Source organism: Patiria miniata, unplaced genomic scaffold, assembly GCF_015706575.1.
Source record: "Patiria miniata isolate m_02_andy unplaced genomic scaffold, ASM1570657v1 HiC_scaffold_20, whole genome shotgun sequence".
Taxonomy (NCBI): Eukaryota; Metazoa; Echinodermata; class Asteroidea; order Valvatida; family Asterinidae; genus Patiria; species Patiria miniata.
The window spans coordinates 37,335,077-37,448,899 of NW_024037059.1; the positions used below are offsets into that span (position 1 = coordinate 37,335,077).

Genomic DNA, 113,823 nt, shown 5'->3' on the forward strand with positions numbered 1-113,823 from the left:
TTCAACCTTTAAAATATGTGGCTTTCTTGAGGGGAAGAGCTCGCTCTGTAATTAAGTGCATGATCGCAAAAAATAGAAAACAATTTTTTAGGATGAAAATCAAAATTGGCACCAGAAGTACAAGTATCAAATGTTATATACACAAATAATGTCTTATCAAGTAATACATATTCCACATAATTTAATTTGAATTACTTAATAAAATCGTTCTCAAATTCAATTCATAAAAAGATGTACCACTAATCAGAAAAGAGAGGACATTAATTAAATAAAATTAATGGCAGCAGCTATTAACTAGATAAAACAAACAAACTAAACAAACAAAATTTTATTAAAAATTATTACAACTTTTGATGATTGTTTCATACTGGGAAAAATGGAGGCCCTTAGTCATTGAAAGGAATTAACACCAATTTGCATAAATTAGAAACATACCTATTCTATAACTAACAAATCAATAAAATCAAATCTACAATTTATGCCTATTTTATAAAGTCTTTATCAGGACAATGAAAAGGGCAAAATGAACTAAATTTCAAGAGAATTTGAAGTTAACCTGTTTAATATTGCAAAATAAACTGGTTTGATGAAATAGTACCTCAAAATAAGCCATTATCTGCAAAATGTGTTTTGTGGATTATTTGTCGTAACTCGTAACTCCTGTTTCTTCAAATGTGGTTTTTGCTTGTGTGCCTACTACTTATGTATGTTATATAGACTATACTAGGGCTGTGCATCGGAGCCGGGTACCCGAGCACCCAACCGTTGATGTCAGGAACCGGTTCCAGATTATGGGAACAGGTAGCCGTAACAAACTTTACAAATAATTTAGTAACCCTTCTAAAACAATCAAAAAGAAAGGTTTTGAATGTCATTTGTGGGGAATTTTCAAAATAAAAAGCAGGCTACATGGGAAAACAAAACAAATTTACGATTATGACGTTCGTGAAAGTTGCAGTTCACATTGTAAAGCTACAGTGTATAAAGCTCACTGTACACACTTGTATCTTGCACTGTACTGATGCATAAATGTGATTAGCTTGCGGCCCTTATGAACAATCTCAACATCAACTTCCGAGATTTGAATTCTGGGGTTGGGTTTCTTTAACAGGTACTTAAGGCCAAAAAAAAAAGTTTCCGGTTTCTGGTATGGAGCTTGCCCAAAAAGTGGTGCGGCGACGCGGCTTTTTTTTTTTTTTACCTGTTTTTTTTTGCTTCATATGTCGGCTGATGACTGCAAATGGTGCCCGACTAAACTTAGTGCAAATATATGGGAGTCCAGAGAGGCCACATAAAGCTTATTCTCGATCATAACCCCATCTAAAAACACGTTAAAACTGTGCAGCAGCAGGATTCCAGTGAAACCAGTGAGTTTTGCGGTTTTGAGACATCATCTTTTATTTGAAAAAAAAAACCTTTTTCATTTTGCCGACGCACATGGCTACGGCGACGTGCGCGCATACCAGAAACCGGAAACTTTTTTTTTTGGCCTAAGTACCCGTGTTTTTTTTCCAATCGGGTCCCCGGTTCCTGTACAACCTGTAAATGCACACCCCTACACTATACACTCTATTTTAGATAGATATTTACATTTTCACTACGACAGAATAGGCCTTGCCTACAACGGAATAACAATGCATTAAACAAAGAAAATGTCGGTGTACGGAGATGCTGAATTTGTGAGATCTTCCATGCCTCTCAACTAAGGTTCGTTACCTTCGTTATAGTATTGTCATGTTCCACACAACATATTGCCCTCTTTTGAAACCGTAAACCATTGTATCATTGCTAAGGAATGCCAGTCAGTACACATAGAACCCACTATAAGCAATCACAATTATAAATGTACCTATAATATTACAACAAAATTGCTTGCTGAAATATGAATACGACCTTTGCTCGCACTTGCATTCCCATGTGAAAAGAACGACCCTTTCTTATTCTCTTGGTTAAACTGAAGTAAATTAATTGAATTAAAACTTAGCCTAGTTCTCCCAGGATGCAGTCAACAGAATCAGATTTTCAATATACATTTATGCATGTATTGGTGAAAATTAAGAAAAACAGATTACGCACCAGATGTTTCTTCATGGAGAAGAGAAGAGGACAGAATCAACTAATGCCCTGTGAATGGTCCAGTTTCCAACTTAACGCCAGTCTTTTAAACAAGATGGCTCAGGATAGATGTCAATTCTTGGATGAAGGGCTCGGCAGAACGCTAACCAGGAAATCCCGAACATCGTCCATTTCCTGTAAAATATACACAAAAGGAAAACATCTGAGTGAGAAGAATGTAATAGCATACAAGTAATGAATGTTTATGAGTGCAATGGTAAGAATAATTTCATGAGGTGACAGATGGAATGGTACATTCCACTTGGCAAAGTGGAACGGAAGCCAAGTGGAATGGAACATTTCATCTGTCAGTGAGCGAAATTATTCTTTCCACTGCACAAATGTCAAACATTCATTATTTGAGCAACACTCATCATTACATGTATATGCCTGATTTAAGCCTCAGCATCTGATTGGTACCTCGTGAAGTGATATTATATCACTGACATACAGATCCTTGTCATTTGATTGGTGGAACTCACATCACGTGGCATTTGTTGTTGCTCCCATTCACGCCGGGGCTTAAAAAGTCCCATTCACCCATGGGGAATGGGAAATACTATTCAACAGTTAGGATCATTCTTGTTCCATGACGCGGTATTTTTGTGCAAATGCGTGCTGGTGTGCGCGTTCAGTGTTGCGCGTAGCGCATATTGTTCCAAAGAAACAGCGCTACAGCGTTGGGTTCAAACATTTTTGTGATGGGGTGGTTTGGAAGAGAGAAATACATTTTCCACCAATTTTGTATTGAAATAAAAGGTCAAATATATCAAATGACAAGGATCCATATGTCAGTTATATAAAACAAATATTGAGTGGCTTTAAATTGTGAAATGGGAGGAATATTATCACTCGGTAAAATCTGGACTTTTCCAGTTCACTCGGCTTCGCCTCATGAAATGGAAAGTCCAGATTTTATCTTGCGATAATATTCCTCCCATTTCACTCGGAGCCACTCAATATTTGTATACTGAGTGTACAGCGTCAGAACCATCAGAGCTGTGTAATCATGGTGAAAGCCCAACCAATAGTGTGACCATGCAATGGAATTTTTATTGACCATGCAATGGAACTTCTATTTTTGCGGTGCTATTCCATAACACGTGATAAAAGACCACCAATCAGATTAAGGGGATTTATCTAGGCATTGTATAAACAATTATATTTAATTGATTTCCTCCTTCTAGTTCGCCTGATTTCTGATATCATCGTAATCCATTCTTATGAAAAGACAACTATGCACATACAAAGTGTATGGACCCTGTCCACAGGTACCCCCTTAAAGTTTGCAAAACAGGCCAAAACAAAATCTTCAAATAATATTTCTTAAAAAGTTTGGACTCACTTTAGGACAGCTGCTGTGTCCCAAGCCGCTGTACTTATGAAAAGTGTGGTTGCTGCAGATCGTCTTCAACTTCTCCCTCGTCATCTGGCCAAAGGCAAAATTAACGACTGGATCTGCATCACCATGGCACTGTAAGACAGGGCAGTCCAGGCTTGAACCAGCAAGTCTCTGTTCAGATAAAAAACTTTCATGAATATGCATGAACAAGACAACCACAGTAAATTTTTAATATTCGATCTATTCCTTTATCAGCGGTATTTTGTTCATTTGCTGTGAAGTAGGACATGACTTATAATCATTATATCCAATGGGACTTCGGACCAATGGGACGTCGGATCAATGGGACGTCGGACCAATGGGACGTTTATACCAATGGAACGTATAGAGCAATGGGCCGTCGGACCCAGAGGGATTTCGGACCAATGGGACGTCGGACCAGTGGGACTTCGGACCAATGGGACGTCGGACCAGTGGGACTTCGGACCAGTGGGACTTCGGACCAGTGGGACTTCGGACCAATGGGACTTTGGAACAATGAGACTGCGGACCAATGGTACTTCAGACTATAGAGACGTCCCCTCGGAACATTGGGGTGTCGGAACTAGGGGTGTCAGAGGGGTTGTCGGAACATAGAGCAGTCGCCGCTTTTCTTTTCTCACCTCAGGAAATTGTTCATGTAAAGGCAGCCACGTGCTGAGTGCAAGGATGCCGCCGAGTTGACGCTCGGTGGTAAGGGCCGTGTACAAGGCAATAGCGCCCCCTTGTGAGAAACCTCCAATAACAATGCGATTGCTGGGAATGCCGCTCTTCTCTTCCTCTTCGATTAAACTGTTTACTGTGTTGGGAACGACAAACAGTACAAGGCTTTGTGTTATTGAAGTTTTCAAATCCTGATCTTTATCCATGTGATCATGCAGAGTCAACAAATAAAAAAAAATGAAAAGATGGACTATCCAGGTTTTTAGTAAAAAAAAAGCAAACGTTGCAGAGTCCATATCCCCCCCCCCCCTCTGTATACATGTACACCAATGGGTGAAAATCTTATCTATTAAGGTAAATGTCACTATCCACTGAACCTATATGTAAATAAAATTGTTATTGAAATATTACTGCCACTAAATGCTGATATGACTCAAGAAATAAAACAAACAATAAACACAAAGTGACAAAACAAGTTCCACTGTTTTTTTCCCTAGATTTTGAACTTGTGAACTGTGCAAATACAAGTAGAATACATTGTACATGTACATGTATGTGGGTCCACTTGTCATGCTTGTGGTAGGTTTATTTTCCACCTGTGTTTGACGTCAAAAGTTTGCTATATCATAAAAAGAAATATCTGTGTCAAAAAGTGTTGCTGGGTGAACAAAATCACTGATGTCTGACCACAGAGTGTAATAGCCAGCAGGTGGAATATACATTTGCTGACTACACGTATTTCTCATTCAAGAGTCAGAATCTGGATTTCCCAAGAATGAGATATACGTGCATTCCTGAACTAAAATCCACCTGCCGGATATAATTCAATCTGGGACTGTACGTCATTTCTCACTCTGGAGTCAGAAGGGATTTCCCCAGAATGAGAAACACAAGTTCAAGACTAAACTTGTTCCAAGTCCAACAAGACTATACATGTACGATGACTTTGAACATGACAAACATATAAAAAGGAAATGATGTACTTTGTGATCTGCCACGTCACCACAAGTGACTGAGTAAGCCAACAGAGTTCACATTTCTTTGCTTTATTCCGAAGAGAAGGTACGTGTACATTTTACTGCTGCTAGTGTGTTATGTATACACTGTAGGATTATTCATTCTTAGAGTGCATTCAACATGTACATGTACATGTAGAGTAGGTATGGGTGTGCATGTACAGTGTACACTTGTTTGTGTATTTACTACAATGTAAGTCATTCTATACATTTTGGGAGGGTCCAAAGGGTGGCATTGCTCCTGTTCCTGTTGCCTAATTAAAAAAGACTTTGAAATCTTTTTCATTCACTTGGTTCACTCTTTGAGGAAGAATACACTAATAAGTGCATCCAGAATTACAAAATCACAGATGTCAGATGTAACAGGGACAGGAAAAAACATTGACCCCAAATTTATAGAATGACCGATTTAGAAAATCTCTTATTTTTTTATGATTGAATCGGATATATGCCACACCCTTTTAACAGAATGTGAATTTCTGTTTTAATACAGGATCAATGCCAAAGTGACACAGATTTGGGAGATTTCAGGAGCTAAGCATTGAAGGTAAGAGATTGTTAATGCCATCATTCTTGTTAAATTTTAAAATGCGACCCTCTGCGCCAGCACAAAACCAGTCACTTGGACCTTTTTTTTGACAAGTGGGATTTTGAGCTCGTGGGAAGGACACTGAATAAGCTTTCCAATGATGTATAAAATATACAGGATAAAATCTGACAAATACTTTCATTTCCCACGTTTTGGTTGTTTAGGTGCAATTTCTGAGTATTTTCAAGCCATTTTGTTATGGATTAGCTACATGTATACATGTATATGTACCTTCTCACAAAAATACAAAATTTACAAATGAACTTAATTGAACATGTTGAAAGTGAAATGTTTTCATTATTGTAGCTTCTCATGCTTATATCTAAAGTTAGATCATTTTTGACACAGGTACATGTACAATGTAGATGTATACATGTACTGTATGCATTAACCCTTGCACAATGGAACAACAATATATACTGGGTGATTTGGCAGACTTTCGATGTGGATTTCGCAGAATTTTATATGGTATTACGGTCATCCTGCCATGTAAGACGGTTAGTCGGGTACCCACTGGTGATACTCCTACCGTTTTGCGCATGCGGACCTCGGGGTGCCAGAGTGTCATGCCTGTCTTTGATTTTCTGATCATTTTGAAAACATTCGTTGTGACAAAGTTGTGCCGTACCGGTCCTTTACATCAAATTTCTTGGCAAGGACAGATCCAACACTCACGTAAATTCACAGGAAGCCCAACAAGTAAGTGATTCACCTATGGGCATAATTAAACATGGTTATATGTAGCGGATCAGAAGATAGAATGCTGTCGCTTGTATTTACCCGAGGGAAACGCGTGGCGTTGTATACAACGCCACGTTCACGGGTCTAACCCAACCCCAACCCTTCAAAATCCAACTACATGTTTTGTTGTCTGTTGCAGTGAGTACATTGTATACTGCCTTGTAAATGGTTTACATGGGGTCAGGCATACATACATATCCTTAACCCTTACCCTACTAGACCCTCCAACGCATGCCAATATGTGCCTCAAGAAAATCTCCTATGTTTTTTGCATGGCCCTCCAATATCTGCCATGTCATTTCAAGGGTAACTGGACAGGCACTCCAATACATGCCACAGAGAACAATGAGAGTCCTCTGATAACAATCAAGTGCCCCCAGCTGGTCAGTATCAGGTACCCTCCAGGGCCTCCAACTCCTGCCAATTGGAGCATTCACTGCTACATCAAAGTATCCTCCAATAAACTGCAGCTGGAGGGCATTGGCATAACCAACTGACATGCAGTAAACTACCCTCAGAGAGTAAGGGTTAATGAGAGTCCAACTGTACCATCATGGTGTTGGATTTTGAAAGAGTGAGGAAGAATCCTAGTAATTCACTCAAGGGAGTTAGGGTTAATTTATACGGCCGTGCAGCTTCCGACTTGTTTTGTGCTGGAGGGTCGATCACAAATGGTTACGATCGAGAACTATATTCTTCTTTCGTATCCTTCCACCACTGGCTGATTTTAGAATTATCTGAATCGAGAGTTGTTACTTGATGTTGGAAATGCACGAAATGGTCCGCAATCAAAACCCTAGTGTAAAGGGATCATCCAAGTATCAACATTTTCAAAAGCATACAAAATGTACTCTCATGTATTTCTCATACATGTATTTCTCATTAACATGTATTTCTCATTTACATGTATTTCTCATTTACATGTTTTTATTTCTCATGTACATGTATTTCTCATTTACATGTATTTCTCATTCAATGTATTTCTTATTTGCATGTTAATTTCTCATTTACATGTATTTCTCATTTACATGTACTTCTCATTAACATGTACATTTCTCATTTACATGTATTTCTCAAATTTACATGTATTTCTCATTAAAGTAAATTTCTCATTTACCATGTTTACGTGTATTTCTCATTTACATGTATTTCTCATTAACATGTATTTCTCATTAACATGTAAGTTTCTCATTTACGTGTATTTCTCATTAACATGTATTTCTCATGCATGTAAATTTCCCATTCACATGTATTTCTCACTAACATGTATTTCTCATGCATGTAAATTTCCCATTCACATGTATTTCTCACTAACATGTATTTCTCATGCATGGTATTTCTCATTTACATGTACATGTACCGGTATTTCTCATTCAAAGAATGACTCCAAACATTTCCAGGACTTAATGGGTTAAACTAGACTTGCGTTACCAAACATATAATTTTTTTTAACAGTTTTTCCAAATGGACGTTAAAAGAGGACACTGCTGGCGCTGTGAGAGGCAGCTTCCAGAGGATTTAGTGAGGTGCAGCCAGTGTCCGCAGGCTGAGTACTGCAGCAGGGGCTGTCTGCAGGAAGACAGAGTCAGGCATGGCAGTGTGGAGTGCCAAAACTTTGGGCCAAAACGGTGCAGCCAATGCGGAAAGCAGGGCAAACTGAAAGAGGTACTTGTTTGTTATTTTGCCAATTTATGCAAACCATTGCTTTTGCTTGTTAAAGAGGTTGGGTTGTGGAATGCTCGAAGACATTTCCGTCATTTTTTGGGTATATGTAGCCTAAGGTGTGATGAAATAAAAACGACTATTGTGTCTGTCATGAAATGAGTACAAAAGGTACTTTTGAGAGCTGTTTTTCAGGTCCTGTTTCGACCCGAACGTGCAATTTGTGTAAAAGTCGTTGTTGGGGGCAGCAAACAAAACATAGTAAAATCGTGACGTAATAAACAGGACTCGTTTATACCACGCTGCATCGGGAGTCCTATTTATTACGTCACGATTTACTACATATGTTTTGTTTGCTGCCCCCAACGACGACTGTTGATAGCCACCGCCTCCCACCTTTCTCTTTGTAACCAATGAAGGGGTACTTGTGCCAAAGTACATACATGTAATTGTTCTGATCTCTCTCAAATGATGTCATTTCCTACAGATCAGCCACGTGCATTGGAATTTGAGCATCAACTTGCATAATGCGCATCGGCTGCGCCGTATTTCGAACATATTTCGAGCAACAAGCGCGCATGTTTGGAACATTTTTTTCAAAACTGCTCTGTAGTTCTACAGAGATGGCCGTCTTTTAGAGAGTCCCATACAGGTAATATGAAAAGCAAGAAAGGTAAAAATTGTATTTCACCCATTTACACTTTTTCAGTGTGCTGGTTGTAACAACGCATGGTACTGCCATTCAACTTGCCAGATGGCAAACTGGCCCACCCACAAACAACAGTGCAAGTTGATTGAAAGCTACATCAAGGAAGCCTCAATGGGAATGAGATGTTTTCATTCTAGGCAAGGGGAAAGTGTCTCTAGGCACCCTGAACCACCGGTCTACATTGGAAACACCATTGCGAGTGACTTTCTACGCCTTGAGGAGAATGAGTGGTCAGGATTGAGCATGTTGAGTGGGGATATGGGCGAGGATGAGCTGAAGAAGAATTACAACTTGCTGTCCATTGGATGTGGAGACTTGAGGAGTACCGTGCTGACTGTCGCATCTTTACCCGCTAAGTATCTGGGGAATATCCAGGTCACGTTGGATGACCTTGACCCTTTTGTGATGGCCAGGAATGTCATGTTCCTTGCTATGATGGTCAGGTACTCCACCAGAGAAGGCATTGCATCCTCTTTGGCCACCATCTGGTACTCAGTTCTTATTTCCGCCAGTGACTACGACCTTATTAAGGACACATTGCAAGAACTTGTCAAGATGAGCCAAGAGGAACTCTTTGCTCTGACTCACGGACTTGTTACAGTCAGCGAAGCAGACTTGCGCTATTTGCAGGAAGTCTGGGAAGGTTGGCTGATGCTGAAGTGCAATCGCAAAGCGAAAGACTCAATCAATCTTCAGCAACAAAGAAAGCGTGTCTTTGACAGCGATATTGGGGCAATTGTTGGGATTCCTCAGTTTCTCAACCGACTCTCCAGGAGAGATGCCAAATTTATGAAAGACTGGTTTGGCCATGGACTCTTCCTTCCCACTGACAAATGTCGCGGAAACAGCGGCCTTGACTTTGACAATCCAACCCTCACTGGCAGGACATCAGCCAATGTCCTCAACAAAACCCCCAAAGAGTATGATTTTGCGTACTGCATCAGGACTGACCAAACTCCTTTTATAGTTTGGGACTGTCTGCGAGTCGATGAGTCAACTGAGCAACCTCTCTTGTCTGTGATGGCCAGGTACCACGACTACGTAACCAAGCTCCTACGGCAAACCATCAATTTCATTAGTCAGGGGCGGCTCACTGTTAACATCTTTCTTGCTCATTGTCTGGACTTTCCAAATCACCATCTGACTCTGAATCTGCCACACTATGACAGAATCTTCACATCCAATCTCTTAGACTATGTCGGTCTCTGTACACTCCTGAAGGTGTTTAAGCCACTACTGAACCATGACAACATGTACTCGACAATCGTGAATCAGGCACTGAACTGGATTGGAAACTGTACCCCACATGCAGATGTCCAGAAGCTACCCCCTACTGAAACTTTCAAATATCAAAAAATGTGTCGGCAGGACACAGGTTTCAGCGCCATATTGGCGACGGAATTCAACAACAACCGAGAATACTACAACACCACTCACTGGTTCCTGGCTTATCTCCGTGCTGAAATCATGGCCGGGGGAGTGGGTACACACGTGCCAGCCACAGATCACGTACCCAAGCTGAATGAAGTGATGCACTACGGTGGGTTGCGAATGCGCGACTTCCGCAAGGGGCGCAATAAACTGATGCCCTTCCAGTACCGCGTGAATGCAAGGAGAATAACCATGGTGGACGGCCACACTAGGAATGTAGAATGGTGCCTGCCAGAGCATAAAAGCTCCTCATCAGCAGAACCAATTCACGAATAAGGTTCATTGGTTCCCTTTCATTGGTTGAAAAAAAAACCTACTTATCTGGACTTATTTGTCAATCTCAATCCCGTGTGAAAAGCAGATCATGACAATCATGCAGGTAACTAGCCGGCAGCAGGTGTAAAGGCAGACAAAGTATCAAAGGGTTGGATGGGAGTCACAACGATGTTGAAGAAGGCTGAAGACCCTAGTGGCCGGAGAACCCTTCTTGCATCTGTGTCCTTCTGGTCCCCCCCCCCCCCCAACCAAACCTTCCTAGGTCACAGGAATGAGTGAGTGAGTGGATTCCTTAACCCTAACCTCCCCAACTCCATCAAAATCAATCCCCCCATTTTGGTGGATTTTGGGGGACTTGGTCCTGCAGGCCTGGTGTGACTAAACATTGAAGGAGTATGATGGACTTGGGCCTGGAGGCCTAAAACAAAGCATGCATTGGAAGCAGTGTGATTGATGGACTTTGGGGACTTGGTTTTTGACTAAATATTGATGGAGTATGATGGACTTTGGCCTGGAGGCCTAAATCAAAGCATGCATTGGAAGCAGTGTGATTGATGGATTTTGGCGGACTTTGTCAAAACATAATAAAAGACAGTGGAGAGTTAGGGTTAAAAGGGTAGAAAAAGAACTGTTTAAAACTTTGCAAAGTACAGTTTACAATGTATATTCTATGTATGTTAATAACCTGGACTTAATCACTTTTTGTGCGTGTGAAACAAGACCCATAACCGCACATAAAATAGTGATAAAGAATATGTCCCAACCTGTACATAACTGTATGATGAGACATCAAATAAAATTATAAACTAATAATTATATGAATGATTCTAACACGAATGAAAAACAAACGGCTCACAAACACTACCTCCACTATATTATGAGGATTAACTCTACATGTATTAGTAACCACTGGCCTTTGTTTGAACGCTTCCTCCAGACAGTATATTAACTCTGACTTATTTTGTCTATCTTCATTGCATCTGATAAAGTAGCTGTAGCTACGAAAGCTCATGCAAAAATTGTAATTAGTCTATTAAGTGATACCTTCACTATACACCTGCATCTAACAGACTAACATGGCTGTAAATACATGTACTTCTTTGTACAGGGTGGTCCAAAAAAAACACCGGAATGGCATACTTCTACTACCCTGGGATTCAAACCATATACCAATGCATGGAGAATCTTTTTAGAAGAAAAATGAAACCAAGATCCCCCAATTCGGTCAAGTAGTTGTTTTTGTTCGAGAGCCTATTTTGTGAAGCAAGGTGGGGTCATTTTGTCCTGATGAATTACTAAACCACGCCCGGGAATTCGACTTACATTGTAATTGATAGAGGGATTGTTATGTAATAACATTCACATGAAAGAAGTGTGCTTCACAAAATAGGCTCTGCATGCTCTGCAGCAAAAACTACTGGACCGAATCGGGATATTTTGGTATCATAATTCTTCTAAAAGGATTCTCAATCAAGTGGTACAGGTGGTTTGAGTCTCAAGGTAGTCTCAAGGAAGTATGCCGTTCCTTTTTTTTTTAACCATCCTGTATTATAAGGGAAATGAGCATCCACGTCCCCAAAAACAAAAATGGATAAGGCTGACTTATATATACTTACAAAGTTGACTTGATTCTAAAATTCTGGCTTCATCTTGTTTATCGTCAAACCTGAGGCTTCTAATATCAAACCAAGCCGGCATTGCCATCCCCATGTTTAACGACACAGGAATAGTAGGTCTGAAATAAGACAATGTAATACATAAACATGATAAATATACATGTTGGTCACACTGGCGCATGTACCCTCATTTTGACCAATCATGCAATCATTACTACCAAGGTGATGCCACATTTGTGGCATCACAAAGGTGTCGTTCAGCCATTAATTTCAAGGCACAAGTGTAATTGGAAAGGAGACAGAGTGCATGCGTAACACCTGCACACAAGCATATTGCCACTTCAATAATGATTTCTAATTTTGAACATATACGATAAGTCTATGATGTATTTTTTTTCTTTCATCCAGGGTCCTGCATTACTACCCTGGTAACAACAAATCTTCATAAAAATTGGCATTTGTTATTTTAATTTGTGTACAATGAAATCACGATAAGTCATATTTCAAGGGAATATATAAAAAATTTCGAGATATCGGAGTTTCGAGTTATGCAAAAATTCCCACTTTTTCCAAGATCATGTACAAATTATGCATAATGTCCTCAAAGTTTCACCGTAACTCAATATGCCTGACACGTTATTTGGCTCAGTCTCCTTCTGTTCATATTGGTTTTAGTGATGTATTTTTTCAATTACAAATCATCACTTTGTTCAGATTTTATTATTTTCTTACCTAAAAGTGTCTGCTTTATGGATAGATATTACAATAAACCACTCAAACTGTGTTACTTTGTGTAGCAAATCTTTATTTTGTGTCGTTTGTCAATGTCTAGTCTGTCGTGACCGCACGATTCGTGAGCACCACGATCAGCTGGGATTTCCCTATGTGCAGTCACGTGACCGGTTTCTTCTGTGGCCTAATTACGCAAATTTATTTATCATAAATCCACCTGGCAGCGCCCAATTTCATAGAGCTGCTAAAGCAGAAAATTTGCTTAAGCACGAAAAAACATTGCTTAGTAAAATAAGGTTACAGGCCAAAACTCCATGTGATGTACATGTACATTGCTTGTGACTGGTATTTAGCTGTTGTTTACTTAGCATAACAATTGCATGGAGTTTTGGCTGGTAACCTTAAGCAAATTTTGTGCTTTTCAGCTTTATGAAATTGGCCCCAGGTTTCCTGTCTGAAATTTTGAGTTACAATGGGCATGTTTATACATGATTTGCTATTCTTTTGATGGGAATAAGTTCTTACTTCGAGTAAACAGGGTTTTCAAGTTAGCCGGTTTTGACTTATCGAGATTTCACTGCATTTTATCCTTTTTCCATTTTTGGCTGCTCTCTCTCTTTTTTTTTCCAGCATATAAATTTGTACTCACGCTGTGGGACATATGATTTTCACGTGCTGTAGATTGGTTGATCTTCCTATGTCTTCGAAACCTGCAGCCCATCCATGCCTGTATGAACGATAAGCCAAATATATTTGTTAATACAGTGCATTTGCATGCATTTTTGAAAGACATTTGAGCCCGTGTAGATAATTTCATTTTTATGAAATCAAACACATTACCAACTTTAATTGTACCAATATCCTTTAGTTTGTGCTACATGTATGCAAAGATGGCATTTTATTCGGAAAAAATGTTGCAACCTCCTGATGCCACTTTTCTTTTATACACATGTATCATCTCAATGAAGGTCAGTCACTGCAAAAATGATGATAAGACATGAATCTGGGACTGAGACACATTTCCAACTTTGTAAGGAAATACTTCGAAAATGTTCTTGACTCTCCGTAGACCTGTAGACTTTGCACACAACTGCTGAAGTGGCGTCAGGTTGCAATATATTTCCCCATTTTTCCAGCCCAGATTAATTTTCAGCTCAAAAATTCAGAGAGTAATTTGACCGGGAATATTAACTGGAAACTGCCTGAGGAGTGATTCAGATGTTTACATAAATACATGTATGTATGCCATGTAGATGTGGCATTGCCCTTGCTCCCCACTCCAAGCAGGTAATCATGGGAAATTTATTAGCAAAGGATGGTAAAGTGCACCTCCAGGTACATGTATGTATTTATAATATTAGATGCCCTCTGGGGTATTATACAAATATTGAATGCTTCGAGTGGTGTAGTAAAACTAGCCTCCCGAGGTGATCCATGGCCTCGGGAAACCAGAATGCTCCATGGATCACCGAGGGCAGAGGGAGGCTACTTTTACTTCACCATGAGATAAAGCATTCAATATTTGTTTTTTAACACTTCACCCACAGATTCTGCTTGGTTTAACTATTTTTAATTATTTAAATCTGAACACAGTTGAAATAAACTTCAATTTCAACACAAATTGGTGGAAAATGTATAATTTCTCTCTTTTAAACTACCCCTTCACGAAATGTTTGATTTAACTCTGCGGCGCGCTCTCTTTGGAACAAAACGCACTATGCCCAACGCGCACACCAGCATGCATTTGCACACAAATACCGCGCCGTGGAAATAGTACTTTGGTTGCTAATGGTACAGTACTTTGGTTGCTATGCGCATAGTACTTTTGGCCGTGCACAGAAAGATAGCAAAATTAGAAAGTAACATGTGACTCGCTCTCGGCCAATCAAGACACAGAATCTGTGGTAGAGGTGTTATAATACTATTTATATCAGGCCGACTTGATCTGCAAGAAATAAATTTCAGGACACTGCCTTAATTTCTCGAATTTCGTTGAATATTCCCCGCTTACTGCAGCACAATTTGCATCGCTCGATGCTGCCATTGTGTTTGTTGACAACAGTGCGCGCATATTCTGCTGCGCGCTGTCCGCAAGCGACGGCACCACACGCTACGCTCTGTCATGTCTGTTGACTGGTTGAAAGTTCTGTGAGTTTCTACACTCTTCACTATGCAGGAACCAGCGAAATTTGTTAAAAGCCCAGATGAGGACGATATAAAAAATAACATTGTTTTCATCCGGGTACTTTTACTAAAATAATATTGCAATCATCCGATACTTTGTACGAAAGCATACAATACGCTGATCTATTTTTTTACCACTGGAAGCCTGATATAAATAGTAACCATCCATCCATCCAACGCTGTCCCTTGAATGACATTTTATGGCAATAGCTTGATAATTCATCAAATAGCCTGGCTGAAATCATTGAGGGCTACGGAATGTCTCCGTCCAATTGAAGTAATTACAGGTCACCTGTTAAATACAACCTATGAAGGCTGAAGAAAATTAAATGTCGCTATTTTTGGACAGGGAGGTACCGGTATGTCAGTACGAGTGAATGTGTGCATGCCATCGTTTACCCAATTCAATATTAAGGTTCATCATGTTCATGTACAGTGGCTTCGCCCAAGGGCGTCAATCGCTTCTCAAAAGTGGGGGGGGGGGGGGGGGGGAGAGGAGGATATATCTGTATCTTTATCAGAAATCATGCGAGCACAAAGCGCATGCCCTAACACCGTGGGATTCGGGGTCCGCTTAAGGGACCGGAAAAATTTTGAATTCCAGATGCCCTGTGGTAGAGTGTATGATCTGAGGCAATTTCTGACCACTTTAACCAATATTTGAGCAAAAGATCATCCTTCAAACATCATATTCAAAATTGGAGTCATTCAATCAGCTATTCTGAGCTAAAGAATCAACTGTGGGCTACAATGTTTATTCGGGGACGAAAAAAGTGGGGGGGGGGGACAAAGGATACGATATCTCCCCCCCCCCCCCCACACTTGTCCCCCCTGTCCCCCACCAATTGACGTCCAAGGCTTAACCCAAGTCACTTTGAAACCGAATAATTTTTTTTTCTCTTGCTGTAGTCTTAGGAATGCCATTTCCACTTCTTGTTGGTTTCTTCTTCTTTTTTTTATTAAACATCAGAAATAAAATGGAGCCAGCCATCAGTATAATTTCCTCAGGAAGTCTTCCTCCTCGCTTCCGTTGTTAATGGAACCGGCCATTATCAATCATAATAGAATTGCTGTTAGCCTCTGATTTCCAATTTTGGTAGAAATCCCCTCCAAAGGAGAATGAGTGCGTACGCACGATACCTTGGATACGCACGAACATTAAACACTTTCAAATCCCACGACACACTGAGGCAGATAGTTCTCCACTTACCCTGTGTCACCAAGCCCATGCAGAAAAATAAGCTGTGGACGGAAGACAAGAAAAGGAAGAAGAAATTAAGTTATTTTGAGCTGAACTGAGAGGATTTGGACGAAAAAATGTGAAGATTATATTTCACGGCTGTCCGGAAATGCAAACATGCTTTTAAAAGATTTCCATCTCAAATTTCACACTTTGATTTGATGAATAAATCAGGTAGAAACTACTCTTGGCAAAGGGGAAAAAAGAATCAGTAGATTTATTTGTCTAGTTATAAATTATAAGTACGGTAAGATCTCGAGTATCGGTCAAACAATAGGGGCCTACAAAAACATTTTATTATTTTTATTTCCATGAAATTTTAGCCAGAAAGTGTTTTTATTCAGAAATCTTTCCCACTTGACTATATTTTCTTTAGTATTTATAGCCTGGCTGAGACTACTTCACCCTATTAACTTTCTCACAAGCAGGATTATGTTGGGTAATTAATTAATTATACGAACTGATAATACACGTTTAAATGTAAGACTCATTAATCAAAACCTAGCAATAATTTACGGTAAGGCAAAAAAAAATAATAGTTCTGCTTCAGTTTCCCTACCTACCCTATTCTGACAGCCCCTACCCTATTTTTTTATGAGAAAAATGAGAAAAATACACCCAAAACCATCAATTTCTACCTTTTACCCTTGATTACATGCAGACGCCCCCATATGATCGCACACACAAAAAATTGGCAAAAAAAAGAAACTCCCTACCACCTACCCTATTTTCAAATGCCATGTAATCGGAAGCAGAAGTATTATTTTTTTTTGCCAAATTAAATGCTGTGCATGCTCATTTAAGGACAACGGATCAGAGCTCAATCAGATGATGCGCTGAATTTTACTGATTGCACTACTAGAGTTACTTTGCGCTACTGGAGAAATGTTTTTACTTACAAAAGACATACAGCCGCAGTAAAATACAAAAATGGAGCCACAGTAAATAATAAAAATGAAAATAGTATACTGTGTACTTGCTCACGATTTGTCTTTTTTCTGGTTGCTCATTGTAGACATGTAAGTATTGCATATGGTTTTACAAGTGATTCCAAATTGTTCGTGTCTATACATTTTCGTTTTACCAAAATAAACATTTTGCAGTTCTTGCTTTTTGCAGTACTACCATAATATGCATATTTATATGCATTCAGTGTGCCAGAACGTACAATGTATGCACTTAAACTAAAATACATGTAAATGTAGGACATTCTGGAAAAATGAGACAGAACTGGGCACAAATCGATAGAGAAAAATGCAAAAACCCAAATGGGGTGACTTTTCTTACTTTCAGATTTATTGACATAATTTGTAATCTCTGATGTAGACCTACAACACACCTTTTAAAGAAATAGTATAAAAACTGTGAAATAAAGGTGTTTTTAAGGAAAAAACAGTTGGCATCTTTCATTATCACGACTACAAAACTCAAAACTTTAAAGGCTTTTTTCTCCTTTATAGGCCTATGTATTTTCTGACAATCACATGTCGATGAAGGCGAACTTTAAACAGCCATAACTTGTCAACGGAATCCAACTGAAGTGCAACAAACAGTATTGTACAATGTTGTAAGGAGAATTTTATTCTCTTTCGTATAATACCCCCAAACGAAAGATAATACATGTACTTATGGCTTATTTGGTTTTAATTCTACAATGATGGAGCGAAACGATTATGTCACATCATCAAGATTTTCATCAAGAACCAGCACTTGTCCATGTGTGCTAGCGTGCTGCTGGAGAACTATGCAATGTATGCCTACCGGTACATGAAGGCAAATTTAAACACTGCGCCTTGATTGAATTGTTATTGATTTTGATTTGCCCGTATTTGTCTGTTCATTGGCATTCATGTCGTCCGGGGAGAAATTCAATAAGGTCACTGTTGCTTCAAGCACATGCCAAGTAAAACTCTGACAGAGAATGCAGGTTACATGTAGCTGCATCGGGATAAACTTATAGACACACTCTCCCAGAACTCAGTATTCCTCTGAGGATGGATTAAATTAAGTTATTCAGGCGCACTGAATTGACTTCCAATTAAAAAAAATGTAACATGCCCTCCCAGACAGTCACGAACTGTTAAAAATGATGTTGTTTTACAACGCCTTACAGCAAAAATCTCTGCGAAAATCATCGAAAAGAACATAGAGTTTGTTGTTATTGCTTAACCCTAAAAGGGCCGGGTTATTTTGACCATCTCTCATCTGCAAAGATGATTTTGGAGCATTTTGGGAAGGTTAGGGTTAATTATTATTAATTTTTTGGCTTAGCTGATCCGTCAAATGGACCCGTTTTTGTATTGAAGAGTAATTACCGGGTAGCCAATGAACGTAGGCAATTTAATTGCCTCCAAGCACAGTTGACTATTTGCACTTAAAGTTCTTTCAGCTTGTAAATTTCACAATTACGGTAGTTCTTACTGCTCCATCATCTTCATTAATATTTCTAAAAAAGCCGACAATTTACTGTGAAGCAGACGTGACTGTTTTAAAATGCGAGTGATAAAAGCGCTCGTTTGGGGACACTCAACACAGACGTGTCAACTGACACAGACATTACATTTCAATTCAGATGGGTACATTGTACAAGGTACTTCTCGAAAACTGAATTAGGAAGTGCGGTGTCGGGTCGATTTTGCTTCAAACAAATGCAAGGACATGCGGATATACCTTTGCTTTGCTGTAACTTGGCACTAACAGTAGGGGGGGGGGGGGCATTGTTGGTTCTGTACTTTTAGGCATGAGGCGGGTGAAACCAGGCTTATGATCGGGCATACATGATGTATCTCTTATGGATGATGCATCGCATACTTCAAGATTGGAGATTGTTAAAGCTATAGTCCATCATTTGCAGCCATCCTAAAAAGTAACTGACGTACATGTATTATTGTTGAAAAACATACTTGGTTGAAAGATAGTACATGTAAGAGGACTAAACTCCCTGTGAAATTAATCTTTCTGGCAAGCTATCATTTTGAAGTAATCAACGAAAGAAGGCCTTTCCAACGGTGTGTCTTAAGAAGCACCGTAGGAAAATTTTAATTAGTAGTTCGTTTTGTTATTCGGCGCAGCGCGCGCAAGCATTGGCACGACGCACAGGCGCGCGCGGTTGCTATAATTTGTCGGATCAGTGCGCGACATCGCGTATAGCTGCAATTCAAAACATGATTCAGCAACTTTTGATTTGAAAATGAGATCCTAGAATGCTGTTGTTCTCGGAATATACAGCTGAAGCTGAGCTGAAACTTCATCAGGTTAGTTGTTCAGTATCCTTCATTAGATTTTGAACACTTTTGTTGCTTCAAACGAACAAAATGCACAAATTACAAATGATGGACTACAATGTATATCTTTAATGCCAAAGCCATTGACACAGTACATGTATACATACTGTCAATGTACAAACAATATCCCTTAACATTGTATGTTTGATGTACGTGTACATGTGTGGGTAGTTGCACAGATTTTTGTACAAAATGTATGTACCACTATGAAATACATTTGTTGTCTGTTGTGTAGCAGTCTATGGGCCTTATTCACAAGTCGGCCATATTAAATTGAAAATTAGGTACAATATCTTTAAAAAATTTGAACTTGCGAAGAGAAATGAAAGCAACTTAATTTATAATGATCAATTCCAGTCTGCCTCAAATAATTTTAAATAATTAAACACTCCCTAATGTTTAAAGCCATAAAAACAAAATGACAGTAAAATAAGGCTACATTGTGCCTGCATAAATAGTCTGGCGCCATCCCATTCAACACTTAACAAAATGAAATACATGCAGGGAACTCAACGAAAATGGCCAACTCGTGAATATGGCCCATGGCGATTTGTACAAACCGCAAGCCGATATATTGTCATTTGCCCAGGAGGTGCATGGCACAAAACCCTTGGACTGTATCACAACAGACGACATTACATTGTAAGCCAGTTCAGTATCTCGATGAAGTAGTCCATGTCAAAGGTCATTCGGGATAAAATCGCCGACATGATGTTACGCGATGTTAATTACGCCAACACCCATTGTGCTCGTAATTAACACTCGAATGTCGTGCACCCGTCTCCCCGCGTGTTCATTCACCATAGAAGAGCGTTCGATAAGAGGCATGACCCATATAATTGTGCTGAGTGGTTGAAATTTAACAAACCAGATAAATTATTTTTAAAGCATGGTTGCTTTTGATTTTAAGTTGAAGAGTCTTAAATGAAACTATGGAAGGATAAGGAACTGCTACATGTACCGGTAGCTCTATGGTACTACAACCCAATACATGTACACGATGTACCTGAACAGGCCTACATACAGTATATGGATTTAAAATGACCTCAGAAAATGTTAAACTGTGTCACTTTTTCCCAAGATAAAAAAAAACAGCCTAATAAATTACAGATTTCACTGACATAAAATAAGATGATAACTGTTTCCCCCAAATCAGAGCAGGCCTACTGAATGTGCATTGTAGTACCAGTAGCTACATGTACACACAATGCACGTCCATCATTATTCTCTGTAAACAACGGCCCAAATGAAATGGTGGATCGAGATCCTATCTTCCATCTTCACTCTGTGTCTATGGCCGCAGCAGCTTGACAAACAACTTTTAGCGGCAGACACAAAAAAACGAAAATCTTGAAAAGGATGAACGGAAAGCTCCCATGGGCAGTCTGAAACATGATCTTGAGATTGTACGGACGCACTGATGCAAATGGCTTGGCTGTTGCCCTGTACAGCCTCAGTCCGCCCGAAGCTTGAACTCCATTTTCCCTCGATCAAGCGCATATATCGAATGACAAAAAACTATACAACAGGCATGACGAATATATCAAAAAACTCATCAAAAGAGGATGACTGGTGGTGATTGCTGGCTTTTACTGTTCAGCTCATTTGTAAATCACGGTTTGTTTGTTCCGGTTTGTCCTCCATGAAATATATGCCTTATGCCTCATTTCATACAAAACAAACATCCTTTGAAAATATGTGAGCTAAAAAATGCTGGTATATCGTAAAACATGACATTTCATAACCTTAAATATATTCACCTTGGTGAGTATGTACATGTTCAATGTGAGTAAATATAAAATAGAATTGCTGGTCAAAGACAAAGGAGTGAGCAATGTCACATTTGTGCAGCTTGGTTTACAAGCAAAAAATTTGTGAACAGCTGGATTGTACTTGTAATTTAACACAACCAACCAACAAACAAATAAGACAAAAAAAATATGTTTCTGTTGATTTTAATAAATGGAAAGTGACACATGTGTACTGGTCTGGCTGCATTTAAATTGCAAACGAACATGCGTACTTGTGTTCATTCACACTTGAAATATTCCATTTCATTCAATCAAATCTGAATCTGGGTCTTGTAAACACACGTGTGTACACACTTCAATACATGTACCGGTATCATTTGCAGCTATCCTATGTAAAAGTAGCTGATGAAATTATTGTTGAAAAATATACTTGGTTTAAAGATAATAGGCCCTAATGGCACTAAACTCCCAGTGGAATTATTCATTCTGGCATGCTGTAATTGTGAAGAAAACAATAAAAGAAGGTCATTTCCAAATATGCATCTAAAGACATTTTTAATTCGGCGAAGCCGTAAATGGATGCGTGCAAGCGTTGACACACACCCGCATGCACGGTTGCTATTATTCCTCGGTACAGTGAGTAGCTGCGATAGGCTGAATGAGAACACATCCCTGATGCTGATTTCGTGCCCAATTCAAAACATAACTCTGCAACTTTTGAATTGAAATCGAGATCCTGGAATATTGTTTTCTCGGAATAAACAGCATTCACTGAGCTAAACCTTCATCAGGTTAGTTGTTCAGCACCCTTCATTAGATTTTGAGCACTTTTGTTGTTACAAAACGAAAAAAAATGCACAAACGACAAATGATATGTAGGCCTATTCTACCTTTAAAGATATAGTCCATCATTTGTAATTTGTGCATTTTGTTCGTTTGAAGCAACGAAAGTGTTCAAAATCTATTGAAGGATACTGAACAACTAACCTGATGAAGTTTCAGCTCAGCTTCAGCTGTATATTCCGAGAAAAACAGCATTCTAGGATCTCAATTTCAAATCAAAAGTTGCTGAATCATGTTTTGAATTGTTTTGAATTGCAGCTACACATGTATACGCGATTTCGTGCACTGATCCGACAAATTATAGCAACCGCGCGCGCCTGTGCGTTGTACCAACGCTTGCGCGCGCTGCGCCGAATAACAAAACGAACTACTAATTAAAATTTTCCTACGGTGCGTCTTAAGATGCACCGTTAGAAAGGCCTTCTTTCGTTGAATACTTCAAAATGATACATGTAGCTTGCCAGAAAGATTAATTTCACAGGGAGTTTAGTCCACTTGCTATCTTTCAACCAAGTATGTTTTTCAACAATAATACGCCAGTTACTTTTTCGGATGGCTGCAAATGATGGACTATAGCTTTAAACAATCAGCATAAGTCCAGTATGCTAAAGAGTACCTGTGTACATCTTTACTGTATGTACATTGTACATGTGCATTACACATAAGGGATGAACAACGATTGACGGATAGTGCTACATGTAGGCCATACAATGGCTTGTTAATTAAATAGTCTTGTGCCAGCAAGATTTATCTGCCGTAATGCATGTTAAAGCGTACAGTTAGTCCACAAATGTCTGCTAATAACGATTCGCAGAGTGACTGACTTGTCATTTATGACATGCCATATGTACAAATGTAGTCCTGTGAAGCATCATTTGTAGCACGGCTCGGTGTTTCCATAATTTCATTACGAAGTGCGATGCACTGCATGTGTCCAACCCGCAGTTCTTACTCCGGTTTCAACATGCCAGTCCGTGGTCAATTTGGCATGTGGGATAGGGACAAAACAAAAATGCACATGGGCAATTCCATTGCTACGGACGTTACACTCGAGGCTTACTGACCAATTTGAAACAACAAAATAAAATACTTGCAGTTACTGGTAGGCTATTCAAAATTGATTTTAAGGTTTTCATCACTCAGATTGAAAAAAAAATCAGTCGGGAGGGGAATTTATATATATTTTATATTTCTTCGAATTCTGTTCAGGCATGATTTGGACATTATGCATAAGTTGCCCTACCTAATTTCCCCCCAAAATTTCAAAACCCTGTCCTCCTTTTACAACACTCCTGTTGGTTTTGAGCATCGCAAACTACGTAATTTACAAACTTACATGTACAAATGTGAGTGAGTCCAATATAAAAATATAGATTTTCATACTCTCTAACTTCAAAATAGCCATTAGCACCTCTCCAAGAAAAACCAACGGTTTGAAATCATTAATTACTTAAAGGGAATGTACATCATTGGCTTTTGCTGTAATTTTCAGAAATGAAGTATTTGAGGGGTTAGTAGGCCTATAATAGATCAAATATTGTTACACTGACATGTTTGAAGTTTTGTGTTCGAAACTGCTGGAAAAACCAAGAAAAACAAAAATGTTCAAGTATTCTAGCTCCCTGACTCCACTAAGGATGAAATGGATCAGTTTATAGATGCCGGAAACTTGTAAGGTACATTGTACATGTACATGTAAGGGAACCAGTCTAGCTGGCCTGCACACGTTCATAAACATCTAACCAATAGCAAACAAAATTTGGACTTAACAAAAATGGTAAATTTTGAGCAGCAGTTGAAAAATAGTCAGGTTTTTCCAACGGTGGTCGCATACAAAAATACCATTTTCTTGAAAATGGCTTTACACCAGGTGCCATAATTTTACATAAGGCTTTAGACTGTCATTTACCAACATCCTAGTAAGGTATTTCGTAAAAACTTGGTAGTTTTATTTTTCGATGTTTGCAAATGTTATATATTCCCTTTCATGATACACTGTACATGTTCTTATTGAAATATCCGACCAAGGAAGGACATGCACTCATGAGCACTATCCTTGCTCAAGCCAGACACCTGTGCCAGCTTTCATTACACCTGATACATGTATACTGTGAATAATTGATTACAGCTCGACAGGCTAATGACTATTTGAAGCCTGTAATACAGCACTAAAAGCAACCGCAACAAGCGCAAAACTAATGTAAAACAATATGGTTGAATTCTTTCCTCTCAAACTGCTGAAATCTTTTCTCTTTAGTGCTGTTGCACTAGAAAACTAAGGTATTACATTTGTATTTCTCCACTGCAGTTGATACACTTGGATTACACCGTGCATGACGGTACTCACTCCAACAGATTTAAACAAACATATACTCACAGATGCATTGATGCATGTTATTTTTAGAAATGCCAGTGGAAGCTGAATTTCCATGTTTTTTTAGCACGGATAATAAACTTGAATTTGAATGACAATTCTTCTTCAATGAAGTTCATTAGTCAGTAAAAGATGCAAACCCCTAAGGAATGGTACAAGTGCAAGCCGCAACACCCCCCCCCCCCCCCCGGAAAAAAACCACAATTGAAATTGAAAAAAATTAACAATCCCTCACAAAATACTTCCATGTACCTGACTCAGTCCCAGAATGCACACTTTTTTTACAGTGAGCATGAGCCTGGAAACCCAACCCCCCCAACCCCCGAAATATTTGTAAATACTGGCAGCTAAAACGTTGAATATTTAACCATGTATGATGTGATTGAAATCGGATTTGTTGATTGTTCTTCACATTGCTACTATTTTTGTAACCATTTCCAAGTGCGTGCAACCGTTCCCAAGTGTATGTCAGTGTTGTAGTCGAGTACTTTTTTCCGAGTACCGAGTACTGCCGAGTACTTACATGTAGGTTGCCGAGTATGAGTACGAGTACTTGTACCTCCGAGTACAAGAACAGGTCTCCGAGTACGAGTACTGTACTTTCGAGTACGAGTACAAGTACTTGTATATTTCCGAATACGGCCATACGGAAAATGGTTCATTGTGCGTAATTGGCCCAGGCCCAGTCACACCGATATACAGACCCACTCGTGGCTGGCTGTTAAATGGGTTTGTCCAGACGTGCACAGAGGAAAATCAGGAAACTTTGATTTCTCCACAAGCCAATCAACCATTTCAAACTGAAAGTATCGATAAAATAAGTCTGTGGTATATAGTCAAGCTACACCATTCCCCCCCCCCCCCCAAGTACTGCTATGCTATTCGAGTAGGAGTACTTTGATGATCGAGCACAATTTTGACATGTCCAGTACAAGTACTTTGCTGCCCGAGTATGAGTTACCGTCATTTCGAGTACGAGTACTTTGACATTCGAGTATACGAGTACCAAGTACGAGTACTACAACACTGGTGTATGTGCCACGTTCTGAAGCGTATGCGCCAGTGTATTTCGCAAGATGCAAAACAAAAGGAATTTACCCAATTAGATAGCAATGTATACATGTATGCCTGTACACATACATGTACATGTATCCGTCTGCGTGCAAAACACTCTAACAACCTATGCCTGAGCCTACCAAACTACATATACTCACAGATGCAGTGTGCGGTCCACTGGCTTGCACAACGACGGGTTTGGCCATGCTGGATGCCGAATTCCCGCACATAAACGCACGCTTGCCCCCGCTACACAAGGTGCGTACCACGAAAAGGGAGGCAGTCAGAAGGGAGAAGACGGAGGTAGGACGACAACTCAAGGAGGAGGCGGCAAGATGCTTACCAACGGCACGGAGAAACATCCACCAATCTTACCAAGATCTAAGCAAAGAGAAAAAAAAAACCAATGTCACCCATTGTTAAAACTATATAAACATACACGTATACTCAGGCATTACTTTCTCTGTTGAAACTGGGCGCTGTAAAAGAATTCTGCAGGAGATGGAAGCCAAGATTTAAACGTGCTGGTTTGAATGGGTCAGTTTACATTGTCAGCAGATTGTGTGTGTACATGCCACAAGGCAAAGCGATGAACTGCAGGGCTTCGCAACTTGAGCAATATTCTCTCCCAAAAGACAGTGCAATCTGTGAAGTAGCAGTTGCAACATTATGGAACTCTGCATGACGTTGCACCCGTTCATTAATATGCATTAGAGACACGTGGTTTTCCACCATGTCCATGAGGAAATGTTCACTACCGCACCATTTGCTGCTTGCCGCACATTTCATTTGCTGCTTGCCGCACATTTCATTTCTGCTTGCCGCACAATTGCAGAATAACCCACAACTCATCTATCCACCTCGTTGCCGGCTACAGAGTCACGGTTCATTGCTCTCAATAAAACTTCTCAGTGCTACCAGCATGTACACGCGTCACGCTCCATGGCACTCCCACTCCCTATCCGCACAGCCACTCCAGGGAAAACACATTTAACATGTTTAACGATAATATCCATTCAACTTTTATTTGATTTATTCCCCTTGGAGTTGGAGGCTTTTTTTTCCCAAGGGGAAAATTGGGTTTTTTTGCATTATTTCTTGCTCTATGCTCAGATTCACTAAAAATTCCGTATCCGCATTGCCACCCGACAGCCTAGGAAAAACACTTTTGACTTGTTCCCAGGTCGTTGACTGTGTAGCCATTGAGACAATGTGAGCTATTTTGGGGGGTTATTTTTGAGTTGCTGGATATTCTGTAATTACTCCCTTATTTAATTGGTAAATTTATGTAGTTTACATGGTTTAGGACCCCATTCCATATACTGGTACATGTAAGAGAACGAAAAGACATTTTCACATTTTGGGACTTAGCCGTACATGCCATATTTGGCAATGATCAGCGATGATCTTGATACGGGCAGGAAAAGTCAATTGTATGTGTTTTGAATCATCTTCTCAATAGTTCGCTATTAAGAGTAAGATTACCATGTTGAATATCAGCTAGCTTAACCAATATGCCTATGTAAACCTTTACAAGTGTACAAGTGTAATGAGTGTTTGCTGTTGTTTACCATGTTTGCCATGATGAAATATTTTATTTCACCATGTTAAAAAACATTAAAAGAGAAATTCCATTCGTTTTAATGTGCACATTAACAAATGATAAAAACTGTATTTAAACACATAAGAATTTACATTATATGAAAATACAATTACGAAAAGAAATGAAGTATAAAACACCAGTTCAATGTATGTTTAGAAAGCCCCTCCAGACGTTTTTATGCAGTTTAAATTTCTGAAGGTGCAGTGTATGAACTATGAACCTTCAGAACCTAACGAAACCTCATGTTGGCTCTTTCGACTCGCGATTCCTGGCGTTGCCGGTGTCAACATCACCAATGACATAAACACAACCAAATTTCACACATCCACACCGATACATGTACGTACTTCCCCTGAAACTATATTGTAATTGCATAATAAGTTGTAACACAAGAAAGAACACTTACCACACCACTTCAACCTGATCAGATTTATGGCTCGAATTCGTCAACGTGTAGCTCTTCTCTGCATATATATATATGTATGCTATGCATGCTGCAGCTAGCTAGCTGTGCGCGATATCGTGCATAATAGCGCCCTCTACTGGTGAGTGTACAAGGGATTTTGTACGGATTTCACTGCTGGATTTTTGCTTACGACCCGTATATAAAATATAAAATCCGACGGGTAAAATCATATAAAATCCGACTCCTATATAAATCGGACCCCTTTTCCCTTTTATTGGTTAATCCTTGCACGTGACAGGTCACTCTTACATTTTGATCCTAAAAATTAATAGCATATTATCGTACTCTCGCTTGCGCAATACCACCAATGGGTCCATATTTCATGGAGTCGGATATTCACGATACACCGCCAAGCTGAGTTGGGCGTGCATTTTCATTTTAAGATTTTATTATTGAAAACGGAAGTAATTCAGATTGGGAAGGAACTTATTAGATACTTTCACCTTTATTGTGATTAGATCAATTATAAAATGGTGTAAACCCTAGAGCAGGGGGTGGGGCGGCAGAGGGGGAAAGTGCGCCCCCTTCCGAACTTGCTGGATGTCCATGGTTGCCACATGGTGGTAACCTGTGAACTGGTGAACAACACTGGTATAAAAATAGTTTATAATGAATATTTTTCACTGTAATTATCATATGTTTTCATACAATTTTGGGCAGTTAGTATGAGAAGTGTAAATGAGACTTTTTTAAAATTCAAAAACATGTTTTCTTTGCCCATTATACCTAGACTTTAATTCCATGGTTGGTACGGAGCAATTCGCTCATTGCACGCTCCGCCATAAGCATGCAGAGCCTCGATCTGGCAATTTTACACAATGAATATAGCCGGTTCAGTGGTTCCCGGGTATACACTGAACCCCGACACAGGAATCACTGAACCGGCTATATCTATTGTGTAAAGTTGCCCGATCGAGGCTGTGCATGCTTATGGCGGAAGCGTGAAAAGAGCGAACTTTGTTTTGGGGTAATTCTTTTTAAACAGTTGTTGCAGGCGCGGTTCTACGGGGGGGGGGGGGGCTAGGGGGGCTGTAGCCCCCCCCCCCCCCCCAATTTTGTCTAGCCCCCCCCCCCCAAAAAAATAAATTCTGTAAAAAAAAATGCATTAGCAAAAAGAAGGATTGTGATGTACATGCGAACGGTCTCCCCCTAAAGAAGAAATAGTCGTGACAAGGGTGCATTAGTTAATATATTGTGAATGATTTTAGGATTTTATTGGCACTCCCCATTGAAAATATGGCATGAGCCCTCCCCCCCCCCCCACACCTATTGATTTTCGGAGGCCTAAGTGTCTGGAAAAAATAACCGGTCAACATTTCAGCACGCCTCCCTGAAAAAAATTCTGGATACCCCGTGCTAGCCCCCCCCCCCCCCCCCCCCCAATATTGGTTCTAGAACCGCGCCTGAGTTGTTGCATGAAAACAATTTAAAGCATTAAGAAGATTTCCGTTGTTCATTTGTGCCAGTTTTGGTTGGGGAAAACAATTAAATTTTTTGAGAAAAATTAATATATAGCCCCTAAAATGTAAGTATAGCACCCTCTAGCTGTGTCTTTGAATGTCAAAGAAAAATGTATGATTCGATGAACATTAACCCAAAAATGTTAGTTCCAAACGTGTAAGCATTTACATTTAAACAAATGCACAATATGTGCCCCGGTCCTCAAAAGACCCAAAACACCCCGGGCCGGGCCCTGAGAGGGATACAAAAATAATAATTCTGGTACAAATCTGTTACTTAAGGCCTTGTTATCTGGACGAACTTTTGAATAAAGGGTTGATTTCAAAAAAATATTCTGTCCATAAAAGTTATATTGCGAGTTTTCCCAAGGCTTTGCCCACAACAAAGGTCGTGTGGTCGTGGGATTTGATCCATCTAAAGTTCTAGGGATTCGCCAGCGACCGGATTTTCAGCGGGAATCTTGAAGTCGTCTACCGATGCGCGATGTAAATTTCGCGCAACTCGTCTGGTTTCAAGCTGCTTCTTTAAAGGTATGATCATCAAGCTGACTGTTGAACATACAAGTATGGCTGCAACAATGATCAGGCTTAGCGTGTAGTCTCCCGTCAAGTCAAAAAGACCACCTGCAAATATTAAAGAGAACTGACGTGAACCCAAATAATATATACTTGTATGTAAATGCGACATAAGGATGGATGTGATAATGAGATAATGCGACAAAAGCATAATTACATAGGTATGAAGTTCTACTGGAATCTGACGTATGAATTATGCACACTTTTGGTGCAAACATTGTAACAGAATTCAACTAGCAAAAGTGGCAAGGCCGCAGTTATTTCGATGATGGTTCATAAAGCTGATACCACAACAGACGATCTAACTGTGCTGACAGAACCGAATCTTACCTGTCAGTGGACCACCAATAAATAACCCGATGCCGATCGGCACAAGCAGTAACACAGTGACTAGATCAGATCCGAAGTCTCCGAATATCTCCATCGCTGCCGGGTACGGAGATACATACGACACACCGCGAACAGGTCCCAAGACTATTGAGATAAAATAGGATAAAATCGGTCACGTGAAAACAGTTACTAGTTGCCTTAGAAATCTCAGAAAAAGAAAGGAAGCAGTTGGTAATAACAGGCAGAGGCCGCGGATCAGCTGACAAGCAATTGACAACCTGTACAGGAACTGAGTACTCTTGCTGTGACTACTCCCCTCGATACAATTGGAGATAACTTGAAACACGCACTTAAGTCTGAGGAATATGATTCGGAATCATCCCAAAGTGGACCACCCGACATTTCGACAAAAATCTGACTTAATCTGAAATTTTGTCTGATTTTGTCATTCAGAAAAATATTACATACCGGAAGTGCGCGACTGAAGTTGAGCTTTTTGCATTGGTAATGAAAAATCTATACCAATTACGGTAGTGCGCGTGCTTGAGCTTATAAATATATTCAGCAGATTCTTGCGTCGCGAACTCTATTCACGCGTATGTTTGCAGGAAAAGTTAGACTAATCTTAAGCGACGGGGTTTATGTCTTAGACTCACGAAATGAAAACGTGTACACAGCCGTCACGTTGTACAATACAGTCACCAGGCCAGATGCGACAGCTCCCAGTATGCCCGTAACGGCCACGGCGTAGATCTTGAGACACGGCAGACGATCGCCGAAGATCGAGAACAACAACTTGCCAAGGATTTCACCAACTGCCGCCAAGACCACGGATACGGTAACCTGGTCAGGGGTGAATCCGCGATCGTACTCAGTGAAGCTTGCCTGAATAAAAGAAAGATGGCTGTACTGTAGCAAACATCATTGTGTAACTCAAAACCAAAGTTTCGGCAACAATGTGGAGTTTGCACAGTAACTGTGGGCCTTACGAGTCGGCCATATTGAATGGAAAGTTAGGTAAAATCTTAACTTTTGGAACTTGCGAAGAGAAATGAAAGCAAGTTAATTTATAATCAATGCTAGTCTGCTTCAATGAGTAATTTAAAATTTGTAATTAAACATTCCTTAATGTTTAAAGCCATATTTTTTTTTAAAAATGACAGTAAAATAAGGCTGCATTGTGCCTACATGGATAGTCTGGCGCCATCCCATTCAACACTTAACAATTAATGAAATACATTCAGGGAACTCGACAAAAGTGGCCAACTCGTGAATAAGGCCCATGTCCAAAATTTACGTCAATATTATTTTTCACGAGACTTCAATTTACTGCAAGGGCTAAATATACTTTGTTATTGACGGAGTGTGCCAAAAAATGCAACATTCAGAAAACAAATAAGCCTACTTAAAACTGTTTAAAGGTTATTTTTTTCAATGAATTTAAAGCCTGACTATTTCTCAATCCACTTCTTTTTTCCTGATATTCCATTTGGGTCCCAAGATCCAGAAATATGTACAATCAATGGACCGATCCAGTAAGCCCCTCCCACTGCGCACGTGGGCAAATTAACACGTGCTCCTCTCCAATGCCACACTGCATTTTCCTGCCGCGCGCATCATACGCGCGTGCACGCATGTCGGACTTCAATTTGTGCACGCATGTCACGGCTGTGATTGGTCAGAATACCATGGGGCGGTGCTTACTGGATCGGTCCATTAAGTGAAAGGGTATAAATTTCAATTGGGCCACCCTCACCTGTGATGTTACCAGTTTCAATATCAATGCAACTATATTCAATGCTTATATTCCAGGTGAAATTTACACCCTTTCACTTAATTAATTGTATTTCTGGATCTAGGGGCCCAAATGGAATGGGGTACTAAAAAGGATCGTGATTGAGAAATAGTCAGGCTTTTGTAATATATAATTTTATTAAAGCACAAAACATTAAACAGTTTTAATTATTTCTTTCTGAATGTCGCACTTTTGTGGCACACTCTGTATGCCAAATAATGTCTTCAAGAATAAAATTTACAAGTTTATGCCGCAAAACCACAGCATGTTGCACTGTTCTAGATCTGATGTTGCCATGTTTACATTTGCGGCAGCTCAAATAATTGATTTGTAACTGCAACATTCTGATTTGAACAGTATATGCAGCAACAGCAAAATCCGTTTACAATTTCATTGTGTAAAAAAAAAAGACATACTGCCGTGACGCTCACATAATTAATGATGAAGAATGTCCAACCAAGATTGCTCAACATAAATCCAATGAGCCAAAGCCACGTGTCTGCTCGAAGCAGGACCCTGGCGAGTGTACGTTGGAATGTCGCTCCCTCGGTACTGTTATTGGCAACGACCTCGCTAGCTGCGTCAGTGGAAGCATCCTTCCCCTCTTCGACTCCATTCTCTCGCGTTTTCTCTTCGGTCGGGCTAGCGATGAACGCACCGCAGGCTGCACTTAAGACGAAAGTTATGCCGCCAATTATCCGCAGAGCATTTCGCCATCCGTATGTCGCAATAAGTGCATTGAGGAGCGGAGCAAACGCCAAAATACCTGTGATGTATTCATAAAAAAAAGAGATAAGACAATCGGTCTCCGCAATAAGAAGGACAGAATAGAGGGGAAAATATCTTGAAGTAATTCTGGCATTGGGTACAGTCAATATGAATAGACCAACATGTACATGTATGCTGTGTGATTCGAACGCGCAGTTTTCTGATTAGACGCTCGCATACTTCTGCGATCTCTCTTAAGATAGTTGCTGGAACCGTGACAACACTCCTCTTGCTCACGACATTATGCGCACGTTCGTACGGAAGTACGCGAATTATTGATCATGGCAATTAGCTTCCCACAGTGCTTGCAATGACTGTTGATTCCTTCACCAAAATTGTGTAAAGGAGATTAATGTTGACTCCCACCGTTGGAAAGGGTGAGGATATTACGAGCCACCATACAAAGACCATGATCTGGACCGCATTTACTTTACATGTAACACAATAACACAGGCTGCTCGGCCCCTTTTAGCAACTGGTACTCACCCACAGATGTGCCCAGCACCGCCCCAGCTGTAGCCCTGGAGCAGTTGTCTCTCGGATACCAATCTAATATAACCTTGACTCCAGACTGATATATAAAATTCCCGCCGACACCTACAAGTATTCCGAACGTCAGGAAGGCGTAGGCCAGAGCAGGCACGAATGATGTTGCAACTAGTCCGCAGGTCAGCAGTGTGGCTCCTAGCATGGCCACCACCCTGGGACCCAATCGCTTGATGAGCACGGGAGATATCGGGCTACAAAAAATCAAAGCGCTGGCAAGTGATCCTACCCACCCTGAAAGAAAACAAATTGGGCAAGAAAAGTAATACTTAACAACGGACAATGGAAGCCTAGACGACTGGATTGGAATTTGTGTTTCCCTATTTTGCAGCCAGCTTCGTCACAAACGCGGTTAATTTGCCACAGATGTCACTATCAAAATGAATCAATTCAGTCTTGGCAATATTGGCAACGCTTCCCAAGAAATTTCGAGCATACCTCTAGTAGTCCAGCGGATATGTGACAAAATATCGATGAATTGTGCACTTTTGCATAAAAGCGTAAAACTTGGCACAGATGTTTATATTCATGCGAGAAAATGTTTTAGATGTGGAGCCATCGCAAATTTACCCTTTTAGGGGCGTGGCATCCATTTAAAAAAAGGGGGGCGGGACTTGTCGTGCCCGCAGTAAAAATGGTTTTTCCCACTTGTTACAAAAGCAGGAAACTTCACAAAGACATAATTATATAGATTATTAGTGTTTTCCAGATTCGGAGCCACCACAAAAGTACCTTTTTAGGGGCGTGGCAGCCATTACAAGAAAAGGGGGGGGTTTAATTATTATGCCCACTTTGGAAAACATTGTGCCCATATTTCATGAACGAATAAAACGTCCCACAGACGTTTATATTCATGAGAAAAAAAATTCCAGATGTGGAGCCATCTCGAACACACCCTTTTAGGGGCGTGGCAACCATATAGGGAAAAAAGGGGGGCGGGGTTTTCATTATGCCCACCCTGGAAATATTGTTCCCACACTCATAGAGAAATGGAACTTTCCACAAACATTGACATTCATGAGAAAACAAATTCCAGATGTGGAGCCATATCGAACACACCCTTTTAGGGGCGTGGCAACCATATCAGAAAAAGGCGGGGGGCGGGGTTTTCATTATGCCCACCTTGGAAATATTGTTCCCACATTCATAGAGAAATGGAACTTTTCACAGACATTGACATTCATGATAAAAACAATTCCAGATGTAGAGCCATTGCGAACACACCCTTTTAGGGGCGTGGCAGCCATATTGAAAAAAGGGGGCGGGGTTCTCATTATGCCCAACATGGGAAAAATGTGCCCACATCTCATAAACGAATGAAGCTAATTTCCACAGACATTAATACTCAGGAGAGAAAAAACACACGTGGAGCCATTGTAAACACACCCTTTTAGGGGTGTGGCAGCCATAATAAAATGGGGGGGGGGGGTAGTCATGATGCCCCTATAAAAGAAAGTTGTGCCTACCTTTCATAAATGGATTAAATTCCACTCGGACAATACATTCATAAAAATCTTTTTTTTTAATGTGAGGCCATCACAAACCTACCCTTTTAGAGGTGCGGCATCCATTTTTAAAAGGGGGAGGGTACTCAATATGCACAACGTGGAAAATTTTGACCGCGTTTCATATAATAAAATCCACCTCAGATAGCTGTTTAATGTGTTGGAGTAGGGCCGCCTTTATAGTTGGAATTTACTGTTGACAAACCCTTTGTTTTCTTACACTATGCATTCTTGCCTCATCCATATTAACCCAGTTACTGGTTCTTTTGTCTGTAGAATTATTGATAACCTTTCAACTGCATCAATATCTGAATTAGGGGTATAAACTGGGGTACCTCAGTTAGTCCTGGAAAGACTAGTGTTACTTCTTCAAATACATTGTTTCCCCTGCCTTTTTTTCTGACAGACCAAAAGGCATATGCAGTGTCGCACCTGTATAACGTATAATTTTTTTTAATGGATTTGGTCGGGGTAAAAAAAATCACTCATAAGAGCTTGATATACCATTTTTAAGAGAACAGAGGTGTTGTGTGGTGGGGGTACACAGATTCATTGAATGTGAAGTCATAGTGGACGTGTCCACCACTTTGTGAGGTGAGTACATCGTGTTGTTACCCAATCTGCTGTCAATGCAGGGCAACGGGTAAGGGGTAGGGGGATTTTACACTCCCCCCCCCCCCCGTAAAAAAAAGATTTCCATGGCCCTTTAATGTTAAATGTTAGAGTTTAGGGCTGCCATTGTGTGCTGTGTATTTGTAATTATGAAATCACTCTGGAATTTAGATGTGCATGATAATATAGGTGCAAGTACACACATTGAACAATATAACACGGGTTAGCCTACCGGTACTTACCCATGCTCTTTGGGGTAAGTCATTGTATTACCAAATAATATAGGTTATGGGCCAATCAACATTATAAGAAATCAACAACAAAATATAAAAATTGCAATTGTGGGCACAGTGAGTAGGCCCCTCACACCTCTAAAAGGATGAGTTTGCTGTGGCTCTACATAAGAACTTTCTTTTATAGGGGCATCATGACTACCCCCCCCCCCATTTTACTATGGCTGCCACGCCCCTAAAAGGGTGTGTTTACGATGGCTTCACGTGTGACTTTTTTTTTCTCTTGAATATTAATATCTGTGGGAATTAGCTTTATTCTTTTATGAGATGTGGGCACTTTTTTTCCCATGTTGGGCATAATGAGAACCCCGCCCCCCTTTTTTCAATATGGCTGCCACGCCCCTAAAAGGGTGTGGTCGCGATGGCTCCACATCTGGAATTGTTTTTCTCATGAATGTCAATGTCTGTGGAAAGTTCCATTTCTCTATGAATGTGGGAACAATATTTCCAAGGTGGGCATAATGAAAACCCCGCCCCCCCTTTATTTGCTTATATGGTTGCCACGCCCCTAAAAGGGTGTGTTCGAGATGGCTCCACATCTGGAATTTGTTTTCTCATGAATGTCAATGTTTGTGGAAAGTTCCATTTCTCTCTGAGTGTGGGAACAATATTTCCAGGGTGGGCATAATGAAAACCCCGCCCCCTTTTTTTCCCCTATATGGTTGCCACGCCCCTAAAAGGGTGTGTTCGAGATGGCTCCACATCTGGGATTTTTTTTTTAATGAATATAAACGTCTGTGGGACGTTTTATTCGTTCATGAAATATGGGCACAATGTTTTCCAAAGTGGGCATAATAATTAAACCCCCCCTTTTCTTGTAATGGCTGCCACGCCCCTAAAAAGGTACTTTTGTGGTGGCTCCGAATCTGGAAAACACTAATAATCTATATAATTATGTCTTTGTGAAGTTTCCTGCTTTTGTAGCAAGTGGGAATAACCATTTTTACTGCGGGCACGACAAGTCCCGCCCCCCTTTTTTTAAATGGATGCCACGCCCCTAAAAGGGTAAATTTGCGATGGCTCCACATCTAAAACATTTTCTCGCATGAATATAAACATCTGTGCCAAGTTTCACGCTTTTATGCAAAAGTGCACAATTTTTTCACATATCCGCTGGACTATAGCGCGCTGTATTCAAACTAGTGCATGCGCGTGAGCTGTGTGCTGGGAATTTCCTGGGTAGCGCTGCCAATAATGCCAAGACTGGATTCGATTCATCTTGTTGACAGCGCACTCGCCTGCGAAGGACGGGCCGTTAAAGCTACAGTCCATCATTTGTAATTTGTGCATTTTGTTCGGTTGAAGCAACAAAAGAGTTCAAAATCTAATGAAAGATACTGCGCAACTAACCTGATAAAGTTTCAGCTAATCTTCAGCTGTACACTCCGAGAAAAACAGCATTCTAAGATCTCAATTTCAAATCAAAAGTTACTGAATCATGTTTTGAATTGCAGCTATACGCGACGTCGCGCACTGATCCGACGAATTATAACAACCGCGCGCGCGTGTGCGTCGTTCATATACTTGTGCACGCTGCGCTGAATAACAAAACGAACTACTAATTTAAATTTTCCTACGGTGCTTCTTAAGAATCACCGTTGGAAAAGCCTTCTTTCGTTGATTACTTCAAAATGACGGCTTCCCAGAAAGAATAATTTCACAGGGAGTTTAGTTCCCTTACTATCTTTCAACCAAGTTTGTTTTTCAACAATAATTACGCCAGTTGCTTTTCGGATGGCTGCAAATGATGGACTATAGCTTTAAAGGGGATCAATCCAAATCCATTCTTGGACCTAGAAGGAAGAAGGATTTAAAGATGAACTGTTCGTGATCTTCAACAAATTCTATAGGCTTTCGTTCTCTCCTTACGAACTACATCAAAGTTTTTATTTGTTAGCGAAAGTGTCTTTTTTTTAAGTTGCTTTTGCGCACAAAATAGATCTGCCACTTCGAGTAGACTGGTTCAAGGTCCCAACATTATCGATTCTTATAAGGAGGCGGGATCCAGTCTACCCTGTAACAACTGAGTTATTGTCGGGCCGCAAATGATTTCAAAGTATTCCGCAGTCAATTATTAGTTCGATATCTCATTCAAAGGATATTTCGTACATAGTCGTAACTAATTTTACGACATCGCAAATTGTTTTCACGACATCTCAATTTTTTCTCGACGTCGCCAAAAAAAAAAAATCACGACATCGCAAATTTCTTAAAGACATCGTAACAATTTTCACGACGTCGCAAATTGTTTTACTGCAACGCATTTCCCCCCCCCCCCCCCCGCGGTATTAAATTCACGACATGCATTCATGTCGTGTTTTGGGCCACGAATTTGTTTTCCACCACTTTATAGGGTACGGTGATAAACAGACCTTGCGCGCTCAATAATTATACTTTTTTTCAAAGCATGCAATCCGAGTTTCAATCGCGGTAATTCTGTGTGTACAAAAACTTCATGTGGATCCAGTCGCTTGCATGCATGTGCTTTGTACAGGGTGAGTCAAAAAGAAAGTGACCTAATGAGAAAAAAAAATGTTTTAAAAAATGTGGCTCCGACTGGCTCGCTCCAATTAGGTAAAATAACTTAGGATAAAGTACATTATTGACTACAATAATGACTAGACTATAGTGACTGTCAACATTTCACGTAATTTTCTTTATAAATTATGTCTATTTTAATACAAACATCACACAATTCACCTGTCCGCCAATGATCATTTTACACTTACAGTTTAAACAAAGGCGTTTTCCCGTCTTCATGAATGAGTGGAAAATGTGCACTGGAAAACAGACATAAATCACCATCCTTATTTTAAAAAAATCCTCATATTCAAAACACACAATCAGACACTAAAATAATGTGTCAGTAAAAAGTAAAAAGTAAATCTCATTTGTATCCAAAATGCATGCATTCGTGTATTTTCTGGTTCTCAATCAGCTCAATATCTTCAAATGGCATTCCATGTGGCGCCTGTAAAAATGAATTATTTTAGTAAACTATGCATAACTTCTCATAACATGCATGGTCTGCATGGATCAATTTCAGTAATCCCTTTTTTCTACTGAGTGGAAGAACTTGTCTTAATGTGCAAATATATGCTTCGTTGGTGTGATAAAAATGTAATTGGTTTGTTAGGCCTAAGGGGAAAAAAATAATTAAATCCAGGCGTGTTTACGTTGCTTCCTCTATCATATCTATGGTCCATGCAGGTACCCTTCCGTCTTTTGGGTTTTTTTTACTCGGCGAGTTTAGCTACGCGCTTGCCTATGGTTAATATTCGTCAACAGCTGCCGTCCGTCCAGACAATATCCATCCAGACTGTCAGAATTTTTACTTCCGTAGTCTATAGTATACCCATTCATTTGGTACATGTACATGTACATAATATTATGATCCGCCAGCGCTACACATGAGACTACTAGGTCACAACATGACTGTGCTGCAAATACGTACGAACAAGGTCATCGGCATAAGACCCTCTTTTTAAAGGTGATGGGAAATATTCGCATCTGAAAAAAATCACACTGAATGCATGTCGCGATATGGCACGGGCCTCAGTCCAGTTGGCCGGCAATGACCCGTGCACGGTGACCGTCCACCTATTAATACAGTCGACTCTCGTAACAATTAAGGTCGATGGGACTAGCCAAATTACCTCTTCACAGGAATGTTGTTATAAAAGGACAGCGAAACAAACAAACACAAAGAGAACCTGAGATTTGGGACCTCAGAATTTGCTCTTTATAAGCAGAACCTCTTTATAAAAGTGATCTATATAATGAGTCGACTGTATAGCAAATAGATCAAAATGTGAAGTAGTATCTACCCGTTAATGCCGCCCCGGCAGCAAATTCCTCCTGAACACTAACGAAGAGAATGCTGTAAGTGTAGGCAGGCCCAGTCGCTGTGAACAACTGCAAGAACACGATGATCACCATGAAATGTCCGTGGTATCTTTTCACGAAGGAAGACAGTCCCGTAAAGCTGTGAGATTCCGCCATGACGGAAAATACACCGGTAGCACAAAATGGGGATAGATTTACAAACAGAATCGTGGTAGCTGGCTCTCCTGTGTCCAACGGCAACGCACCAGTGCGTCCATTATAAGCATCATTTTTAGTGTACAGCTCTAGCTCTAGCTCTAGCCCAGCCTGTGCTCTGAGAACTGACTCTTGCCACAACGCCTAGCGCCCTCTGGTATAAACAAGTGCGACCCGACATTGTGTGGAACATGGCACAAACCCGCACATGTACGTCCGGCACGCACTCGAGGCCTCCAACGCCAAAATCATTCTGCGCTAATCTGATCCCGAAAATAATTTTGTGCGTGCTTTAGTCGCAACAAACCGAAAAGAAAAACAGGGCACTTTAATTATTTCCAGTATCGAAATTTTGTTCAACCAACATCGTAAGCAGTGTAATAATGGCTTTTGTTTCTCCAAACAACATTTGGGTTCTCATTATTGCGTTCTCTAAGAGCATCGTATGGCGTTCTCTCAGAGTACCACTGTGTTCTCAGTTCTATCTCTTGAGGGGTTCTCTTAGGGCAACCCACCGTCAACACATCCACTGATTGCATAGGGGTTCTCTCAGAACATCCCACTGGGTTCTCTATACATTCTAGCTCTTTAATAGCTCATCACATGGCGTTCTCTCAGAGTACCTCCGTGTTCTCTAAGTTCGGGCTTGGAGGTTCTCTTAGAGCAACCCATGCACTGTCAACACGCGTGCGCTGACTGTGGTTCTCTCAGAGCATCCCACGGGGTTCTCTTAGAGCATCACATTACGTTCTCTTATCATCACATGGCGTTCTCTTAGAGCACCCCTGCATGGCTTTTCTTCGGGCAATGAGGTTCTCTTAGCTAGAGCAACCCACCCGCCAACACGCGCACTGATTGCAAAGGGGTTCTTTCAGAGCATCCCATGGGGTTCTCAGCGTTCTCTTAGCTCATCACATGGCGTTCTCTTAGGGCACCCTTTCTCTGCGGACATGGAGGTTCTTAGAGCAATCAACACATGCACTGATTGCATAGGGTTCTCAGAGCCTCCCATGAACTGCATGGGTCTCTTATTAGAGCATTCCAGCAACATTGCACTGATTGCACAGGAGCATATGTGAGTTTCTTTGCGAGTCCAAGCCCTCACTGCGAACGGCACTGATTCCATTGAGGTTTACATCAACTCATTGCAATGTTAATTGTGGGGCATGATGCTCTAAGAGAACCAGGGGATGTTGTAAAAGAATCCCGAGGGATGCTATAATTATATAGAACCCTTGTGCATGCATGCTGTCATGATGTTGTTGGGATGCTCTAATTAAGAGAACCCCCTCGGAGGCTTCAAGATAATTCCTACAATCTGAGTGAAGTGTGTGCTGGGATGCTATAAGAAAAATCAATTCACATATTGGCCCAGGCGAGATTTGAACCCGGGTCACACCGGTGGAAGGCGAGGAAGTAACAAAGTAACCGACTCCCCGACTGAGCAGCAGCTGTTATGTTCCCGCAACAAAGTCAAACGAGGGCGCTGTTAGAACATGGCGGCCCCCTGTCAATGATCGGGTCAAGGACATTCGACATCACATCGAATATAACTTGTATTTGTCATGATTGTAAGCCAGGCCTAGTGTTATTTCATGAGGTACATGTGAATTGAAAAGTAATGCATACATCTACACAAAATCACTGGTCGTGGTTAGCTGACAAGGTATCGTGGTGGATTCCTTCTGTGGATGCTACCGCAACGGACACTACCGCCTTGTTTGTTGGAGTTGCTGTCTTTGTCACCGTGAGTTGGTTCTGCATACGCCGGGCCGACCTGCCTCCTGGCCCGCGCTCCTGGCCGCTGGTTGGTTGCTTGCCGTCTCTACTTTTCTACAGTGGCGCTATCCACGAGATATTTCACAAGTGTGTAACTTGAAATGACATGGGCATGATGGGCGTGTTTGTTTGTTGCAAGAATTTCATACATGGACATCACTAATTTTTCCCTGCAGTGACCTATCAGCCATTAGAAAGCGAAAGCATGTCCTAAAAATGGCCAAATTTAGCAGGGAAAATATTGAAGCATTTACCATGTTTAGAAAACTCTTGGAATTCTTCAGACAAGTCTAATTGGCACAGGGTTTCAAGTGATCCAGATATGGAATTCTTTCCGTTGCCTATTTTCGACGTTAGAATTTTGTTGTTGTTATTGTTTGTGTGTGTGTGTTCTTTTTTATGCCATGGCTATAGTTTCGGCAGTCTACCGTCTGGTTTCCCTGACCTGACAGTATACGATGTCAGGATATTTTGTCTCGGAGAACAAGACTATCAACCGAATGGTTCTCAGACTGTATTTCATTTTCCCTTTATACAAAAATCCTTCAGAGCCATGGATCATTTAAAAAAAAAAAAATCTGCTTCAAATTAAGTGGTAGGATTTTGATTAAAAGATAAAAGTTTAAAAAAAAATATTGAAAAGTAAAAACAAAAACTATGAAACTTCTGATTCCATTCTGGTACCTTTGCCATGGTAATCTAATGTAGTTTACCAAGTCCAGCTACCAAATTGCTCTGTTGAGCAGTGCAGTTATACATGCGATATGCATTCACATTTTTTTCAATACTGTAACTATAGCCATTGAATTTGTGGTTGCCATAATAATACTAGCTAGTAGCTACAATGTGTTTTTTTATAGAGAATAATATACCGAGTTATGGTCAAAAAGCTAACTTGGATTAAAGATCGCACTGGTAATAAACACTCAGTGAAATGATGCCATCCAGCTTGCTGTCATTTAGAGAAAAAAAATCAAGAATAGTAGGTGATTTCCAAGGTTTTAAAATATGTCATATTAAAATTTCAGCTCTTTTTTGCACGTTTGTCAAAATAAACAGATTGTCTCAGAGATATGGACCGGTTGTCAGCGTTGATCTGATCTTTGGCAGACGTGTAGTTGTACTGCATGGCTTTGATGTGATAAGAGATGCATTCCATCAGTACCCAGAGCTAAATGGTCGTCCCTCATTATCTGTCTTTGAGAAAGTATTGAAGGGAGGTGTAGGTAAGTATACATATGTAACCAAAACTTTGCAAGTTTGCAACTGATTTCTTGAAAGGAATTTGTGATTCCTCTTTCACTTCAGAGAAGCCGCAGATGCCTCTACCTACGTCTTTCCATTGAATCCGTGGGAGGTTCAAATTGAACCTGATTTCATTTATATTCAAGTTTTAACTAAGCTTTTTGTTTATGTCTACATGTATCTGGTAGGTTACATAGATAATTTCTAAGTCTTCTCAGCAAGTTGTAAATCTCTTTTCACAACTTGCTAAAAGATTCTCAATGACCCATGCCAGCCTTTCTTTTGTTTTTCCTTCTCATCCGATTCCAGCCGATCTGTTTGGTTCTGATTCTGAGAACCGCACTTTTGTCTTTTCAATTTACTATCCCCTCAAATGATGTATTTGTTAATCTCCATGCACGAAAACCCTCAAATACAGAATTTTTATTCAATTGGTACAGTATATTCCATTTTCTCACAGGTGTTGTGGGAGCCACAGGAGATCTCTGGAAAACACAGCGTAGGATAACTCTTAACTTCATGCGAGACTTTGGCCTTAACAAGCCTGTCTTCGAAGACAGGATCACAACTGAGACCCAACACATGCTGGAGGAGATGCGGAAGCATGGAGGGCAACCTTTCAATCCCTCTCACCTCCTGTCCAGTGCCATTGCCAATGTCATCTGCTCCGTCGTGTATGGATCCCGATATGAGTACTCAGATCCTCGCTTTGTGGAGCTGCTCCGTGCCGTGTATCGTAATCTAGAGCTCATGGGTGGTGCCACTGGGGCGATACTGTTCATGCCTTACTCTCACCTCCTTGCTAGCCTTGTACCAATGGTCAGGGAGTGTCTTGACAACATGCAATATGTCTGCGATTTCAGCCAGGATGTCCTGGAGCACCACCGCAAAGACTTTGATCGCAATAATCTCAGGGATTTCATGGATGTCATCATCAAAGAGACTACAAGCAGCAAGACGAACGTGACAATCAATGACCTGCACGGCACTACGGCCGACCTGTTTGCTGCAGGCACTGAGACCTCATCCACAACATTACAGTGGGCTTTGCTGGCCATGATAGTCCATCCAGAGGTCCAGGGTCAGGTTCAGGAGGAACTTGACCGGGTGGTGGGCCGCGACCGCTTGCCGAAGCTGTCTGACAGGCACCGACTTCCTTATACGGAAGCCACTCTCCAGGAAATTCAGCGAATTGGAAACATCATTCCACTGGGTGTCCCACATGAGGCTTCCAGTGATGTCACTTTCCGACAGTACCACATTGCAAAGGGAACCCTAGTCTTGCCTAATTTATGGGCACTGGGGATGGATCCAGAGTTGTGGCCTGAGCCTCAGTCATTCAAGCCAGAGAGGTTCCTGGATGAAACCGGCCAGAACGTGCTTAAGCCTGATGAGTTGATACCTTTCTGCACGGGTGAGGAAGTCTTTAATATGACCCTGCAAGACCATCACAAGACCATCACAAGACCAACACAAGACCTCCAGTCTCAATTCAAGTCACAAGCTATTCAAATGAACTGCAACAAAGGCATTCCTTTGTTATTGTTCATCCACTGTTACTTGTGGCTGGTCTTGTGAATGGTCTTGTGCTGCTCTTGTGTCTGGTCTTATGATGGTCTCGACTACAACACAAGCCTAAAGGGCATCAAAATTATTTCAATAACGGTCAGTAATCCTTCGAGATACGGGTAATCCCGACGTAGTTGTCATAAATAAATAGAAAGTTGGTAAGGAAAAAAAAATCAGTTTCTACAGCTCCAAACCGATTGGCATGTCTACTCATTGTATGTAAAAGGGCACTTCATGTGAATCGTCATATAGGAACAAAGTGTGGCAACACACTTTAGAGTATTCAGCATCAGTGCCGTACAGGTTCCTATAACTATTTCTTTCAATTTAAAGTATCTTGAGCTTTCATTCATGTTTATAGTCATTGTTTTGCCATTTCTAAAGTTTTTTTCAGGATCGTTTTGCTTAAATGATAAAGTAAACTTCCATAGAGCAAATAAGTGATCTCATCTGCATGTACATTGTTAAGCAGATGAGGTTCTGTTTTAACATCTGTTTCGGTATTCAGAGTTGTCACAGTTTGTTTGCTTTGTTCTTTAACTAACTCTGTGAATTCATATCTTGCCCGATATAAGTTAATTTTCCCTGATTCTTATTGCAGGGCGTCGCGCCTGTGTAGGAGAGCAACTTGCCAAGATGGAGCTCTTCCTTTTCTTCACTCATCTTCTCCACCAGTTCATCCTCCAGAAGCCTGAGGGCTCACCTCCGCTATCCTTCAGAGGGGTCGGGGGCATCAGCTTGGCCCCTCAGCCCTTTGAAATCTGTGCTGTTCCACGAAGATAATCTAGATGAATTTGGGGCATGCGATCACCGTATACTTATGAGGCCCCCTTTCGTGGAGAAACAATTGTGCATGCTATTGTACAAAGCAACTGCCCTGTGATAAGAGAACCTGAACAACAGCTAGCACAATGCTTTCGCCATTGAAGGGGGCCTCCATGATAGAATTGAGAGTGTACCCGGATTGACCGACTGAGTTTAGCTTTTCACTAACTTAATTAATCTCTACGCCACTGTCGGAGACAGTGCGACAATAAGGTCACAAGCTTGCCCGGATGGGACTCGAATCTGCATCATCCTGCTATCTAGTAGTGCAGACATCATAACTGCTCGACCACCAAGCTTGCTAGAGTCGGCTGGTGATGATGAAATCATTTAGCAGTGGGTACCACAAACAGTATCTTTATAATGACTTTAATTTTGCTAAATTTGGAAGAGGTAATTGACTTTCATCCTTCACCTAGCTCCTAAAAGCAAAGTCCCATCAGTGAAAACTTTGGACATGTTTCTCTGACCTGATATTTTACTGGATACCTACCTTCATCTTATCAGGCAGGGTCAGTCCCTACCCCCAAAGTGTTATTTTGTTCTACCCCTCCCCAGATATTTTGTTTGGAATTTTGTTCGAAGGTGAATGAGAGTCATCTTCAAATGTCCACACATCCAAAATGTCTTTCAAATAAGAGCAAAAATGGAATAGAACAAGTCTTTCAAAAATATGGAAAAATTACCAAAATCAGGTTTCATAAATTATTTAAATAAAAACAACAAGCCACATATACTTTCAGTATATTTGTATATTGAGTATTTTGTAGGTTGAAGTAGTAAATGGTAAAACTAAAAGGTAGCTCTATATTTATGGGAATAACAAAAAAATGCTTTTTAATGATAAAAAGAAAGTGCTTTCTTTTAATGAAAGGAAATACCTTTGGTTTTTTTTTTTTTATTATTATCTGAATTCCACCTCGATTGTCACAAAATTAGCATAATTTTATTGCGCGTGTCCAAGTAAAACATAAACCGTTTCTCGTTAGATTGTTTTTCCCAAAAGTATCACGTATGAAGAATCTAGATTATACAAAAGTACTTGGATGGATTCTAATGTTGGATTTTCGTGTGGGATCCATTATATTGCGCCCTCTGGCGACTGGTTGCTGAAACAAAGATGGCGGCGCCCATGGGAAGTTTTATTCGTCGACGATAACACTTGGCATAATTTTTTACTTAACTGAACTCGCAGTTTTAGAAATATGATTATTATGAGCAAATGGAACCTATTACAAAAGCTGCAACTAACACTAGCAATAATTAAACCCGATGTGGTGGCCCATCCGCATCGATTAAAGGTAAAATAGTTAGGCTAGTTGGCTGATCATGCTGCAGAAATTAACATGTGAATTCCTGATGAGCATGTCAGTCAGTCAGCTTGATGTTACTCAAGCTAGCTGATAGTGATAGCCCCACTTGTGTGGCCTCCGTATTGCTGCGCTGTACGTTAGGCCACACGTCTGGTTTCCCAACCTACTGAGGAGTTTGGTCCCAAACTGGCGCATATGGACTCCAGAAAGATGCTAAATTTCTCGAAAAATTTGAAGAAAGATTACCTAATCAGTCTACCCGAAGGGCAAAAGATGAGAAATCATAGAATTCAATATGACCTGAAAAGCAGGAGTGCAAAAATTCTTTGATGATACTTCAACTTTTTCTGTCATGGCCCATAGACTTTGTGCAGGAGGTCGGGGGGGGGGGGGGGGGGGGGGGGGATGCCGAGCCCCTTCCCCCATTCCAGTTTCAGGGTTAGGAGTACATGTAATAATATAATAATAAGTTTAATAATAATAGTTTGTTCATTACCTGCATTTTTAACACATGACAGGAAGTAAAGCAGTTGATACTGAACAACAACTTTTACTTTGTGCGCTCACAAGAAAGGAGGTTGCAGCGTAAAATTGTGGAGCAGTTTTATGCAGAGCACAAAGGCAAGTAAGCTCTCATTTCATTTTGTACAAGACAAAAACATGTGGCATCAACTATAATAATTACAGGAGTAGACCAATGTCTGCAAAACTTCCATCACAAAACACCAAAGAAATTCATCCCCCTTTTTCAACCCAAAAAAGGCTTGCGATGTAGAATTATGCTGTGAAACTTTGAGAGTACAAATGAAAAAGCTCAAAGTGGCATATGTTGAAAAGAAATTTACAGAATTATTGTAATATGCATATGTCATCATCACAAGTCAATCCTAATTCACAGGTCATCCAGTGATAATATGTGTTTACAAGTGTGACAAGCTAATGAATTGTTTTATTCATCCTCTGACAAATGTGACTGATTTGTGACTGACTTGATTGCAACTTCATACCTTTTACAGGGTGTACTCCATTTTGAGTGACTTTCCCAGTAAGCAAATTGTGCTTGTGTTTTTAACTTTGCGAACTGCAGGCAGGTTTTTCTTCAACCGTCTCGTTGGCTTCATGTCTAGTGGGCCGATAAGTGTCCACATTCTGGCCAGGGAGGATGCCATAGCCAAGTGGAGGGAAGCCATGGGACCGACCAAGACATTCAGGTTTGCTGGAGCACACTAATCCTGGAATATTCCTTGCAATAATCAGTATTATTGTCTCTTCCCATGCAGGCCTTCCAGTTATCAAATTAAAAACTGAAAAAGCTAAACAAAGGAATTGACTGGAGCGGGGCTTGAACCTGAAACCTCCCCTTGAACAAAGATATTGACTAGTTGGGGAACCGCCAACATAGGGCTGGATAGCTCAGTTGGTAGAGCACCGGAATGGTTATCCGGTTGTCGCATACTTATACTAAATACTTGATCGTAACCCCATCTAAAAACACATTAAAATTATGCAGCAGCAGGATTCCAGTCAAACCAGTGAGTTTTTGGCTTTGAGACATCTTACTTTGAAAAAAAAACTTTATAATTTTGCCGAGGCGCATGGCTACAGCGACGCGCGCGCATACCAGAAACCGGGTACTTTTTTTTTTTGCCTAATAATCATCTAATTGATGTTTTTTTCACTGTTAATTGTAGGGCAAAGCATGAGGTGCCAGACTCAATTAGGGCACGCTTCGGGTTAACTGACACCAGAAATGCTACACATGGCTCAGGTAAGCATGCACACTATGGTGCAACTAAAAAAATTTTTTTTTAGTTGTTTGGAATTTATTGATGGACGTTTGCAGATACCTTTTTTTGGGGGGGGGGGGGGAGAGACATGTTGAGTTTTAGGGATGGTAGGAAAACCTTAAATAATTTGGGGTAAATGCACAGAATCGGTCACTCACTCAGCCGCAAAGACAGCGTTGGTCCGTCGCGAAGAAAACTCCTGTGCCCACGTCGAATAGCTTGATTCCAGACGCTCTCTAATTTGCTTGGTCGACCGAATTGATCGATCTAGGGTCTTCTTGGGCAGCCTCTGGGCCTTGTCCAGCCGAATGCTGGCAGAATTGGTTAAAGACTAAAAATCCAAACCACATGTCACTCAAACTTGTTGGGATCCGAACCTTTGTCACAGAGAGATAGACAATGAGGCAAGTAAGCACTGGCTCATCCTGACTCCCCTTATCTCTGGCCTTCAAAAGCCTCAGATTTTTTTCAAGTCTTTTAAGAATTTATGGCATTCAAAAAAAACTTTCTAAATATTGTGGAACACTTGGAGAATAAAGAACATGTATGTGGAGTGTTGTGGCCTTGTGGTTTTGTGTATTGAACTAAATATCCCATGAGTGCAGGTTGGTGTCCAGCCTGGGACTGTGTTTGTGTGTCCTTGGGCAAGACACTTTTCCCCACTCAGGAGGAACTTGTTGGGAAAAAACGTAGTATCCAGACGCCACGTCAGTGTTTGTGTGTACAAAGTCTACGGAGAGTCAAGAAAATTATTTTCTAACAAAATTGGAAATGTTTCTCAGTCAGATTCATGTCTTTCCAACATTTTTGCAATGACCGACCTTTATTGAGATGATAAATGAAAAAAAAATTGACATCAGTATGCAACATTCTTTCCACATCGTTACCTGTGAGGACAGAGTTGGTCGTGTTTGGTTTAACTAGTTACACCTCATGGAAGAACAGGGGTAATGCGAATGATGCACCCCACCTTAAGCATGTATATGTTGGAATGTGCGTTGTATAAATCCATACTATTATATTTATTTCATTTTAATTTCCAGTGAAAACAAGCATTTTAACATGCTAATAATTAAAAATGAAAATATTTTGCCAGCATTTCAAACAGAGTTTTCTGTTACAGCTTTTTTTACGCAGTGTACAGTGTACAAACAAGCAGCTATTAAATACAAAAACCATTAAAAAATTGACTAGTTATTCTTTTTCTTTCACCTTTTCTTTCCTTCTATCACTTCTTGTCGTCAAAGATTCTGCCGAGACTGCCCGGAAAGAGATGACGTTCTTTTTCCCCGACTTTGACATAGATGATTGGTACCAGAACCAGGAACCATCGTTCCGGACAGGGCAGGTCACATTCTGTGAAAGGAGAACACTTCATTATGTTGCCAAAATGGAAATTGAAAACAGGTGACATGAAGTGACTTGTAATTTTGTGGAAATTGCTGCCGACTTTTGATGGACATCGTTAACCCAAGGAGGTTTTCTTTTAAACCCTCCTGCTGTCTGAGCAGGCACAGACTGTCAAAACATCAATCCTCTTCCCTGCAATGCCTTTATTTATACAGGGTAAGTAAAAAAAAAAGGAAACCCAAATGGCAGGACCAATTTTTAATGAAGTTCTGTATGTAGTACTATCAAAATCTGGGATATGAAAGCCCTGTTAATAAGCTTTCTTTTAGTACAAGAATCATTCAAATCGCTCATGTACTTTTCAAGTTGCGAAATTTTAAACACAACCACCGTTTTAAAGTTCTGTTCACGGATCACAAAAAAGGTAAGTGTTCTTTCATCAAAACGAAACATTTCACAAAGGGGTGTGTGTGAGTGTTTTCGTTTTTCTGAAAAAACACTTTCATCATCCTTGATTTCGAAAGTGCTTCATGCAGAATTTTATTAAGATGGTCCTGACAGTTGGGTTTCCTTTTTTTTTGACTCGCCCTGTACACAGGCTGGTCACCAAGAGTCAGATCATATTTCTTATAGGCACTGTGACAGTCAAATTCCGTCAACAGACAAAAGCAGGTATAAATGTACATGTAAATGTAACTGGTAGATACAGCTGGCTTATCAATCTCCTACAGTCACAGTTTAGCTGTATCAAGTTTTTATAAACAGTCACAGCCAGTCAATCCTCTGTTATGAAAGCAGGGAGAAGTCAACTGTTAGAAATAGTCACTTTAATTTTTTGGACTGTTGGGATGACATTGTTAAATTTGCCAGACAGATTGGTAGGGTTGACTATTTCATCATGTGCTGTCAACTTCCGGAGTAAATGACTAATTTTTGATACTTTTGTCGTTTTACAGTAGCGGATCTAGCTAGGGGTTTTTTTTTGGGGGGGAGGGGGGATTCAGCCGCTGACTATGTTATGAAACTACTCAAATGAGGCCAAACGTAATAAATAGAATGCTAAAGTTCCTCAATATATTCTTGAATTGCCTTATAATTAGAATAAAGGGGAAATCATTGTAAATTTCAAAATGTTCTGGGGGGCATGCCTCGGCCCCCAGCAGGACGTGCCTTCGGCAAGCCTTATTTAGACTCAACCGCACCCCTCCCCCACCACAGGGGTTAGAAGGTCACCAAATAGGCTACGTAATACGGGTGACACGGTGAATCAGACTATTGGTTACCAGCGATGCAACCAGCCCCAGTGGGTTGGTTCCAAATAATCGACTAGCGTAGTCAACCAACGTCAACTCGTCAGACAGAGTTCGGGCTAACTTTAGTCGAACTATGGTTAACCAGTGGTCAACAATAGTTCTTGCGCGAACTTGCCCCATGCTGAGCCGAAAGTGGAGCTAGCTCCACACATTTCCGGGGCTAGAATCGGCCCTGGCTAGCTCCTGACATAGCTCCAGAGGCGCAGTAAAGCAGCGACCAAACGACAAGTACATGTATTTTGGAAAGTAGAACCACAGTCTCTATTTCTGGTACACTCGTTTGTAAAAAGTAAAGTACAACTAAGCGATCACGCAAGGGCAGATAATTACAACTCCAACTAAATTAAAGCACTTTTCATTGGCCCTCGCTTACTTTATACAATTGCCATTTGGGCCCATCAAATCTGCCCAGGGTACTGCTTTAAGGTTAATTGGATGTGCTTTCCTCAAAAGGATATTGTGCAGGCTTTAAGAGTCAAGCCTGCACGCTTGACTACTCTTCATTCAAGATTTTTCTGAGTACAATGCACCTTCTTATACACGTGTGTATATGGAGAGAGTAGTGTTTATAATGGATACGAGAGATCGATCGATTCGTTCCCTACACAATTTTGTTTGCATTTTACTCGACTTGAGCTGAACACATTTCAGGTCGTTCACTTATTTACTTGTGCACAACTATCTTTACACATTAATTTGGCAGATCCAGGAGGGGAAGCGGAGGGGAGGGGGGCTGAAACCCGGCCTTCTGTCTCCTTGATTGGCCCCTTTATATGCCCCTTCACATCTGCCAAGATTATGGAGGGATTTATGACATGTATACAGATTGTAATAGCTGCGATCAGGTTAATCACAATAAAGTCAGTAAAGTTCTAAAATTATTGAACATAACAGTGATCACGAATTAACCAGGATATATAATAATGATGAAATGATAAAACTGTTACAAAACTCAGAAATGCATGTATACATTATACAACAGAATATAGCCTTTCCCTACCTATGACCTGGCACTTATGGGTGCACGCCTGTAAATAGACCAAAAATCCGTCCGCCGAGCTCATGAATAAAAGTTATACCCTCAAAATATTCTATACTAGAGAGTTCTGAGAACCATGGAATTGGGGAATTGAAGACATGTGGCACTGAACCTCTGGCCTGGACTTGGAGCTTCCAATTCTGAGCATTTTGGATGCAATCTGGCCCGAAAGTGGCGCTATTTAGCCATGTTGTGGAGGGATTCTTTTTCAAAATGGCTACTTTTCCAGTTCGGGAAACATCATTCGTTTTAGGGGTGTTCTTATTTGGGTGAGAATATCTCAAAAAGTCAATGGTCAACCCACCCAAAATTGAAAAGAAAATGAAAGATGACATGTTGATCATCATTTTTCTGTGCAGCTTGAATACCTGTGAGAGTTCTGAGTATTTTTAAATGAATTTTGAAGTATGGACATTTAGCACTAGTGTCTATGGGAATTTATTTGCAGGCGCGCACCCTTATTGGAAGGTTCCCAGTTTGTGCATGCGCAGTGTTCCATGTTTGACTTTGTGATACCTGATAAACGAGGCTGCTACGCTCACGTGCATAGTCTCCTCATGCGTAGTCTCCTCGTACATGCCCATGCTGGCAACACAAGAGGTACAGGCATAATATTCATCGGCGTACAGTGTGAAAATTTACATCACCTCGACAGGAAAAAAAAAAACAATTCAAAAGTCCCACCATAAAATCGGTCAAATTCTTCGTCCAGCCGCTTAATAGTCATGGAACTGACAACCACACTTTTGGGTGCTGTCTTGCTGTTTCTGTTGTATGGAATGCTGACGATCTATCGCCGTGGTGGTACGACCAACTTGCCTCCAAGCCCGGGAACTCTCTCCTTCTTACTGAAGTTTTATATCATTCAACCGATTTTCTTCAAGGTACCGCCACATAAAATCTTCTACAGGTAAGTGATTTTATCTTCTTTTTCGTAAATCCTGGCATGGCAGCACTCCTATTCGCTATAGTCAGTTCATTTAAGTAATTCAGTAAAGTGTCTGAATATTTTGTTTGCCTTTCGTGTGAGAATGGCTGCTATCGAGTTACTGTTCATTATGGTATCTTCAAAGTCCAGCTATATAGTGTTGGTTTTTAGACTTCATTGTTTTCGTTACTTATAAAATGACTGCCGAAATGCAAAGCTTACAAGGTGGCAATATACTTTGGCTAAATATTTTCCGTAGGTATAAATGTACGTGTGTTTGGAGCGAGTGTCGAAATGTGATTCAAATCAGGGGAACATAATTATTGGTTGGATCGAATGTGGTGCCAGATTATCCGATTGTAACACACGTTATCTCCCGTGACATTCGCAAATCCGATGATGATAAGATTGTTGATGACTAGCAGCATCAGTCTGCCCGTGTGTGCCGTCAACACTAAAACACATAAGCTATAGTATCAAGTTTGACAAAGTGCCGTGACAAATAGGATTAAGGCTATTCATCTGCGCAATGCTATGCAGATGGCCATCAAATAAATATCTATTTTTTTCGTAGCGACTCTGAGGGGGAGGGATCTAGAGCCAATATTTTTTGGGGGGGGGGGGCTAGCAGGGCGGATCCAGAAATTGTTTTTCAGGGAGGCGTGCTGAAATGTAGACTTGTTATTTTCTCCAGACACTGGGGGCTCGTGCCATTTTTTTCAATGGGGAGCGCCAATAAAATCCTACAATCAGGCACACGTACTATATGAACTACAAATGCACCCGCTTGCCACGACTATTTCTTCAGGGGGAGACCGTTTGCATATACGTCACATTCCTACTTTTTGCTAATGCAATTTTTTGGGTGGAATTTTTTTGGGGGGGGGGGGCTAGACAAAAAAAATGGGGGGGGGGGAGCTAAAGCCCCCTCCTAGCCCCCCGTAGAACCGCCACTGGGAGGGATATGTTGCAACCACCCCCTGTTCAGTCGCTGACTAAAATGATATACTAAAGTGGGACCAAGATTAATAAATGTAATGCTAAAGTTTCTTACTATATTTTCAAATTGCCTTAGAATCAGAAGAGAGCATCGTAGATTTCGAAATTTTCTGGGGGCCACCCACCCCACCCCCTCCCACTGGTATGTGCTATATTATAAGCACACCCTGTTTACAGCCCTCCAATATACAGGGTGGATCAAAAAAAAAGACGAAACCGAGATATTATTGCTAATTGGAACAGAAGAAGGGCACATGTGAATCAAAGGGAGATATCCTCTGCTGGGGTTGAATCTCCTCTTTAAAATGACACCCTGATCATGTTATTACATTCACAGTTGACTGAGCAGTGATCAATTTTATGAAAGGATCTATGTAGAGGCTTGCGCCACTTTTCAAATGTGTTTTTTGTAGTGTCATTTGTCACAGAGTGAAAGGCTATGGTTACCAATCAAGGCAGGTGGGGAAAAAAGTGATTTCACCATAAGAAGTGGCGCAAGCCTCTATCTAGACCTTGCATAAAATTGGTCACTGCTCATGCAGTCAACCGTGAATGTATAAGGACACGATCAGGGTGTCATTGTAAAGAGGAGATTCAACCCTAACACAGGATATCTCCCTTTGATATACATGTGCCCTGCTTCTGTTCCAATATCTCAGTTTCGGGTGTGTTTTTTTTTATCCACCCTGTATAATCATAGGCCCATAACCAACGTTGTATGTTGTAACTTTCAGTTTTGCTCAGAAGTACGGTCCTGTCTACATCGTGGATCTTTTCTTGATGAATCTCGTCGTCATTCACGGCGCCGATACGATACAAGAAGCTTTCCACAACAGACACATTTGCGATCGGCCGCCGGTCAAGATACTGAAGCATGTTTTGGATGGTTCAGGTAGGAACAAACACAGTGTTAACGGCAAGACAAAATGCTGTCTCGGGCAAAATGTCACAACAGGTATTTCATTAAAGGTGCACTTTTTTGTGGACATGGCCAACATGTGGAAAATGTATTTAATTCCATTATTGGCGTCACAGAAAGTCCACACAAATGTCTTACATTTTCGGAGATTGCATGTACGTATTACCAGCTGTGAATATAATCATCGAATTGTGAGTTTGCAAGCTGTCACCGACAGTAAGTCTGGCGCCGCATGAGTAGAAAAACAGGAGGCAAGCGAAGTAACAGATTTCGTTTGTGTTATTAGATTTATGAGTTTGGATCATTAATGTCTCCAGCGTTGGGTCAAAAACTAACCCTTAACCTTACCCGAAATCAAGGTTGAGCCACTGACAATTTATTGCATGTTGCGAAAGGATTTGGGGAATGGCGAAATCGTTTGTTCACTGTTGAAAATGTGATTATCGTTGTTGCAAACCAGGATCCTTGAAAGCTAGCATAACCTGTCGTGAACATTAATTTATCCAACGGGGCATGCACAGTGCCCAGCGCCCAGCGGCGTAGCGTGCGCCCAACCCGAAAAATACCGCCCCCCCCCCTCCCAAGTTGCCCCTACTGGAAATGTGGCAATTGTGGAAAATCACGAAACAGTGATTATCGGGCTTAACACAAAGTGCCTTTTTTGCACATTTAAATTTATTTTTTGGTGATTGCCTGTTTATTTTAACGTCCTGTGGAACGAGCAAAACCTATTGTATGACGATGAACATTAATTCGGTTATGAACAGCGCCCCCATTGGTTCCAGCTCCTCCCTCCAGCTCCCTACTCATGAAGTGAAGAGATTAAAAAATAAACTATGTACATGTACTATGTAATTGTGTAACACTCGCCACAAACCCTGTTTTCTGCCAACTTCATTATAACAATTGTTGACTCTGATATGAAGTTAACTATAAATATTAGGGAACGCAACAATATAAATCGAATTTGCAATGTCTGGATAACAATGCAAATTTTGATTGCTTTGTCTTGACATATTAAATTATGTTATCACAACATTTGGTTTTCCTTCTGTTGGTTATAACATTGTGATCGGCATAAGGTTAAACAAAAGTACACGTGTTTAATACAGGAATAGCATTTTCGTCCGGAGAAGTGTGGAAGATTCAGCGGAGGATCGCAATGACCTTCATGAAGACTTTCGGCTTAAACAAGACGGAATTTGAAGACCGGGTTTCCGTAGAAGCTGACCACCTTGTGGCTGAGGTGGCCAAGCACGAAGGCCAGCCGTTCAGCCCCTACGTCCTGATGGCCAATGCCGTCTCCAACGTCATCTGTCAGGCGGTCTTCGGTCAGCGCTACGACTACGCCGATCCGCAATTCAAGCGGCTACTGGGGGCGATCTACCGCAACATCCAGCTGATCGGGGGAGTCACGGGGGCCCTGCAGGTGATGCCTGGCTCCCAGTGGTACGGCAGGTTCTTGCCTCCGGTCAGGGAGACCGGGGAAAACTTCAAGCTCATCTACGACTTCACCCGGAGTGTCGCGGAAGAGCACAGGAAAAGCTTCGATCCGGAGCACCCACGGGACTTCATCGACGTGTACTTACGGGAGACGGAGTCGTCTGCGGAAAAGAAGTCCAAGGTGAATCTGAACGACCTGTGCGCCACGGTAGGGGATCTCTTCATGGCTGGAACGGAGGCCACGTCGACAACGGTTCGATGGGGAATGCTTTACATGATGGCGTATCCGGAAATACAACAAAGGGTACGTAGACCTATCTAAAATCTGCATGTACTCTTCATCAAAGAGACACTAGATCTAGAGCTGGCCAAACTTGGACTGTCTCTTTTTGATTAGACTTCAAGAGGAATATTCGAGGAATTATTGACATTAATACGAGAGGGCACCGTCGGCACGTAATATTTGTTCTTTTATAATTAAACTATTTCATTGTTAATCAACAATGACAGCAATGGCTGTGAATGCTATAAGGGGCCAACAGGCAGTCGGTGATGCTCTCATTCTATGCCTGAAAGAAAATCTGATACATAGAGGAAAAACCATTGTGACACATACAAATCTGGTTCATTTCAAAGCAAAGGGGCTCTATTGATAAATGTTTCCTATTACTTCTCCCGTTTTACGGTTTGTTTTGCTTCTTGACACACCATGGGTAGATTCAGGATGAGATCGATCGTGTGGTGGGCAGAGACCGATTCCCCAACATGTCCGACCGAAGTCAGCTTCCCTACACGGAGGCAACCATGCTCGAGATACTCCGCCTGGGTAACGTGGTTCCCCTTGGGGCGCCCCACCAGGCCTCCGCAGATACCACCATTGGCGGGTACCGCATTCCGAAGGGCAGCATCGTGTTCGCCAATATTGGCATGCTCGGCTTTGATGACAAGACCTTCCCAGAGCCGGAGAAGTTCAAGCCGGAGAGGTTCCTAGACGAAGCCGGGCAGCTAACCCAGCAGAAGAACGACATGATACCTTTCTCCACAGGTAAGGACGTTTGATAAAAAGGCGAATGTAAACAAAGAACAAGTTGGAGCGATAGGTATTGTAAACCATTTTTCATATCTTCCCTCAAACTAACACCAGTGGCTATAATTCTACGAGTTGAACCGATTACAAAATATACATGTATACGGAACAAGCCTAGCAAAATCAGGCGTATCGCTGGTTACAATAGCTAACTGTGCATATTAGGGAGCCCGAGGGATAATCAAGATCTTTTCATTGTTCATGTTTTCACCATCGGATATAGCCTATTTTAGTGCGCAGGCGTACGTTCCGTCGCTACTATTAGTCGACCAATGGTAATTAGTCGAACTTGCTCAATATGTGACGGTTCTCAAACTTCTGATGACGCCGATGCCCGTGCAAGCATGCCGCTTGCCAATCCACATGTGCACCACGATATTCTGAAACCGATCCATTAAGCCCCGCCCCATGGTGTTCTATCCAATCACAGCCGTGATTTATGCCCGACATGTACGCGCGTATGACGCGCGCGCGCCGGCTGGACCATACAGTGTGACATTGGAGAGCAGCACGTGCGCAGTGGGCGGGGCTTACTGGATCGGTGTGATAACACATCGTTGGAAGGAGCTCTTCCATAGGCGCATGCGTAATTATTGCAAAGTATATAATAGCCAACAGTAAGTTATGCGAATATCTTTGGTTCGTGACTATTACCTCGCAAATTCGCCATCTTCCGATTGTCTCTTGTGTGACAAAACAAAAAGTGGGCGTTACGACGCCTTCCTTCGTTCAGAATATGGCCTAGTGAACCAATGGCGAGTTTTGCTCTTAATCCCGCAGGTCCGCGCATGTGCATCGCCGAGACAATGTCCCGGACGGAGCTCTTTGTCTTCTTCACTCGTCTGATCCACCGGTTCACCTTCAGGAAACCAGCCCAGGCCCCGCCCATCTCCTTCCAGGGCGTGCCAGGGATCACCCTCTCTCCCCTGCCCTTCGAAATTTGCGCCGTTCCTCGAAAGTAGGCCGACTGGGAGAGGGGGGGAAGATCCATCAAATTTTGACTCCTACAATGAAATCTGTTAGGACTCTTGGAATCATGCACATTTTTGTTTGTTAATTGTTTTTATTATATTGTCCTGTTTATTGTGCAGGGAATTTCTCGATTAATGGTTTTCCCGTTTACTGAACAAATAAACTATGGTGTAAACGATACTGTTCAATTGCAACTCCGATCGAAAGCTTGGAGTTTTTAACAAGAAGTTTTAAATTCATCGCATTTGCAGCAATGTTCTCTCAAAGACGAACTTTACTTTTTTTTGTACAATATACCTTTCTCGGGGTACGCCATCTTGAAAATCAAAGCGAGGCATATAACGCAAACAAACATGGCGGCGCGTAAATAGTGTGCGCGTATGCGAGAGTCTCTCGTTCACGTCACGTCACCGCACATACTACGCTACATGCTATCCATGTTTGTGCGCGTTATATGCCTCGCTTTGATTTTCAAGATGGCGTACCCTGAGAAAGGTCTCTAGTATACAAATATTGAATGCTTCGAGTGGTGTAGTAAAACTAGCCTCCCGAGGTGATCCATGGACCATTCTATTTTCCCGAGGCGAAGCCGAGGGAAAATAGAATGGTCCATGGATCACCGAGGGAGGCTAGTTATACTTCACCACGAGATAAAGCATTCAATATTTGTTTTATAACACTTCACCCACAGATTCTGCTTGATTTTAATATTTTACATTATTTAAATCTGAACACAGTTGAAATAAACTTCAATTTCAATACAAAATTGGTGGAAAATGTATTTCTCTCTTAAAAACTACCCCTTCACGAAATGTTTGAACCCAAGTCTGCGGCGCACTCTCTTTGGAAAGACTTTTTTTGACCTGACGTATGATCTGACTTTGCGCCGGCATATACTATCGAATTCACACTAGCACTGTACAAGAGTCGCCCAGGCGCGGATCCAGGGTGTTCGGGGGTCACACCACCCCCACCCCCAGCTCTGTCAAAAAGATTGTGCATAGAAATTGCTTTAAGAAATAACGCAATCCCCCCCCCCCCCCCTATCTCTCCGACACCCCAAAAAACATACTGGTATCGTGACGTCCGACTGTGCACAAAATACGGACAGGACAGAGGCAGCTTGGTTAGGGGGTATTTTGTATACTATTCTTTTATATAGTATTGATATATAACATCACATCTTTATTTGTTCCCGTATAATATTGTACATGTATATGGCGTTTCTTACGTCAATTGCAAATTACGCCATTAATAATGGCAGTCATATTGATCGAAAGAAACTTAATTTTGATTATAGTCAATTATCAAATATTCATTGATTTTTGATATGGACCTTTGTCTCGTTTTTAATATCACCGTATAGATGTACATATCAAACTAAACCAAATTTAGTTTAATAAAATAAAGAGGATAAAAAAAATCGAAAAGTTATGTGCTAGCCAAGCATTCAGGGATCGGTCTGAGCCATAACAATGCCCCAGCCAATCCCTTAGGGCTCTTCCGGGTCCTCGGCGTTCCCGACCAATACACACTTCCTTCCCTATCCATCCATATAACCCCGGAGGGCCAGGCACCATGTAAAAGCAAAGAGCTAAGGGAGGAACAGGGCGGCACCATAAGCCCTGATCCCCCGAGTGGACCACATGCCCTGAACCTGTACGAAGGCGCCAACCTGGAACTCACGGACAGTACCAGCAGCAGTGCTTACCGATTAAGCTAAGGTACTGTTGGTATTTTACGACGGGAAATAAAACATCTTATAAAGACAGAATGCGTGGTTTGAAAAGCAACAAAAGACACCGACGGGATTCGAACCCGGGCTCCGCGATTCGTGGCGACGAATCTTACCACTAGGCCATTCCGCTTCCTTAGAGTTCTTGTCAAAAACTATTTGTCTTAATAGGCAGAGAAACGTGGAACATTGCTGTGTGCATCTGTTTTGGCTCCATGGACGAAAATAAGTCGACATTTCGGCCAATAATGAGCAAACTGTTGTCATTTGTTTGGAAAATTCCATACGGCTACCCCGTTAATCGTAGGCTTATACGCGTGTGCTAAACATACTCATCGTTACGCAACAGTCGGAACACCATTAGGCTATTTTTTTTTAAAGGAATCAGGTGCGTTCAGGGGCGGATCCAGGAATGTTTGGGGGGGGGGGTCCAGGCCCGTCAGATGTTTGTATCCGATTGATGCAGACAGGCGGACCGTGTTATTGTTATAATAATTATAAATATATTATGGGTGAAAACCGTGGGAGTCCCCAATCCGCAAGCCAACGTCGGACCACCGGTGGCTGGGGAGCGGCTTGTCGGCATCGGCACGCCGACCCAAACCATTAGCGGTCCGCCAGTGGTAGGCCAGTGGCATGCCTCAGGGCCAGTGGCCTGCCGCTCCAAAACCGCCGGCGGACCAACAGCGGCAATCAGCGGCATACCACCGGCGGTCTACCGCTCTAAAATCGCCAGCGGACCATTAGAGGCAGTCAGCGGTATACCACCGGCGGTCTACCGCTCCAAAACCGCCAGCGGACCACCAGTGGCAATCAACGTTCATCGCTGTCCCCAACAGTCCATCTTCAGCCTGTATTTTCATGAGAAAATAATGTCAACTGTACGTTCTCATCCTTAATTAAAAAAACCATAAAAACGTAGACGAAAACAAAATTAACTAAGACAGCCCAATACACTAGGGGCGCTGTTTATGATGCATGCTTATCTTTATTTTGTGTGTAGCGCTTCGCTCGTACCCGGTACCCCCTCCCCGGCCCCCTACCCCTCCGAAATGTTTCTGTGCTCGGATATTGGTACCTTGTTCGTTTGACCAAAATGCTCTGGGCTGCCGTACTATATACGTGATCAGGACTTCGCTCGTACCCCCCGCCCTGCAAACAGGACGCTGGGATACTCTGATGAATTCACGCTCTGATTGGTTGGATTTTGCGTGACCAGTGACCTGCGCGTCATCAAGGTTTGAAACGTCTGCAAGGTTTGAAACGGCCGTTAAGACTGACTCATTACTCTTTTATTCCAGTTTAGAGATTTTTTTTCTCGTTGAGAAGCGTTATAATGTAGGAAATTCTGTAAAACTTATCTGTGTTGTAAATTTACAATTCCCGTCACTCACTCGCTCCGTTCCGAATCACGAACGGTCGGATTGCATTATGCGACGCTCAAAATGTTTGTCCACATGGTCCGCAATGAAACATTTAGCATTTGCGCACATTGTCTAACTGCGGTCTTGAACAACTGCTGCCAGATGCTTTATATATAGGTCATAGGCATAGAGCTATAGGCCACTTCCTTCACAAGATTCTGTAAAGCTCATCAGAGTACCCCAGCGTCCTGTTTGCAGGGCGGGGGTGCGAGCGAAGATCAGGACAGGAGACCCAGTTTTGTGGACCAGGTAACTGCCGTTTTTCCTTTAAGTTCTTTCCAAGGCCTTCATAATCAACAATAATGTTGTTTGTATTTAGTTGGGAAACACATAGGAAAAAATTACTGCCTATAGTGCATCTAGAGCAGTGGCCGCCATCGCCAGCCTCGCCGGGCTAATTCATAAATGTGCATGGGGACCGTCGTTACTGGTGCCTGGTTGCCAGGTTGCCATGGACAGTGATGGACACAATGAGCCGGACGGACATCCCAGCCAGACGGAGTTGTGGGGTGAAAGCATTGTGTTCCTTTTATCCCTTTTTCAAAAGATCCCCTTCTCTGGGGTGATGTTTGTTAAAATAGTGGGGTGATGTGTTCTGAAAGGAACATCACCCCACAAGTATGGTACGGTCTGAGCGGATGGGCGTGGCGGGGGAAACAAGTTAGCGAATGGTGGGGGGGGGGGGGATTGATCATCGGACAAATCATGGAAAGAATGCAGTGTCCATGATGCTGTACTTTATTTCACCATTTCAACACAGGCTGCTAATTTGCTTAACCTTTTGCCTGCCCTAATGATAATGTGTGCTACCAGACCCGTAATCATTGACAATGCCATGTTGTTTACTTACTTGTAGCTCTACGAAGGCTAGTGTACTTACTGAAATGTACAGTCTATAGTACTACTTCTAAGTACTAGACCCCGGCCAGTAGCAGTAGTAGTAGTACATTTCAGATAGGCCTATTGATTTTCTGTTTGTTACGTATTCATTGTGTGGACAGCTTTGGGCCAGTGCAGTGCATGCAGATCTTTTGTTAGAACTGTGCAAATAGCCATCTTAAATTACTTTGTGTTTACTTTTAACATTATGTTTTAAGGACTGGGCATCATGCAGCCATGCAGCTTGTCGTAGCGTCAACTCACAATTCTGACTGGCCAAAGCTACTGGTATTCTCTCTTGGTTACCTAGCTCTCACATAAAAGGTAAAAGTGACTTTTGTTGTTGTTTTTTGTATGTATTTAACATAAATTCCAATGTAATATATCAGTTTTATATAACTAAGCATGCACAAATGCCGTTCAATGAAAAGTTTGGATTTAAAAAAAACCTTGTTTGGTGACTTGCTGAAAAGAATGTATTTTTACTGCAGATAATGAGGTTTTCAATCAATCCCCCAAAATTTTCCTGCGCAAAGAATATTTAAAGCATAGCCATGTTAAAAGGATACAATAATATTTAAAGGATATTAATATATTACCCTTCAAGATATTTTAAAAGTTCTCTGTGTTTCCTGTTCTTCTTATAAAGCAGAAACATTTTGTATAAGGAGTCATCATTCAGATTAGTCTTTGAATCAAAGACGGAACAGACTTCAAAATGCCTCCTAAGAAACTAGCAGCGAATAAGTCGGCATCAACTAAGCCAGCAACAAAAAAAGCAGCAGCAAGTAAGCAACCTTCAAATAAACCGGCAACTAAAACAACTGCAACTAAAACAAATGCGACTATAAAGGACCCAGCGACAGCTAAAAAAGGTGAGTCGTGTTTTAGTATATGTTTACTATTATTTTGAAACCCTTGCTCCCTCGGCATTTTTTCTAGGATGCAACGTCAATCCTGCAAAATCCTCCAACTGCCTGCATGTAAAACTGGCACACAGCCTCAATCCTGCAAAATCCTCTGTTATTATGTCTTGAATATGGTTCTTGGAGGGTGACCTCTCCCTCAATCCTGCGAAATCCTCCAGCAATCACTGTCTATCATGTTAATGCAGAACCCGTACGTCCTAGAGCAGTGCGGAGGATTTGAAGTAAAATCTATAGGCCTAAGTTTATGCACGGCTGAGCATAACAATTTAACACAAGGTCCGGGCCAAGAACTTTACATAGTGCATCCTCCAAAATCAGCCACACACTTTTGCCGTACAGGCTCAATCCTGCGAAATCATCCATTATGCAAAGAGGATTTTGGAGGATTTGTTTTTGGGAAGATTATGATTAATAAGTGGTACCTTAGAGAGACAAGTTCCAGTAACTTACTTTACATTAGGAAGACATTTTAGTGCCTGAGAACTGAATTATTCTAGGGCTGCACATAATTCGAAAAATGTGGAGTAATTCTCCCATAGGCCAAAAAAAAAAGTCTCCGGTTTCTGGTATGCGCGCGCGTCGCCGTAGCCATGCGCGTCGGCAAAATGAAACAGTTTTTTTTTTCAATGAAAGATGATGTCTCAAAACCGCCAAACTCACTGGTTTGACTGGAATCCTGCTGCTGCACAATTTTAACGTGGTTTTAGATTGGGTTATGGTCGAGAATAAGCTTTATGTGGCCTCTCTGGACTCCCATATATTTGCACTAAATTTAGTCGGGCACCATTTGCAGTCATCAGCCGACATTTGAAGCAAAAAAATCAGGTAAAAAAAAAAGAAAGCCGCGTCGCCGTACCACTTTTTGGGCAAGCTCCATACCAGAAACCGGAGACTTTTTTTTTTGGCCATATCTGGGCCTATTTGCTTTGTTTTTTTATATTTGATGTCTCACTCAAAGTTGATTTGTGTTCAATATTAGGTTTCACTCTTCATTGAAGTATTTCTTGTCATAAAACTGTATACTCAGTGTCGTGCTATGTGATTGTGATAAAATGCACAAACTACTCAGGTGGGACTCGAACCCACAACCTTTTGTTTTGCTATAGGAAAGTGACAATTCAAAAAACAATCTGTTTGGAGAGGGGGAGTTGTGAAATTTGAAAATAAATTTGAAAATTTGAAAAAACGAAAATCTTGCAAAGAAATAATTAAACCAGGACCTATGTCGGATGCATTCATGTTATCTTTCTTTTGCACAGAGGAGGCAGTCAAGGAGCCCGTCGATCTTGGAGTGACAATCAAACTAGGCGAGCTCACCAATGAACTTCTGGGTGAGGAAGCCAGCTACAAAAAATCTGGAAGGTAGGATTTTTGGGAATAATGTAGGGATCAAAGGGCCTTTAACAATCAGGCAACCTCTCACCACTGAATAACATTTTCAAGTCGTTTACACACAACCAACAGAGGGCAGCATTTTTGGTCCTTTAGCGCTAACCCTAACCCTAATCCTACTAAAATAAAAACCGCCAAATCGTGAATCAGACAAGAAAGAATGTCATGATAAAACAGGGGAGGGGGAGGGAGTTAAAGTGCCAGGCTGGAGGTACCCACTCCAGCACCCTGTCAACTGCCAACTACAACCTCAACCCCCGAATATCCAAACGCAGTTTTCTAGTTCTCACTTGATTATGTGGTGTTTCAAGTTAATTGAATTTCAAATCGCAAATCTATCACAGATCCATTACAAGTTAAATCACAATTCAAAATCAAACATCAAATCACACGTCCACCACAAGTCTGATATCACAAATCTGTAACACACGAAATCAAAAGTCAATACTCACACGTCAATCACAAGTAAAACGAAAGTAAATCACAAGTAGATGGAATCTGCGCCGGGGCGATGTAAAATCAATCTTGAGTGTTGCCCTTCACCGACGTAACATTTTCAAGTCGGTGAAGGAATAAACCCAATATTGAAGTTACCTCACCCGATGCAAATTACATCTTATGAATAGTTTCACTGCGGTAGCCGCTGCTATATATGAGCGATGGTCGAGTAGTACGTCTGCGCTGGTAGCAAGAGGTAGTGGGCTTGCGAGTCCCACAATCACTCTGGGAAACACCGAGTGTATACAGTGTTTATATAAAATACGTCGGTGAAGGGCAAAAACGTGATACTGAATTTTCAATCACAAGAACAGGTAGTGAAATTGGCAGAAGAATAAAATTATCACAGTTCCGCTTTGAACAGCTTTTCACTCGAGACTGGGTAACGTGATTTTTCTCTGGATTTTGTTTAACAGTTTGCATTTGTTTTTCTGAACAGATGGCCCCTGGTGTTGGACCCAACAGGCAACTCGGCCACCTTCCTGAAGTATCGCAACACCAACATGCTGAATGCCAAGACCCCAAACGACCTTGTGTCAAACACCATACGGCTGGCTGTGTTAGGAGGCCTAAGGTAGATACTTATACTTACTTACTTGGTACTTGGTTGGTTTCCTCCTGAAACATCCTCCAGGGATCTTGACTAGGAGGTCACGGGGAGGTGTCGGCACCTAGGTCTCGGTCATGATGTGGTTGTAGTAGTTGTCCCTAAAGGTCTTGTGCGTCAAAGAGTCAGTGATGTGTTGGGGCAGGTCATTCCATAATTTTATTGTCCTTGGAAAAAAATGAGTTCTTGAATGCAGTTGAGGATGTTTGTACTATGTTGAATTGGTTGTTGAATGATATCTATAAATGGAATCCTCATTGTCTCTTTTTTATTACACCTCCAGTCCCAGCAGTTGCTACTGTTAATTAAGTAAATGGAAAGGTCCCTTTCATGGGACTGGAATACAGAGCTCGCATCAGGAGCTTGCGTTGTGACACCTTCACGGTGTCTTTTTTCAACTAGCATTAAGGCCCTCACGTGAACTGTCACGTGACAATGCTTGGTCACACGACCGGGGTCGGTCGTACACGTGGACCAGCTCGTATCCTCCATCTCTGTTCATATGGGGGGGGGGGGGGGGCGGTGCCTGCGGATTTCTACTGCCTCAATGAATTTGCATTTCCAGAGGTCGTCCTCCCTGTCTTATTCATTGCCCACAGAGATGTTGTGTCCTGGGCTGGTATGTTCACCAACTGCTTTTAGGGGAGCTGACCTATTGGTGTGTTCCCTGCAGCAGCCCAGCAGAGTGCGAGCTGGTCCACCGATATAAGTGTCCTCGCAGCCATCACACGATATTCTGTATATAATATACAAAGCCACGTTTCTTGAGGTCTGGAGTCTTGTCTTTCAGGCTCATCAACTTGGAGCGAATGGTTTTTAAACGGTTTGTATGCTACGGAGACAAACTGTTAACGAAACACATACTCTATAGTTGTTCAGACCGACCTTGTGGAGGGCGGCGCTGTATAAAGAATTGGGGGGGGGATGCTGTATCTGTATTTGTGTACGTGTACTGATGAAATATACAATGTATAACCTTTTCCCAATCTTTCCTTAGATATGGCAAGCCTGTGGTTCTGGATATGGAAGATGCAGACATGTTTGACGTCTGCGTGACGAAATTTGATGAAGTTCAGAAGGAACTTATGGACGACATCCTCTCCAAGGAAATCACAAAGAATGAAAAGTGAGTAAAAAGATTTCCTTGGCCATTTTAATAAAAAATAAAGGTTCATCATCCACAGGGACTAAGGTCAGCATAAAATATGCACTGCAGTGATTTGCATATCTTTGTATATTATCATATACTCTTCCTTTAACTTCCTCCTTTTAACTTCCTTCAACTAACTTCCCAACAGGTATCTGTCACTGGTCAAGGACACGGATGGCCCAGAGTACAGCCCAGATCGTTTCTTGTCTGAAGTTGACAAGTTTGTGTTTGTGATTATCACCAAGATAGCTCCCCCAGCTTCGCTGCGGAAAAGGACATTCGTGGTTGAGATAGAGTAACACAGAAAGCTGGCAAGAAAAAAGCGCACGGGAAAAATGGACTTCTCTTCTCTTTAAACCAGGTTTTTAATGATAAAGACGCGCTTGGTTATTTTATCAAGACTGGTCAAATGGAACTGGTGTATGGGATGTGGGGACATTTCCAAGAGAAAGTGTCTCAAGATTTTAATTTTGACTACAAGAATTGTAGCAAAGATATGTCATATCTCTTTTGAATGCACAAACTAAGTCCACCGTGTTAATGTAATTGTCTTTCATTGTAATGCATTAATTACTTTTTAAATTTAATGGTGTGGTATTCAAATAAAGGACAAACCCAGTGGTATTTTTAGGGGGCCACATGTTTTTTTTTGTTTTTTTTTGATAATTGAATTGTAATTGTATTTTAAATTTAATGCTGTAGTATTCACAATCAAGGAGAAACTCCAAAGTGTGTGTGCTAGCGTTTGTTTATGGTGTAAATCGCTGCACGAGTGCAACATCATCGGTGAATCGAGGACACGAACAAAATCGAGGACGACCTCGATTAGAAAAGGTGTACAAAACCAATGAGAGCTGTTGCCAAAAAGTTATAGTACAAACAAAGGAAAAGGGAAGAAGAACAAAAGAAAATCCTCGATTTACAATATAAACAAACGTGTACTTGTTCTACATAACCCCCGAGGACAGACACCGTAAAGGGAGAACAACAGATCCTTTCAGTCCTCGGGAGTTGGGTCTTTCCTTCAAAACGGTCCTCTGTAGTAGGTTTGTGTGCTTAGTCTGTGGGAGAGTGTTATATTACAGGGACAAAGGGAAACATAAAGCATTGTCCTCGGGAGTATAGTAAAACAAGAATTCGTGTGTGTGTGTTTTTTTTTTAATTGAGTTGTGATTCATCAAATTTTGGGATCTACTAGTACTGAATAATATAAAAGGAATAGTGGATGTGTTAGAAATATGCCCACTTAATCAGCCATATGGTTGCGTTATTTCGCAAAACTATTGCGTTATTTCGCAATAAAAATATTTTTTCACTTTTAAAATCTGGCACGAACGGGCTTCTGTAGTAACGGGTAAATAAACTCGCGATTTATGAACGGGAGTGTTTAGAACTAAATTTCAGTTAAAACTTTTGCTCTAGCTAGGCGCAACAGGCGAAAAATCAAAGTGCGCCACGTTGGGGGCCGCGCCACGTTAGGGATACTCCGCTCCGTTCACAAGCACCCCCTCACCGGCAAAGGAAGTACAGTTGGGGGTATTGATCTCCATGTATATGGAGATCAATGGTTGGGGGTGACCGACCGACGCCATCTTGCCTGACTGCGTGTAAATAGAACAAATCCCCTGGTGTACGTGCGTCACGCACAAGGAACGGTGCGCGTCAACCAGCGAAACGCCCACCCATTGATCTCCATATACACAGAGATCAATGGTCAATGGTCCCACCCATGGGACGTCGTTGTTAGGTAAAAGGGCGCCCTCTTTTGGTAGCGCACGGAGCTCATATCAACAATATATTCCATATCTACGGGAGGGTCACGTGCTGGAGGACAGATTAAAAACATGCGCGCCAAACGTGACGAACGCAATGACGTTTATGCGCACAATGCGGATTGTGGATTGGGTTTTCAGTTCCTACCTGATTTCGAGGGTTTTTCCCAGAATAATCTTCTTGGGTTTTCCTCCCACCTCTTAAATTGTAATTTCTTCTCATTGTCTTCTCTCTACTGGTTTTTTTTCTTCAGGTTTGCGAGCTACAGTGCCTGGGGCATGCACTTTTGCGGAGTCCTTGGTTTCCTTACCAGAATAAAAAAAAATTAATCGTTTACTTCATTTCGTATGAATAAAAAGGAGTAAATGCTTTAGATTTCAAATATGCACTTGTCATTTTACAAGGCTGGAATGGGGCAACCTTGCAATTATAAAGCAAATAATTCTGCGCAAAAATTACTGCATTTATTAATGTTAATCGCGAAAAATTAATATAAACAAAGTTCATAAAGTACAAATGATACCATGTTCGTATGAATAAAACATAGCATTTGCTTTTACTACCCATTTTATGCTGGCATGTGTATGAATAACAATTAAGCAAACACTTTTATATTCAAGACTGGGCAATGACAGGTTTTATGAAACGTATGCTGCATTAATTGATGAAGTACCGTGGCCTTCGTGGCGTCATGTTGAGAGACATTAATTGATTTTGCATCGCTTGATTGAATAATTTTATCAATCGTGCAGTATAATGTTGTTTCTGATGAGCGGGTTCTGCAAGTGTTAAAACATGCTGTACTTTTATGAGGGTTAGAAACTTTCTTTGCTGGAAAATTGCAGTCACGTCAAACAAAGTTGGGTCCGGCGGGGCGCAACTTGGGGTTCATACCCCCTCCTAACAAGTGACTTTACATTACTGTATAAATGTGTGGGGGTTTTTCTAGACAGAAATTGGGACAATTTTTTGGTTTTCCTCAAAATTACACAAACATTGCCATTATTCCACGCGAAATTGAATAGACTTGTTTCAAACATCACGACCAATCAATAGACAGAATTTTGATTTGATACAACCACCACCGCCAAGGCGTCAGCTTCTACCTCTTGGAGCACCGAGGCGTCGTGCTTGATCACCAGAAACGACCGTCAGCAGGGCCAGCAGGCAGGCGGTAACAGGAGACATGATGACAATACGGGCAGAGGTTGACCAAAAGCTGTCGGTTGAGATCGAAGTCCGGCTTGAAACCAAGTCAGTCAATCGTGCTTAGCGTGATTTGGGAATGTGCGGCTGAAACTTTCGTCAGAGCAGTTATGATTCGTGGCCTAGATGGATGCACCCCTGTGTAAAAATTCCCATGGACTCTAGTGCTAAATGCCCATACTTCAACATTCTTCTTAAAATACTCAGAACTCTCACAGGTAATTATGCTGCGCAGAAAAAATGATGATCAACATGTCATCTTTCATTTTCTTTTCAATTTTTGGCGGGTTGACCATTGACTTTTCGAGAAATTCTCACCCAAAGAAGACGACCCTTATTTTTCCCGAAGCGGAAAACTAGTCATCTTGAAAAACGATCCCACCACAACATGGCAAATAGCGCCACTTTCGAGCCCAATTGCATCCAAAATGCTCAGAATTGGAAGCCCCAAGTCCGGACCAGAGGAACGTTCATTGCCAAATCTCTTCAATTCCCCCAATTTTATGGCTCTCAGAACTCTCTAATATAGAATAGTTTGAGGGTATAAATTTTATTCATGAGCTTGGCGGATGGGTTGAGGCCTATTTACAGGTGTGCACTCAGATAGCAATCGCTTACGTTCGACCCCGAAGATGACACAAGTCGCGTGAATAATAAGTCATACACGTTAAATACAGATCAGCTAGGCCTATATAAAAATCGCAAGGTCCTTTTGACGATGAGGTGGCAGGCCTATTTACAATAAAGGAGAAACCCAAAGATGTTTTTTTTCGGCATTTTTTTTATAATTGAATTGTGATTCGAATTCATCCAATTGGGGCATTTGGCACTCTAATAAGCTGAATAATGGGTGTGTAAGAATATGCCCACTTTCTGAAAAAATATATTCATGTTTAAATTGTTTAATTGTCAATATCCATTCTTTGACAAAAGGGGATTCTTTTGAAGAAGAAAAAAGAATTACGTGAGCATGAATTCAGAAAACAGTTGTTATTTATAAGAAGCCAGTCTTGAACTCTTTCAGTTAAATAAAATGATGCAATGAAGCAGCGAGGCGCCATTTTTCATGCGGGTAATATATTTATTCTAATGACATTGTTCAAACACAGTTTAAAAGCCATTTTTGAAATCCTTCAACCATAAATTAAAGATAAAATTACATAAACTTTTAATAATCAAACTTTAACCCCTTCACCAAAACTTTCAATAATTGTATATTGTTGGCTGAGTTCGAAGTTTAAGAAACAAAATTGACTCTTTTGATTGGCTACCTCTGGTCACGTGTGAGCATATACAGGAAGGCCCCCCCCCCCTCCCCAAAAAAGGACGGCATACCACTACCTTGCGATTTAAACCACCTGTATCAATAGATGGAGAATCTCTTTAAGCACAAATGTGAGTATTATTACATAACAATTAACGGCTCTGTGCCAATTTGGATATGCAGGGTTTCGTATTCATCGGGACAAAATGACTCCTTGTTGCACGATCGGCTCTAGAACAAAACTACCGGACCGGAATCGCGCAATCTTCAATAGTATGATTTTTCTTTAAGCAGAATTGTGTATGCATTGATATAATTTAATTGTTTGAGTCACATGGTATATAGCGGAAGTACGCCGTTCCGGTTTTTTTGGGGCCACCCTGTAACAATATTATGGAACCGTCAAACAAGCCAAACATCACGTTTTGGACTTGTTCTGAGCTAGTTCTGGTTTTTTTTTTTTTTTGGTTGCAAAAACTAGGTAATTGGGTCCATGGCACCTCGTTGTTATAATATAAAGAAGTATTGGGTGACCTTAAAAGCTGGAGACGAAAATGGATGCGATGTGTAAATGAGTTTAAAAAAAAGCCTTTATCTATTTCTGGGGCTTGTTTAAAAATATCTAACAAGAAGCCTATATGGACGCACATTTTTTTTTAAGTTATGCGCCAGTGGACTCAGACCAAATACATTATTGAGGCGCTTCAACAAGTCAAGCTGCAGTAATTAAGTTAGAAATAAAATTGATAAACATCCTAATTTTTCTTCCTCTATGATAATTATGAGATAACTTCAAATTTAAATTAACAAATGCCTAGTGCGAAAGCATGTTTAACCCGTTGTCTATATATTATCTAATAAAACCTAGACTATTATGCATTTACGTCGTGATTTGTGTTAGCAAAATAGGCTGCATCACGCGGCCTTGTAACGATATGTTACGCGATGCGCAAACGTCCTGTGGCTTCGAATGATCATCATAGTGTTTAAATAATGTATGCATGCGCAGACGCCAATTTTTTTCTCGGTAACCTGTAAAATAATGCTTACCGTGCAATTAGGCCATCAGCCTCGGTCCAACATTTTGGCCATCGGTATCAAATGAGGGGAATAATCGTCATAGCGATTTGTGGCAAGGTATACACCTCCAGAGTTGGAAAATATGTGATAGCATTGCAGCGGTGGCAGCTTTTTGGGTGTTATCACCTTTTTTTCAAAATGTCAATTAAAATGCTTGTTACCACTCTAGGGGCGGTATACCTTGCTCATGCGCACTATAATCATTTATGCCCTGATTTGATACCGGCCAAACCCCCAGGCTGATGGCCTAAATATGCTTTCGTAATCATGAAATTCCGCTCAGTAAGCAGGCCTTTTTCGCTAACAATAAGCAGAGCCATGGGCCTTTAAACCACGCCCACTGCACAAGGAGTAGCGTTGGAACCTCTGCGAGCCAATGGGCGCTAATAATCAGTGGTGCGCGCGTGCGCGCGTGCGCGCGCGTGTACAACGCAGTCAAATACGAACCAGCTGCCGCATTGTAGAGGCGCACGTGTTGTCACCATTGATCATCATTAGTAATGGAGATCAGCAGTAGTTGTCACCCACGTGCGCAGTGGGCGGGGCTTAATGGCTTGGTCTCTTCAAGTTCAAATAGACTATTACAACATTTATTCCTTTACGGTTTACCTTTAATATGTTTGACCCATCACCCCTTATTCGAATTTCGACAGTGTTACTTGATTGTATTAATACACCTTCAGTGTTCAAATTTAGTAATTCATAAATATCCGGTAATTTAAATTTTTGTTCAATCCGTGTCTTTCCGTGCCGTCATGTTTAGAGCCATCATTTACAGCGTACGCGTGTTAGTTGTCATTGAATATGTCGATGTAGACCTTGTAGTCGTTGTTGACTTTCTTCCAAACAAACACTCCCCTGTCCAAAAAAAAAAGTTTGAAAACAAAACACCTCAAAGTTGAATTCAGGATGCAAAGGGTGTATTTTGATGGTAAAAACGCCATCATTGCAGCAGTGGGACTTTTTGCGTGTTTGAAAAACAAAATGTGTTTTAAAAGAAATCCCTTTAGAGCGACGAACGTACAAACAAATTTGTATGGACTATAAGGCCAAAAAAAAAAAAGTCGGTCTCTGGTCAGCGCGCGCGTCGATTTTAATCATGCGCGTCAATCTTTTTTTTTCCAAAATGTTCCGCGGTAGCTCCAACAGCGCCCTCTATTGCCGCACCTCCTCAATTTTTTTTTACACCAAAGAGCACCAAGGAATGGGAAATTGCACCAAGGCAAATGATCGAGAGCACCAAGGCAAATTATGGAGGACACCAATGTACATGAGGACACCAAAAAAGCAAAATAGTACCCCACCTTGTCTGTACAATCCAAGCTTGAAGAAAAAAAAAAAAAGCAACAAAAAAAAAAAGCCGCGTCCCCGCGTCAATTCCGGAACTTTGGTCTGACCAGAGACCGAATATTTTTTGGCCTAATAAGCCGTATTTTTTCTCCAATTGTGGGGGCTGTATCGAACATTTTCTAGGTACAAGGTTCCTACACACCAAATACGTGCTCATAGGAAACAACGCCAAATCGGACACAAAGAGCGCCGCCTTGTGACGCTCAGGAGCAAGTTGGCAATTTGTGTTTTTTTTCTCTGGAAATTAAAGATTACGACATTTAGGACAATTTTCAGTTCAATTTTACCAAAGGTAGCCACGTTCCCTCCCCAAAAACCTACCCCTACAACGGTTGCCAATCCCTGGGCCCAGGTGTGCGAAATAGATCCACAAGTTGAGTTTTTCTTCCGAATAAAATCGCCCGAGTTTGAAGCCACAAGGCACACATACTTGATGTCTATTGTCTTCAATCAATCCCAATTATAGGCCGCAAGGACCTCTTATTCAAAAGTACCCGTGGGACCACAAAATATTAATGAGCTCGCGGGCAGTAATTTACAGCGTTCTGGTGATGTGCACCCACAAACTCTTTAAAAAAAAGAATCCCGTTTGTTGAAGCAGTTATGATGAAATATTTACTTAAATATGTATTCTCCATGCACTTTTGAATTTTCGAGTTACGCCCTCGAAATTTAGTTAGTTTTTCTTTACAATTTGCTAATTTCTTAGTCAAATGTTAGTCATTTTCTAAACGTGTAATTGAACCAAAAAAATCTACCGACGTTAAGTTATTGTTATTTTTTTCTTCACAGAATTTTATTGGCCGCCAGGCAATAATTCAGTTTTCGTAGGGCAGGTTCATTTTGTGTGCAAAATGATTTTTTTCCAGAGGGTTGCAGACATCAAAAATTGGAATACAGTATTTTTTTCGATAACACCTTGAAAATTCATTAGGGGGGAAACAATCTATTTTCGTAGAGGACGGGGCATATATATTTAAATGTAAAAAATAGAGATGGTACAAATGTTATGTTTCAACTGTTTTCTGTAAAACCTGTACTCTGTGTTCAACTTTGAACTGAACAAAATAACACTTGTTTGCATTTTTTTTATGTGTAAGGTGGGGACGCAAAAGGTTAATAGGCTCGCTTGGTTCATTTTGAGTCCGATTCACTATGCATGCCCCCCTCAAAAACTCAGACAGTCGGTTGAAGTTTTGCAGCTGCTTATCTCTGAGCTTTGACATTAAGGAAAACAAAACTTTCCGATATTGTAAACTCCTCGGGACCGGTTCTGTTCAAAAGGTGTTCAAAAGTTCCGCTGGGTTTTACCACAGAGCAAGGCGGTTGGTTTTGCAGTGTATGTAAGGGCACTTCAATAACCTTTGCATCACGTGTTAATATCGCCCCCCCCAAAAAAAAAATTCTCGTTACCCCGACCTCAGTGTTAGCTCAAGACAGTATAAATTTATTAACTTATTTCTTAATATATGAATTCAACATTGCCAAAGCCTACTCACTTCCCGTTAAAGATAGAAGTTCCGTTGGGGAATTTCATGGTAATTTTAAGCCGCTCCACAACGATGGATCCGTCTGTACTAGGTGTGATCTCCTTTATTTCCAAGGTCGCGTCGAAATCATGCTCTATCCACTTCATGTGTTTTCGGGCCTCTGTTGAAATAATTATACAGAGGCAGGCCCATTTCACATATTTTTCTGTTTTATAAGATGGAATTAGCATCGGGGATATGTAGATTTCATATTGGGTTTTGCCGTAAGCCGACCCCGGCAAGCTCGGTGGTCGAGTGGTAAGACGTCTGCACTAGTCAGCAGGAGGTCGTGGGTTTGAGTCCCACCTGAGTAAGCTTGTGACTTTTTTTTCTCGCAAGTCCGCGGATAACACTGAGAATATACAGTGTTTATAAAATACGTCTGCGAAGGGCAAAAAACTAATATAAAAGCTTGTACAGACATTTCTTGCTGAGATGTAGATGCGTCCATGTACGGTCCACTTCACAAGTAGATCTCAGGTCCAGTCACAGTGTAAGAACAGTAAGAAAGGAGTGCATAATATCGTCCAAGCTCATTTGTATAGCTTGTGATTTGCATTCGGACTGGTGGACTTGTGATGGAGTTGTGATGGACTTGCGATGGACTTGTGATCGATTGGTGATGGACTTGTAATGGACTTGCGATGGACGTGCGATGGACTTGCGATGGGCTCTGACTACATCCCAGATTTCTTGACAATATGTCACTAGCTGTCATCTTTTATACCGAGGAGACAGTGAGTCTTGGTTTTCGGCAATAGACCCCTTGAATTGAGCGCCCTCATCGAGGACAGCTCTTTGTTCCTCTGTGATATGTATGATATGCGTACGTGCACTTTGCCACTAAATTTAAATAACACTTGTCCTAGCGCGGCTAGTTAGCGGCTAGATACTATCACGGACACTATACCGAAGAACGCATTGACCAAGGCTATATTGCCGTAAAAGTGACGGAGAACTTACCAGTTTTTCCAATCTGAACTGGGTGATGCTCCCGCATCACTCGGACATTATCGTCTAAATACGCCAACAAACAGTTCATGTCTTCGTTGTCTACACACGTCTCCATTCCCTGGGTCAACTGCGTTATCTTGTCTGACACTGCACATTTCAAACAAAGTTAACACAACAACGATATTTTTTTTAAAGAAATAATAATATTAAAAGGCTGACTGAATTCTCCTGACGTTTCACACCTGCAGTTCTTTTCAGAACCACACCTCTTAACACGTGGCTATAGAACTTTACGTTCTTACTGACGCACACAATTTTATTGCCATGTACTAAGGAAGTACATCATTATGATGCACTAAAGGGCGAGTTAAAATTCCCTTTGGATACGTTCTTGACGCCCACAAAAACGGAAAAGATGACCAAATGTTTCACTTCGGCCAACATTCGGTCTTGGTATTGACCACAGTCTGAAAAAAATTCACTGATTTTCAGCTATGCATGAAAAGGATACAGGCCTTTCTTTGCGTGACTGCCCCAAAAACACTGCCAACACAATGTTCAGAATTGGCCTTTTGCTATCAACACAATGGCAACAATGGGCCTCTGGGCAATGAAGGCAATAAACAGAATAACAGAATTATGGAATAACACTTATTGAACTTGAAACTGAATGTATAGATACGGTTCACATTTTCACTGTCCTGTTCAGGTACTTGCTTGGTTCATTTTTCCATATTTTGCAACGTTTCTGCGCCCGTCCGAGCGTTAGACTGCCGTACCTCCGGGAGGTGTTCTCTAAATTGCCCTGCCGTGTCTTACACCCTACCTGTCTCATACAACGTTCTGATCATCAAGGCCCTTTGAGTACAGTAAACTGAGGCCTTGCCACGGTTAATTTGAAATGTTATTTATTTTATATATTTATTTATTTATTTTATTTATTTATTTATATATATATATATATTTTTTTTTGGCAGGGAAGTTCTGAGACTCCTTTTATTTCAAACATCATTATCTTTACAAAGCTTCACAAAAAAACCCCAAAATATCCGTAACAAATACAGCAAAATAACAATGAAAACCTGAACATTAACAAAACAAAACAAACAAATTGCAAAAGGAAAAAATAGCGAAAACTCCGGAGCGGTGTGCATGCACGTCTTGCGCCCTCGAACGCTATTATTTATTTATGTATTTATTTATTTATTTGTTTGTTTTTTCGCAGTGGAGTTCTGAGACTCTGTTTATTACAAACAAAGTCGGAGTTTCTGAAATTAGTTTTGGAACATTTGGTTCTTAAGAAAATGACCCTCGGTCTCGCATTTAAATGGAAACTGAAAAGTCGCATGACGTGAAGAGAAATATCGCGTCAAAAATCGACCTTTCACGTCCGAAAACTTCCGTGTGGACTCGTGGAACTCGTGGAACTCGTTCAAGCATGAAAAGTTATGAAATATTTTGGCGGAACATTTTTGTAAACAAACTTGGAGGATATATTTTCATTTACAAACAAATTAAAAATGACCGTTGATAACACTCACTGTATATTAACGTGATCCAATCCAGCCTAGATATATGTAGGTAGGTCTTCGCTGATTTCTCACCTTTTCTGAGGCAATTTTGTCAGTGTTTTCAATTAACAGATCTTATCATTTAACCCTTTATACACACATTGATACAGGTTTGATATCATCTTTGCCGTATCCCAATCATTTTTGACTCGCCAGCCGGGCTACCGCTAATTTCGAACCCTATAAGCAAAAATATATGAAAACTTGGACATAAACAAAAACAAAACAAACAAACAAATTCAGTGCCGAAATTTTGGACCCCACATGCAGCGCACCCCACTACCGTCACAGGAGGAGGAATGGCGCAGACATCGGGTGAAATTCACGCACAAGTACAATTTATAAGTAACAACATTACGGACTCTGTTGAGTCGATTAAAGACAGGCCAACAAACGGTGTTATTAACTGTCCTACCCCGAATAATTGCTTGGCTGATAATGATGATACCTTTACCTCCCTTGACAAGTTTAAAAAGGTAAGGGGCTTAAAAACTGCTCATTTAAATGTACAAATCCTAAGACCTAAAATTGATCAGTTGCGTCTTCTCATGGCTGAACATGAAATTCATATTCTCACCTTGAGTGAAACTTGGCTTCATGGTGGTATTAATGATACAGAAGTTAATATTATACAAATATTGAATGATTTATCTCGTGGTGTAGTAAAACTAGCCTCCCTCGGTGATCCATGGAGCATTCTATTTTCCCTCGGCTTCGCCTCGGGAAAATAGAATGTCCAAGGATCACCTCGGGAGGCTAGTTTTACTACACCACGAGATAAATCATTCAATATTTGTTTTATAACACTTCACCCACAGATTCTGCTTGGTTTTAATATTTTAGATTATTTAAATCTGAACACAGTTTAAATAAACCTAAATTTCAATACAAAATTGGTGAAAAATGTGTTTCTCTCTTCCAAATTACCCCTTCACAAAATGTTTGAACCCAACTGTGCGGCGCGCTCTCTAGCTTTGGAACAAAACGCGCAACGCGCAACGCGCACACCAGCATGCATTTGCACACAAATACCGCGCCGTGGAAATAGTACTTTGGTTGCTTATACAAATATTGAGTGGCTCAGCGTGGAATGGGAGGAATATTATCGCAAGGTAAAATCTGGACTTTTCCATTTCACGAGGCGAAGCCGAGTGAAATGGAAAAGTCCAGATTTTACCGAGCGATAATATTCCTCCCATCTCACAATTTAAAGCCACTCAATATTTGTTTTATATAACTGACATATAGATCCTTGTCATTTGATATATTTGAACTTTTATTTCAATACAAAACTGGAGGAAAATGTATTTCTCTCTTTGAAACCACCCCTTCACGAAAATGTTTGAATCCAACGCTGTAGCGCTTGCTCTTTGGAACAATACGCGCTACGCGCAACGCTGAACGCACACACCAGCATGCATTTGCACACAAATACCGCGTCATGATCCTAACTGTTGAATAGTATTTCCCATTCCCCATGGGCGGATAGTATACAAATTTATACAACACCTGAATAAATCCCCGTCATCTGATTGGTGAATTGTAGATCACGTGATATATTATTATTCAGTATAATGCACGGTGCGACCATGCGTTATACCCATGCGTTATACCGTTTCACTTTGCGCTTGTTCCATGACGCGGTATTTGCGTGCAAAATGCATGCTGGTGTGCGCGTTCAGCGTAGCGCGTTTTGTTCCAAAGAGCCAGCGCTACAGCGTTGGGTTCAAACATTTTCGTGAAGGGGTAGTTCAACATCTTTGAAATCAAAATAAATTGTAGTTTATAATTTACCAATCAAATGACGAGAATTTATTCAGGTGTTGTATAAAACAAATAACGAATGTTTTACGTTCGTGCGATGGAAAGAATAATTTCATTCGGTGACAGATTGAATGTTCTATTCCACTCGGCTTCGCCTCGTGGAATAGAACATTCAATCTGTCACCTCATGAAATTATTCTTACCATCGCACTCACAAACAGTCGTTATTTGTATATTATACAACACCTGAATAAATCCCCGTCATCTGATTGGTGAATTGTAGATCACGTGACATATTATTATTCGGTATAATGCACGGTGCAACCATGCGTTATACCCATGCGTTATACCGTTTCACTTTGCGCTTGTTCCAAGACGCGGTATTTGCGTGCAAAATGCATGCTGGTGTGCGCGTTCAGCGTAGCGCGTATTGTTCCAAAGAGCCAGCGCTACAGCGTTGGGTTCAAACATTTTCGTGAAGGGGTAGTTCAACATCTTTAAAATCAAAATAAATTGTAGTTTATAATTTACCAATCAAATGACGAGAATGTATTCAGGTGTTGTATAAAACAAATAACGAATGTTTTACGTTCGTGCGATGGAAAGAATAATTTCATTCGGTGACAGATTGAATGTTCTATTCCACTCGGCTTCGCCTCGTGGAATAGAACATTCAATCTGTCACCTCATGAAATTATTCTTACCATCGCACTCACAAACATTCATTATTTGTATAATAACATGGTTTGAGGGTGGACAGTCGATATTCGCTCCCCGAGGTATTGGAAGTTGACAAACTAGTTCCCGAGGCGAAGCCGAGGGAACTAGTTTGTCAACTTCCAATACCGAGGGGAGCTAATATTGACTGTCCACCCGAAATAAACCATGTTATATTTGTTTTACTATACCTCATACATATTCAGTTGCCGAATTTTGTTTTATTATTATGCACCTAAAACAAAATTTGGGGAAACTTGTACAGCTCACCAAAAGATTCAACTTCAATTACTAGTTCGGTTCGTTTGCAATATAATACAGTTACTACAGTTGTAAATACAGTTGTTTGCAATGTGTACAACTTTCTTTTGTACAGGAGACATCTTTACACGGTCTATACATTTCTCCAGTACGGCATCATTGAGCTCTGTAAATTAACATTTACGCGAACCGTGCAACCATGCATCTCTCCTGTGCGATGTTCGCGCTTGCGTACTGCACCCGTGCGACAGTTCCTCGATTGCTCTGTAAAGCGCATGCGTAGGGTAACCCATGCGACAGTCTACTACGCATGCGTATTTACAATGTGCGTGAATCCTCGCGCGCGCGTTTGGTAAACAGCAAGAATAACATCTGGCACGTGATGGTGAATTGACCAGTGAACGTTCGGCTCTCGATCATGAGTATGTATGAGGTATAGTAATACTTTTTGAGCGGCGGCGTGAATGGGAGCAATAACAAATGTCACGTGATGTGAGTTCCACCAATCAAATGACAAGGATCTGTATGTCGGTAATATAAAATGGTATAGTACTTTGGTTGCTACGGGTATAGTACTTTTGGCCGTGCACAGAAAAATAGCAAAAATAGAAAGTATCATGTGACTCGCTCTCGGCCAATCAAGACACAGAATATGTGGGTGAGGTGTTATAATGATAACTACACATTGATTCGTGCCGATCGTATAGGTGATAACCATGGAGGTGTTGCCTGTTACATCTCTAAGCATATCTCTCATCGTGTCATGGCTTGAGTAAACTGTGACATCGAATCTTGCTGGGTGGAAATAAATCTGAAGAAGAGTAAGCCAATTGTTCTAGTTGTTGCTTACCTTCCAAACAAAAGACCGGATCATCTTCTCAAATTTAGGCATGAAGTTATTGATCAGTATGCTTCTAATAATTATGAATTAATTGTTGCGGGTGATTTTAACTTAAATATGTTTGATAGTACAGAGCGTAAAAAAATTGATGACTTTTGCTGTGAGATGCAGTTATCTCAGTTAGGTAAATGCCAACAACACAAAACTCATCTGTGCCGTATTCGAAAGCGTTTGAATATTAATGAATTCACCACCCTGCAATACATATTCCAAATGTAATGAATGTGCATATTATGAAGTTCATGAATATAAATCAAATTGACAACTATGAAAAACGCCATAACAATTGAACTTAATTATCATATTGATTAGTCTTTCAAGGTAGTGCAGTCTTTGGTCTATTGACGCATTACATAGTTGTATAACATGGAGTCCATTGGTACCCATAGGTTAACGTTAAAAGGGGTCTGGACATTCGAGGGGTGATAACCACTAATAAGCTACCACATTGAAAAGGCTGAAAATCATATCAAGATATAAGCTAGAGATGTACAGCAATAAAAAAAAATAGCAACTAGATTTTGCCACCTTGGGTGGTGAATTTAGGGTCTTGGCCCATGGACTAATGGTAAAGTAAAAGAGCTCAGATTTCACATGAGTCCAAATTTCATATGACCCCAGCTCAAGAATCATTTGGAGAGCCTTTAATTTTCAACCCAAAGATGATACCCTATTAAACCTGGGTTTTATATATTATATGATTTAATGTAGGCCCTACATTTCGAAAAGAACACATTTCGAAGAGAACACATTTCGAAGAGAACACATATGAGACAGAGTCCCGAAAAAGGGGACCTCAAAATTCATCACCAGGATATGAAAGCTGATGTTGAAAACAAATTATTACATTGGTATCACACGCTGATTTTTATATAATTACAGGGTGAGTCAAAAAGAAAGTAACCGGGATTAATACAAAAAAATCTTAAAAGCAATTGAATTTAATACAGGAATGAAGTATGTCTGAAGAGCATGTTCTTCCACTCATCTTAAAAAAGGAATTACTGAAATTGATCCAAGCTATCAGAAGTTAAGCATGTTTAAGACCTATTTTCATATAGCTGTCCATGGAATGCCATTGGAAGCTATTGATCCTGAGATGAGTGAGAATTACAGATTACACCCACACATTCAAATACAAATGGGATTTCAATCACATTGTCTGATTCCAAAGTGTTTCTCCTGTGCCCTGGTATGCGTCAAAAAATTAGACCCAGCCCCTGACATTTTGAAATTGCCACATTTCGCAATCCATCCCCTCCCAGAAAAGAGAAAGGATTTAAAATGGGTCCACCATTCTATTTTGCTCTTCAGACACTGCTTGTAGACATTGTGTGGAATCATGTGCTATACTATGAAACCCCCTTCCCCCCCCCCCCCCCCCCCCGACATTCTGCTTAAGATGCAGGACTACCAATTACTGGGTTTAGCGATACATTACCACTCGTGCCACGTTCGGCTTCTTCCACCGCCAAGGCGTCAGCTTCTACCTCTTGGAGCACCGAGGCGTCTTGCTTGACCACAAGGAACCCCACCGTCAGCAGGGCCAGCAGACAGGCAGTAACAGGGGACATGATGACAATACGAGCAGAGGTTGACCAAAAGCTGTCTGTTGAGATCGAAGTCCGGCTTGAAACCAAGTCAGTCAATCGTGCTTAGCGTAATTTGGGGCTGTGCGGCTGAAACTTTCGTCAGAGCAGTTATGATTCCTGACATTGGTAGCAATCGCTTATGTAAATCCCTGAACGTGCACATTGATGACTCAGAGTCGCATGACTAAAGTCGTAAATTTCAAGTATATTACAAGGTCTTTTTTGCAAAACTTTGGCGTTCTTTCAATTCTATTTTGTTTAATTTCTTAAGATTAATTTTTAGTTTTAGAATACCGATTAACTTTTTCCCCCGACAGTTAATGAAATACAATGTATTTTGGAAAAAAAGCAATCCCATTTAAAGTTTTGTCAACAAACTTGCACACAAATGGGTGAGTCATTTTGGCAAGATGTCAAATACCAAAATGATGGAACTGGCTACGTAAGTTTGAAATATTCATGACTGGGCGATGACAGGTTTTATGAACCGTATGTTGCATTAATTAAGGTAAAATAAGTACTTTGGCCTGCGTTGCATGCATTATGTTGAGAAATGTTAGTTGAGTTTTTGCATTACGTGACTGAATATTTTTTTCCAAACGTGTGGTTTAATGTTGTTTCTAATGAACGGGTTCTGCAAGTGTTTTAAGGTGCACTTTTAAGACGGTTAGAAACATTCTTTGTGGGAAAACTGCAGACACGTCAAACATATTGTGTGGGATCGTTAAGGCATCACCGGCCCGCTCACTCATCCATCTATTGGAGCGGTTACAGCGCCACCACACGGCAAACATTGTCGTGTGTTGGACTGGCCGTTCCAACTGACCTTCAGGTACGAGATTTTCTTTGTTTTAGATGATTTTGGTATCATCTAAACTTATTAGGCTTCATATTATTGTTGTATATATTCAACACATAGCTAGGTTGATTTTTGTGTAAAACTAGTTTGGAACTTCATCATAAGCAGACTTGTGTCGTTTATCCAACATCGCGCCGCCTAGCCCCATTAATGTGGCTGAAATACTGGACTACCTCCGTAGATCAGCAACAAATTTGCCATATGCCCTGTGCGTGGAAAGTTCCGTTGCTAGGGGAGCAGAACATCAAATTAAGATTAGAAATTATTATGTCACTTTATACTCACACAATAACATCATCTACAACTGCTTAATAGGGAAAAAAAATTAATTCATAATGAATTCAACGTGTTTTTTTTAATTACCTTCAGAGGACTAGTTATCTTGTAATTTCGGGTTGACTTTTGAACGAATTTCTGCTGCTATTGGTTCACGATAATCAATAATACTTTTTGGGGGCGGCGATAAGGCCCCCCCCCCCCCAAAAAAAGAGTCTCTGGTTTCCGGTTTCTCCGGTTTCTCCGGTATCCGGTTCGTAAGTATGAGGTCATTCAATTTAAACCACGCCCACTGCACCCGGAGTGAAATTAGAACCGCTGTCACATGAAAATCCGACTCCTATGAAAATCGGACCCCTATTTCCCTATTATTGGTTGATCCCTCGCACGTGACAGGTCACTCTGCCGAAACGACCGTAAACATAGCTTAGTATCGAACTCACGCGTGCGCAGTACTACCAATGAGTCCACATTTCATGGAGTAGGATAGTCACGCTACACCGCTATCTCCGGAGACTGCATGTATAGCGGCGCCGTACATTTACTTAATCTCGCATTTTGACCAATTCGCACCAGCCTCGACTCCATGGGCGCGTGCGCGTTCCTTCACTAACCTCTGGCCGTGACATAGACATAGAGTTATTGTAGACATCGTTTGGAATCATGTGCTATACTATTGAACCCCCCCCCCCCCTACCTATTCTGCTTAAGATGCAGGACTACAAATTACTGGGTTTAGCGATACATTACCACTAGTGGCACGTTCGGCTTCTTCCACCGCCAAGGCGTCAGCCTCTACCTCTTGGAGCACCGAGGCGTCTTGCTTGACCACCAGGAACCCCACCGTCAGCAGGGCCAGCAGGCAGGCGGTAACAGGAGACATGATGACAATCAGCAGAGGTGGACCAAGAGCTGTCCGGTGCTTGAAATCAATCGATCGGCCGTTAGCGCGATTTTGGGCTGTGCGGTTGGTCCTTTCGTCAGAGCAGTTCTGACTCCTTCCCCGGGTAGTAATTGCTTATAATCAAACCCAGAAGATTTGCTTTAATTAAGGTAAAATAAAGTACTTTGGCCTGCATTGCGTCATGTTGAGAAATGTCAATTGAGTTTTTTCATTACTTGACTGAATAATATTTTCAAACGTGTGGTTTAATGTTGTTTCTGATGAACGGGTTCTGCAAGTGTTTTAAGGTGCACTTTTAAGACGGTTAGAAACATTCTTTGTGGGGAATCTGCAGACACGTCAAACATATTGTGTGGGATCGTTAAGGCATCACTGGCCCGCTCGCGAATATTTTTTTACACAATAGTACAGGGTGACCATTTTTTAGGCGACTTGAATCAAGGTTATATAGGATTGTAGAGCGCCGCTTAGCGGCGCTCTACAATCCTGTAACATTTTACCTACGCGCGCGCGCGTATCCGGTTCGTTAGTAAAAACGTCATACACGCACGCGCACCACTGATTACTAGCGCCCATTGGCTACAAACACTCGAGCTGCGTTAACTTCCGGTTCCAATCGTGCAGAAAGTGCTGGAGGTGACGTCACACTAACGAACCGGATACTCTCTCGACATGTGAGAAAGTATATAATTAAGGAATTGCGGAATTTTGCCAAGTACCGCCGTTGCTTAGTGGTTATGCAGGCTAATCATTGATCAGGGGTCTCGAGATTGAATCCTAATCCTGCCATGTCAGATTTTGCTCTTTTTTTCAACAAGTCAAAGTTTTATATGAGAAACGTTATTTTTCAGTCGGATACTACTTGTAAAGCAGCAATTTTCTTTTTCTTTTCTGATCCGAGGCTCTGGAGGATTTTTTTAAAAAGGGAATAAAGTCCGAAATCCGTACCAAGTTGAAAAACAGTAGCCTCCACTCCAGCCTGTTTATGATAACCATGCCCCATAGGAAAGCGCACAAGATACCCCAGATAGTTGTGTAATAAAAGATATCGCGGCCCGCTCACTCATCCATCTATTGGAGCGGTTACAGCGCCACCACGCGGCAAACATTGTCGTGTGTTAGACTGGCCGTTCCAACCGACCTTCAGGTGCGAGATTTGTTTTGTTTTAGATAATTTTGGTATCATCCAAGCTTATCAGGCTTCATATTATTGTTGTATATATTCCACACATAGCTAGGTTGATTTTTGTGTAAAACTAGTTTGGAACTTCATCATAAGCAGATTTGTGTCGTTTATCCAACATGGCGCCGCCTAGCCCCATTAATGTGGCTGAAATACTGGACTACCTCCGTAGATCAGCAACAAATTTGCCATATGCCCTGTGCTTGGAAGGTTCCGTTGCTAAGGGAGCAGAACATCAAATTAAGATTTGAATTATTTTGTCACTTTATACTCACACAATAACATCTACAACTGCTTAATTGGAAAAAAAATTGAATTCATAATGAATTCAACGGGTTTTTTTAATAACCTTCAGAGGACTAGTTATCTTGTAATTTCGGGTTGAATTTGAACAAATTTCTGCTGCTTTTGGTTCACGATAATCAATAATACTTTTTGGGGGGCGGCGATAAGGCCCCCCCCCCCAAAAAAAAGTCTCCGGTTTCTGGTATGCGCGCTTGTCGCCGTAGCCATGCGCGTCGGCAAAATTATTATTATTATTTTTTCAATGTAAGATGATGTCTCAAAACCGCCAAGCTCACTGGTTCGACTGGAATCCTGCTGCTGCACAATTTAACGTGTTTTTAGATGGGGTTACGATCGAGTATAAGCTTTATGTGGCCTGTCTTGGCACCATAATTATGCAGTCATCAGCCGACATATGAAGAAAAAAAAGTAAAACAAAACAAAACAAAAAGCCGCGTCACCGCACCACATTTGGGGCAACTCCATACCAGAAACCGAAGACTTTTTTTTGGCCTACTGGAATTGTGATTCGAATTCATCAAATTGTGGCATCTGTCACTCTAATAAGCTGAATAATAATGGATGTGTAAGAAATATGCCTGCACTTTCTGACAGACAGTACATTCATGTTTAAATTGTGTAATGGTTAATATCCTTTCTCTCACTGACAAAAAGGGGATTTTTGAATATTTTTAATCAAAAATAGCGTTAGCATGAATTCAGAAAACACTTGTTATCTATCGCAAGTCAGTCTTATTAAACAAAATTATGATAATAGTGCAATGAAGCAGTGAGGCGCCATTTTTCATGCAGGTAATTTCATTTATTCTAATTACATTTTTCAAACACAGTTTAAAAGCCATTTTTTGAAACCCTTCAACCATAAATTAAAGATAAAATTACATAAACGTCGTAATATTTAAACTTTAACCCCTTCACCAAAAACTGTCAACAATCGTATACTGTTGGCCGAGTTCGAAGTTCAATTCAAGGCGGAGCGAAATGACAATTTTGATTTGCTGCATCTGGTCACGCGTGAGCATAGTCTTGAACAATATTATGGACTCGCCAACCCAGGCAAAAATCATGTGTTTTTTATACTTGTTCTGAGCTAGTTCTGTTTTTTTTTAGTTGCAAGATAGATAAGTGGGTCCATGAAGAAGTATTGGGTGCCGTGGAAGCTGGAGACGAAAATGGATGCGATGTGTAAATGATGCATAAGGTAGCAGACCAGTAAATAAACTCCCATAGACCCCAATGGTAAATGCTCCCACTTCAGAAATTCGGGAAAAATACTCACAACTCTCCAAGGTGTTCGAGACACGCATCAAATTAAAGCTTATTTCATCATCTTTCATTTTCTTTTCAATTTTAGGGGGGTCAACTGATGACTTTTAGGAGAAATTTCCATCTGAAGATGATCACCCCTGAAAATAGTCCTGAAGTCCATCGCCATTTTGAAAAACGATGCCTACACTCCATTGCAAAATAGAGCGCTTTTAGGGTCCAAATTACATCCAAAGTACACAGAACTGCAAGCTCCCAGTCCTGTGCACGGCTTCCACCCAATTTTTTTACAAACCCTCAAGTTCATGGCCCACAGCATGCTCAAATACTGAAGATTTTGAGGGCATGCAAATCGTGATTTGGCCGGCGTAGGCAAATTTCGGACCGATTTACTGGTCTGCAGCCTATAATAGCATACAATGGTGCATATCCGGGACCCAATTTCATGGCTCTGTGGACCAAAGATTTTTCGTGCTGACGATCATCATTTTGTGCTAACCGCGCCAGCAGAAAATTTGGTGCCAAATCCCGTTAGCACAGAATCCTTAGATACGGGGTGTACACTTGCGCACAAGCCAAGATTCCTCGGTAACCCGTGAAATATGCTTACCGTAGCACGACATTTTCTGCTACATTTGTAAAATAAAAGCAGACATTTTTCGCAACAGTAAAGCAGAGCCATGAAATTGGGCCCTTCCTAAGTGTGACGTCATTTGAACTTAAACCACGCCCACTGTACACGGAGTAGCATTGGAACCATTCATAATGTTATTTCTAAGTATAACTCAATGGAACCATTGCGTGCTAAGCCAATGGGCGCTTGTAATCAGTGGTACGCGCCCGTGTATGCGCACGTGTTGTCACTCACACGCACAGTGGGCGGGGCTGACTGTATCGGTCTTTTCAATTTCAAATGGACTAGGGCCTACAACATTTACTTCTCTACCTTTAATATGTGACCTACTGTGGCGAAATGAGGAATGTCCCCCAAAACCATGTTTGAGTTGTCAACGCCTGAAGTTGGGTACACTAAAAAAATTATGTCAAAATCAATATTGTTGTTTTCTTATTTTTGAGTAGCCAAGGTATCAGAGTTTCACACTATGTATTTTTGTTGAGAAAAAATATTCCCAAAAGTTGGAAACTGAACAACGATTTCGACTGCCGTTGCTGGCGCAAGGCGTATTTCTTTTTTTCAAAGCCGTTTTTTTCGAAATGGGGTTAGCAAAATTCGGCGGGACACCGTTGAAGTTCCTGCGGCATGTCTTTAGAATAATAAGCTATAGCAATAAATTTGGTATCACTGGAAAGCCAATGATTTGCGCTTTAAAATGATGTACGCAACTAAAAAAACTTGTAAAGTCAAAAGAGGGGTTATTCCTCATTGTGATATAGCAGGTTACATATATTTGACCCATCACCATTTACTTAAAACTCAAATTACGACAGTAGTACTTGGTTGTATTAATACACCTTCAGTGTTCAAATTTAGTAATTCATAAACTATTCAGTAATTCCCATTGTTGCTCAATCTGTTTCTTTCCGTGCCGTCAGTTTTAATTTGCCGCGTGTTAGTTGTCATTAAAGATGTCTATGTAGATCTTGTAGTCGCTGTTGACTTTCTTCCAAACAAGCACTCCCCTGCCAAAAAAAGGTTGAAAAACCTACAAGTTAACTTCTGAATGCAAAGGGTGTATATTGAAGGGTGAACACGCCATCACTGCAGCCGTGGGATTTTTTTTAACAAAAAATGGTGTGTTTACACACAAATAATCCCGGTCGAGCAGACAAACGTAAAAACAGATTTGTTTGGCCAAGTATAATAGGCCATGTTTTTGACCGAATGCGGGCGCTGTAACGAACATTTTCTAGCTTTAAACTCTAGAAAAAAAATCATGTTTGTTGAAGCAGTTATATAAACTATATTTATTTAAAGTTGAGATTCCCGAACTGTTTTCGGGTTTCACCTCGAATAATTTTTTTTTTTTTTTTCAAGTTGCTTTTGTCCTAGAAAAATGTTATTCACTTTCTGAATGAGTCATTGAACCAAAAAATCCACCGACGTTTAGTTATTTAATTATTTCTTTACAGAATTCGAATTATTGGCTGTCAGACAATAATATTATATATTCGGCTCTCGGAGGGCGGGTTCATTTTGTATTCAAAATAAAATTCTTTTTTTCATAGGGTTGCAGACAACCAAAATTGAAATTAAGATACTTTTATTGTTAAAACAAAACGTTGACAATTCATCAGGGGAAAAAAATCAGTTGTGTAGAGCAGGGGCACATTATCTTTAAATGTAAACATTGGAGATGTTACGTTTCAACTGTACACTGCAAAGCCTATAGTGTGTTCAAAAGTTACACTAGGTTTTAGCAAGGCGGTAGCTCTATGGTTTTACAGTGTATCAATGGGTACGGGTACTTCATTGACCTGCGAATCACGTCTGTTAATACCGCCCCCTCCCCGCAAAAAAAGAATCGTTACACCGACCTCATTATTCGCTCAAGACAGTGGGTAAGGCCCATTCTTAATTGATTTTTTTGAAAATGTGAATTCTACTTTGTCAAAGCCCACTCACTTCCCGTTAAAGATAGAAGTTCCGTTGGGGAAATTCATGATGACTTCCATCCGCTCCACAACGTAGGACCCGTCTGTAGGTATGATCTCCTTCGCAGCGAAGGTCGCGTCAAAATCATGCTGTATCCACGTCATGTGTTTTCGGGCCTCTGTTGAAATAATTATACAGAGGCAGGCCCATTTCACATATTTTTTGGTTTTATATAAGATGAAATTTGCGTCGGGCAGATGTAGATTTTATATTCGGTTTGTCCGTTCCTCGACCCCGGCAAGCCCGGTGGTCGAGTGGTAAGACGTCTGTACTAGGAAGTCGTGGGTTCGAGTCCTACCTACGTAAGCTTGTGAAATTTCTCACTGAGAATATACAGTGTTTATAAAATACGTCGGCGAAGGGCACAGATCTCAATATAAAACATTTTACGGACATTGCTTGCTGGGATCTAGAAGCGTCCCTGAACCAAGTCCAGTCACCAAATCACAGGTCCAGTAACATAGCATGGATGAACTGAGTATTAGAAAGGATGAATGCATTATTTCGTCAAAGCTCACTTGTCAAAGGCTTGTGGTTTGAATTCGGACTGGAAGACTTGCAACGGACTTGCGATGGACCTGTGATGGGCTCTGACTACATCCCAGATTTCTTGACAATATAATGCCACTAGTTGTCGTCTTTACCGAGGAGACAGTGAGTCTTGGTTTTCGGCAATGAGGCCCCTTACACAGAGCGCCATCAACTAGGACAGATCTTTGTTCCTCTGTGATATGCAGGAGTTTCTGCATTGTACTTGTATTGCCACTAACTTTAAATAACACTTGTCCTAGCCCTAGCGCGGCTAGTTATAGCGGCCAGATACCATCATTGACACTATATAGATGAACGCCTCGACCCAGCCTATAATGCCGTAAAACTGATGGAGAACTTACCTGTTTTTCCAATCAGAACTGGGTGATCGCCCCGCATCGCTCGGACATTATCGTCAAAAAACGCCATAAAGCAGTCCAGGTCTTCGTTGTTTGCACATGTCTCCATGTCCTGGGTCAGCTGCGTTATCTTGTCTGACACTGCACATTTTAGAAAAAGTTAACACAACAAAGATTTGGTTTATGATATTAGTACAAGGCTTTCAGCATTCTCCTGACATTTCCCAGCATGGGTTCTTTTTCAGGATCTCCATTCTCTTCACAAGGGAGACGGAATCCTTGGTAAGACATTGGTATATCCGATATTTGGCCACTAACTTTACTTTCTTACGTGCACACTTCTTTTGCCATTCACAAAGCCATTATTCTATCCGGTTGGTAAGTATGACGTCATTCAAGTTAAACCAAGCACACTGCACACTGAGTGAAATTAGAACCGCAATCTCCGGAGACTGCATATATAGCGGCGCCGTACATTTACTTAATCTCACATTTTGACCAATTCGCACCAGCCTCGACTCCATGGGCGCGTGCGCGTTCCTTCACTAACCTCTGGCCGTGACATAGACCAAATTGTAGACATTATTTGGAATCATGTCCTATACTATTGAACCCCCCTACCTATTCTGCTTAAGATGCAGGACTACAAATTACTGGGTTTAGCGATACATTACCACTAGTGGCACGTTCGGCTTCTTCCACCGCCGAGGCGTCAGCTTGTACCTCTTGGAGCACCGAGGCGTCGTGCTTGACCACGAGGAACCCCACCGTCAGCAGGGCCAGCAGGCAGGCGGTAACAGGAGACATGATGACAATCAGCAGAGGTGGACCAAGAGCTGTGCGGTGCTTGAAATCAATCGATCGGCCGTTAGCGCGATTTTGGGCTGTGCGGTTGGTCCTTTCGTCAGAGCAGTTCTGACTCCTGCCCCGGGTAGTAATTGCTTATAATCAATCCCAGAAGATGACTTCAAATCCCGTGACTCTCGACGATGACTCAGAATATCGTGGCTTTCTAATTAAAGTTATACATTTTAAGTACAGAAAAGCTATAAAATCTCAAGGTCCTTTTGGCGAAACTCTTGCGACATAACATCTGGCGGTATTCGTTCGGCATTATTTTGTCCAGCAAATTTATTAACATTACTTTCTAGTTTTAAGATAAACATGAACCTTTTCCCGGAGAGTTAAGGAAATACAATGGATTTTGAAAAAAACTCATTCAATGTTAAATTTTGTCAACAATTGCTCTCATAATATGCATGGCCATCTTGGCAAGATGTCAGATCCCAAAATGATGCAAATTGCCACTTAAAATTGAAATTTATGTGGCTGATCATAATGATAGGGTTCTTATGAAACATATGCTGCTTTAATTAAAGAAATTCTCTGGCCTTCGTGGTGTCATGCTGAGAAATATTATAATTTAATGTTTGCATAACCGTACTAATCAACCCTGCAGTCGAAACAGAGTTTGTTTCTGATAAATTTCCATACTATAAGGTAAGTTGAATACTGTACATTAGGTAAACATTTTAACGGAACTTCAAATAATAGTATGGGGAGGTAAGACAAGAAACCGAAGCTTGTACTGCAGACACATCAACCATCCGGTGGGCCGCAAATTGGGGCTCAAACCCCTCCCCAACATTTTTTTTTCATTGCTGGATAATTTTGTTTCTAAAATGAAATGTTTTAATGTTTGGGGTCAACTTTGGTTTCCCTCAAAAGTAAACAAATTGGGAGGGGTGAACCTTACCATGTTCAATTCAAATCGAAAATTGGCAGGTTATTTTGTTATTGGTCAATCAGACTTGAACAGTTATACCTGTATTCTCGTGATAACTATAATCCTTTACGGACCTGCGTATTTACCCCAACTCAAAATGAATACTCATCTAACTGAAACTCAACCAATCTCCATTATGGGTTCAGGAGTCCTTAATATTTTATTTACAATTTAAAATATTGTATATTATTTATACGGATCACAAAAAGTTCAGTGTTCTTTCAGCAAAACGAAAAAAAATCACATAAGGATGTGTGTGAATTGTTTACGTTTTGCTGAAAGAACGCACACCTTTTTTGTGATCCGTAGACAGAACTTTAAAACCGTGGTTGTGTTTAAAACTCCGTAACTTCAAAAGTACTTGAGTGATTTGAATGATTCTTCTACTACAAGAATGCTTATGAATCAATTGGGCTTTCATATCCTAGATTTGAAAGTGCTACATGCAGAACTTTAATATAAAAAAATGGTCCCGACATTTGGGTTTTGTGGGTTTTTTTACTCACCCTGTATTTAATACTTCTTCAAAGTAAAGCATGCATAGTTGCCACAAAACATCAACACAGTATTATTACTTCACACTCAGATTCAAGACGTTAGAGATTTAACTGAAGACATACATATAATTTTCTTTTAGTTTACAAATAAAAATTTCCTTTCAAGTACAAGAAAATTCAAAATATTAATAATTACATATGTAAGTAAAACCTTGTTAATAATTCAGAACACAATATAAAACTGTTTGATAGGATCATATATCATTTCCAGGAATAAGGCTGAGACAATTGCGGTGATAGACATGTAGAGCCGATGTTTGTGTGGGGAAAACACGCCACAAGTCGTCCAAGCAGATCGGGTTGCCAAGCTGCATCTGCGTGGGACGGCTCCCCACAAAAACACTCTCAGAAAAACGACAAGAGATTATTAATGAAAGCCCGAAATAGGTTTGTTCCTTACTGGTTAAAATTGACACAAATCATTTAATGTAACGACATGGGTCTTATTCACGAGTCGGCCATATTGAATTGAAAGTTAGGTAAAATCTTATTTTTTTGGAACTTGCGAAGAACAAAATGAAAAGCAAGTTAATTTACAAGTAAATTCCAGTCTGCTTCAATGAATCATTTAAAATGTGTAATTAAACATTCCTTCATGTTTAAAGCCATATTTAACAAAAACATGACAGTAAAATAAGGCTGCATTGTGCTTGCATAAATAGTCTGGCGCCATCCCATTCAACAGTTAACAATTAATGAAATACATTCAGGAAACTCGACAAAAATGACCAACTCGTTAATAAGGCCCAAACACACGAATAACGCTTTGAGCATGTCGAGAAAACTGTTGGACGTAGTTCAAGAAATTTAAATTTGAATCGAATAGAAATGGTTAGAGGGCCTATTCGTCATTTCCAACAGTTTCCTGCTTTATTGGGCCAATTCCCTTTTAAAACAACAACATAAGTACTTTAGAAGACCTACAAAGGCAAGGACTTTCTGTGTCAATTGCACACATGTACATGTACAATATCCACCGAGTTATTATACAGTATTTTAACATGAAGCACAGTGTAGCCAGTGTGAGATTTTGCTTGCCCCTTCTAATTATGTGACCTGAAGAAATCATACCCCAAATGCGTGCCGAATACATGTACTTTTATAATCGCAAAAGCTCGAAGAACATCTGTGCCAATATTCAAAGGCATGTGACTATAATGTAAATGAATTGTATAAATTTGTATAATATAATGTGCATACAACAAGTATCTGGTTAAAACTGCCACAAAAAAGGGAAATTAATTATCATATTGATTAGTCTTAGTATGCACGTCTGTGTCGTCATGGGCGACCGTTATTGCACTGATGGTCGCCCTGTACGTATGCATGTCATCATCAGTGCCTCTATAGGGGTTATCATTATTAAGGTTTGATTTTTGTGCATGCACAAATCTAATCTTGCTCCACATTTAATAAGTACATGTATGTAAATATAAAAACAGTTACCAGGCTAAAACAATATGTTCGTTCATAACCTACTACTTAAGAAATTGCCTTTCGAATTTGCAATTTGTCATTCCTGTCGATGTTCATTCCTAGTAACATTTATTACAACTAATATGCATAACATACAGCAATAACAGTGTCATTATCGTTTCGGTTTTGCGGTAACACCATGTGGTAATAACTACTGCTTAGAAGATATTAGTTCTGAGAAGAACTTGTCCTGCTTATTATCAACTTGCTAAGTAGTTTTTGTTCTGTTTAGAACAGTCCTGCTGTAAGTTCTAAAAGAACTTGTCTTTGGTTATTACCACATGGTGTTACCGCAAAACCGAAACGATACCGATACCCCACCATGCAAAGCCTCAAATCTTATATCAGTGTCATTATCGTCCTTAACGCGTATAACAAAAACTAGACAAGACAGTTGTCTTTTCGTCAGTGGTCGAGCTTCATATATCGTTCTCTATGTGAGACCGATTGGACTTGTGTGATCTGCAGTGATGCGATATTAACCTCCACTTGTACACGATGACGAAAAGGGAACCCGACAACACCCAGATGCCCAAGCACGTGTAGTGAGTAGTCTGGTAGGTACCGGTGAGGTCATAACTAAGGCCTGCGAAAGAAATTGAGTTACACAAATTACTACGACATTAGTATAATTATAGCAAATCACATGATAACTTGATAACTCAGGCATTCGAGAATAACTATTATAAGGCACTTGATAACTTAATAAATAACAACATTCGATAACTTGATAACTCGATAGATAAGGCACTGGATTTTTGACAACTACGGCACTTCCACTGAGGCAATCGATAACTTGATAACTATGGCACATACTTTGATGTACTTGATAACTTGACAACTACAGCCTGTCTCAAAAAAAAATGGTACAATCGAAAACAATTTTTTTTTCAATATCAAATCTCAACATAAGTAGGTCGTTTTGAGCATCACATTAAAGGAAAAAAAACAGGCTTTCAAATACTTTTTGTTTCATCTCATTTGCTTTTGTCAATCCAGAGATAACTCCAGTTTACTGCGGAACACAAAAATCGAGTTTGTTTCTTTTGCCAAGTTGCAATCTTTTGTGAGCTTCAAGACAGCATGGCACAGTACTCGAAACAACTCTGCCCATGCATAAAAGTGGCACGAAATCGATTTTGGTGTATCGCACTAAACTGATTATATCTCTGAATTGACAAAAGCAAATGAGATCAAACAAACACTATTGGAAAGCCCAGTCTTTGTACTTTAATATTATGCCAAGTAAGAATGACTTATTTTGAAATTTCATATTTAACCAATTTTTTTTTCTGATTGTACCATTTTTTTTTTAGACAGGCTGTATACAGCACTTCAATTAAGGCATTTGACAACTTGATATAAGGGAGTTATAACTAAGGCATGCACCTGCTAACAATTAATTAGGCACTTGATAACTTGATAACTACGCCACTTCACCTGCCACGGACGAGGCTAGTAGTCCACCAATCCCGAAGGCGATCATAATGGACGTCAGCGACTCCACCGCCCTGTTGGCTCCAAACAGTTCCACGGCACAGGCAAATCCCGTGCCAAAGATCGTGGCCCGCTCAATACCAGCAACTGTAAAGATGTGGAAATCATTAAACACCTATGTGGTTTTTCAACATCATACAGAATTATGTTGGTTTGAAGGCAAAAAAAAAAAAAAAACAAGGCAAGCCTAGTTCAGTTGGTTCAAGAAGGCACAAAATTATGATTCATTTAGAATGGTCATTCACTGGCATTCTTTTCATGCATTGGGCGTATACAATGGGCGGGATTTAGCCTGTTTAGCACCTACCTTTACCGCACTGCTAATTTTTTTTGGGCCATACAGGGGCAGGCGACCCGTGTACCCATCTCTGTTCCCTGCATAAGTAGCCTTTATACCTTGACTGACATTTAGCCGGGTGACTTCCGTGGAAAAAAAAACAAGACTTACCGACTGAGTAGACGACAAAGATCCACAGAGACGTCCCACGCGTCAGCAGAAAGGAACCGGCAGCACCCACCACGCAGACCGCGGAGATCAGTAGGATTTTCACCGGTAGGCGATCGCCGACGATGGACAGTGCAACCCTGAATACCACGTCCGTGACGCAGAGTAAGGTGACCAGCCACGCCGCGGTGGGTTCGGCAATACCGCCCGTGGTCATACAACTGACCTTGATATTGACACAAGAAAAATACATCACAAAAACTCCGGTTACTACCAGGCACTGCCCTACACACGGGCAAATTTCTCCGTGCTTGATATTATAGACAAGAATTTATTTTCCCGGCCACCTGACCGCCGCAAAATGAAAAGCAAAAAAAAACATAGGGGAGGGCTTGACACAATCTAAATATCTTTGGCGCTATAGTTGCGGCGTACGTATTTGCCGAAAAAAGAGGGGAAAAGAGGGTCGGGGATATCACACCCCCTTAAAAAAAACACACCACCAACCCAACCTCTCTCGCGACATACAAAGTGATGAGCGTAAGCCGTACAAGGCCGAATACGTGGTCCGATGGTTACGGCGTCAAACTCACGTGAGACGTAACGTGGGTTTGAACCCGGACGGGGAACATGGTGCCAATTGTGTTCTTAGGCAAGACACTTTGCTGCAATTGTCTCTCTCCACCCAGGAGTAAAAATGTGAAGGTATAGACACCAACGACCTAGAGACTTGTAAGGGTAGAGACTGCACATTACACTGATCTCGAGCTGCTGCGGCATACTGGTCTCTTGGTCTGATGAACAGGGGTATAATAATAATTGTGAAGCGCTTTGAGACTTTGGTATGATGTTCTAAATAAGCAACCCATTATAAATAAGTCAACAAGTACACCCTCGTCTTTTCACTACTCATGGAGAGTAATGAAGATTTCTCCCCGTATCTTACCAGGTTAACCGAATTGAACACGATCGTCACAGTCACTAACAGTATGCCCAGGAAAAAGAACCAGTGTATGGGATCCTTGATCAGGTTGATGTATTTCTGCCACGGCTTCTCATCTTGCTTGATCGACTCTCCTTCGTCCGTGGCTCTCTCATTCTCACCTCGTGCCTCAGACATCGGGCTTTTCTCATCATTTGACGGTATCAATGTGGTTGCCGTCTCGGCTGATAAGAACTCGTCTCCGCTGGCTCCCGTATCAGCACTGATCGGTTCTTCTTCCCTAGATAGTCTTCGTTCTATGGCGGAGAAGGATTCTTTCAACCGATTTTTCGAGTCACAATCTTCGTCTTTGTCCTTTGGCCTGCACGCTGCTTCCTCCATCTCCCCAGTGAGGGCATGAGTATTAACGTCCACCATGTTTAATTTCTCCTTTTCCTCAGGAGAAAGACTTGCCTCCTGGTCGAGTTTGATGGGCCTTGGATTAGGAGGCTTGAAGACCATAGCCAGCGGTAGGCAGGTCAGGAAAATCACCGCGGAGAGAATCTGAAGGCTTTTCCGCCAACCTATCTGAGAAAAGGCCGCTTCGAACAGTGGAGTCAACAGCAAGGTACCTGAAAAGAAATATTAGCAAAGAACTACGGGGTGAGTAAACAAAAACGAAACCCAAAGATCGGGACCATTGTTTAAGTGAAGTTCTGCATGTAGGCTAACCCTTGCACAATCTAATTACGAAAGCCCAATTCATAGGCTTTCTTTTAGTACCAGAATCATTCAAATCACTCATGTACTTTTCAAGTTACGGAATTGTAAACACTACCACCGTTTTAAGGTTCTGTCCACGGATATCAAGAAGGTAAGTGTTCTTTCAGCAAAACGAAAACAGATCGCATAGGGATGTGTGTGAATTGTTTTCGTTTTGCTGAAAGAACGCACACCTTTTTTGTGATCCGTGGACAGAATTTTTAAACAGTGGTTGTGTTTAAAATTCCGTAACTTGAAAAGTGCATGAGAGATTTGAATGATTCTTGTACTAAACGGAAGATTATGAATTGGGCTTTCATATCCTAGATTTTCATAGTGCTACATGCAGAACTTCACTAAAACAATAGTCCAGACATTTGGGTTTCGTTTTTTTTTACTCACCCTGTAGAGAAAAATGTTGTATGTGTGACGAATGGATAGAGCAAAATAGTTTGATGTGACTGGTGTCGTACCATGAAACATTACTGAAACACCATTTTGGCCATCACGATCGATACGACATCAAGGTCATTACTGGACGTTTTGGTTTTAAGATCTTAAGCACTGAAAGAATAGAATTATACGATCGATGTGAATGTAGATGTAGATGATGTTGTTATGCTGTTAGAAATCATTCTAACTTTATAATGGGTTCATCCGTTGCTGCCTTTTTGGTCTAACAAAATGCAAATTATTTTCCGAGGCAATTATCTGTCATTGCAAAATTGTCAAGAATCTTGGCGTACTTGTGCTCGGAGGAAATTTCAACAGATACAAAACAAAACAAAAAGAATCCCTTTGGTTTGGACACTTCGACATTCTTTGCAACTCTGAAGCCACTGATGGACCAGAAGTTGGCGACGAACCCGGGGTTTTGAAGGGGAAAAAAACAACCTCAATTGTCATGACTTGCCAACGGTCTGGCCGCTGTTGGCAATTAAGGTTGCCCTCGCGCAGTTCCGTCCTGGGAAATACACGGTCATCATGTTCAGGGAAGGGTTACAGAGGAAGTTCAGCCCGATGGCGAAGATTATTCCAAACGTCAGGTAAATCTGGACAGGAAAAAAAATGATAGCTTTGTTTTAACTTATCAGAACTCACTTACAGGGGACCCTTCACTGACTCGTTAAGAGAACCATTGTACAGGGTGAGTAAGAAAACAACGAAACCCAAATGTCGGGACTGTTGTTTTGGTGAAGTTCTGCATTTTTAGTAGCATTTTAAAAAAAAAATTGGATATGAAAGCCCAGTTCATAAGCCTTCTTTTAGTACAAGAATCATTCAAATCACTCAAGTACTCTTCAAGTTACAGAATTTTAAGCACAACCACCGTTTTAAAGTTCTGTCCACGGATCACAAAATAGGTGTGCGTTCTTACGTTCTTTCAGCAAAACGAAAACAATTCACACACAAGTCATCCTTACGTGATTTGTTTTCGTTTTGCTGAAAGAACACTGACCTTTTTGTGATCAGTGGACATAACTTTAAAACTGTGGTTGTGTTTAAAATGCCGTGACTTGAAAAGCACATGAGCGATTCGAATGATTCTTGTACTAAATAAAGCTTATTAGTTGGGCTATTATATCCTAGATTTTAAAAGTGCTACATGCAGAACTTAACTAAACCAGTGGTCCCGACATTTGGGTTTCGCATTTACTAACCCTGTGCACTCATAAAGGCCACCAGTAAAATGGCGGAGGCATTGTGCAAGCCAGTGTTTAAAAGGAGCAGATGCTCTCTGCAATAGTTGCTCAAAATTGGTCTGGTCATGGTGCTCAGAAGCTGTAGAAAACCCATGCAGAATTGCCCCCCCCCCTACGCGCCCAGCTCACCCCTCTCCTCCCTCCCCATTTTAGAACACGCATGACCTACCTGCCAGAGCGCATGCGTGAAGCTGGTTGCCAGGATACCGGCAATGGCGAGCACCACACCTAAGATGATGATCTTCCGATGGCCGAAGCGCTCAAAGAGCGGACTGGACACGAAGGACATGACGTTGAGAAGACCATGGCCTAAGGAACCGATCCATCCTGTTATGGTCAATAAATATCTAAACAAATTCACGAAATGTATTCTTTGGTTTTTTTTTTAATGAATCCCCCCCCCCTCATCTTTTTCCGCAATAGCCTTGAAAAAAATTCTGCGACCTGAGCTGTTTGACTTTTTAGCCTCGAGCCTTGCGCATCTTTTGATACCAAAAACATAATAATCGGACCACGGGTTGCCGCGCCGTGAAAACTGAATTTTCCCATATACGTCGTGTACACAGTGCAGAATTACATGTACCATTCGTACATATGAATAATTAATTAGCCATAATTCCAAAACCCTTTGACCTATAGTCATGAATTTTCTTGGCTATGTTCACGAGGAGTTGTTCTATGCAAGTATCGAGTTCCAAAATTGTTTGTCACTCGATGGCCGAGATCTTAGGGGGGGGGGTTAATGGAAATCGCTAACCACAACGCTAAGCGCCAGACATAATTAAGTGGTCAGCTTACGTGAGAGAACTAATGAACTTATAATAGGAACTAACAAGTTATAAGAAGGGGAAGCAAGATCTTAGCAAAGTGAGGCCGCTTACGATGAAGAAAACTTAAAGAGTCTACTTCACCGTTCTAGCCCTTGGAATGCAAACTGTTCATGGATGAGAAGAAGCAGTAAATCTTGTCGAACGGGTGAAAATTCCTTCCAGGTGCGGAACTAGCTTACAGAAACGGGAGGGGGATTTTTGAGTGAAGACGTGCCGAACATGGGCGTCGCAAAGGGGGGGGGGGGGGGAGGGGGGGGGGGGTAATATGCCGAAGGGACGCTGATGCAACGCACATGCAGACACCAGACTATTCCTCATTTGCATACGTGTTCAAAAATCTTGCAAATGCAAATGATCCAGGAGGATGTGTGTGGAGTGCAGCCGGGCGAAAATTCAAGATGGCAGCTGCTGTAACAAGACGCCGAATGAAAAGAAGGGGCAATTAATTTAATTAATAATAATTGAAACCCCGAAACAGCTATAAAAAAAATTGGCAAATACAATTTTATTCGATTCATCGTCACTGCTCCGGCACTGAATGAATACTTTCAATTGTATACATGAATATTAACGCAAGTTCCGATAGCGGCATCAATCCGCCATCTTTGTTATTGACGTTCTTCATCTACTCCCCAAAAAGTGGGGAGTGAGAGAGTCGCGTGTTGGTTCCCGTCATTCGGAACCCTGTTCTCGTGTTCATTGAACACGAGAACGGGGTTTCGAATACGCCCACAGCTGCTGGGGGGGGGGGGGTGTTCAGGGGATCTCCTAATTCTGCATTCTAAGGCAACTTTGAGAATAAATTTTAGGACTTAAGCATTCCAGTTATTATTGTTGGCACCATGCATTTTACTAGTATCATAACAATTAGCGGCTGTGCAACCCTCCCCCTTTAAAGGGAATATACAACATTTGCAAACATCGAAAAACAAAACTACCAAATTTTTAGGAAATACCTGTATAGGATGTTGGTTAATGACAGTCTAAAGCATCCTGTAAAATTACGGCACCAGGTGTGAAGTCATTTTCAAGAAAAGTGGTATTTTTGTATAAATTTCCAACGGTGGTCGGCTGACCACCGTTGGAAAAACCTAACTATTTTCAACTACTGCTCCAAATTTACCATTTTTTTGTGTCCAAATTTTGTTTGCAGTATTGGTTACATGTTCATGAACGGGTGCAGGCCAGCTAGACTGGTTCCCTTACCTTACATTTTTCTGGCATCTATAAATTGATCCATTTCATCGTTAGTGGAGTCAGGGAACCAGACTACTTGAACGCTTTTATTTTTCTTGGTTTTTCCAGCATTTTTGGAACACAAAACTTCAAACATGTCGGTGTAACAATATTTGATCTATTATACTAAACCCTCAAATAGTTCAAATCTGAAAATTACAGTCAAAGCCAATGATGTTCATTCCCTTTAATGCGCCATTGATTCTTAGTTCTTACACACATTCATTCACGATTCGATCTAAAGTTAACGTGCATCTTCCAAGTCTCAGAGTCCACCTCGTTATTGACCTTTAGAACCAAACAAAATGATTTAAACTGGCACGCACTGACCGAGACCACTGACCTATGTACATAAAATATGACCGCCCTCCATTTTATTGTTACGTGCAATGTATCTTTGCAATGTATCTTTGCAGAGCAGGGTAAAAGCTAATAAAAGGTTGATTACGATGGAGAAACAGGGCCACATTTCGTTTAAATTCAGTTCTCTCTCGTAATGACGGCACTTGAACACTTCCCCAACAGTCCAATGGAACTTCCAGGTCAAAAGCCAAACTTTGTGCCGAGCTTAAGAGGAAGAAGGATAATCGTCCAGTGTTTTACTGAAGCTAAGCCGCCACAGCACTGAGCGGCGTAGTTACGGGAGGGGGGCGTGGGCGCGCACGCCCCCCATAAAAAAAGTTCGCCCCCAGTCCCCCCCCCCCCCCCCCCGACATTTGACCCGACATTATTTTTTCTGAGTCACAATGACACTTTTCAGGGTAAAAAAAAGCCTGCCTCGCATTTGGATCAATTTTTTTCCGTTTCATTGTGGCCCGGATAACTTGGAGAACGTGTCATTTTGAGCCTGCAAAGTGTCGGGTCAAATCCGACCCTAAGACTCCGAGTTACACAGCTGACCCGGGAGTATCTGCTCACACGTACCTGTGGCAACAGCAGATCCCTGAAACTCCCGCTCGAAGTACACGTAGAGGAGCACGAAAACACCCAGAGACCCGGTACTGACCAGGTACATCAGGAAGGAGGCGGCTACGACAACCCAGCCCCAGTGCCTGTCCAGCCACGGTCTGCAGCCGGTCATTGCGCCTATAGCTGCTGCGGATCCAAAAGCCAATTGTTCTGGTTTTCTTGTTGGCTTCCGACGGGGCTTCGTCCGGGGGGATGATCCGAAACGATCTGCCAAAGTTGTGGTAAACGTCTCTTTTATCTTTGGGTTTAAATAAGTGACACACAAGTATACTACATGTATTAGTAAGAAAACAAATACATGCGATTATGTTTGTGTGCACGTCCGTTTAAAGTTCGCGACATTCACGGATTGGGCCTCGATAAAAGATCGTAAACCCTATTCGCAATTTCGCCTAGGCCTATGTGTGGTGAAGGTATGATGCATTGAACTGGACAGTTTGCGCTGATGAATGATGATTTCTGCTGTGCAAACTTCTATCAGCCACATCCCTTTTAAAGACCTGTGGAGGTTTTCGAAACGTCGGCTTCGTTTCGGCAGTGACTATAGGTGATGTTAAGTCCGATATAAACTTGGGAGATGCTGGGTCAATTATCTGTGTCCATCTGCTTCCGGGAACATAAAATACTCTGATTTGAGGTCAGAGTACAGAGAATTTCCATTTGGTTTACACAAGTACAAAATCTTCTTTGAAACAACTGCTAGCGGTGAAGCCCATACGCGGACGAGGCCGGAGTTTCGAAAACCTCATTTATGTTTTTTGCACGGCTATGAATCAGAGAGGCGTACGTGATTTTGTGTACTTCCGGCGGGCGGAATGAATTTCTTGATTTTTCATGAATTTCATGAGCAAAAGTTGTGATGTCATATATCAGGCAGAAACCTCAATGTTACAGCTATTTTAATTTAGCACCAAAGGTTGCCCGAATTTAAGATATATCGCTGCTGTAAAGTTTGTTTTCTTTTGTGTTGCAAATTTTTTTCACAAATATTTTCAATAGGGACCTTATAACAGATAGCTCGATTTTGCCACTGCGCATGCGCGCGCAAAGGACAGTGGGAAAAATTGTTGGTAAGGAAATCACGTCGCGTCGTACCCGTACGTACAAAGAGCGCCTAGTTTGAAAGTGTAACCATAATTATCATTTTATTTTTATCGTTTTAAGAAGTTGAGTAATTTGTTCAGCATGAACCTTGAAGTCACTGATGAAGAACTTTGGGGATGTGTCAGGCAGTTCAACGTGAAAACATTGCAGGAATTTCTGTCAAAAGTGGACGTTCCGAAAAGCGGTTCTAAAGACTGTCTGCAAAAGCGGCTGTTCTATGCATTGAAGCTGGGACTCCTATATGAAACTACAATCCATGTACTAAAGTATCCTCTAAGCAACAAAAGGGTCCAAATGCAAGTTTGCCACTGTGTGCACAAGGGATTAACGCACTATGGACTGCAAGATACTGCACAGTTCAATGGGCCTCATAATGATATGCAAATCCTCTGGACTGTCTCAATAAGCTATTACTTCTGGGAAGGAGGGAACAAAGGATTAAAGCATGGTCTAGGCTAAATGGATACAGGTCTATGTACATGAAGTCAAAAAGAGCAACTAAAAAACCTAGAATAATATGAAAATCAACTCAAAATGCAAGAAAAAGGAACTTAAACTCTGTGGATAACATACACATGAAACTTAAATGCAGGTAATCCTAGACTCAAGCAATTAAAACTTGGACAAACTTATTTTACAAAACTTACTAGAATCGTGGAGGATGTGTTTTTATTCCTCCATGCTAGAATCACACAACTTCAATACTTTCAAAGAATGGACACCTCAAATGTTTAGAAATGAGCCAAAAGAATAATCAAATTGGAATAAAAACTTATAACAGTAATCAAACGTTTCAAAGTTTCTAAACAAAAAGGCTAGTTAAAACGACTTCTGTAAGAAAAGAGCGGAGACACAAACGATTTCATGTATAGGAAAAAACTCATCTTAAAAGGAGCTAAAATGATACTGAACTGGATAATAGTATCATAAAGGCAAATATAAAACTGGATTTATACAATTATAAGGAAAGTAATGAAAACTCATGAAACTTACCAAAAAGGGAGCGGACACTTGTGATCGGGATGAAAATGTACACTAAAGCTAGAGTAGGGCTTATATGTCTTGCCTGTGTGATGCTGGTCTGCTGAATGAGCCTCTAGGTCAATGAACTAAAGCATGGAGGAAATTCCTTCCTCCATGACTAAAGCTACACAGGAAGTTGGGGCCAGAATAAACAATGGGGGAAGAGGGAGGCCACTACTAAACTAAACACGGGTGAAAAGGGGGTGTACTCCTATAAAAAGACGGGTAGCAGATCTGAAACTAGGGAAAAACTTTAACTTATTTTCTGCTCCTTTACACTTGCTGCGCCGAATAACAAAACGAACAACCGGTACTAATATAAATTGTCCTACGGTGCGTCTTAAGACGCACCGCTGGAAAGGCCTTCTTTCGTTGATTACTTCAAAATGATAGCTAGCCAGAAAGAGTAATTTCACAGGGAGTTTAGTACCATTACTTTGATGAAATTTGGCCAAAAATGTTTTTCCTCCAAACTATGCAGAAATACCTTTCAAGGCAAGAGGAGCACCAATCAATATTCAAACACCCAATATATTGAAAATTTGGACAAAAATCTTCGATTTTTAGAGGGAAAATAATCATTATTATTGACTGATTTCACCCCAAATTTTCGTCGAAATTTCAATTTAAAAAGCACATCTGTCCAGAAATCAAATTAAAATGTGTTCTAGGGTCCTACAGGCATCTTTCCAGCATGTTTGAAGCAATTTAATTTTTTGACAAAAATTGAAAAAAATACAAGGGGTAAGCCTTACTTTTTTGATGAAATTTGGCCAAAAAATGTTTTTCTTCCAAACTATGCAGAAATACCTTTCAAGGCAAGAGGAGCCAATCAATATTCAAACACCCAATATATTGAAGATTTGGACAAAAATCTTCGATTTTTAGAGGGGAAAAAAATCATTATTATTGACTGATTTCACCCCAAATTTCAATTTGAAAAGCACATCTGTCCAGAAATCGAATTAAAATGTGTTCTAGGGTCCTATAGGCATCTTTCCAGCCAGTTTGAAGCAATTTCATTTTTTGACCAAAATTGAAAAAAATACAAGGGGTAAGCCTTACTTTTTTGATGAAATTTGGCCAAAAAATGTTTTTCCTCCAAACTATGCAGAAATACCTTTCAAGGCAAGAGGAGCATCAATCAATATTCAAACCCCCAATATATTGAAGATTTGGACACGAATCTTCAATTTTTAGAGGAAAAACAATCAGGGGCGCATTGCTAGCGGTCGCCCCTAGAGGTAAAAGGTCCTCTAGGGGCGACCGCTAGCGGTAAAAGGTCCTCTTGGGGCGACGGCTAGCTATTATTATTATTATTATTTATCATTTCTGGTAATGAAACCAAGGATTCCTCAAAAGCGCCCTAGGCACTGTAGCTCGCAAGCCTGAAGAAACCTGTGGAGAGAAGACAATGAGAAGAAGTAACAGTTTTAGAGGTGGGAGGAAAAGCCCAGAAGAATATTCTGGGGAAAGACCACGGAATCAGGCAGGGACTGAAAACCCAATCCACATATTGGGCCAGGCGGGATTCGAACCTGGGTCACAGCGGTGGAAGGCGAAAAAAGTACCGCTACGCCAACCTGACTTTTTCCCTCTAAAAATCGAAGATTTTTGTCCAAATCTTCCATATATTGGGTGTTTTAATATTGATTGGTGGTCCTCTTGCCTTGAAAGGTATTTCTGCATAGTTTGGAGGAAAAATATTTTTGGCCAAATTTCATCAAAAAAGTAAGGCTTACCCATTGTGTTATTTTCAATTTTGGTCAAAAATGAAATTGCTTCAAACTTGCTAGAAAGATGCCTTTAGGACCCTAGAACACATTCCAAAGGTATTTCTGCATAGTTTGGACAAAAAACTTATTTTTGCCCAATTTCATAAAAAAAGTAAGACGGAGGACGTTCTACCTCCGGGGGCGACCGCTATCGGTCGCCCCTGGAGGACGTTCTACCCCTAGGGGCGACCGCTAGCAGTCGCCCCGGGAGGACGTTCTTCCTCTAGGGGCGACTGCTAGCGGTCGCTCCTGGAGGACCTTCTTCCTCTAAGGGCGACAGCTAGCCGTCGCCCCTAGAGGACCTGTTACCGCTAGCGGTCGCCCCTAGAGGACCTTTTACCTCTAGAGGCGACCGCTAGCAATACGCCCCTGAATTTTTTTCCTCTAAAAATCGAAGATTTGTGTCCAAATCTTCAATATATTGAGTGTTTGAATATTCATTGATGCTCCTCTTGCCTTGAAAGGTATTTCTGCATAGTTTGGAGGAAAAACATTTTTTGGCCAAATTTCATCAGGAGGAAAAATATTTTGGCCAAATTTCATCAAAAAAGTAAGGCTTACCCATTGTGTTATTTTCAATTTTGGTCAAAAAATGTATTTTTTTCCATTTTGGTCAAAAAATGAAATTGCTTCAAACTTGCTGGAAAGATGCCTATAGGACCCTAGAACACATTTTAATTCGATTTCTGGACAGATGTGCTTTTCAAATTGAAATTGCGACGAAAATTTGGGGTGAAATCAGTCAGTAATAATGATTTTTTTTCCCTCTAAAAATCGAAGATTTTTGTCCAAATCTTCAATATATTGGGTGTTTGAATATTGATTGGTGCTCCTCTTGCCTTGAAAGGTATTTCTGCATAGTTTGGAGGAAAAACATTTTTTGGCCAAATTTCATCAAAAAAGTAAGGCTTACCCCTTGTATTTTTTTCAATTTTGGTCAAAAAATGAAATTGCTTCAAACTGGCTGGAAAGATGCCTGTAGGACCCTAGAACACATTCAAATGCAATTTCTGGACAGATGTGCTTTTCAAATTGAAATTTCGACGAAAATTTGGGGTGAAATCAGTCAAAAATAATGATTTTTTTTTCCCTCTAAAAATCGAAGATTTTTGTCCAAATCTTCAATATATTGGGTGTTTGAATATTGATTGGTGCTCCTCTTGCCTTGAAAGGTATTTCTGCATAGTTTGGAGGAAAAACATTTTTTGGCCAAATTTCATCAAAAAAGTAAGGCTTACCCCTTGTATTTTTTTCAATTTTGGTCAAAAAATGAAATTGCTTCAAACTGGCTGGAAAGATGCCTGTAGGACCCTAGAACACATTCCAATGCAATTTCTGGACAGATGTGCTTTTCAAATTGAAATTTCGACGAAAATTTGGGGTGAAATCAGTCAAAAATAATGATTTTTTTTCCCTCTAAAAATCGAAGATTTTTGTCCAAATCTTCAATATATTGGGTGTTTGAATATTGATTGGTGCTCCTCTTGCCTTGAAAGGTATTTCTGCATAGTTTGGAGGAAAAACATTTTTTGGCCAAATTTCATCAAAAAAGTAAGGCTTACCCCTTGTATTTTTTTCAATTTTGGTCAAAAAATGAAATTGCTTCAAACTGGCTGGAAAGATGCCTGTAGGACCCTAGAACACATTCCAATGCAATTTCTGGACAGATGTGCTTTTCAAATTGAAATTTCGACGAAAATTTGGGGTGAAATCAGTCAAAAATAACGATTTTTTTCCCTCTAAAATCGACGATTTGTGTCTAAATCTTCAATATATTGGGTGTTTGAATATTGATTGATACTCCTCTTGCCTTGAAAGGTATTTCTGCATAGTTTGGAGAAAAAAAAAATTTCGGCCAAATTTCATCAAAAAAGTAAGGCATCAAAAAAGTTACCCCTTGTGTTTTTTTAAATTTTGGTCTAAAAATGAAATTGCTCCAAACTTGCTGGAAAGATGCCTATAGGACCCTAGAACACATTCCAAAGGGATTTCTGCATAGTATGGACAAAAAACTTATTTTTGCCCAATTTCATCAAAAAAGTAAGACGGAGGACGTTCTACCTCCAGGGGCGACCGCTAACGGTCGCCCCTGGAGGACGTTCTACCCCTAGGGGCGACCACTAGCAGTCGCCCCGGGAGGACGTGCTTCCTCTAGGGGCGACTGCTAGCGGTCGCTCCTGGAGGACCTTCTTCCTCTAAGGGCGACAGCTAGCCGTCGCCCCTAGAGGACCTTTTACCGCTAGCGGTCGCCCCTAGAGGACCTTTTACCTCTAGGGGCGACCGCTAGCAATGCGCCCCTGATTGTTTTTCCTCTAAAAAATGAAGATTCGTGTCCAAATCTTCAATATATTGGGTGTTTGAATATTGATTGATGCTCCTCTTGCCTTGAAAGGTATTTCTGCATAGTTTGGAGGAAAAACATTTTTTGGCCAAATTTCATCAAAAAAGTAAGGCTTACCCCTTGTATTTTTTTCAATTTTGGTCAAAAAATGAAATTGCTTCAAACTGGCTGGAAAGATGCCTATAGGACTCTAGAACACATTCTAATGCAATTTCTGGACAGATGTGCTTTTCAAATTGAAATTTCGACGAAAATTTGGGGTGAAATCAGTCAAAAATAATGATTTTTTTTCCTCTAAAAATCGACGATTTGTGTCTAAATCTTCAATATATTGGGTGTTTGAATATTGATTGGTGCTCCTCTTGCCTTGAAAGGTATTTCTGCATAGTTTGGAGGAAAAAAAATTTCGGCCAAATTTCATCAAAAAAGTAAGGCGTGTTTTGTGTTTTTTAAATTTTGGTCTAAAAATGAAATTGCTCCAAACTTGCTGGAAAGATGCCTATAGGACCCTAGAACACATTCCAAAGGTATTTCTGCATAGTTTGGACAAAAAACTTATTTTTGCCCAATTTCATCAAAAAAGTAAGACGGAGGACGTTCTACCTCCAGGGGCGACCGCTAACGGTCGCCCCTGGAGGACGTTCTACCCCTAGGGGCGACCGCTAGCAGTCGCCCCGGGAGGACGTGCTTCCTCTAGGGGCGACTGCTAGCGGTCGCTCCTGGAGGACCTTCTTCCTCTAAGGGCGACAGCTAGCTGTCGCCCCTAGAGGACCTTTTACCGCTAGCGGTCGCCCCTAGAGGACCTTTTACCTCTAGGGGCGACCGCTAGCAATGCGTCCCTGAATGCTTTTTCCTCTAAAAATTGAAGATTCGTGTCCAAATCTTCAATATATTGGGTGTTTGAATATTGATTGATGCTCCTCTTGCCTTGAAAGGTATTTCTGCATAGTTTGGAGGAAAAACATTTTTTGGCCAAATTTCATCAAAAAAGTAAGGCTTACCCCTTGTGTTTTCATTTCAATTTTGGTCAAAAAATGAAATTGCTTCAAACTGGCTGGAAAGATGCCTATAGGACCCTAGAACACATTCCAATGCAATTTCTGGACAGATGTGCTTTTCAAATTGAAATTTCGACGAAAATTTGCTGTGAAATCAGTCAATAATAATAATTATTTTCCCTCTAAAAATCGAAGATTTTTGTCCAAATCTTCAATATACTGGGTGTTTGAATATTGATTGATGCTCCTCTTGCCTTGAAAGGTATTTCTGCATAGTTTGGAGGAAAAACATTTTTTGGCCAAATTTCATCAAAAAAGTAAGGCTTACCCCTTGTATTTTTTTCAATTTTGGTCAAAAAATGAAATTGCTTCAAACTGGCTGGAAAGATGCCTATAGGACCCTTGAACACATTCCAATGCAATTTCTGGACAGACGTGCTTTTCAAATTAAAATTTCGACGAAAATTTGGGGTGAAATCAGTCAAAAATAACGATTTTTTTCCCTCTAAAAATCGACGATTTGTGTCTAAATCTTCAATATATTGGGTGTTTGAATATTGATTGATACTCCTCTTGCCTTGAAAGGTATTTCTGCATAGTTTGGAGAAAAAAAAATTTCGGCCAAATTTCATTAAAAAAGTAAGGCTTACCCCTTGTGTTTTTTTAAATTTTGGTCTAAAAATGAAATTGCTCCAAACTTGCTGGAAAGATGCCTATAGGACCCTAGAACACATTCCAAAGGTATTTCTGCATAGTTTGGACAAAAAACTTATTTTTGCCCAATTTCATCAAAAAAGTAAGACGGAGGACGTTCTACCTCCAGGGGCGACCGCTAACGGTCGCCCCTGGAGGACGTTCTACCCCTAGGGGCGACCGCTAGCAGTCGCCCCGGGAGGACGTGCTTCCGCTAGGGGCGACTGCTAGCGGTCGCTCCTGGAGGACCTTCTTCCTCTAAGGGCGACAGCTAGCCGTCGCCCCTAGAGGACCTTTTACCGCTAGCGGTCGCCCCTAGAGGACCTTTTACCTCTAGGGGCGACCGCTAGCAATGCGTCCCTGATTGCTTTTTCCTCTAAAAATTGAAGATTCGTGTCCAAATCTTCAATATATTGGGTGTTTGAATATTGATTGATGCTCCTCTTGCCTTGAAAGGTATTTCTGCATAGTTTGGAGGAAAAACATTTTTTGGCCAAATTTCATCAAAAAAGTAAGGCTTACCCCTTGTTTTTTTTTCAATTTTGGTCAAAAAATGAAATTGCTTCAAACTGGCTGGAAAGATGCCTATAGGACCCTAGAACATATTCCAATGCAATTTCTGGACAGATGTGCTTTTCAAATTGAAATTTCGACGAAGTATGTTTTTCAACAATAATACGCCAGTTACTTTTTCGGATGGCTGCAAATGATGGACTAGCTTTAAGATACTAAACAAGTTATGATATTGTAGCGGGATCCTACTGGGCTCTTGTCCGCCAAATCCGGCCAAACGCAAGAAAAGGGGACAGACAGACGGGATTTCTAACTCTGAAGGAAGATCTCATTTATTTCGCCAAGCGGACTCTGCGGGCAACTTGCCGCACCGCTACCAGAACTGCAACTGATCAATTCCCAGCATATACATGCACAGTTTCACAAAATGTATTACAATGTTACAACTTTACCCAACCCTGGAATCCAGCCAAGTTCTTCCCGCGCAATTGAACAAAAGAACCCCACTTAGCCAACCTATTTGTAGAGCCCATTTCCGGAGCGCGCGCTAGCCAGACCCCAAACCAGGTCAGGTGCGCGCCGCCGGAGCCCCTCCGCCGGAGCACTAGTGCAGAAAGCAATGACAACAGAAGTGTGCATAGACTGTCCGTTACAATATACATGTGCAAACACCAAAAATCAATGCAGCGAAGTGGTCATCCACATGACGTCGTCTTTATTTCAGTAATCTCTGGTACATATTTACAGATATTATGTATATACATATGATGTGATAAAAATGCAATGGACGGAATAGAATCTCAATATACAGACAGTAATACAATGCACTTCATTTTGGTTTCATAATAGGAAACATCGGCCCGGCCAAAACTTTCAAGATATACAATCTAAATTCATGTCAAAAAAGTTTAAAGGTGGTCAGAATAGTACAGGGAAGATTTGATGATAAATTTTAGTTACTGGGTATAATAAATTAATTGACAACTTATCTCGATGAATACACTTAGTACGTGTATACTCACGATAAATTAAATCACCCAGCAGTATTTCTGGGCCAAGTATTTCTGGCCATGCAACTGAAGCTGCATGGCCAACAACACGTTCAGTTTAATAAAAAAACAACAGATGAACACTGAAGCGCAACTGGACATCAACAGTGGGTGTAACTCCAAACTATTCAAGTTGAAGATCAGTTATTTGATAACAAAAAAAGTGAATGAAATTCTTTTGGGCTTTTACTATAGCGCTGTGGTCCAATGGTTAGGCCAAAAAAAAAAATATTCGGTCTCTGGTCAGACCAATGTTCCGGAATTGACGCGGCCACGCGGCTTTTTTTTTTTTTCTTCAAGCTTGGATTGTACAGACAAGGTAGGTACTATTTTGCTTTTTTGGTGTCCTCATGTACATTGGTGTCCTCCATAATTTGCCTTGGTGCTTTCGATCATTTGCCTTGGTGCAATTTCCCATTCCTTGGTGCTCTTTGGTTAAAAAAAAATTGAGGAGGTGCGGAAATAGAGGGCGCTGTTGTAGCTACCGAGGAACATTTTGGAAAAAAAAAAGATCGACGCGCATGATTAAAATGGACGCGCGCGCTGACCAGAGACCGACTTTTTTTTTTTTTTGGCCTTACCGAGGTTGACTCATGTGCCATGGTCTGTGGGTTCAAACCCTGACAAGGCACATGGTGCTTGTGTTATTGGGCAAGACACTTTACTACAATTTGCCTCTCTCCACCCAGAATAAATGGTACCTGTGAAGGTAGAGATCAGATTGCGCTGATCTAATCTGGTCTCTACCTACTGCAGAAAACTGTTTTCATAGACTAATGACCAGGGGTAATAATTGTGAAGTGCTTTGAGACCTCTAAGGGTATAAAGTGCAATATAAGAACCCTCCTGCTATTTAAAGGGTCACAAACGGTCAAAATTTCCTTTTACACCCCCTGGCATACTTTTAACGAACCAATGGGGGTCTTGACCGATATTGACCCTAGTAACAGCATGGCTCAGAATGCATGTTTTCATAGGAGGGTTAAATTAAGCCAGTGATTTACACACACACATGTTGTCATTGACAGAAAATTGTTGATTGAA

The 113,823-nt window shown here is 40.9% G+C and overlaps 10 protein-coding genes across 18 annotated transcripts; 5 read left to right on the forward strand and 5 right to left on the reverse strand.

The window, feature by feature from the left end:
• Nucleotides 1–1,409: 1,409 nt before the first annotated feature.
• Nucleotides 1,410–27,775, reverse strand: LOC119728967 (acyl-protein thioesterase 1-like). Its single transcript, XM_038201433.1, has 8 exons — nt 27,673–27,775; nt 25,822–26,044; nt 16,326–16,357; nt 13,581–13,658; nt 12,200–12,318; nt 4,120–4,295; nt 3,461–3,628; nt 1,410–2,250 (listed from the first exon to the last, which is right to left on the reverse strand). Exons 2-8 carry the CDS (start codon nt 26,023–26,025, stop codon nt 2,188–2,190), a joined length of 840 nt encoding a protein of 279 aa, XP_038057361.1. The 5' UTR covers nt 26,026–26,044; nt 27,673–27,775; the 3' UTR covers nt 1,410–2,187.
• LOC119728966 lies at nt 5,382–10,943 on the forward strand. The gene is made up of 3 exons (XM_038201432.1): nt 5,382–5,722; nt 7,961–8,170; nt 8,877–10,943. The coding sequence occupies exons 2-3, from the start codon at nt 7,970–7,972 to the stop codon at nt 10,581–10,583; spliced, it is 1,908 nt and encodes a 635-aa protein (XP_038057360.1). The 5' UTR covers nt 5,382–5,722; nt 7,961–7,969; the 3' UTR covers nt 10,584–10,943.
• A 1,340-nt stretch (nt 27,776–29,115) lies between the features above and the next one.
• LOC119728971 (monocarboxylate transporter 13-like) lies at nt 29,116–40,254 on the reverse strand. 3 transcript variants are annotated; one of them, XM_038201436.1, is made up of 8 exons: nt 39,445–40,253; nt 38,347–38,397; nt 33,148–33,441; nt 32,325–32,659; nt 30,755–30,983; nt 30,099–30,242; nt 29,579–29,816; nt 29,116–29,544 (listed from the first exon to the last, which is right to left on the reverse strand). In XM_038201436.1, exons 1-7 carry the CDS (start codon nt 39,617–39,619, stop codon nt 29,608–29,610), a joined length of 1,437 nt encoding a protein of 478 aa, XP_038057364.1. In that variant the 5' UTR covers nt 39,620–40,253; the 3' UTR covers nt 29,116–29,544; nt 29,579–29,607. The 3 variants fall into 3 exon arrangements, with proteins under 3 accessions (XP_038057364.1, XP_038057363.1, XP_038057365.1); XM_038201435.1 differs by having other exon boundaries at nt 29,116–29,816; nt 39,445–40,254; XM_038201437.1 differs by lacking the exon at nt 38,347–38,397 and having other exon boundaries at nt 29,116–29,816; nt 39,445–40,241.
• A 919-nt stretch (nt 40,255–41,173) lies between these two features.
• Nucleotides 41,174–45,941, forward strand: LOC119728970 (cytochrome P450 2C15-like). Its single transcript, XM_038201434.1, has 4 exons — nt 41,174–41,524; nt 42,497–42,663; nt 43,143–44,096; nt 44,853–45,941. The coding sequence occupies exons 1-4, from the start codon at nt 41,280–41,282 to the stop codon at nt 45,032–45,034; spliced, it is 1,548 nt and encodes a 515-aa protein (XP_038057362.1). The 5' UTR covers nt 41,174–41,279; the 3' UTR covers nt 45,035–45,941.
• A 200-nt stretch (nt 45,942–46,141) lies between these two features.
• On the forward strand, nt 46,142–49,748 carry LOC119728972 (nucleoside diphosphate kinase 6-like). The gene is made up of 5 exons (XM_038201438.1): nt 46,142–46,377; nt 46,908–47,010; nt 47,477–47,600; nt 48,081–48,157; nt 49,424–49,748. Exons 1-5 carry the CDS (start codon nt 46,282–46,284, stop codon nt 49,585–49,587), a joined length of 564 nt encoding a protein of 187 aa, XP_038057366.1. The 5' UTR covers nt 46,142–46,281; the 3' UTR covers nt 49,588–49,748.
• A 2,593-nt stretch (nt 49,749–52,341) lies between these two features.
• LOC119728973 (cytochrome P450 2J5-like) lies at nt 52,342–58,420 on the forward strand. Its single transcript, XM_038201439.1, has 5 exons — nt 52,342–52,788; nt 54,540–54,697; nt 55,837–56,471; nt 56,885–57,212; nt 58,035–58,420. Exons 1-5 carry the CDS (start codon nt 52,604–52,606, stop codon nt 58,214–58,216), a joined length of 1,488 nt encoding a protein of 495 aa, XP_038057367.1. The 5' UTR covers nt 52,342–52,603; the 3' UTR covers nt 58,217–58,420.
• Nucleotides 58,421–61,478: 3,058 nt separating this feature from the next.
• LOC119728975 (IQ motif and ankyrin repeat domain-containing protein 1-like) lies at nt 61,479–67,562 on the forward strand. 4 transcript variants are annotated; one of them, XM_038201440.1, is made up of 7 exons: nt 61,479–61,634; nt 62,483–62,588; nt 62,914–63,139; nt 64,453–64,555; nt 65,523–65,657; nt 66,688–66,816; nt 66,989–67,562. In XM_038201440.1, the coding sequence occupies exons 3-7, from the start codon at nt 62,983–62,985 to the stop codon at nt 67,137–67,139; spliced, it is 675 nt and encodes a 224-aa protein (XP_038057368.1). In that variant the 5' UTR covers nt 61,479–61,634; nt 62,483–62,588; nt 62,914–62,982; the 3' UTR covers nt 67,140–67,562. The 4 variants fall into 4 exon arrangements, with proteins under 4 accessions (XP_038057368.1, XP_038057369.1, XP_038057370.1 ...); XM_038201441.1 differs by having other exon boundaries at nt 62,917–63,139; XM_038201442.1 differs by lacking the exon at nt 61,479–61,634 and adding an exon at nt 61,822–61,894.
• A 4,786-nt stretch (nt 67,563–72,348) lies between these two features.
• LOC119728988 lies at nt 72,349–84,929 on the reverse strand. 2 transcript variants are annotated; one of them, XM_038201464.1, is made up of 4 exons: nt 84,688–84,929; nt 76,006–76,143; nt 75,013–75,163; nt 72,349–73,021 (listed from the first exon to the last, which is right to left on the reverse strand). In XM_038201464.1, exons 1-4 carry the CDS (start codon nt 84,818–84,820, stop codon nt 72,952–72,954), a joined length of 492 nt encoding a protein of 163 aa, XP_038057392.1. In that variant the 5' UTR covers nt 84,821–84,929; the 3' UTR covers nt 72,349–72,951. The 2 variants fall into 2 exon arrangements, with proteins under 2 accessions (XP_038057392.1, XP_038057393.1); XM_038201465.1 differs by lacking the exon at nt 84,688–84,929 and adding an exon at nt 82,652–82,926.
• A 2,995-nt stretch (nt 84,930–87,924) lies between these two features.
• Nucleotides 87,925–92,413, reverse strand: LOC119728989. Its single transcript, XM_038201466.1, has 4 exons — nt 91,775–92,413; nt 91,104–91,241; nt 90,181–90,328; nt 87,925–89,237 (listed from the first exon to the last, which is right to left on the reverse strand). Exons 1-4 carry the CDS (start codon nt 91,905–91,907, stop codon nt 89,168–89,170), a joined length of 489 nt encoding a protein of 162 aa, XP_038057394.1. The 5' UTR covers nt 91,908–92,413; the 3' UTR covers nt 87,925–89,167.
• Nucleotides 92,414–95,318: 2,905 nt separating this feature from the next.
• Nucleotides 95,319–105,535, reverse strand: LOC119728976 (monocarboxylate transporter 7-like). Of its 3 annotated transcripts, none has more exons than XM_038201445.1 (8): nt 105,381–105,535; nt 103,239–103,490; nt 100,418–100,575; nt 99,459–99,597; nt 97,808–98,415; nt 96,865–97,087; nt 96,360–96,503; nt 95,319–95,505 (listed from the first exon to the last, which is right to left on the reverse strand). In XM_038201445.1, exons 2-8 carry the CDS (start codon nt 103,393–103,395, stop codon nt 95,339–95,341), a joined length of 1,596 nt encoding a protein of 531 aa, XP_038057373.1. In that variant the 5' UTR covers nt 103,396–103,490; nt 105,381–105,535; the 3' UTR covers nt 95,319–95,338. The 3 variants fall into 3 exon arrangements, with proteins under 3 accessions (XP_038057373.1, XP_038057372.1, XP_038057374.1); XM_038201444.1 differs by having other exon boundaries at nt 103,239–103,521; XM_038201446.1 differs by lacking the exon at nt 103,239–103,490.
• Between the last annotated feature and the right edge of the window lie 8,288 nt (nt 105,536–113,823).

What these genes read in the sequence shown, in the direction of transcription:
- LOC119728971 (XM_038201435.1), bottom strand. Translation starts at nt 39,619, where the DNA reads ATGGCGGAATCTCACAGCTTTACGGGACTGTCTTCCTTCGTGAAAAGA. An exon ending in GGTGCTGGGCACATCTGTGG is followed by an intron (nt 32,660 to 33,147) that starts GTGAGTACCAGT and finishes AATACATCACAG; the next exon opens with GTATTTTGGCGTTTGCTCCG. An exon ending in TGTGTACACGTTTTCATTTC is followed by an intron (nt 30,243 to 30,754) that starts GTGAGTCTAAGA and finishes TTATCTCAATAG; the next exon opens with TCTTGGGACCTGTTCGCGGT.
- LOC119728967 (XM_038201433.1), bottom strand. Translation starts at nt 26,025, where the DNA reads ATGTTTCTCCGTGCCGTTGGTAAGCATCTTGCCGCCTCCTCCTTGAGT. An exon ending in CATGGGCTTGGTGACACAGG is followed by an intron (nt 13,659 to 16,325) that starts GTAAGTGGAGAA and finishes TCGTTCATACAG; the next exon opens with GCATGGATGGGCTGCAGGTT. An exon ending in TTTAGAATCAAGTCAACTTT is followed by an intron (nt 4,296 to 12,199) that starts GTAAGTATATAT and finishes TTCCCAACACAG; the next exon opens with TAAACAGTTTAATCGAAGAG.
- LOC119728989 (XM_038201466.1), bottom strand. Translation starts at nt 91,907, where the DNA reads ATGTCTCCTGTTACCGCCTGCCTGCTGGCCCTGCTGACGGTGGGGTTC. An exon ending in AGCCGAACGTGCCACTAGTG is followed by an intron (nt 91,242 to 91,774) that starts GTAATGTATCGC and finishes TAAAATGTGCAG; the next exon opens with TGTCAGACAAGATAACGCAG. An exon ending in ACTTCTATCTTTAACGGGAA is followed by an intron (nt 89,238 to 90,180) that starts GTGAGTGGGCTT and finishes TTTTTTTGGCAG; the next exon opens with GGGAGTGCTTGTTTGGAAGA.
- LOC119728970 (XM_038201434.1), top strand. Translation starts at nt 41,280, where the DNA reads ATGCATACATCTACACAAAATCACTGGTCGTGGTTAGCTGACAAGGTA. An exon ending in ATCCACGAGATATTTCACAA is followed by an intron (nt 41,525 to 42,496) that starts GTGTGTAACTTG and finishes CAAAATAAACAG; the next exon opens with ATTGTCTCAGAGATATGGAC. An exon ending in GTTGATACCTTTCTGCACGG is followed by an intron (nt 44,097 to 44,852) that starts GTGAGGAAGTCT and finishes TTCTTATTGCAG; the next exon opens with GGCGTCGCGCCTGTGTAGGA.
- LOC119728966 (XM_038201432.1), top strand. Translation starts at nt 7,970, where the DNA reads ATGGACGTTAAAAGAGGACACTGCTGGCGCTGTGAGAGGCAGCTTCCA. An exon ending in AGCAGGGCAAACTGAAAGAG is followed by an intron (nt 8,171 to 8,876) that starts GTACTTGTTTGT and finishes ACACTTTTTCAG; the next exon opens with TGTGCTGGTTGTAACAACGC.
- LOC119728976 (XM_038201445.1), bottom strand. Translation starts at nt 103,395, where the DNA reads ATGACCGGCTGCAGACCGTGGCTGGACAGGCACTGGGGCTGGGTTGTC. An exon ending in CAACAGCGGCCAGACCGTTG is followed by an intron (nt 98,416 to 99,458) that starts GCAAGTCATGAC and finishes ATTTCTTTTCAG; the next exon opens with GTACCTTGCTGTTGACTCCA. An exon ending in ACTAGCCTCGTCCGTGGCAG is followed by an intron (nt 95,506 to 96,359) that starts GTGAAGTGGCGT and finishes TTTCTTTCGCAG; the next exon opens with GCCTTAGTTATGACCTCACC.
- LOC119728973 (XM_038201439.1), top strand. Translation starts at nt 52,604, where the DNA reads ATGGAACTGACAACCACACTTTTGGGTGCTGTCTTGCTGTTTCTGTTG. An exon ending in ATCCGGAAATACAACAAAGG is followed by an intron (nt 56,472 to 56,884) that starts GTACGTAGACCT and finishes CACCATGGGTAG; the next exon opens with ATTCAGGATGAGATCGATCG. An exon ending in CATGATACCTTTCTCCACAG is followed by an intron (nt 57,213 to 58,034) that starts GTAAGGACGTTT and finishes TTAATCCCGCAG; the next exon opens with GTCCGCGCATGTGCATCGCC.
- LOC119728988 (XM_038201464.1), bottom strand. Translation starts at nt 84,820, where the DNA reads ATGTCTCCTGTTACCGCCTGCCTGCTGGCCCTGCTGACGGTGGGGTTC. An exon ending in AGCCGAACGTGCCACTAGTG is followed by an intron (nt 76,144 to 84,687) that starts GTAATGTATCGC and finishes TGAAATGTGCAG; the next exon opens with TGTCAGACAAGATAACGCAG. An exon ending in AGTTCAGATTGGAAAAACTG is followed by an intron (nt 75,164 to 76,005) that starts GTAAGTTCTCCG and finishes TTATTTCAACAG; the next exon opens with AGGCCCGAAAACACATGAAG.
- LOC119728972 (XM_038201438.1), top strand. Translation starts at nt 46,282, where the DNA reads ATGATTATTATGAGCAAATGGAACCTATTACAAAAGCTGCAACTAACA. An exon ending in GGACCGACCAAGACATTCAG is followed by an intron (nt 47,601 to 48,080) that starts GTTTGCTGGAGC and finishes TGTTAATTGTAG; the next exon opens with GGCAAAGCATGAGGTGCCAG. An exon ending in AAATGCTACACATGGCTCAG is followed by an intron (nt 48,158 to 49,423) that starts GTAAGCATGCAC and finishes TTGTCGTCAAAG; the next exon opens with ATTCTGCCGAGACTGCCCGG.
- LOC119728975 (XM_038201440.1), top strand. Translation starts at nt 62,983, where the DNA reads ATGCCTCCTAAGAAACTAGCAGCGAATAAGTCGGCATCAACTAAGCCA. An exon ending in CCCAGCGACAGCTAAAAAAG is followed by an intron (nt 63,140 to 64,452) that starts GTGAGTCGTGTT and finishes TCTTTTGCACAG; the next exon opens with AGGAGGCAGTCAAGGAGCCC. An exon ending in GAAATCACAAAGAATGAAAA is followed by an intron (nt 66,817 to 66,988) that starts GTGAGTAAAAAG and finishes ACTTCCCAACAG; the next exon opens with GTATCTGTCACTGGTCAAGG.